This window comes from Bos indicus, chromosome 10, assembly GCF_029378745.1.
Source record: "Bos indicus isolate NIAB-ARS_2022 breed Sahiwal x Tharparkar chromosome 10, NIAB-ARS_B.indTharparkar_mat_pri_1.0, whole genome shotgun sequence".
Taxonomy (NCBI): domain Eukaryota; kingdom Metazoa; phylum Chordata; class Mammalia; order Artiodactyla; family Bovidae; genus Bos; species Bos indicus.
Genome location: NC_091769.1, coordinates 32841076 through 32985254, shown reverse-complemented (window position 1 = coordinate 32985254; position 144179 = coordinate 32841076).

Sequence of the window (144179 nt, the reverse complement as noted above, 5' to 3'; positions counted from 1 at the left end):
AAAGAATCATAGATTTTGAGCTGAAAGCAGCCACAGAGATAATATACTCCACATTCTCATTTTCCAAATGAGGAAACCATTTCCCAAAGAAATGATGCCAATTACCCAAGGTGACAAAACTAATCTGTGTCAGGGTTGGGACAAGAGCCAAGTTCTTCTTACTCCAAGGTAATTGCTTGTCCCCGTACCATTTTGTCTTGTATGTTCCTAAGGAATATTTAGAACCAAAAATAAATTTAGATCCTGAAAGGTCCCAATCGACCCCTTCATCTAGTAAATAGTCTCTACTAGTCATTCCTTCAATGTAACACTCTTTCTTACTTTGTACTTACACTTCCTCTGCCTGAAAATTTCCACTCTTCCTTCACCACGTGGAAAAGCCCCCTTCATTCTCACAAGACCCAATTCAAATGTTACATTTGATGTAAAGCCTTCTGCAGTTCCATTCACCGTTCCTTGTTCTCCTATGATCTCTTACCACATCTTACAATGTGTTACATAACTGGCATGTGAGACTGTTTTCCCATAAGCTTAAATATAAAAACAGTGCCCAAATTAGTTAAAATAAAGGGGTCCTCTTTGAACTCACATCAGCAAAGAGAGTTTTGCTTTGTTTCATCTAGTTTTGTTATAAAAATCTGGAAGATGGCTTCCACAGTATAGGACAGGGATGCAGTCCATTCTCAGGGATGGCCTGAATGCAGGATTACGGCATACCAAGGGACCAGGAGGACCTCTCCCTATTTCTCTTGTTCCTGCTTCTCTCTGTTCATCTGCTTCATTCTTTGCTGCTCCCACAGCCTGGCCATCTCTCTTTCCCAGTGCCCAGAGTTAGAAATGGACACTGCTGATAATTCTGCAAGTGATATCACTTCCACTCGAGATGAGCCACATCAGTTTGGAATCTCTTTGTCTCAAATACAATTCCCAGGAAAGCCTGGGCCCACTGATACAAGTACCCACTCCTCTACCAGTCAACTGTGACCACAGGACAGACATGTCATATTTACATGGATGCTCTGACTGTAACTATAGGGATGGCAGAGAAAGAAGCCTCCAGCGAGGGGAGCTGAGCAGACAAAACTAGGTTTCTACTACATTGTCTTATTCATCATGAATTCCTGTCTTCCTTTATGTAACACACTTTACCAACAAGCTGATGAACTTAGTTCCTGGAACTGTGATAGACCAAAGTTTTGAATGAATTAATTTGAAATATTTTACGCACACATATAATTTTATACATGAGAGAACGGAGAACCAGAGAGAATAAGTGACTCCTTCAATGACATGAATAGTTAGTATTCAATGGAGAATCCAGATTTCCAGAACTTCAGTTGTTGTGGTTCAGTTGCTCAGTCATGTCCAACTCTTTGAGACCCCATGGACTGCAGCACACCAGGCTTCCCTGTCTTCCATCATCTCCCGGGGTTTGCGCAAACTCATGTCCATTGAATTGGTGATGCCATCCACCAATCTCTTCCCCTATTGTCCCTATCTCCTCCTGCCTTTAATCTTGCCCAGAATCAGGGTCTTTTCTAATGAGTCGGCTCTTCGCATTAGGTGGCCAAAGTATTAGAGCTTCAGCATCAGTCCTTCCAAGGAATATTCAGTGTTGATTTCCTTTAGGATTGACTGGTTTGATCTCCTTGCAGTCCAAGGGACTCTCAGAAGTCTTCTCCAACACGACAGAGTCCAACTCTCACATCCATACATGACTACTGGAAAAACCATAGCTTTGACTATACAGACATTCATTCGGTATTTATCTCATACCACATAATTTACCAAGAGCTTTGTCAACATTATCTCAATTCATCCTCATGAAACATTATGGTGAATACTATTTTTATACAAGAAGGAATCTGAGACTTAGAGAAATTAGACGTCAATGGGTCAGAGTCAGAATTCAAAGCCAGGTCAGCCTTTTTAGAAATCTCTAAACCAGTACTGACCAATAAAATAAAATGTGACCTACCTAGGTGATTTTGTTTTTTATTAGCCACATCTTCTAAAGTACAATTAAGAAATAGATAAATTTTAAATTTTAATAATAAACCCAATATATTTAAAATATTATTTCAATATGCATCGAGTATAAAAATTATTATATTGCATTTCTTTCTTTGAACTAAGTCGTGTTGAATAGCCACATCTGGCTAGTAGCTACCATGTTATTAGACAGTGTATTTCTAAATGATTATGCTCAGCTGCCCATCAAAACTAGTTTAACTACATGAATTTTGATGCAACATAAGGACACATTGTTAATCAGACTCTATTCCACCCAGGCTCCCCACCAGATATCATATCCAATATTGCACTACCCCATCCCAGGCAGATCACACAAACTTGAAATCTCTTGCCTCTACCTCCAGATAAGCTTCTTGCATGGCTACAATGGAAGACCATTTGGCAAAAGCCCCGACTGTGGGCTCACACAGTTCTCTATCCTTACAGCAAAGGGACCTAGTCCTAGAAAAGCTACCCTGAAGTCTGGGCTTCATTGTGTGCCATATTAAAAGAAACCAGTTCAGTCTCAGTTACTCAAGAAATTTGAAAACTCACAAGTAGTTCAACATACCTTCTCTTTAGATATGGTCTCAGAATATTCCTTTCAGTAAATAACAAACACTGGATGTATTTTGACTCATGTTTTCCAATTTCAGGTGTAGACCATTAGCAAGCATGTTATAATCCATTTAGATGAAGCGGGAGGGGCCCCACGGTAAGCATGTTGAGCATCCATATCCACTTCATTTCTCAGGTTGTGGGCAGCAATTAACATCACCAGCTGACAATGCTTGTCCTCCTTTCAACACCATTTTCAGCAACACTGGGAAGCAACCTATACATAATGAGAAGAAACAGAAAGATTGTTGGGAGGCCCACTAATATATGAAAATACATAAGGTGAAAAGTGAGGAAAGATAATTATGTGAGTCACATCTCTAAGTGATGAAAAATAACCAGTTTATAATTCCGTGAGCTCACAGTTCTGCAGTATCTCATTACTAGTTTCCAAAACATGTAATTCATTCATGTAAATCTGAGTACTTTATTTTATTGATGAACAAATCTAAAAGACTGGGAACTATTCTAGAATTTAAACACTTAAGAATTAAGTACTATATCTGCTATTGACCTACCTTTTAAAATATTGTGTTTTTATACAATCCCTTCTTCTACATATACTTATAATGTTGAAGAGTTCAGAACAACCCACACTTAAATATGTTAATAAGAAATAAGATGTGTTAAAATGAATACATTTACAGCACACCCATTTCTAATATCCATAATCTATTTTCTTCTAGGTAGAGTAGTGCTCATTTGCAAATTCAACAGATTAATCATAAAGACATTTGTTTTTCCATTTTGTTAAGTTTTTGTCACACGCTTCTGTCACTGATCACATTATAGAACAAATGAGAAGAATTTAAAACAATAGACACAGTACCTGCCTTGAAGAAATATGTAATTTAAATTCTTTCTGGGAGAGACAAGACAAACAAGATAAATTACTGCATGACTTCAGTAATTGCCAGAATAAAGAGAAGAAAAGCAAACAGAAAGAATTGTGCTAGTTGATTGAAGAAAGGGAAATAGTAAATCTGAGCGGGCTACCTGGGAGATCTCTAAGCCCCAGAAAAGCAGAACTCAAAAAAGTGATATAGTTGGTGGTGAGAGTAAAAGAAACACCATTGGTGACATAAAGAGACTGGGAAGAACTTAGGTTACAAAACAAAGAACTGAAATTTAGGTGCTGAAAAGAGAGACGTAGAGAGGAGTGGGAATCTTGAAGACAACCTAAAATACCTGCGACATATTAAGCCTTAAATAGATTTTATTAAAATCAATGTGAAGAACAGTGAGAATAATTCATAAGGCAAAAAATAGCCAATATCAACATAATGACTGGAATGACAAGAATTATTTTAGCTATAGCATTTTATGGTGAATATTGACTGGAGTCTGGGAAACCGAGATTGGAAAAATAAAAGTGGAAAGACTTGGTTAAGAGAAGGCAAAAAGAAATGGGCTAGAATAAAACAATGTTTCACAGAAACAATTGCCTAACTGTGAAAAGAAACCACAGAGTAACTGATTATTTAATTTAAAAAACCCCAAATGATTATGTCACTCATTCCTAGTCTTTATGGAAATAAGTACAGATTAGCCTAAAGTTGGAGTCTTGCTTGAACAAATCATTATTTTCTTCATTCAATTTCTTTTTTTGTTTTTGATGGAGGAAGGAAATGGAGAGAGGCAGAGAGAGAGACAACTGTTCTGGCCCCATCTATGACATTGCTATACTTAAAAACTTGCTTTAATATCTCTGAATTTTTAAAAACGAGAGTATTTTATAATTTTAATACTATTATGTTTGATGAAAATCTCATGCCGTATTATCAGCTTTTTTCCTTTTCTCTGTCTGCACAGAATTTTTTTCTCTTTATGGTCTGTGGCCTAAATCATACGAGGTTGCACTTTTCAAACGGATGAGCAAGGATGAACTCTGGCTAGACTTGCTTACCTGATCTGTGTCATGTGTGTGTGCTCAGTTGTTACAGTCACGGCTGACTTTGTGACCCCATGAACTATAGCCCACCAGGCTCCTCTGTCCATGGACGTCCCCAGGCAAGAATACTGGAGTGGGTTGCCATGCCCTCCTCCAAGGGGTCTTCCTGACCCAGAGATCGAACCTGCTTCTCTCATGTTTCCTGCATTGGCAGGCAAGTTCTTTACCACTAGTGCCGCCTTGGAAGCCCACATTTCACACCAAATACATAAATTATGTTTAATTATATGGGATTTGTAATGCCTGAGTATGCCTTTAGCTTTTTAAGCTGTTTGTATGCTTAAGCTACTTTTAATGATTTCCTATCACTTCTGATGTCTATGCCTTGCTTTCTTTTTCAACTACAAACTACGCCAAAATCCAGTAGCTTAAAATAAAAGCTGTCATTTATTTAACTCATATATCTGCACGTTGGGCAGGGTGCTATGAGAAGGCCTGTCTTTCTCCACACAGATCAGCTGAGGTGTCTCAACTGAGGCTACAGGATGCGCTTTTAAGATGGCTCTTTCACCCAACCAGACAGTTAACATTGACTGTCATCTGGGAGCTCAGCCAGAGCTAAGGAAGTAGGGGTCTTAGTTCCTCTCCATTTGGGCCTCTCCATGAATTGCTTTCATTCCCTTGCCAATGGAGCCTGGTTTCCAGGAGTGAGAATTCCATAAGAAGCAGGCAGTGGCTGCGTCAGTTTTTATGACCTACGCTTGTACATCACAGAGCATCCTCTCTGTGATGGATCTGTGATCCATACTCACAAGTCAACTAACGGAGAGCTCTGTCCAATTCTAAATGAGGAAAACAACCTTCTGATCACTGCTCTCCCTTGTGTCCTTACCTAAATCTTATTGTTCAGGAATCCAAAATTCTTCCTTGGGGGCTATTGGTTCTTTATAAATAACCTGGAGAAAGGACAGGGAACAAAAAGCCACTGTCATCTGGACTTACTGGAGAGATCACAGTTAGCTCTGGAGTCTAAAGCTATCCTTCCAAGAGATTACTCTGTGTATCTTTACAAGGCAAAGTACCTCTGATTTTTGGCCACCTCTTGTGAAGAGTTGACTCATTGGAAAAGACTCTGATGCTTGGAGGGATTGGGGGCAGGAAGAGAAGGGGACGACAGAGAATGAGATGGCTGGATGGCATCACTGACTCGATGGATGTGAGTCTGAGTGAACTCCGGGAGTTGGTGATGGACAGGGAGACCTGGCGTGCTGCAATTCATGGGGTCGCAAAGAGTTGGACACGACTGAGAGACTGAACTGAACTGAACTGAAGGAAATCACAACCCCCAACACCTCCCTCTACACAAATTCTGTAGTAAATCTAGAGAAGAGTAGGGAACATGTAACTTGGAAAGCCAGATTAAAGTTAGACAACACACACAAAGAAAATAGAAAACAGCATGGTTTCTATTGAACATCATATTCAGGAGTTGCCTTTAAGGACTGTGCATTCCAAAAGACACGTTGAAAAAAATGCTTAATCTTGGTTGAATCCTGGTTCAGATTTAGGGAGCCATGTGCAAAGTGGAAGAAATACGGGCTTGCAAACAGATTTTGGTTATAATTCAGCTCTGAACTTAGCTGTGTGATCTTGGGAAAATCATTTAATCTCTTTGAGCCTCAGTTCCCTTGTCTGTTAAGCAAGAATTATAATTCCCGTCTCCCAGGGTTTTAGTAAGGACAAAAGATAATGTAAGAAAGATATAGCATGTAGCAGGCCCTAAGTAAATGAATTATTTTCCTCTTTTCCCTGCTGCTGACTCACTGTGCTTTAAAGCACCTAATTTTTCTAAATCTCAATTATCTCTGCAAAACTTAGGGTAATTTGAACTTCATACTTCAAACCATCAAACTGATGGCAATGTCAAGAATAGTATTTAATAATCTGAGATATATTAAGTATTCTTCATATCCAAAGGATGCATAAGCACAATGAAACCCCACCATCATGGTTTCTAAAAATAAAAAATCAGTCTTCCCCCACCCCACTGCAGAAAAACATTAAAAGGAAGGTATTGCATATGTATAGGGCTTTCCTGGTGGCTCAGATGGTAAAGAATCTGCCTGCAATGTGGGAGACCTGGGTTCAATCCCTGGGTTGTGAAGATCCCCTAGAGGAAGGTATAGCTTCCCACTCCAGTATTCTAGCCTGGAGAATTCCATGGACTGAGGAGCCTGGTGGGCTGCAGTCCATGGGATCACAGAGCGCTGGATATGACTGAGCAACTTTTACTCACTGACTCAATGCATATGTACATATTGAATAAATGAGGATTCTCAAAAGAAAAAACAAATGTATGGAGAATCATGACCAGAAAACATGATGGTATATGAATTTTTCACTATGTAAAATAATTTTGTATACATGTCCTGTGTATACAGTTTAATTTGAGAAGAATGTGGGTGAAGATGACAATTGAGGAGACTGGTTTTAGAAAATGCCATGCTTGCCTAAAAGCTTACGGAGAACTTAGATTCAATGATGAAATCATCAAGAACATATCATTATATTTTTCAGGCGTTCCATATGTGCCCTGAGTGTGTATGACTGGACTTTTTCTGTATCTTTGCTCCAGTCTCCGTTTATAATGAAACCAGCAGAGAGAGGAATGTTGGCCAGCTTCATACATGCTTCATGCCCCGAGCCCGATGCAGGGAGAGTATCAAGTGTGTAATGTTTGTCAAAATGGCCTGGAGTCACTTGCTGGACTGAGTCTAAAGCCCTGGCAAACATCAGAAGCTAGTTCTAGGTTTTAGACGATAACTCACTGCATCCAGACTTATTTGACCAGAATGCTAGCTCAATCCATATTCCTACTCTTTAATGCTCAAGAGAGGAATCCCTCAGTATCATTTAAGGGCTCACTGTGTACTATCTTTTATTCTATGATCATGATACCCTGTTAAATCCGTCTCAAAAAAAGGCCAGCTTTCTGTGGCTTTGACAATTATGGATTTGTGGTTTGGAGATGTTCTAGAACATTCCATTCTTATTTTAGCTATTTTCCATTTGAGTCATTTTAAATTGGCAGATGGCCAAGGGGCCATTATCTGCCTTATTAGAATCAGTATCCTATTAGCAACCATGTATCCAGGAAAACAGAAAGGAACAAGTGAGCCTAATTTGAACAGGGACTTGGTTTCCTCATCTACAAACTGTATTCCTATTTCACAAGTTGCTATAATGATCAGTTGAGAAAGTATTTTGGAATGCATTTTTTAAGCTCTACTAAGGCAAGGTGATTAAGAAGGAGATCAAGTACTTCCCAGTGCAGTGGTAGAGAATCTGCCTGCCAAAGCCAGAGACAAGGGTTCAATCTCTGGGTAGGAGAGATCCCCTGAAGTGGAGATGGTAACCCACTCTGGTATTTTTGCCTGGAGAATCCCATGGATAGAAGAGCCTAGTAGGCTATAGTCCATAGGACCACAAAGAGTCGGCCACGACTGAGCAACTGAGCAGCAGCAGATTCATTGTACTGGAAACTGAATAGTCATCATGGAGTCCCGGGGGGTGGAGAGGAGGGCAATGCTAACAGTAAGCCCTCATAGTAAAACATTTGATCAGGAGCAGTTACAGTCAGGGAAGTAGTCTGTGATCAGAAACTAAGGTCTTTTCCCAGATCAAGTGAGGTCATCTCAGGTCTGGAACCCAAGGAAATGGGGGCCTTTTAAGAAGCACCAAGTTTCAGGCACAAGAGTTGAAGCAGAGAAATCTTAAAGGTTAAGTTTGCACTCTGCACAGGTGGCCTAGAGAATTGTAATTGTCTGTTCCTTAGTTTTATATCTTTATGGTTTAGCCTGCCTGTTCTCCTCAAGAAAAATAATGCTTAATATTCAGTGTGAGGACAGAGTTTGGCAAACAAAGCCAACCTAAAAAGAGCAGTAAAATTGTTAATGCATCTTCTAAACTCTCATTCCCACCAACGTCCGCCTCCACTGTTTTCGGCATCCCTTGAATGATCAGCTTCCTGTTAGGCACCTAGCAACCCATCCCCAGGATTCTCTGAGAAGTAATGCTGCCCAAGTTACACAATACACCCACTTCAAGAGAATATCTTAATGTTTCTTGGCATTTGCAATTCTTCAGCCCAATCAAAATGCACCCAATCAAAAAGTCCTGGGGGGCTGCCCTGGTGGCTCAGATAGTAAAGAATCTGCCTGCAGTGTAGGAGGCCAGGGTTCAATCCTTGGGTCAGGAAGATTCCCTGGAGAAAGGCATAGCAACTCACTCCAGTTTTCCTGCCTGGAGAATTTCATGGACAGAGGTGCCTGGCAGGCTACAGTCCATGGGATCACAAAGAGTTGGACACAACTCAACTAACTCTTTAACTCATTATGTCCCTTTCCCTTGAATATTTGGTCTCTGTCCAGCTGACCATTTTCTCTTGGGATATGACGAGAGTGGCAAATAGTAGCTCACATGTTTTTTATCCTAACAATTTTGCAATAGGGGATTTTTAATACCATGATCTCCCAAATTGAGGGTCTCATGGAATTGCTTGTGGAAGTGAAACTCTGACAATGTTTCCAGACATCCTTCAAATCACCCTACCAAGGTGGGTACTGCCACCACCTTCTCAAAAGGTGTCAAGCAGGAAGAAAAAAGTAGGTGGGCCTGTTTCAATAGGGGATTCTTTGTGGAGATGGTATTGAGGGCAAAATTCCAGTCATTCATTTGCAAACCGATATATATGCAAGATGCTTTGAGAGAAAATGATAGATAATTTACCAGTTTTTATGATTTTCCTGACTATGTAGTAAATGGTCTGAGACCATGCATATTATTGCCATAATATTAATTTATTCAACAAATGTTTATTGAGCATTTACCATATGCTGGGCACCATGCCAGGTCTGTAATATACAGGGAACAAGAAGACACAAATCTAAGCACCCAGATAAATAATTTGAAATCCTATTGGTTGTTCTGAAGAAAAATGTAGGGTAGTAGGAGAGAGTAATAATGAGGAAAGGAGACTTGACTGAAAGTTAGGTAAAGTCTCTGAGGAGCCATCCTTGAGGATTATTAAGAATTAGATGAAAGAAGCAAGAACTTTCTAGGTGCTGAGATATGAAAAAAATTGGCTGTTTGTTTAGGAAATTAAGGGAAGGGCAGCGTGGCTATACCCCAGAAAGTCAGAGGGAAAGTACATGAAGGATCTGGAGGGGTAAGCAGTGAGCACATCATATAACTTTCTATAGGTTTTCGTAAAGAATTTTGCAGTCTTGTCCTAAGTGTAGGAAAAAGTCATGGGCGGTGGCGAATGGGTGAGGACCATTGAATTAGGAGAATGATGTGCTATTTAAATTTCAAGATATCATTCTGATTATTGTGGGAATGAAATTATAGCAGACGGAGGGGATATAGGATAGGCAGGCAAGAGAGGAAGCTTGGACTAGAAGGGAGGTAACGAGAGGGCAGACTCAAGATATATTTTATGAGCAGATTCTGAAAAACTTAACGATAGATTGCTTGGCGCAGAAGTTCAGTGGACAGAGGAGGTGTCAGGAATTGCTCTCTTATTTCTGGCTTAAGCACTTAGGTAAATGGAGGTGCTACTAATGGAGATGAGTAGGCTCTCACAAAGTGATGGGATTTCAACCAGCATAAAACGCAGGCAGTGTAGATACGCCTTATCTTCTAATGAAAATGGCAATGCCAATCGTCGTCATCATTTGAGTGCAGCTGTGTGTCTGTGTGTGACAGTGACTGTGCTTTGTGAAGAGTAGCTCAAGAGGCTTAAAAAAAGAAAATTGCAAACAAGCAGCTACCTAAAATAATGAAAAAATGATCACTGACTAGTATGGATGCTGCCGGAGGGTCTTTCTGATGCAAATACATACATAAGTTAGCTTTGCTTTCACCTTAGGTACAAAAAAAAAAATAAAAGAAAGAAAAGCAAGGTTTAGAAAAGAAACACTGCCACCACAAGCTACAGATTCCATTGTTTCTAGAGAAAAATTCATTTACATCAAATATCTGAAGCTGTCAGTGCACACAAAGACTTTGAAAGCATTTGTTTGGAGCTAATACTGTACTTTCTATTTATATTCTAATACCTCGTCCACCCCCTTATGATTCTTTGTGAACTTGCTCAAGTTTTGGTTCTACTATACTTTTATTTTTTTCCCCTGAGACACACTTGTAATCTTTACAGACTTGTTTCGAGAGCAAAGAAATGGCTTATTAAAGAAAGAATGAAATGTCTAGTGTGCCTGCTGCTTTCTTTGTGGAGAATTTGTTCCCATCGGCATGTAACGCTGGAGATGCTGCATAGCATGGAAGTTAAGGACCAGATTAGACCTGGTCAAGGTCAGAAAACACAGGTTCTATCCGCCCCCTTCCAAGAAGGATGAATCTAAAGCTGAATGATGCCTAGTATTTCTAATTGTTTTTAATGATAGCAATCTTTTTGTGACCCATCTCAGAAGTGATAAACGGCCTTTGAAAATGAAATCTAATGCAGAAAATGGATACAAAGCTCTCCAAAGATAAATAATAATAACAAAACTTTGGTAAAGATAGGGGGAATAAAAATCAGATCTGAAATAATGAGACATTGTCTGACAGAATCACTGGCCACTTAAAGTTCTGATATTAGTCTGGAAGAAAAATGTATGAAATCTTCAGGAAATTTTTAAATCTTCTATGAAAAGAACCTGTATCTACATCAAAGATAGAACAATATCAGAACCAGTTTTTTTAAAAGGAGGTATAAGAAACTACACTGTATTGCTAATTTTTCAAAAAGAAATATAGGAAGAATGAACCAGAAACTAAAGAGATTGGTTCTCTGGAGGGGGTAGGTAGAGAAGGGAAAGAAAAATTGCAGAATAGGATTGAGTAGAGATGGGCAGGGAGTGACCTCCTTGAGTAGATCATCTTGTACAGCAAATAAACCTTACAATACAGCTATTAATATATTTCAAATGAGTAACATAATCACACTGAATGGGTGAGGAACAAAAGAACTAATCTACCTAACTGGGTAAAATAGTGTCTTGGCTGGATACTCCACAGCTAAAGACCAAAAAACTGTACAAACAGGTATTCAAGTTAATAAAAATGTTTCTTACAGGGATTGCTGTGGTTGTTGTTGTTTAGCTGCTAAGTAGTGCCCAGCTCTTTGCCATGGACTGGACTGAAGCAACTTAGCAGCAGCAGCAGCAGCAGCAGCAGCAGTACCCCACCAAGTTCCTCCCTCCATGGAATTTCCCAGGCAAGAATACTGGAGTAGGTAACCATTTCCTTCTCCAGGGGTTCTTCCCGACCCAGGGATGGAGCCCTTGTTTCCTGCATTGGCAGGAAGATTCTTTACTGTTGAGCCACCAGAGAACCTTCTTATAGGGATACAACTTAGTAATTCTAAAACTGCATCGTGTGTATACTGCTGTTGCTAAGTCACTTCACTCATGTCCAACTCTGTGTGACCCCATAGATGGCAGCCCACCAGGCTCCCCCATCCCTGGGATTCTCCAGGCAAGAACACTGGAATGGGTTGCCATTTCCTTCTCCAATGCATGAAAGTGAAAAGTGAAAGTGAAGTCGCTCAGTTGTATCTGACTTGTAGTGACCCCATGGACTGCAGCCTACCAGGCTCCTCTGTCCATGGGATTTTCCAGGCAGGAGTACTGGAGTGGGGTGCCATTGTCTTCTCTGTGTGTATACTAAAAAGTAACAAATAAGTAAGTATTTTGTAGGGCTTCCCTGGTAGCTCAGCTGGTAAGGAATCTGCCTGCAATGCAGGAGACCCCGGGTTGATTCCTGGGTTGGGAAGATCTACTGGAGAAGGGATAACCTACCCACTCCAGTATTCTTGAGCTTCCCTGGTGGTTCAGTAGGTAAAGAATCCGTCTGCAATATGGGAGACCTGGGTTCAATCCATGGGTTGGGAAATCCCTGGGTTTAATCCCTGGGTTGTGAAATATTTTGTAGATAATGAGCATCAGTTTTCTCACGGGTGGAGAAAGAAGTTGCTAATATGGAAAGGAGAAAATTAGAATGATCTTGTGGTACTAGATTGAAATCAGAGATATCAGTACGAGCTCATGTTTTTACCATATGTATACAGAAAAATATAGAAATAAATATAGATGTGCATGAAGCTTTGTCCCTTAAGAGATCCTACTAGCAATGGTACTCATAGCCAAAAAGCACACTTAACACCCAAATCTTGGTTTCTAAGCACCATTCTTCAATAAAAGGAACCTGTTCTCCTTGGAGAAGTGGGTGATTCCTGCGCTGGGAAGAAAAATAGCTTTTGGTGATAGAAAGTAAAGTTCTCAAAAACATATAAAAGTATGTCAAAGAAACTCCCAATGGCCAGAGCTAGAGCAATTTGAGCACAAAAATAGTGATAGTACTAGGTTATAAACCATAGAATAAAATAAATGAATATGAACTCATACTTACATATTTATATAATGATATAGATACATAAAGAGAAAAGACAGCTCATCCCTGGAAAAGAATTTCAAATATATGTGAATGAAATGAAGGAAATGCAAAATCACAATTAAGCAAACATCACAGTAATATCCATTGCATACAAGATCTGACAATGAATGCTAACATTAGTAGACAAAAATTTGAGGAGAAATAGTACATTTGGATAGTCTCAAAATATATGCACCATGATATTTGTTCATTATAGCAAGAAAATTATAATTTTATAATATAGAAACCTAGGAAATGCTAAGTGATATAACCAAGTGATCAAAGGTAATGTTATCAGTAATAAAACATATCAACATCAAGTACCCTAATACAATGCATTGATAAGAGTATTACATCATTGTGGCTTATATTCTTGCCAAAAATATGTAACCTCAACCTAATTATGATCCAATAGCAGAGAAATGCAAATTAAGGAGCATTTTGCAAAATAACTGTCTAGCACTCTTCAAAAATATCAAGATAATGAAAGACCAGGACAGGCTGAGGAACTGTCACAGACTAGAGGAGTCTGAATCATGACAGCTGAATACAACATGAAATCCTGGATTGGATCTTGAATCGGGAAAAAAATGTTAGTGGCACAGTTAGTGAAATTCAAATTTGGCCTCTAGTTTAATTTGGAGACTTGTACTGACACAAAGTCCTGGTTTTTATACTGGTACTATGGTTCTATAGGACAACAGGAGGTAGCCGGATAAGAGGTATATAGGAATTCTCTGTACTTTTGGGGCAACTTTTCTGTAAATTCAAAATTATTCCCAAATAAAGTTAGAAAAAGAGAACTATCAAAATGAAACAAGTGCTTGCTGCTAAGTCGCTTCAGTCGTGTCCGACTCTGTGCGACCCCAGAGACGGCAGCCCACCAGGCTCCCTCTTCCCTGGGATTCTCCAGGCAAAAACACTGGAGTAAGTTGCCATTTCCTTCTCCAATGCATGAAAGTGAAAAGTGAAAGTGAAGTCACTCAGTCGTGTCCGACTCTTCGCGACCCCATGGACTGCAGCCCACGAGGCTCCTCCGTCCATGGGAGTTTCCAGGCAAGAGTACTGGAGTGGGGTGCCATTGCCTTCTCCGAAACAAGTGCTTAGAGTTTGACAATTGGAATGGAGAATATGAGTGTGGTACAGGAAAGTGAATTTTACTTCAAAATGGCAGCTAGGGACTTACCTGGTGATCCAATGGTTAAGAATCTACCTTCCAGTGCAGGGGGTGTGGATTCTATCTCTGTTCAGGGGACTAAGATCCTGCATGCCAGAGGGGCGGGTGGCGGGGCGGACAACTAAGCCCAAGCACTGCAACTATAGAGCCCACACATCACAATCAGAGAAGCCTGAATGCTACAGTGAAGATCTAGCATAGCCGAAGAAAACTACAACATCTGTGCTGTATTAAAGTGAACAGTAGAAGATTCCTCCATCACTATTTTACTCTGTAGTTTTGATTAAACTCTTGTAATTTAGTACTTTTGACTAAATTCTTACTTGGATTTGATGTCCTATTCCTAAATTCAACCTATCACTTCCCCAATTTCATATCTTGGTTTTTGTTTATTCACAGACTTCTCTTATAATGAAAAAATAAGTAAGATGATATTTCAAGGAGGTAGAAAATTTCTTTTCAAGCAGAGTACCAGGTTATTTAAGAGAAAAACCCCTCAGTGTCGTGTTCCAGTTATTATTTCAACATGAAAATAAGGAGTCTTGAATTTGCAAGAAAAAATTCTTTAAAAAGGAGCAATTGAGAATTTTTACTTCATAGACCATTTGTTTCTCTGCAAGGAGTCCTAGGGTTTGGGGAGACATTTTATTTTTTTATATAAATGTATTTATTTTAATTGGAGGCTAATTACTTTACAATATTGTATTGGTTTCACCATACATTGACATGAATCTGCCATGGGTGTACATGTGTTTCCCATTCTGAACCTCGAGAATGGCACTGAAGCATGTATATTATCATATGTGAAACGAATCACCAGTCCAGGTTCGATGCATGATACAGGATGCTCGGGGCTGGTGCATTGGGATGACCCAGAGGGATAGGGAGACGTTTTAGAAACAGGACCAATCTTTTATTTTAAATAATATTCATTCAATTTACGTTAGATTTACGTTCTTCCGGGTGACTCCATGAGTCTTATGGTGTGAACAATGGTTCATCTAATGACACTTTATTACTTGATATATGCTGGGAAAACCTCATTAAAAACGCAGTTTCTATACTTGGTATTTCATATCTTCCCATGATGTTAGAGCAGTATATACATAAACCAGGGAAGTTTGGAGAGAGAACAAAATCTCATAGGTCTTTCTTAGCTCTTTAATCCCAATATGTAAAAACAAAATTACAGGAAGTAGTTGATAATATAAAGATTTCCCAACAGGTAAGAGTGTATAGGAAATAAGCTGGATTGTACTTGCCATAGGGGCTTTATGTGATATTAGAGTAAAGCATTTTCTTGAATTTTCTAAGATGCTTTTACTTTCTAAAGTCTTCCTGCTGTAATTGCTGAAAATTGAATGGCTTTAATAAAGAACAAGATTCTTATTTCACAATTAACATGAAATCAAAGAGATACAATAATGTTTTTAGGTCGTATCAATAAATAAATGACTAATAATAAAGTCTATTTCCAAAGATGACCATTATAGGAATGAGAACCTTAACAGAGAAGTACATTATCTTTTAACTAAAGTATTCATTATTTTTCTCTGAAACTTTGTCTGTTTAGGTGAGAGAAAAACTATGAAAAACTAACAATACTGAGTCAGTCTCTACAGAGTTTTCGCTCAATAATAGGCATTATTCTAACCCCTATTAGTCATTTGTACATTTAATCTCCAAATAACTCAAAACATAGAATGTTTAATTATCCCCAATTTGTAGATGAATAAGTTGAGGAAAGAAGAGTTAACCAGTCTAGAGCATTAAGGTACTTGCTGCCTTGAAGAAAGTAAAAATAATGCCTTTGCTTCTGAGAGTAACACTGTTGTGTGCAGAGTAGATGTAGCTTTTAGTATTTTGAAATAATGTATTTCCAAGTGCACATGTTGTTGTAGAACTAGGTTAAATTCTCCAGGATTCACAGGTAAATCAATGATTATTGAGGAACTCATGTCACTGGTACTAATCCCAATGTAATCCTTTCAATCATGGGCCTTACTTTCAAAATAGCATAACAAATAAGGTATGGGAGGAAAGATTACTGGAGAAAATGACAAAAAGGTGCATAGAAGAGGTCAGAGCTATTCATCATGGCAACTATAGAACTTCCTGGGATCCATGCTTCTATGTACAATGAACTCTAATTTCTTGTATACTAGTTTTCCATAAATTCATTGTTTTAAGTTTCTAAGTGTATCATATTCATTTGTGTATGAAAAAAAAGACATACGTAAAGGTAACAATTAAATTTTTTAGTAACATATAGAGGAAACAGATTTATTATACTAAGTACTAGGTATAGAAGCAAAGATGTTTAAAGCAAACAAGACTAGCAAGCAGTTCAGAATGGCTAGTAAACTGAAACTAGACACAGGAAGGCTCTGCAGGAAATAGTTCCTGAGGGTTTACATGCTGCAAGAGGGTATTATTTTATTTAAGTGTCTGTGCATGTATGTGTTTGTAGATATGTTTCATGGATGAGAAGGAGCCAGGAAAAGATTTTAAAGAAAGGGCTGCCATATTTTATTTCAGTAAATTCACTCCAGCCTTGGTATGCAAAAGAGGTTAAAGAGGATGAAACATGGAGTTGGTTAAAGAGTTCACCTAAATAAGCAATAATGGGATATTTTCAAAGGATTTGGGGTGAGCAGAGAGTTATATAATCTGTTGAATACTGGACATTGCAACCTTTAGGAAAAGACAAATAATTATAGAGCAGGGAAGAGCAAGTTTTTGAAGGAGGCGGAGGAAATGAAAGAGACCAAAATGGTGGAGGAGAATCAAGGGAAAATAACTCCAGGCTGAGTAAGCAAGTGATTTGGATTTTGACTTCCATTTAAAAACAGTTGATGATACCTTGTGAGCCCACATGGCATAAGAGTTGGACCTGAGATCCCTATAAAAGACAGGGGACTCTAGAAATGCTACCTCATTACTAGAAAAGTAGATTGGGAAAAGAAAAAATCTCTCATATCAGTGCAGGGAATTGACAGTTACTAGTGTCTCTGACGGAGAAGGCAATGGCAACCCTCTGCAGTACTCTTGCCTGGAAAATCCCATGGATGGAGAAGCCTGGTAGGCTGCAGTCCATGGGGTCGCTAAGAGTCAGACACGACTGAGCGACTTCACTTTCACTTTTCACTTTCATGCATTGGAGAAGGAAATGGCAACCCACTCCAGTGTTCTTGCCTGGAGAATCCCAGGGACGGCGGAGCCTGGTGGGCTGCCGTCTATGGGGTTGCACAGAGTCGGACACGACTGAAGCAACTCAGCAGTAGCAGCAGTAGCAGTGTCTCTGAGCCTTGTCTCTGGCGAGAAAAGAGTCTCCTCTAAGAATCCTAAACCTTAGACTTACTCCTGTTTGAATTTTTAGTTTGAATTAAACTGCAAATGGGGTCTAAGAGCTATCAGAAATAGGACTTAAAGTAAAAAAGTGGTCTTCAGCTATCAGTAACCCTAGAATAACTGCCAAAACCAAAAATATCTTGGGAGGGATGTACCTTCAACCCCAGAAGCAAAAGAAAACCACACCACAGCTCTGAGCAGATGAGCTGAAGTCTTTAATACAAAATATACACACAGGGATTTCCCTGGTAGTCCAGTGGTTAAAACGCTGTGCTCTCAATGCAGGAACCTGAGTTCAATCCCTGGTCAGGGAACTGGATCATGCATGCTGCAACTACGGGAACCCACGCACTGCAACAAATATCCCGAGTGCTGCAGCTGAGACCTAGCACAGCCAAATAAATAATAAATAGATAAATATTTTTAAAAAACAGAAAACAAAATACACACCAATACTAACATGCACACACTCAGAAGAAACAATGTATCATGAGAAAGGATCAGACTGATTCTTTAGGAAGATTCTAGACCCTCAGAATTTGTTATGATAGAACTATTGAACAGAGACTTTAAAATGTGGATGATAAAAAAAAAGGGAAGCATAAGGGGAAGAAACACAATCCTGGGAAATTCTGGGGAAAAGTTATTATTTTAAAAATAAAAATACACAGTAAAAAAGTCATTGACACTAAACAAAGCTTAAACATCAGACAGACAGGTAAGTAACAGAATCAACAAAGTTGAGAGGAATAGTGAACCAGAAGAAAGATCTGGGAAAATTGCCCTGATGCCACCCAAGAAAATATATAGGTGGAAAATCTGAAGAAAGATTAGAAACATGGAATGTTTCTAGAATGTGACTGTCCAACATAACATAAAACCTATAAAAACATTATTAAAAGAAAAACAGAATGTAGAAGAGGCAGTATCTGAAAAAAATAATAGCTGAGAATCTTTCAGAATTGATAAAAGCCACAAATACTCAAATTTAGAAAGGATAAGACATAAATGTAAATGGCAGGCGGAGAGCTAGTCCTCTGAGAGTCTTGGCCATGAGGAGTAAAATCTAAATTTAAAAAAAAAGCTAAGATTAAAAGACTTTTTTAAAGGTATATGAGATGCGTGTTTTTCTACCTCAGGCAAAAAGCCTGATGAGGAAGAGGTTGAAGGTGGAGAGGAGAAAGTAGAATAATGACCATCTGAGATCGAACCATCTAAGATCAAACCATCTGAGATCGAAGACCCTTGGAGCTTGTCATTGAATAAATGATATAATGCAAAAAGAAAAAAAAAATGACAGAAGACAGGTTCTGTAGCTTATGGTTGTCAGTGCAGGGATTATAATGGAATTCAACTTTTTTCTTTCTCACTGATTATACTGTTAGTTGATCACAGATTTTAAAGTCTGGTAAATCTTGACCCCATTCCTGACTCAGCCATGTGTTAGTAGTGTGGCTTTTTACATGTGAATTAACCTTTTTTAGCTTCTTTTTTTTTTTTCTGGAAAAATGAAAAAGACTATGTAAGGCTTTGAGAAATTAGGGCAAAGAACAGAAAAATCTGCATATGATAAGTTCTCACTTGATAATAGCAATTGTTTACTTCTATCACTAGTATCTGATGCAGTGCTAAAATAAACTCTTTTATTATTCATTCTGAGTCTCTAGTGAATCTATGTTTATCACACACCATATTAAAAAGCAGAGGTACAGAGGATTGCCAACACATCCTGCTCCTCTAATGCTCAACCCCTCCAGGAGTTGTTCAAAGATTCCAAGCTTCTGCGATGTTCTATAGCATTTCCTTGAAGTCTCATTGTCTCTGTTTCTAAACCATTGTTTTAAAAATATATGTATAAAACTAAAATATCTATATTAAATCATGTCTATAAGTATTCACAGCTATTATTTTAACTTAAATTCTGCCACAAATTCATTTGTAAGTCTTCACACAAATGAAAGTTTATAAAAAAGAATGGCACCATGGCACCTATTTTGGGTGTGATGGTGGGGATTGTGACAACAGTTTTGACAGATAGTTATTGATACAAGGCACAAACATTTTAGTTAATTCTAAAAAACCAATTTAGAACTAGAAAAGGGCCAATGAGATCACAATCAACACCCTCATTATACAGGCAAATAAACCTGGAAAAGTTAAGCAACTTGTACAAAGCTCACAGCCTTGGATTCCCAGTCCAGTTTCTAGAATGTAAGTGGTAGCAACATGTGTGTGTATCCTCCTGTTTTCTCTACAGAGAACCCTGCACATAGCTCGGACAGGCAGTGTACCTAATTCATAAAGCAATAAGGCAGCACGGTTGCAATTAGAAAGCACTCTTTCTACACCCTGTTTCTGAATATCACCTTTGTATGGGTAATTTCCTTACTCCTCTGAGCTTCATAAGAAAGAGAAAAAAACCGTTTTACCCACAGTGTCTAGCTCAGGGATTGACACATAGTGGCAGCTGTGAGCTGAGGCTAAGTCTAACAGTGAGTGATGGACGCCACCTCACAACAGAGGTTGCAGGCAAAGCAGGAATCAGAAGCAGGGTTTGTGAAGTTCATGCTATGAAGAAAATTCACCTGAATAATTGAAACAATAATCCAGTTATTTGGGAAAAGTAGTGAAATTCTGTTTCTAAATTAGTTGCTTATAATGGATCTAATGTCTCAGTCTCTTGTCCCTGACTTTGTGCCATTCTTTGGCTAAACTTGCTTGTGATCTTAATTCTACTTGAGAAACTTTATTTTCTTCCAAGCAAGAATACAGTTGAATGCTAACTGGATGTACTGCACAATCTTGTAGTTTGTCACTGTTTGTTTCTTTAACAACCTTTTGACTTCCCTTTACATTTTTACCATCTTCTCCTGATAGTAACAGGGACTTACATAAAATTCCTTTGTTCCATTGTTTGCTATTTCAAGTTCCATTGTTTTGCTATTATCTTAAAAGAGGTACATGATCTCTAAAGACTTGCAATGATAATGTTTTGACATTGTAATTTAACATGGCAATGTGGTCTCAATAATTTTTCAGCGATATTGTTTTACCATTGTCTTGACATTGTAAAATGGTCTCTCTAGACTTACATTTTGCTTTCGCCTTGACATTGTAATATGGTCTCTATAGATTTGCATTGAAATTTGTTTTGTCATTGTCTTGATATCATAATGTCCTCTCCACGGACTTCTCTTTACGTATATAATCCTCTCCAAAGACTTGAATATCAGCCCCATTACAAAAGCAATGTGCACTGTTAACTTCCCATTCAGGTGAACTGGGAATGATCGTTCACGGTTTCCACTTAACAGTACGTATCACATCTCATCAATAACTATTTTCAAACTCTTTTATCTAAACTCTTTCCAAATTTCATTCCTGATGCAGGGTTTTTACCAAGAAGCAAAGTGGACAAATTTCCATTAGGTAAAATCAGCATGCACATTTTTCATTTTTAATATTAAATTCACTCCCTTTAAAAGCATTAAAGTGGAGCGGATCATGAGGGAGCTTGCCACTCTCTAACCCATAATGGGGAACTATTTCATAGAGTAGATCCAACCTGTACAATAACACAGCAGACTACATTAGAGGAGGAAATCCTGATACTTACCCTACTCATGAAATACCTTGGTAAATGCTGTTCCCCCATTAATGTCTTCACTTTTAATGCTTACTGCTTCAGACAGTGCACTGCATGTATCATCTTGCCCTGATATCGTGTAGCCTAAAAACATCATGGGTGTTTAAAATCCACATTTTCATCCACTCTTCTACATGCATGTCTCAATGGAATCATTTTTTCTTAGTCACTAAATGCAAGTTTAAACAAAAGCAAGCTCATTTAGTGTTATCATGAATTTTGCCAGGAATGGAAATGGAATCTTTCCATTTGAGCCCCATGAGGGAAAGTGAGGCATTGAGTAAGTCTCTTGATAGTTGGACTGTTCCTAGAATGTAGCCCCTGCCGACTGAATGCTCACCCGGACTATGGTTGGAACATTAGGAACATGTTTATAACATTTAGTGAGTTCCTGCATTGTGCCAAGCATTTAGACTCTACAAACCCGTAAGCTCCACAAATTTCTGTTACCACCTACCCCTCTGGGGGCTTTGAGAGCCTAGGTCACTTACTAAGTTAACACAGATATTACTTTCTAGCAGTAGGATTTAAATCAAGTTAATCTCAAAGAGCATTTAAAGGGGCAGAATCATATCTGAATTGCTCTAACTTCCAACTCATATATATTGTTCATTCAGCAATAAACACAGGTGATAAAGCACAGTGACATCACAATGCCTGTGACTTTGGTACCAAGAGAAAGCACAGATATTTTCCCATCACGTGACATTACCGCAGATCTCCGAAAATAGCACTTATACTCGTCACTACTTCAAAATTGCAGTCATCATTAATAGATCTACCTCTAGAACTAGTTATGTAATATCTTAAAAAATCATGTATATTACTAGTTTATAATTTGAGTTTTCTAATGTCTTGATAATTGCACTTCAATATAATTGTTTTCCTCTTATGATTTCCTTCTGTGAATTTTGCCATGTCCACCCCCACCACCTGTATTTTTATTTACATAATGTTTTCTTTAAAATAACAAATGTTTTACTCATTGCATTCTTTATTGAGGAAGTTTTCTCTTTCTCCTATTCTAATAACTGATCATATTTTTAAAAACATTAAAATAAATATACAATGATTAGAATTTTAATAAGAATCTTTAGCTCACATTCCACATTTTGAGAAATCCTAAACTAAGGCATGAAATACCACGAATGGCACTCTCTTGGCAAAAGCAGTCTGCTTTACTAAAAGATCAGTCATCACTGGGTGATTAGGAGGTTTCTCTAAGGTTTCGCTTTGCATTCTGTAAATGCAAAGCTGCATCACACAGAGTTCAGGGCAGCTCTCGCTGTTGCATAAGGCAATTTCCCTTTGAGGTAGAAAGAACGTGGCTTTTTTTTTTTAACTTTACAATATTATATTGGTTTTGCCATATATCAAAATGAATCAGCCACAGGTACACATGTGTTCCCCATCCTGAACCCTCCTCCCTCCTCCCTCCTCATACTATCCCTCTGGGTCGTCCCAGTGTACCAGCCCCAAGCATCCAGTATCGTGCATCGAACCTGGACTGGCAACTCGTTTCATATATGGTATTATACATGTTTCAATGTCATTCTCCCAAATCATCCCACCTTCTCCCTCCCTCACAGAGTCCAAAAGACTGTTCTATACATCAGTGTCTCTTTTGCTGTCTCGTATACAGGCTTTTGAGTCATATTGTGGTATAGCATCTTATCAGCTATCTGCTAGCTGTGCAATCTTAGCTAAATCACTCAAGCTTAGCTGATTTACTCCGTTTACCCCATATTCCAATAAAGAGTAAAACTCTAAAGACTCCACAAAAAGAACTGTTAAAAATATTAAAGGAATTCAGTAAAACTGCAGATACAAAACAAACATATCAAAAACAGTTGTGTTTCAATAACAATGAACTATCTGAAGAAGAAATAAAGAAAAGCTCATTTACCATAGTATCAAAACAATAAAATGCTTAAGAATAAATTTAGCTAGGGAAATGAAAGATCTGAATACTGAAAACTATAACACATTGATTAAAATAAAAGACATAAATAAATGGAAATATATCTTGTTTTCATTGATTGGAAGAATTAATATTATTAAAATGTCCATACTACCCAAAGCCATTTGAGACTCAATAAAATCCCTATCAAAATGCCAGTGGTATTTTTCATGGAAATAGAAAAAAAACAGTCCTAAAATTAGTATAGAATTACAAAAGACTTTGGCAACTAAAGCCATTTGAAAAAAAAAAAAAAAAGAACAAAGCTGGAGGTGGCATAGTTCCTAATTTCAAAGTATACTGCAAAGATATCATCAAAGCAGTACAGTAGTGTATAAAGAAGACACAGACCAGTGGAACAGAATCAAGAGCCCAGAAATAAACTTACACATGTACAGACAACTAATATTTGCCAAGGAAGCCAAGAATATGCAATGAGGAAAGGACAGTCTTTTCAATAAATGATGCTGGGAAAATTGGATATCTTCAGGCAAAAGAATGAAATTGCTCCCCTATCTTATACCATACACAAAAACTAACTCAAAATGAATTCAAATCAAACAGAGGACCTATACCAGTATACTCCAGGAACAGCTCCTTGGCAATGACTTTTTGGATATGACACCAAAAACATAGACAACAAAAGCAAAAATAAACAAGTGGAACTGCATCAAACACAAAAGGTTCTCCCCAGCAAAGAAAAACATCAACAAAATTAAAAGGAACCTCTACAAGATCAGAAAATACTTGCAAACTATATATCTGATAAGTGGTTAATATCTGAAACGTATAAAGAACTCATACAGCTCAATAGCATAAAAAACAAACAAATGATGCCATTTAAAATGGTCAAATGCCTGAGAAGACATTTTCCCAAAGATAACACTCATTGGCAAGAATGTGGAGAAAAGGGAACCCTTATGCGCTGTTGAATAGCTACTATGGAAAATATTATGGCAGTTCCTCAAAAAATTAAAAACAGAATAAATATATGATGTAACAACCCCACCTCTGTGTATATATCCAAAAGACTTGAAATCAGGAACTCAAAAAGAAATCTGCATCTCATGTTCATTGCAGCAGTATTCATAATAGTCAAGATATAGAGACAGCATGCATCTGTTGATAGATTAATAGATAAAGAAAATGTGGTACATATATGTATAAATAATGTAATACCACTCAGCCACAGAAAAGAAAAAAGATCCTGCCATTTGCAAGAACATGGATAAGCCTAGAGAGCATTATGGTGAGTGAAATAAGCCAGATTGTAAAAAAGCAAATACTGTATAGTGTCACTTACATGTGCAATCTAAGAGTCACACTCATAGGAACAGAGGCTAGCATGATGGTTGCCAAAGATTGAGGGGACAGAAGGGAGATGGGGAGATGTTGGTCACAGGGTAAAAAGTTTCAGTTATAAGATAAATAATTTCTGAGGATCTAATGTACAGTATGCTAAGTATAGTTAATACTGTTATACTGTGTACCTGAAATTTGCTAGAGTAAACCTTAAGTGTTCTCACCACACACAGAAAAATATGTTAACTATGTATGTTACTCAACTTGATTGTGGTAATGATTTTGCAATACATACATATAACAAACCATCACATCAAACACCTTAAGTATATACACCATTTTATTTGTCAATTATACCCTAATAAATCTGGGGAAAAAATTAATAAATGGGATACCGTTCAAGATGCCTGATCCTTATAAGTTCTCACAGAATGCTTGTTCTCTTCCCTATTTGCACTCACCACCACTCCTCCTCTTGGTTAAGAGGATAAGGAGAAAACTGGTAGCTAAACAGAAAGACAAATGATTCCAGTGGTATATTTCACGCTACTGTGTCTGACAAGTAAAGACTCAGCTTTGAGTGGAATCTAGGGTGGTAGAAAATGCACCTGATTCAGAAAATCTTAGATTCCTATGTCCACACATTTCCAGGTGATTTTGGACCAAGGAATTTCCTTGACTATCAATTTTTCTTCTCTCTACATTAGAGTGATGTTCAATATACACCACTGGTTTGTTGTAATAATTAACACAAAAGACATGCAAGAGGACTTTGACCACAATATATAGGAAAATCTTGCAGTTATCTCTCTGGCTTTCAGACTTCTGAACTTACTTGTAACTTTCCTGGATGACTCAGTTATCATTATGAGCATCCATTATTTTATTAGGTGGTAGGGCAAATTGTTTCAAGAATATTTCTCTTCCTTTCCTACAATAGTGGGCTTCCCTGATGGCTCAGTGTTAAAAAATATCTGCCTGCAATGCAAGAAACCTGGGTTTGATCCCTGGGTTGGGAAGATCCCCTGGTGAAGGGAATGGCAACCCACTCCTATATTCTTGCCTGGGAAATCCCATGGACAGAGAAGCCTGGCAGGCTCAAGTCCATGGGATCACAAAGAGTCAGACACAACTGACTAACACTCCTGCAATATTGAACTACAATACTGTCCCACCTGCTCTATGTTTATTACTTTATATATTAAAAATGTATTATTGATCATCTACAATATGTCATAGTGCAGCCATAGCCGCAACCCACTCCAGTATTCTTGCCTGGAGGATCCCAGGGAAGCGGGAGTCTGGTGGGCTGCTGTCTATGGAGTCACACAGAGTCGGGCACGACTAAAGTGACTTAGCAACACTTACTTAAACAGAACTCAGTACATGTCAGACACTATTAAAAGAATTTTATGTAATATATATATATATGTATTATGTATGTGTGTGTGTGTGTGTTATTCATTTAGTCAAGTCCAACTGTTTGCAGCCCCACGGACTGTAGCCTGCCAAGCTCCTCTTGACGCACCAAGCAGGAATACTAGAGTGGGTTGCTATTCCCTTCTCCAATATATATGTATGTGTATATATATATTTAATCTTTGCATCAATTCTATGATCTCTAATTTGGAGATGAGGAAACTAAAACACAGGCTAAGTAGCTTGCCCAAGTTAGAAATCATCTGATACAGTCTAATTCTAGAGCCTTTGTTCTAATTATTACGTTATATCCCTTTTCAAGATAATGTAATATCTTCCTTCATGGAGTTTCTGTGTAATAAGTGCCTCTCAATAATGCTAAGGAATTAGAGCTTTGCAGTTTCCTGAGAATTTTCACAATAGTGTTTCATTTAATTTTTTTCAATGCCCCTGGAGACAGACAGGGATAACATTAGCCTCTTGCAACCATTTTAAAGTGCAGAAAAGGATATCAAAAATTGAGAAGCAAACACTTCAGCTTGAAATTTTAACAAGACTAAAATATCATATCATGGATTTTCTCCTCTCTCCAGTAACACTGCACAGGTTATTATGATATTCAAATAACATGATAGATGAGGAAATATTTTGTAAATTACAAACAACTATGTATTACCTAATAAATGCCAGCAGCAGCAGTAATAGTAATAGTAGCTGCTGTTCTCATGGTAATTGTTGTAGTAGTAGCAGTATTTTCACTATTCACAGAAATCTGAATCTTCATGCAGGGTTAGTCTAATTTAGCCTAGAGCCATCATCTTTATGGAGCTTCCCTGGTGGCTCAGCAGTAAAGAACCCACCTGCCAATGCAGGAGACTCGGGTTTGATCCCTGGGTAGGGAAGATCCCCTGGAGAAGAAAATGGTAACCCACTCCAGTAGTCTTGCCTGGGAAATCCCATGGACAGAGGAGATTGGTGAGCTACAGTCCATGGGGTCACAAAAGGGTCAGACACAACTTAGAGGCTAAATAACAATATGACCTTTGTAGTAACCTGAAACCCCAAAGATCCAATTTTGGTATTAAACCCACAGACAACTATGTGTTAGAACTATCTGCTAACCCAACTGTTGGAGGATGTTTCAAACCCAACCATAAAGCCAGCCTACTGTTAGGAGTGATTGAGCAGCAAACCTCTGAGCTTAGTATCGCCATCTGCAAAATGGCTTCCCTGAGAGCTCAGTTGGTAAAGAATCTACCTGCAATGCAGGAGACTCCAGTTTGATTCCTGGGTTGGGAAGACCCACTTGAAGAAGGGATAGGCTACCCACTCCAGTATTCTCAGGCTTCCCTGTGACTCAGCTGGTAAAGAATCCGCCTGCAATGCAAGAGACCTGGGTTCAATCCCTGGGTTGGGAAGATCCCCTGGAGAAGGGATAGGCTACCCACTCCAGTATTCTGGCCTGAAGAATTCCATGGTTGGCAGTCCATGAGGTTGCAAAGAGTCAGATATGATGAGTGACTTTCACACTTTCATCTGCAAAATAGCTGGTGGAAGTAATAACAGATAGAGTCCTCTTGGACTCTCCTGTTGTTTTTGTGGTTTATCCCTCCACCCCATTACTTCCTGTGCTCATATCCTGTTTCTAATACTCTGTGCTCTCTCCACCACAGGCATTTTTTTCAATAATCACTTTGTGCCTGTCATTTGTCAGCATGCATATGGTGATAAAGGAAATCTAAGTTCTCTTGAGAATAGTCAGAGAATTAGGTCAATATTCTTCACCTAACACACAATGTTCCTATATTACAATGTTAGTAGAGATCTTGAATTCACAGAAGTTTGAGATATTATTAACACATGTGGTCAATACCAATAACATTGTCAAGATTGCACAAAGCTATTTCTATAGCAGAAATTCTCTTTGATTCAAACTTGCGTAGTTGTATGCATTGATTTCATACATTTTATGAAGTAGAAAGAGCTTGGGCTCTGGAGTCTGACAAGTCTAAAATCTGAGTCTTGATGTATTCATCTGTATAGTGGAAGTAATGCCACTTACCTCACAGGGTTGTTCAGAACAGACTGAAATGATGAGAGGGAATCCCTTTGCCCAGAGCACAGGACACAGTAGATGCTCAGTCATCACTCCTTTCTCCCTATACTCTCCGTCTGCCCTGATTTCACCCACCTTTGAAACCCACACTCAGAGTCTCAGAATTCAGCCCTTCATACCTTGGGATTTTTCAGACAGGAGCCTTATTTTAGTGTTTTGTGGGTAACGATAATGATGTTGTTGATAAACAACAATCACTTATATAAGTGTTCAAAAGCAATACATTTTCCTTGTTTTAAAAAAAGGGCACCAAAAATAAGACTTATAAAAGTGTTCCCAGACACCTCACCCTCTACTGGGACATGAGGAGCAAAACTATATTTCCTGATATTTATTATGACTTTCACAATATAATTCACCAATAGACTTTTGCAAGGCTATTAGTTGTAATGACACCAGTTTTGTGCAATTACCACATTCCAGTTAATTCTTATTTTTCAAACTGAAAAACAGTGTTCAGATTAGATTCCAATGCCAGACTTGTCATTAATTTGGAAGTCTTGGCTAGAAATAGGCAACATTTAATGGGAAAAAAAAAACCTCACTAAAATCAACTGTCCATTCAATATATGACACTAATCAATTAAAGATAACTCCAAAGTGTATCCATATAAGTAATCATTGTTCATGTAGTCCATGCAAAAATTAAGTGTTGAGTGATAGGCTTAGCATCCAAAGACAATTGTGCAACAGAAAAAGAAGCTCCTTGTGTTAGAGCTAAAGTTTAACATTTGGTTTTCATTCTGCACCATTCAGTTTTACATGCATGGAATTCCCAGTAATATTGACGTAGGGAGAGCAGAGTATCAGTCAAATCTACCAGACAGATGTGAAAATTGAATTTTTCCAGTAAGTTACAATGAAAAAGGAAATACTGGTACATTGCAGGGTTAGATAGTGGAGGAGGAATATTGCATGAAGATGAGAGCTGCAACTATAGCAACGTGGGAAATTGTGATCATAAAAATCAGAGGAAGAAGTATACTGATAGAGATGAGTAAGGGCAAAGGAATCTTTCTCTAATGATTCAGATGTTTGAAACTAAAATATATGTAAGAGATAAGCTAGTGTTTCACCCATGCTGCCACACAGGTAACAATGCTCAGGCAGGGAAAGATGCTGTGATTACAGACCAAAGCCTGAGCACAGACTACTCTCCACCGAACGTAAGGAGTGTTGTTTTGATAAGAAATTCACTCATCTTATAAGCTTCACTTATTTATTCCATGGGAGAATAAACATGATTAAAACCTCAGCTCACCCTCAAATTGCTTACAGTTTCACATGTTTTATAAGAAGTACACATAATTAACTCAGTTTAGGATAGAGAATGGTCATGGTGACTTAAGAAACAAATAATCAATAATGTTTGTTCCATCATATTATTATTTCTTTCATATTGCTTTCACATATATTATCTCATTAAACCATCTCATAACTCCATGATGTAGATATTATTAATGTTACTCCAATTCTATAGATATACTCATTGTAGTTAAATTCAGGGAGGTATCCTTAATTTTAATCATGGAGTATGTGACCTTTTGGGGACTTAATTTCTGCTTCTAGTTGTCATTTTTACTTTTCATTCTACTTTTGGAATCCCCATGCTGTTGCTCACATTAAAATATGCCTGAAAAGTTTATAAAAGGTTTTCCTTATGTATTATTTAAATCATGCAACTGCCCTGTGAAGAAGTATTATTACACATATTTTACCTATTTTATGGTGAAGAAAACTAGGACTTAGAGAAGTTAGTATTGTGCCAAAATGTCACAAATGGTAATAGCAGAAGGAGAGTTCTGGCCAAGATACTTTGATCACACATGGCTGTTTAAGAACTCAGAAGCTAAAGATATTATTTCTGACTATACTAAGTAGCATTTTGCTGGATCTTAAAAACTAAATAAGATCTTGGCAGAGAGAAGAGTAAAGCAGTGGAGGGACCTATCAGACAAAAGAATGCAGTAGGTCACATAGTCCAAGAAAGCAACATTGTAGGATGTATTGGGATAGAAAATAAAATCAGGTTTCAATCAGTTGGTGGAAAGTCTTAACTGCCTTTTCAGAAAGTTTGGGATTTTTTCTTTGGGGATGGGGAGCTTTGAAGATAGATGATAATATATCTTATATATTCTTTATTATATTCTAATTATCTTATATATTTGATATTATATTAATATATATTCTTTATTATGTTTTTGTCTCTAATCTAATAATGGCACAAGAATGTACTTTAAGGAGGAGAGACTGAAGTCAGGGATGCAAGTATGAATATTATTGTAATAGTATGGACAGGCAATAACAAGATTAGTATTAAGTATTGGCTGTAGGAGGCTCTGCAGGTGGTGCAGTGGTAAAGAATCTGCCTGCAATGCAGGAAGTGCAAAAGACACGTGTTCAATCCCTGGATCAGGAAAATACTCTGGAAAAGGAAATGGCAACCCAGTTAGTATTCTTGCCTGGAAAATTCCCTGGACAGAGGAGTCCAGCAGCTAAAGACCATGGGGCTGCAAAGAGTAGGACACGACTGAGTGAGGGTGAACGAGAGCATTGGCAGTAGGAATGAAAATCAGAATAATTATCCCTATTTTGCAGATGAGGAAACTGAGGCATTGAAAAGGCAGTTTTAGATTTACACAAGGTTTCTTGTACGTTATTATAGGCAATTAGATTTAGTAAATATGATGCTAAACTAATACTTTAAAGCATGGGATACAAGGTATTGTCTCAGCTTGGACCTTCCTACAGACCTATTTCCCATGCCATGTCCTCTTTATTCTCAGACACCCCAAACTACACACCAGATCCCAATGCACTCAGCCCTGTGTGCCATTCCATACTGATATCTCTACCATGGAATATTTTTCTCCCAGAGAACACTTGATTTATCCTCCATCCACAGCCCTGTTTACTTTGCAGAACCTTCTCCAACATTCCCAGTGTGCAGCTAAACTACCCCATTTATTATTACATGTGCATCTATTATATCATTAATCACATTGTACTAACATTTAGGTATGTGTCTGCCTTGCCTTGAAGCCAAAAGCTAAATTGCAATCATCTTCATGTCCCTAGAACCTTAATATTTTAAGGACCCTTTAGTTTACTGAATGAACATATTGAGGATCTTCATCATTAATAACAGACAAGGCAATGGCAACCCACTCCAGTACTCTTGCCTGGAAAATCCCATGGACGGAGGAAACTGATAGGCTGCAGTCCATGGGGTCACTGAGTCAGACACAACTGGGCGGCTTCACTTTCACTTTTCACTTTCATGCATTGGAGAAGGAAATGGCAACCCACTCCAGTGTTCTTGCCTGGAGAATATCAGGGACAGAGGAGCCTGGTGGGCTGCCATCTATGCGATCACACAGAGTTGGACATGACTGAAGCTGACCTAGCAGCAGCAGCAGCATCATTAATAATCATAGATTAATTGATTCTAGGATAAAGGGACAGCATAGTGAGTAAAGATGCTATCTATCCCACTGGTTCCCCAGTCTCTAAAATGACCTGCCAAAGACATGAAAAATTTGGGCCAGAATATATTTCTGAATTACAATTTTGAATATATTGATAGAAAGGTACCTAGCTATATGCAAAGCGGTACAAAGAAGACACGGGTTCTTATGTATTTGATTTTTCAAATGGTTTTCACTTCTAGGACTCTCCTCCTACCACTGCCATTGCAACTGTCGTCTTCTTTATTTAACCCTCTCGTGCCTCCCTTGTCCCATGCTCCAAACTGATTACCTGATCTCCACCTCACCTGACACCTTATTGTTTCTTTGCCTCAGCTGTCCCATGACCTAATTAGGCAGCTGAGCACCCAGCACTGCTGCTGACTCTGCCTCACAGATGGAATCTCTGAAATCACCCCATTCCCTGCCCTGGAAGGAGACTGCAGTGGCAGTCCTGAATGGAAAGGCATTTTATTGCTAACATGAGCAGTGTTCTGTTACAGGGAGGGTGGAATAAAAGGATCTGCATTTACTGGAAAGTTCTTTCTCTTCATTGCTTACATCACATCAACTTTCATCAGACAAAGATATGCAAAAATGAGATGTGAAATGATTCAGACATTTTTGACAAAGCACCATGCAGAGAAGACAAAAGAATGTATGTAAACGGGGACATGCTCATTTCCAACTGTTTCATGTGCTTTTTGTAAATTTCCTGTCATCCCCTCAAAGGACCAAGTGGGCAACAAGGTGCTCTGGTATCTCACTGTCAGAAGGTCCAGAGAACCCATGATTGCTTAAGTTTATTGGGCCTTTAGAGAGAGTTCTGGTGATATACTAATATTAATGGTTTTTAAGCTAGAAAGTCAAAGTTGAGTATAAATTTTACTTGATTAGTTTATGCACACTCAAATTTGCAAATGAGTGATATTGGGTCACAATACAACATATAAACAAAATTTGAGAGGGAAAGCAAGAGTTAATATAAATTTATTTCAAACTCCATACTCTCTGGAAGGAACAAGTTTTGTAAATATTATAAGTTCATTATACTGAATATCTAGGCCACCACAACCCTTCCAGTTATTAATAGTATGACTATTAAGACCTTGGTCTTGGGAGTGAGAATTAACTGGTGAAAATCCTTGCTCTTCCCTTTGATAGCTTTTTGAACTTAGGGAATTTCCTTCACCTATATAAGCCTCTGTTATGAAAATAACATAAGTACCTACCTAATAGACTTGTCAGAAGGACTAAATGAGCTAAAGATATGAAGTGTATTAGTACCTGCATAGCAATACATAAGAGATACTGTGTAAATATTATTAGCTATACTTCACTGGCTTTCAACTTTTCTAGGAATTACTATCATAATTAGGAAACAGCTGTTATTTCTTTGAGTAGTCCTTAATGTTAATTATTCACTGACTAACTTCTGAATCTACTATAAAAATTTGATTATGAGACCACCTGACCTGCCTCTTGAGAAATGTATGCAGGTCAGGAAGCAACAGTTAGAACTGGACATGGAACAACAGATTGGTTCCAAATAGGAAAAGGAGTTCGTCAAGGCTGTATATTGTCACCCTGCTTATTTAACTTATATGCAGAGTACATCATGAGAAACACTGGACTGGAAGAAACACAAGCTGGTATCAAGATTGCCGGGAGAAATATCAATCACCTCAGATATGTAGATGACACCACCCTTATGGCAGAAAGTGAAGAGGAACTAAAAGACCTCTTCATGAAAGTGAAAGTGGAGAGTGAAAAAGTTGGCTTAAAGCTCAACATTCAGAAAACGAAGATCATGGCATCTGGTCCCATCACTTCATGGGAAATAGATGGGGAAACAGTGGAAACAGTGTCAGACTTTATTTTTCTGGGCTCCAAAATCACTGCAGATGGTGACTGCAGCCATGAAATTAAAAAACACTTACTCCTTGGAAGGAAAGTTATGACCAACCTAGATAGCATATTCAAAAGCAGAGACATTACTTTGTCAACAAAGGTTCATCTAGTCAAGGCTATGGTTTTTCCTGTGGTCATGTATGGATGTGAGAGTTGGACTGTGAAGAAGGCTGAGCGCTGAAGAATTGATGCTTTTGAACTGTGGTGTTGGAGAAGACTCTTGAGAGTCCCTTGGACTGCAAGGAGATCCAACCAGTCCATTCTGAAGGAGATCAGCCCTGGGATTTCTTTGGAGGGAATGATGCTGAAGCTGAAACTCCCGTACTTTGGCCACCTCATGCGAAGAGCTAACTCATTGGAAAAGACTCTGATGCTGGGAGGGATTGGGGGCAGGAGGAGAAGGGGACGACAGAGGATGAGATGGCTGGATGGCATCACTGACTCAATGGACGTGAGTCTGAGTGAACTCCGGGAGTTGGTGATGGACAGGGAGGCCTGGCGTGCTGCAATTCATGGGGTCGCAAAGAGTTGGACACGCCTGAGCTACTGAACTGAACTGAACTGAACTGAAAACTAAAGGGTCAAAAGAAATCTTGTGTTTAAATGTAAATGTTATCATGTATAAAGTTCTACTGGTTGGTTATCATGGTGGTCTACAAATATTTTCTATCCTCCCATAAAAAGGTAGAGTTTAATTCCTCTCCCCTTGCATGGAGGTTGGTCTAGTGACTCACTTCTAGCAAAAAAGACATGACTGAAATAAGACTGTATGATTTCTGAGACTGTAGAGGGAGAAGTTATGTGACTACCCTGGCTCATTTAGGATACACACCTACACTGAGCCCTGAGTCTCCATGCTGCAGACCACATGGAAAGACCACCTAGAGATAGAAGATCCTTGAGGAGTCCCAGGCTATTCTAGCCTCTCAGCTGTTTAATCCCTTGCATCAACCACCAGACATGAATGAAAGTCTTAGGTGATTCTAAGCTTCAACGTTCAGGCCCTAGATGACAAAGAATGAAGCGGAGATAAGATATTACCTTGAATCACTGCCCAAATTGCAGATTTGCAATCAAAATAAATATAGTTGTTCTAGCCCACCAAGTTTTGGGGTGATTGGTTATGCAGCAAAAATTATTGGGGGAAATGACCAGTTAGTGTGCGTCTGTGTGTATGAAATGTTTTGCTTATAAAGTTGTTGTTTAGTCTCTAAGTCATTTTCAACTCTTTTGCAACTGTAGCCTGCCAGGCTCCTCCCTCCATGGGATTTCCCAGGCAAGAATACTGGAGTGGGTTGCCATTTCCTTTTCTGGGGATCTTCCTGACCAGGTGGATTATTTAACTCTGAGCCACCAGGGAATCCCTTGATTATAAGGAAGTGAAGTGAAAGTGAAGTGCAGTGAATTGAATTCGCTCAGTCGAGTCCGACTCTTCGCGACCCCATGGACTGCAGCCTACCAGGCTCCTCCATCCATGGGGTTTTCCAGGCAAAAGTACTGGAGTGAGGTGCCATTGCCTTCTCCTGATTATATGGAATGATTATATGATTATAAGGAATGTTCATTAAATGCACAGGTTCCCAACTTGGCCCAACTTGCAGTTTTAACTATGTGTCTGATGTGCTTCAAAAGTGCTCCAAAAGGCTTTCCTAAAGGATTAGCACACAATAGCATTTTCCTACAAGAACTTTAGCTGTGTAGTCTAACCTTTTTCTTTTAATGAAAAACCACACTCAAAAAGGTCATGTAATTTTTCCTATATTTTACAGCAAGGTGGTACCGCCAGTTCCACTGGCCCTCTGCTTCCCTGATGCTTTGTAGGTCACTCCCCAGTGTCTCGTAGCTGTCTTGATTATTGCCCCTATTACATTGTGGTTTGATCACTGCTTCATCCTCTATCCCTACTAGACTATTCTCTACTTGGCAGCAGGTGTTTTTCTGTTTTTCACTTTTGTACACATAGTAACTGGCGTGTCGTCAGTTAGTTAGATGTGTATTGATAAAAAGACTTCTGGCAAAATATATAATTTGGCATTTTTTCTAATGGATCTAGATCAGTAGTTCTCAATCTAGAAATACTGATATCAAGGCCATACTCAAAGAACTCCGATTGAATTAGCCTAGAGTGGACCCTATCGGTTTAAAAATTTTTTAAGCTAATCTTGCAAATGGCTCCATTGTCATAGGTAACTACCAGTTGTGCTTCTCTGGGCAAGTCATTTCTCTAAACTGCATCTACACAGAAGCAGCGCCCTAAAAGAAGTCTCTTGGAGGACAAATTTAATTCATTTTTTATCTCCATTCATAGCTCATTGTCTAATCAATAGTAATGTCACTGGATATTTGAGGATGGGGGAGAAGTGGCAAAGGTAGTACCTCAACTGAAGCAAACCTTCCCACCACCATACACATGGGTTGGTTGGCTTGTTTTAACTTCCTAGAAGTCATTCCTCTGATCACCTAAGAACTCTAAGTTCATTGTGATGCTTAACAGAGTAACCATGTTCTTGAATCAGAAATGTAGGTCTACCCTGAGGCTTTGCCTGCCCTTGAATTGAATACAGAAGGGGAAAGGGTTAGTTTTACCTATGTTAACTTGACCCTAAAAAATGTGTAGTGAAGTCTGCTGGAGAACGCTATTTTAACATCCAAAGAATCCTAGGCCCAGCTGTTTTCTTTATTTAAACATCCAAACTGATTTAGTACTTCTCTGTGCTTCTATTTACCTCTTTGTCCATTTTTTCTTGGCAAAATAAGTGGTTAAACCCATCTCACATGTGAAAATAACGAAACCCCATGGAAATAAGTAAAGTAAACAAATATAGGATGTGTTTTAAACAGAAGAGTATAATAGCTGCAGAACAACGCGGTGCAGCTGAGCACAGACAGGCACGGGCGTCGCACGGATCTCCTACTGTGCAGCTGTGCTTCATTTACTTCAGCTCTGTTCACCTCAGTTCAGCCAGTTCAGTTCAGCCGCTCAGTCATGTCTGACTCTTTGCAACCCCATGGGCTGCAGCATGCCAGGCCCTCCCTATCCATCACCAACCCCCAGAGTTTACTCAAACTCATGTCCATTGAATCGGTGATGCCACCCAACCATCTCAAGTGAGGAAACATCCATAAAAGCACAGAATTGGTGCTCTGTAAATGTTACTGTTTCGTTTCTAGACACATGGACAAACTAATATATATGTCTTTCTAGATCTTTTCCCCTTCCTAATCTACCAGGAAATTCTGGGGAAAGTCTGAGCCAGCTCCATATTTTCATTTATAAGTTTCCAAGAGTAAGGGTATTTTAATTATGTTTATGGATATTTTAATTATGTTTATGAGATAGTTTCTGCTACATGTAAAATAATTCTTGTTAGACCCTATTAGAGCTCTTCTTACCCATATCTCCCCAAAATAACCTTATAAACCCTTAAGCCAATTCGACATATCAGTGCTTACTCAGTTCATTTTGACTCCTCTAAGAAACTTTGATACATTAAAGGTATTTTATAATTATGAACAAATCTATGTAAAACTGTTTTCTTGCGCAAATACAACATATATGCTATCTAAATGGCTTCTTATGCCCTAAATGAAAAGAATTCCACTCCTTCCTTCCATTTTTCTGACTTGGTTCTTTAGAAAAATGTTTCTTCTTACTTTACTTTTCAGCTTCTCTTTTATTGTACCAATAACTCACAACCCAAAGATGAAATAAAGACTTGACTTTTTAGACTGTAGATAAAAATGTTAAAAATTAAAATATTGTTGTTTTTCCAAGTTATATGATAAAATTTAGTGTATAAATCATACAGACTTTTAAGTAAAATTTTACTTTGGCAAGTAAAGATCCTAGGCAAAATTTACTATATGGTTTAACCACTATGTTAAATATCTCTTGACTTGTGTTGTGGAATAGTATTTTTATCTACATACAATATATTTTAAGTTGTCCTAGTACTAAGGCATAAAGATGTCTCTTCCTAAACCAGGAGAGACATTCCTAAGTTTCCAGATATTTCCCTCCCATCAAAGAAGTTGCACCGAAAATGTAAACCATTTCTTTTCAAATTTTGATGTAGAAAAACGCAAAAACAGTCCTCATCTGAGACTTGTCTAAATTCCCATAATGTACTGGGGTTCAGATTCTTGCTGCTGAGGTCGTTGTTGGGCAGTATGCCCAGTGAATCTCAGCCTAGGATTTAAGATTCTTGAGCTACGTTAACATATTTGAAAATATTATTCCAATCAGTAGTCTCTAAGTGCCTTCATTTTTTTCAAGTACAGAATGGACATAATTGAATATTTACTACATCTTAGAGAAATGTGCAGCTTTCAGAACACTGAAACATTTAAGAGGCTCAGATGAAAGATTAAAGAATTAAGTGTACAAACCATCTTTCTTAGTTTTAATCCAAATGGGTAATATTCATTATGATGTAAAACAGCAGGATACATAGCATAATTTGGCATATTGAACAAAGTATCTCAAAAAGCACTAGCTAGACAAAAACTGAACCCAATCACCTAGTCTCCTAGTATCTAAGATTATTAGGAAGATAATATAGCTAATACTTTACATCTGCCTTTTTTTCCTTTAAAGCAAAACACACTTTCTTGCTTATGGGGCTGTTCTTAGACTTTTATTTAGGTGAATAATTCACTCATTCCTTGTTTAGGATGACAAGAGAAAGTGAGCATGAGAAAGAAAAAAATTAATACAATTCTAATTCCTAAGACTATGAAATCACTGCATATATCTAAATAATGTCCTGTATAGCCTTCAAGATTCAAAATATTTTCATATAAATAACTATATAAATTTATAAAATATACATATATTGCAGACTGTAACTACTATTTTATTATTTGACTGGCTTCAGGGCAGTCTTCCTTATAGGTCTTATGTTGCAGAACCCAGTATCATTTTCATCTAACCTTCTTCCTCTAATGGGTTTCACAATTCTTTTTGTTTAAATTATAATTATTTATCATCTAAAAATGTATTTTACTCTAAATTGCTTACTATTACTGCAAAAGAAGGTTGTTGAGTGAAAAACTACAATTTGTTATTTTGATATGCCCAATAAGTTAGATCGATAGCAAAATTCTAAAAGAGGAAAAGGATAATCTACTTTCTGATATTGTATGTCCTTTGTTACTTCAACCATTAACATCTGTGAGCTGCTGTCAGTAATTTCTTTAATGAGATTATTGTGTTTTTCTTTTAGAAATGTAACTGTCAGGCATTTTACATTTGTCCTTGCTAATAATTCCCCAGGCCTTTATTAAAGAGATTTACAGATTTCTTAAATCCACAGTCCTGCATCACTCTGATACCGACTTCCAATAAAATAATAAATTAGATTTTATTCTTCGCCTTATCCTTACAAATGAGCAAATAAAAAAATGTTTACTGAATAAGCTGTCCAAAGCCAAAATAAATCTTATGCTTCTCTTTTCCAAATGTTTTGATAGCTATAAATGAGCATCTACTTGACATTGAATAAAATGATCATTTTAACATTACAAATTTTTATAAAAATGAGAACTTCATAATGGGAAAAGATGCATTGTGTTCAGGTGCTTTTCAAAGCAAGCATCCACGTGATAGCAAATTAATCAAATATTTTTTCTACAACCACTTTTTTACTTTTGGTAGTTTTGCCTAAGAAAACATGCTAAATTGCAAAATGCTTTTTTCCCCCCCAATTCCGACTCACTTGAGTAGATCCGTTTAGCTAAGTAGCTTGAGACATATGATTTAGAAATATTTTCAAACATCTTCACCATAACTACAAAATAATCAGATGTTCATCATTTAAAATGAAATGCTAAACTGTTTGGAAATATTCTCTAAAACCAGCAAAAATCACAAGGCAGCTGATTTGGCTTTCAGTATCTTCCTCTCTACCTGCGTGCTTCCCTCTTTCTCTCCATAATGCCATGTTGTAGTACATCCTTCTTAGCCTCCAATCAACATTTCAAGCACTGGGATCATGTTTGATATTGTCAGATGGCCTGGAAAATTAAAAACCCAATTAAAGGCTCAGCACGCGGGTCAGCTCTTCTGCATATCAAAAGGCCTCCTCTGGCTATTCGGCTCAAATTGTATCTGTTAACAGCTCACTTTGCAGAAAGTGAAATAGCAGAGCGTTTATGAGTAATAAGTACTTTCCAGCTGATACATTTCAAACATAAACCACTTTCATGGCCCCGGCAAAAAGTACAAGTCATAATCAAATTGTCAATTTTTTCCTGTGAGATGCATGGATCTATTGTAACTGTGATTGTTAAAGAAGGAAATGCATTTTATTCACATGTTGGGGAAAAAAAGATGCACATTTTCCCTACAATTAAAGATTTTTTGTCACTTTTTTACTGCCTTTCCTTTACATTTCTAAATAGTTACTATAATTGATTTTCGGGTTGCATTCTTTTTTTTTTTTTTTTTTTTTTGGTAGGAGAATCATTTATAGTTTTTATGTAGTGGAAGAAATGGTTGGAGTGAATAGCATTTTTGTTTAGCTGGGGTATTAATGTTCACCCAAATGTTTATAATGTGAATGTGCAAAGCGCTAAAAGCTTTTGAGCTAAATGCAAATGAGTTGAGCACTCAAATGACATTTTTAGAAGGAGTTTTCATCTGTCAATGTGGCATAATATTAAGTCAAACTAAAGTCACTACTTTAGCTACTGGCCATTTGAAAAAAAATTTCATAAGATACCAGGGTTGACAGAAAAGAAAACAAACTACATAAATATTTTTCAACATATTATATTAACCAAGCAGCTGCTACAGGATTTCACAAGAAGTTAGCATATAATGTCTCCCTTTAGAATATACCGTGAGTGTATGCAGTGTCAAAAATCTAAATCCCTGGGTTTTGCATAATGCATTAAGGTCCACATCTAGACAAGAAAGATTTTTCAAAGAAATGTCATGTGATGAAATAACATACTTCTCTCAGTTAAAAAAAGTAGAAATGATAGTGACAATAATCCAAAAGACACTGTGACTTAGGAAAATGAACACCCAACTGCAAAGCATATTTATGTAGCTCAGATTATGCCTCTTGAAATAAACACCAGTGTTTCTAAGTGTTTCCTGTAACTGTTGGTTAATTATTTATAGTAAGCACTTAATATCTACATTGTTCTCAGAACAGAGCCTACTAGAACCGAAGGTAATTGTCCAGAATTATTGAGAATCTAGAACTCTTCAAAAGGAAGAGAATTGACAGCCACAACAGAAACCTCAACTTAAACCACCTCCGTGGCACCTAGGTATAGCAAATCCAAGCTCACCCACTGTTTGCGACACTTGAAACACGAGGTAACAGTGAGACAGTTGTCACTGATGGTATGAGCCTGCACACTGATATTTTTTAATCTGCATTTGGTGGACTCACTGTCACCATGTATGTTGACATTCTGTTCTGTTATGTCCACATACCCGTCAATGCTTTAATTTCCTTTCTCGCTATTCATCGTGTTTTTATTGTGCTTCTCATGGATGCCAATAACACATTTTAGCGCAGAGTGGCCCCTCTTTTCATTTAGAGGGGAAAAACAAAAGATCGAAGACGGTATTCGAATATTGCTTCTAACCTTCTTTTTTTATTGACTTGAATTAGAACCTGGGTGGTTTTCCACCTCCCCTTCAATAAATGTTTAAAGGTCTTCCCGAGCTTGGGATAGTGGTCTCAAAGCACAGCAGCTGATCCCACCATGGCTCCTTTTGGTCCATAATAAAGAAGACGACAGATCCTTAACTACAGAGGCACAAGTGGGCGCCCTAGTAATGACTCAAGCGTCTCACTACACCTTATTCATATTAAAGGACAACATATTGCATATTAATAGACAATTTAAAATAATTACAGGCTTTAATCTTTTCTAAAGAACAATTTCTTGTCTCCTGAAAGTTTTGTACTTCTTATATAGAAAAGAAAGCAAGAGCTTTTTCAGAGAAACAATGTATAATAATATGTCAGTAAAGATTGAGCAATTTTGAGTAGTGATGGGTGAAAAGGACATTATGTTCTTTTTTCTTGTCATGGTCGGTATTTTTCTGTCAGTCGGCAAAGGCTGCACTCAGCAAGAAGAAGCTAAAGACCTGCATTGAGAGACGTGAGGGTGACAGCTACCCTGACAGGTCAGAAGATGACTGCAGAATTAGCCTTACTTTAATTCGCACTAAAATTCACAGCTCCTGACGAGGAAATGGGAAAAAGAAATTTCCTTACACATTTTCTTTTCATTTCATGTGCAGATTATACATATTCTGCTTCCATTAACAAGCAGGAGATTGTACTTTATGCAGCTCTATATTTAAGGGCAAAAGACCAAGAAGATGACAAGAATGACCTCTCTCTTGTCTTATGATCACTGCCAGTTTGACATGACACTAATTAGACTGCCTTAATCTAAACCCAGTTAGTTCTGCATGCTTGCAACAAAACCATTGTAAACCCTAACGTAAATTGCCTTAGGCCTTTGTCTTCTTAAATCCGCCTCTCTCCCTCCACCCACCTCCCCATCTTTACATCCCCATATGTATACATATGAAGAATCAGATCTTTTATAATTCTATCTCATTAATCCTAACAAATAAGCCCACGAGTGTCCTCTTAATATTCCTCTTCGGTAAATGTCACCAATTTCAACTACGTAATGCTGTCTGGTATGACTCGCTGGACATGGTGGGGAGTTTCCTTTCATTGTAAAAACCTTGAAGGGAATAAAGGTCTGTAAAGGGCAAGAGAGATGTTTAAAGTACATGATGATGCTAGCACTGTGAAATATGTTTAAAGTGTGAATTGAATATACTTCTTATCTTAAAAGGGGAGGGTGGGCGGTGAAAAGAGAAAGAAAAAAAGTGAAGACTATGCCTCTGGGCCAGCTGATTAAAAAAGGAATCAGTTAATTCACCGAGGTCATAACAATATTGGGAGGAGTCTGGAAGAAGAATCAGTAAGTCAACTTTCACTTAAACACACGAGGGAACTCTGAGCATGCAGAAAAACGAGAAGAAAAGATGAATGAGTTAAGACCTAATTAAGAAGCACTAACTTTAAATAATTATCATGACGCATAAGCCTCTTCAATGAATACACTGATGTCCAACCGAACTATTATCATATGAGGTATAATCTGGTAAATGTAGGCATCCAGAGCTGGCGAAGCTGGGTGTGACCCCAACACAGAAAACTATAGCTGGACAGGCATGTCAGCTTTCTAGAGTTCTTCTTGCCTCTTACAGGACCAAGGTTATATTTCCCCCATTGGTAAATCCTCTAGGATGTAGCAACTGTTTTACAAGGACACACTAATTCCCTAAAAATGTATGTGGGCAGACATACATGTTAATGAGGTGATATTTTCATTCCTTTCTGGACTGTGTAGAATGTGAATGTGCACGTGAAGATGGAGTTAGGACATGGTCTTCCTCCACTAATGCCTATGATGTTTTGGGTAGGGGTGACACCACCTGACATTCTTGATGCAACAGGCAGTGGGGCCAGAAATCCTCCCCACAGGACTGACTGACCTGAGGACTTCAGAGATTCTCACACCTGTTTCCACATCCTATATATAGCAATTTCATAGTCATTTAAGTTTCACTTAATACCCTATACTGAATATCTACTCCATACTAGGGCCTCATAAAGATCGTCTCATTTTATCTTGACCACAGTCTTTCAACAGTTGTATTACTTTCCCATTTTACAGAGAATAAAGTGGGGGATCAGGGAGTCTAAGTAGCTTGTGTAGGGTCAAGCATCTTGTATGGACAGTGCTATGACCAAACCTAAGTGGTCAGGCTCCAAAGCTGCTTATTATGCAAATAAAGAAATATGTGAAAGAAGGTTGCATAATACAACAGAGAGTGAGAGGAGGTGTGGTCGACTGAAGATACCATGGTCATCTGAGGACCAAGTAAAATATGTGCATCAATTATATCTGCACTCTGCAACCTGGACAGTGTTCTACTATCTTGATTTAGGGGTCTTGCAAATAGCCACCTTCCAGTAGCAAAGTTACAATGTATATAAAACCAATGGGAAAAAATATGGATTTCATTTATTTTCCACCCTGCATCTCTACATGAATATCATGATCAGAAAAGAGACAATTGTGTAAAGGTCACTCAACACAGCCCCCTTAGGTCAGAATCTAAGTTGACCTCGTATTGTTATTATTTTGTTGTTAACAAACACCAGCAGTTCTTTGTTAATTTCAGGCAGTGACGTCCCTCTCTCTCTTGGTTTGTGTACAGATTCTCTTGGTTGAATAATGGAAAAGTCACTGCTAATGAATATTAAAAGCCTGTAATTTAGTCAAAAACAATGTTGTCCACACTTTTTTCCTGTGTAATTTCAGTTGCTTTTTTTTTTTTTTAAATCAAGCATAAATGGTAGATAATGTTCCTCTGAATGGGGCCCTTAGGCTTTCTTAGCTGAGGCTTGTTTAGCTTGCCAAGTTTAAATATTTTCTGAACTGATCCCAGAACTGAGAAGCCTTCATCACAGCACAGCATTAAAAATGATGGATGTGATACATATTTAATACAATAAAATGGCCATTTATATGCCCATACTAGACACAGGGGAAATCCTCACAGGAAAGATTTCTAAAATCAAAAGGGGCCTATTCTCTAATCGATGTGAGGGGATTTACGCAGATAACTCCCATTAATGCTAATGGGTGTTATGAGCTTATATCCTCCATGCACCATCGGAAAGATACACTCAGTGCTACTCTAAAGGAAGCTGTTGCCCTGATGAAATTCTGTGAGAGGATTCTGAGGAGATGAAAATTTGAGGAAGAGCTAAAACAGTAGTGAAGCAGCAGGCACAGTTAGCGTCACAGCTTCCACCCAGCTCAGGCACTGGGCTCAAGGGCAACTGCTACCAGGAGAAGCCTTTGAACCACGGGTCATGGCAAAGTGTGGTTATAATATTCAGACTCACAAGCTGTATTTTATGATGCATTTATAAGTGCAGTGCTTGGTTAGATGCTCAGGTGGGTTTGGGGAACTGAGTGATGCCAGACATAATTATAACAAGTAAATTCTGCATCACACAACAGCATTTGCTTCCTTTTACTCTAGGGAGGGGCTTTTCTTGTGGTTCAGCTAGTGAAAAATCTGCCTGCAATGTGGGAGGCCTGGGTTCTATCCCCAGGTTGGGAAGAGCCCTACTCTAGGGAGGGAAGAATAGCTGAGTCTACAGACACGGCTACCCCTGCCCCTCCCTACCTCTGAGAAAAACAAAGACAGTTACTCTGACTTGCTTTACTAAGATGAGTTTCAGACCGTTATCTCTGAGGCTTATCTGCTAGGAGTTTTTAGTATGCATTATGTGACAAATTTGAGGAATGATGTCCTCTCGTCTGCATTGACTTCACCTCAAGTGGATTAATAAGAATGGTTATCAAGCAGTTGTGGCTATATTCCACTTAGTTTGGTATACTTTATAGCTGCTTAAGTGATCCATTTATTATAGATACAACACCTTAAATTAACACTTCAATGCAGAAAAATTTGCAGTTACTCATGGATAGTGTTTCATATTTAAAACAGCTATCTTGCAGGAATTCCCTGGCAATCCAGTGATTAGGATTCTGCACTTTCACTGCCAAGGGCCGAGGTTTGATCCCTTGTCCTGGGACTGAGATCCCACAAGATGCACAGGTGGCCAAAAATATGAATAAACAAAAATAAAGCATTATCTCTCCCTGATTTTGCAGCAAAGAGAAATAGAAATACCAAGGGACTAGGTCAGAAGCCGCTCAGAGGATGAGAATGCCTAATGATATGATGAGCCAACTCTGTCCTGATTCTTTTGTGACTTCCTTGAGGCATCAGTCACTAGTTTATGTTGTGACTGTCTGTGTACTTTGTCTCAGATGGGCATAAGCCACAAATTCTTGAGGTCAGGATCCATTTCTGATTTACCTCCATGCCATCTAACTCACAGTAGGTTCTCGATAAACGCTGACTGAAATGATGAGCAAATCATCAATACCCATGTGTGATCCACTGTAACTTTGCATCTCTCATTGTCGTTTCCATGCCCAGTGCTGTATTCCTGTGGCATTCTTTCCAAATTACATATGTTTCTTTGAAGGAAAAGGACAGGAGGAGTTCAGGAAGTACAAGGGTATCCTTGGAGCCTTTGAGACGAAGGGTAGATGAACTGCCTGAGTCTGCATTGGATTTTTGCTGGTTGGGCAGCTCTGTAGCACCTTCCTACCTCACCCTCCACGTGGGTTTGTTGTCCCCACTACACTCCTTTATGACGATGAAAGACCACACTGTCCATGTGTTAAAATGCCACCTAACAGCATTCTCTTCTACTGAATTTTTAAAATTGCATTATTTTTTAAAGACAAACATTTTGGATCGCCTTGCAAACTTGATGTTTTAGAGGGGAATTGGGTTCCAATTGAAAAGAGAAATGGCTTCATCCCTTTTTTGTATATTTCTTTATTAAAAGTTCCAGGAGACTTAGCTAAAATGACAATAGCTGAACTCAAGAAATGAAATCTAAAGTAACACAGCTGACTGTATAATACTTGAAATTCTGAAACTTAAGGAAAATGCTTAAGTCTTATAAGTGACATAAACCAAGACAGCTACATTTGGGACTAAATCACTTGAAAGCAGAAAACTGGTCATATACTGTTTCTGTTACAAAGTCTGGTACTGAACTGGAACCTGGTGAAATGCCAGTGTTATTTTAATAACCACCAAAATGACTGAGTGATTTAGTCAGTTTCATAAGTAAAATGGAGATGGAAATGGCAGCCTACTCCAGTATTCTTGCCTGGAGAATCCCATGGACGGAGGAGCCTGGTGGGCTGCCGTCTATGGGATCACACAGAGTCGGACACGACTGATGCGACTTAGCAGCAGCAGCATAAGTAAAAGTGAGTCAGTCTAACTTCTAGGTACCATGTAGGCAAAATAACTGATTAATGTTCTACATGACCAGTCTTTATCCCTTAGTCCTGGCATCGTCGAGTCACATACATTTTCATTTATATACTTCTCCTATAAAAATTATAAACTTCTTAAAATTTTGAGCAATGCCCTTTTAGTTTGTTCAGCTCAGTCTCAGTCACTCGCTCATGTCCAACTCTTTGCAACAGCATGCATGCAGGCTCCTCTGTCCATAGGATTCTCCAGGCAAGAATACTGGAGTGGGTTGCCATTTCCTCCTCTAGAGTATCTTTCCCAACCCAGGGATCAAACCCTTGTCTCCTACATTATAGGCAGAGGTTGTTTTTTGTTTTGTTTTTTTCAAATTTTAAACTGATTTTGTATTGGAGTATAGCCGATTGAAAATGTTGTGGTAGTTTCAGGTGGACAGCAAAGGGACTGAGACAGACATACGTATGTTTGTTCTCCCTCAAATCCCACTCCCATCCAGGTTGGCGTGTAACGTTGAGTAGAGTTCCATGTGCTGGGTCCTGTTGGCTATCCATTTTGAATATAGCAGTATGTACATGACCTTCCCAAACGCCCTATCACTTCCCTTTGGCAACCATAAGTTCATTTTCTAAGTCTGCAAGTCTCTGTTTTGTAAGTAAGTTCATTTGTATCATTTCATTTCAGATTCCACATATAAGAGGTGTCATGCCATATTTCTCCTACTGTGTCTGATTATTTGACTCAGTATGACACTGTATAGGTCCATCCATTGACTGCAAATGGCATTATTTCATTCTTTTTAATGTCTGAGTAATATTCCATTGTGTGTATGTACCACATCTTCTTTATCCAGTCTTCTGTCAGGGGACATTTAGATTGCTTCTGATGGACATTTAGATTGCTTCCATGTCTTGGCTGTTGTAAACAGTGCTACAATGAACATTGGAGTACATGTATCCTTTTGGATCATGTTTTCTCCAGATATGTGCCCAAGAGTGGGATTGTGGGGTCATATGGTAGCTCTATTTTTTTTTTTAAGGAACCTCCATACTCTTCTCCACAGTGGCTGTACCAATTTATACTTCCACCAACAGAGTAGGAGGGTTCCCTTCTCTCTGCACTCTCTCTAGCGTTTGTTGTTTGTGGATTTTTTAATGAAAGCCAGGCAGAGTCTTTTACCACTGAGACATCATGGAAGCCCTGTCCTTTTAGTTTACTTACACTATTTTATTTCAGCAATTGAATAATTTTAGAGAATATCAAATAATTGTACAGTTAATTGGGGTGCAAAAAAATAAGTCATTTTTACTTTTCACTCCTGAATACTTCTTTTCTACAAAAGTCCTCCATTGACCTCCACCACTATCCCCACTGGTGGCTGTAAGTTTGGCCTGATAAATAGTTCAGTGGTTGTGAAGTAGAGGCATGGCATTAAAATGAAAATTAAGCACTTTATTGACAAGAAGAATTAATTTCCCCGCAAAAATAAAATCCATACGTACTTTCTGGCTGAGGAAAAATGATGTGCAGACAACACAGACTTATTGATTTGAACCAATTGAAGTTAAAGTCGAATATTTATTAGACCTTACAGTACTTAAATGCCCTAAATTCCACTTAGTACCACTAGCGGCTATGCTGCAGAATTCTAGAATTGCACCCTGCAGTCTGTACTAATTGGTGGGAAATGTAGGCCTGATGTCAAAGACACTATAATTGTCTGATGAAAATAATTTGCTTTTGACACCAGTATATGTTGCACCCGTATATCACATCCTCCTTGCATAAGGAGGTGTTGTTTTATATAGCCTAGGTAATTATAATTGGCTTTAATGTATCTGAAATAACTATGTAGAAAAGAGTGTTGTAGGAAAGACGAGGCTTACAGTGACCTAGTGGCCTTTATGACAAAGTGGTTGCTGAAGGAATTGAAAAAAAAAGAAAGCCTAATGAAAAGCATAGGCTTATATTATGCAGGTTTTAGAATGTTAGAAAGCTACAATTTGGAGACGATCCTATTTTGACCATAATGTATTTTGTCATGTGAAGATTAAATGTGGGGATGTTTCAGTTCAGTTCAGTCGCTCAGTCGTGTCCGACTCTTTGCAACCCCACGGACTGCAGCACGCCATGGACGTTTTACATTTCTCCAACTCACTGAGCTTCTACCTGAGGACTTGCATTTTTTTCTCACATCAGTAGACATCTTTTTAAACATTGTATTCATGTCTGTCTCTCTTGACAGCAAACAAAATTTAATAAATAAAATCCCACATGATAAATATGTTAGATTTAAAGAGCAGCCTTGATAAAGTGTGGACGCTTTCAAAAATGATTTGTGAAAAACAAATAAATTTAACAGGGCTAATGTATGGCTCTAAATATATTATCAGTGATGCGCAGAAGGATAATGGCCCAAAAGAGTATTTGCATAGGCTTTCACACTGCTTACATTACTGACGAAGAGGAAAGCCCATCCTCCAGAAGTTGGACCCATTGCCTGTGTAGATCGGCGTCTGACTGGAGAACATGATGGCCTGTCACTAAATTTCAAATCAACAGCAGCCACCAATAACTTTTAACAAGGGAGTATTTTTCACTTCACAAGCATCAAATCCCGTGGCACATTTTTATAACGTGCAACCTTTTGTCCCGTTCCCCTCTTCTGCCCTTCTGCCAGGTTTCATGCCTCCTGAGTACTTTCCTAGTTGGCCAGACCCCACTCCCCTTACCTCTGAAGGTGAACTCTTACCTGGACATATTTGGGAAGAAGTGATGGTCCCTCCTCATTTCTCTGCTCTTCAGATTTACAACATTTATTATACTTTAACCTCAGATGAACTTCACAGCCCCTCATTTCCCCATGCAGGATTGCATAGTTAACATATACTTTGTGTTAAAATAAGGCAAGCAATATGCTAGTGTTTATGTGCTGGATGGCATCACTGACTCGATGGACGTGAGTCTGAGTGAACTCCGGGAGTTGGTGATGGACAGGGAGGCCTGGGGTGCTGTGATTCATGGGGTCGCAAAGAGTCGGACACGACTGAGCGACTGAACTGAACTGAACTGAACTTATGTGCGTTATTTCATCGAATCCTCACAATTCTGTCAAGTAGTTATTACTAATCATCTCCATTTTACAGAGGAGAAAACTAAGTTTTGGTTTCAATACTTGTGCTCATAATTTAGAAACACTGCTTATTCTCTGTGAAATTGATGCGTGTATGCCACATTCACATTGTTTTAGATTTTTTTATGTTTAGCAAGAAAGAATATCGTATAGCTTCTACCACATAAGCTACAACTATGAGCTTTTGATAATGGCAACAAAAATATATAATATTTAATAGCTTCAAATTTCATAATTTTATCTATTATTGGATAGGACAGTAATTACACTGGGAAATGGGTATGTCACTGCTGTGAATGAAATTCTAGCAAATCTTCTGCCAAGATGCTGTAATAAATCTTGAATTAAGTAAAAATTTACAAAAATATATATTTATAGTGATGAAAATAGAGTACAACAAAAGGTTATACACCTTAGAAATATCCTGCAAATTATGAAGTGCTTTCCTTTGTCAGTTATATATATAATATTTTAAAATATCCAATTTTTTTGTGTATATCCCCAAACACAGCCATTGTTCTTATTTATTAAAGTGTGTGTGTGTTAAATTTGAAAAATACTATGAAAAGGATTTATTGATTCTATCTCATTGCTTTTAAAGTATTCATTTCTCTGTTTAGCAGTTTTTAAACAAAAAATGAAAAGTAACTTTTAACATTGAATTAGAGTAGAATTAAGAAAATCAAAAGGAATAATTACTATAAGTCTCTCTAAATACATTACATCAGAGCCAGCCTGCAGAGCATCCAGTCATTTTCACTGTGAAATTATGTTTATTAAAGAAAGCACATTGAATTTTTATGGGACATTGGTATTAGCAAAAACATTCTATTAATAGTGCACCGTGTTTTACTAGGGACCCACTTTGTATCAGACACTGAATGGATATGATCTATAGATGATAGAGATGGATGCCTATTTCACATGCACTATGCTAAGTTATTCATTAATACATATTTATTGAGATGAATCTGGTTCTAGGCTGCAGGTAGGATAGAGAAATGAATAGAACAGACAGGAGCTAAATAAGAGTAAGTCCTATCTTTAGCCTCTGTTTTCCAGTTGAGAAAATTGAGCCTCAGAAAGTATTTAAGAAACTTATCCAGTATCATAAGGCAAGGAAGTAATGAAGCCAAGGTTTAATGTCTACATTTATTAATTTTGAAAATTTTGTTCTTTCCCACCCAGCATCGACCACAACAAGCTGCCACGCTGTATTCAATTTGGACATTACTATCATAGTCATGGAGGACTTTTCACACTGTTTGGGGAAGAAAAACTCAAGATTAGTACTTGCTTAAACTCCTGATGTAAAATCTAGTAAAATAAACTTCTAGGGGGTTATAAAATAGGACTATGTTAATCATTAAGTCAAAGATTAAAATCTAAAAAAATTATATATATATATGCTGCCAGGTGCTGAAATTTAGAACCACCATTCCTTCATGATGAAGTACTCCAGTACTTTGGCCACCTGATGAGAAGAGCTGACTCATTTGAAAAGACCCTGATGCTGGGAAAGGTTGAGGGCAGGAGGAGAAGGGGACGACAGAGGATGAGATGGTTGGATGGTATCACCGACTCGATGGGCGTGAGTCTGAGTAAACTCCGGGAGTTGGTGATGGACAGGGAGGCCTGGTGTGCTGCGGTTCATGAGGTCGCAAAGAGTTGGACATGACTGAGTGACTGAACTGAACTGAACTTTTAGTGTGGCTTACATTCATAGATTTTCATGGAAGGCTGCCATTGTGGGGTAATAAGAATAGAAACCTTCAGGCCATAGTTCTGACATTAAGTAGCTATTTTAATTTTTCAACTAAATTTGATGGGTGCTTATTAAACATCAAACACTGAAACAAGTTCTGGAGATATAATGGTGAGAAAAAAATGTTCCTGACTTTGTGTAGCATATAGTCTAATCAGAGCAATAAACATTACACATAGAGTTGAAAAATGAGTATTGTGAAGGATAAGAACACAATGTTTGAAAGAAAAATTAACAAGGGAATCATTCGGGAAAACCAAATTTAGACCAAAGCTTTGGTGAATGCTGCCTGAAAGAAGTAGATGTTAAGCTGAATCCTAAGGGACTAGTAGGAATGGGACAAGTGAGGAGTGGCAGGAAGATTCTTCTGGAAGACACACACAAGACCCCAAGGATTCAGGAATGGAAAATAGATAGGCATGTATTAGAACAGATATAAGGCCATTGTGACCAGAGTCAAAATGAATGAGTTTGAAAGTTGCGGGGGAGGCAAGTGACACGGCAGAGCTAGACAAAAGCAAATCATGAAGGCTTTGTTGACAGCCTTGGCCGTTGGAAGGCAGTGACATAGAGCAAGTTTTGTGAAGCCTTTCAGTTTCTATCATCAGTAAAGTGAGGAGTGAGGTTGGATGGTATATGAAATACCTTCCAGCCACTACATTCCATAAGGCTATATTATCCAACTAAATTCAACTCTATGGGATCAACCATGATATATCAAGTCCTATGTTGGGGACACAAAGATGCATATTGCAGAGTGATAACCAATGCAGTTTATTTCCAAGGTGCTTGAAATCTAATAAGGAAAAAAAGAGATGAGAACAGGTAGTTATAATGCAAAGTAAAAAAAATGTGGTATTCCAGAGAAATGCATATTTCATGAGAGCTTAGTGAAGGGACTACTCATTATTTAGATCATTTACCTGAAAAAACTTGTGGAAAAGAATTGCATTTTCAGATTTCTTATGATTAGCATAGCTTGACCAAGAAGCACTCTATGAAGTTCTCTTTCAAGAACATCAGTTTTTTCTTTTTTTTTTTTTCCTGTGCTGGGTCTTGATTGCCACGAGTGGGCTTTCTCTAATTTCCACAAGCAGGTGAAAATGAGAGTCTCTCAGTCGTGTCTGACTCTTTGTGACCCCATGGACTATACAGTCCATGGAATTCTCCAGGCCAGAATACTGGAGTGGGTAGCCTTTCCCTTCTCCAGGGGATCTTCCCAACCCAAGGAGCAAATCCAGCTCTCCTACACTGAAGGCAGACTCTTTACCAGTTGAGCCACCAGGGAAGCCCACAAGCAGGGGCCACTCTCAGTTTGCGGAGTGCGGGCTTCTCCTTCAGCGGCTTCTCGTTGCAGAGCATGGGTTCTAGGGTGTGTGGGCTTTCGTAGTTGTAGCACGCAGGCTCAGTAGTTGTGGCACATGGGTTTAGTCGCCCTGTGGTATATGGAATCTTCCTGCAGCAGGGATTGAACCCATGTCCCCTGCATTGGCAGACAGATTCTTAACCACTGGACAACCAAGGAAGTCCCATCAGTTTGTCTTTATGCTTAGCCTGCTACTACAATCATTTGAGTTTAATCATTGCCATCAGAAGCCCCTTGTTAAAGTATAAATATAATGCATGGGTTCAATAAACATTAACGTAAAAAAATTGGTTTCAATTTGTGGGTCAAAGCATTTGGAATTATTTTTGAATACTGTTTTAAAAAGGCAACTGAGACCTTATGCAAACTGGACAGAAAGAACGGTAAGAACAATTCTCATGTTTCAATACCTAGGGATGAAGAGCACCATGTATCTGCCGTCTGTGCTTTTACTCACTATTGAGTTTGGCAAGTGGCATTGTAATCCTTGGATACATGAACCTGTAGACTCATGGTTAAATTCTGCAGTTTTTTTTTCTTTTTTTTTTTACTTGCACAGTTAAATTCTGCAAAAGAGTTCTTGAAAGAATAAAATGCTGGGTGGATTTGCACTCTTAGGGTGCCAGTGGAAAACCCAGATCTCCACTAGATGTCATGGTGTCTCAGGCAGCCAGAGTCCTGTGAACTTGGGCTGTGTGAAGTTGAGAAGGATGAGGAAATGGTGTGTAGAAAACTTCAAAATCATGCTTTGCCTTCTGTATCGCCATCTGCCAAAGCTGTACACATAGAATAACAGTCTGTGATGCTTACAATGAAGCTAAAGTAAGGATTCCTGGTAGGACCACCTTTATAGACCGTTTCATTCTGATTCCGTTTCTGCATCCCATGTACAAAGATCCTAAAGCAACCAGTGGGGTAAGCAAGCCTGAGGAAAAAGGGCCAAAGTGAGTGATGCCAGGAAGCCTAGAGCAATGTTTCCGGGATTTCATCACTTCAATGAAAGATGAGCTGTCCTAGGAATAACTGATGTCTTCTGACACTTTTCCCCTGTTGTACATGTTAATTTTGTGTGTGATATTGTTTTGCACAAAATAATTACATTTGATTGATAACTTCCATGCCACATTTTAATTTAATTGGAAACAGCCCAATATTCTGTTTTAAAAAAGGAAAAGCATGCAGAATATGTACAAGAGGAAAATTTTCTCTTTTTCTCTTTGTAGTTTTCAGCTGAATTAGCATGATTATAAAAGAACCTGGTTCTTCTTATAAAAATACTATATCCTTAAATAAATAAATATTTTTTAATCAAATAATAACTTACTACAGACTTTGGGAAGAATGACTTTCTATACAGCTCATATTTAAGATACAATTATATTTTCTAACAAATATTAAACATAATTATGAATTTTTATAAACAAAAGATTCACGGTGAAATAAATCTTCATAATAGGAAATATTAGTAAAGATAGAAAAAAGATTGAAAAAATAAAGTTGCTTGTGCTTTTAGAGCAATTTGAAAGTCTTTTATTTTGAAAAATAATATGTCTTCACTCACACCTAATTACCCTAAACTGCTCAAATAATTTTGGTGAAAAATAATAATACAAGAGCATAAACAGCCTCATGATAATATTCATAAGGTCATATTAAAATAAATTATTTCCTATTTTATTGCAAATACAATTAATAATATTACACATATTATGACAATTTCCCTGAAACATACAGAAGCTTCACTTCCTGAAAAATTGTTATGCAAATAGTTAAAATATTGAAATGAACCTAAGAATTGATACTCTAACAGATAAGTCCTGTTGTAATTCATCGACAATGAGTAATCTATATGAGACAAAGTAAAAGCAGCTGTAGAAGAAAACTTAATACAAAAATTATGCCTACAGAGGATTTAAATGTAGAGGCTGAATAAATTATCTTTACATTTAAAGGTTCATATATTTCAAAGCAATGATGAAAAGTTTGAAAAATCTGAGAAAATTTAACAAAAAGCAATAGTATTCTAAATGTGATCAAAGCTACAGGAGAACTCTACTAAATGTATAACCTTGTTGCACACAAATTACTCTTTTCAGAACCTGTTCTTTTATTGCATCGCTCTGCCATTTTACAGAATACATTTTAATGTTGTACAAAGAAAATGAATTTCACGGATTTGACTTAACAGTTCAGCTTCTCCATGTTACTATCTTGTGCTACGATGGAAGTCGCTCTTTTATTCAGTGATCTATACCACTATGGGTTTGACAAAGTTTCTGTGTGTGTGAGTGTGTGTGTGTGTGTGTGTGTGTGTGTGTGTGGTACAACTTAGGGTACGAACCATGTATTATTCAAAGAGAGTCTATCATTTTATCAGGAATGTTCAGCACAGGCTCCCTAAAACAGCATCTGATCAATAAAACTTAGATTCAGCAAATCATTTCACCTATACCACTCTGACAAATGACTAGATTAGGGAGCATTCCAGGGCTTGTGGAATATTGCAAACTGGACCAGAGAGCTGATTTGTGGAAACCATCTTCTACTTTTTAAATTATCTTCATTGATTTTGATTCTTTTGAAATTTGGTTTATCTTGAAACAAACTTAATTGTGGGGTATAGACTATTTCTGGGAAGGAGCCTCTTAAATAGTAAAAACAAAATGGTGACATAAATACATTGACAGGAACAGACATTATGCCTATATTTTAGAAATTCAATGCTTTATGATTATAGTGGCTATTATTGTTATTGTTTTAGAGGAAGGCATGATAATGTAAGGCCACTGAATTCAGAAGAGAGTACATGATTTGCTGTATCCCTGCAATCTTGGGGCAGGTTTGCATTAGCAGAATATAGTCTACATAAAGTAGATTTCGGTACTGAATAGTCTGTTTTTCTGTAGTCCTCTTTTTCTCTTGGGATTCTGTTGGAAAGAAGACCAAAATCAAGAATTAATTGGAAAAAATAGGGCAAAGGTAACATAAAATTTGTCTATGTCTATTTGCAATTCGACCTCCTCTCTGAAATTCACCTTTTTAAATTATACTGTTTTTCTATCTCAACCATATCCATAATCATGTCTATATTCAGCTGTGTCATCCTCCAGAAACAATTAAATGTACCAAACAAATAGACAAATAAAAGTATCTTACTGAATGCTGAATTTAGTGAACCAGAAGAGATTCTACAGACCATCAAATCTAAAACCTTCATTTCACCCACAAGAAAACCAAGACTAAGAAATTATTAGTGAACTCACACAAAGTCACTGAACTAGCTAATAACAAAATCAAGATCAAATCTAAGCTCCCCAAATTTCCAAAACTTCCACCGTGTTACCTTCCATTTTGGAAAGTTAACAGGAAGACGTATCTGCATGACAATGAAACTAGAGGATTGCTTCAAAGACATAATTTGATTTACAATATAGATCCAACTAGAGTTTGCAAAATGATGTATTGGAGAAGAAAAAAGTTTTTATGAAGTTTTGCATTTTTTTTTGGTTTATCCTCACACCATTCTTTCACAAAGATGGGCAAATGATGAGGCTAATTTTCTTTCCGTCATTGAAAATGATTTATAAATTGTCTGACAGAGTATCAATAATAATCTAACAATTTCCCTATATATTTTAAAAATCAGTTTAATTAGTTAATGCAAGAAATATTTTTTAAAAGAAATGCTTTTGTTAGTAGAAAAACTTTGGATAGCAACTACCTTCTGTGTCAACCAGGGATACTTTTGACCATATCAACTTCATCAATGCAGACTAGGCAATTGACAGGGAAAAAAAAAAGATTTTCCTAATTCTACAGAAAATATAAAGCGAAACTGAAACCAAATCACCATAGACTGGTAGAGGGCAAATATGAAAAAATGGTTACCCTAGTTAATTAAACCTGGCTAGAAGTAGAAACTTAATAAAAAGCAATGATTTAAGAAAATCCTACCTGTAGAGTCATGAGTAGCAACCATTTAAAGTATATCAGGAGAAAGGGAGTCCGACTTCCTTTAAGTATAATTATTAGTGATGATAGTAAAGCAGTCTTTAATCATAAGTGGATATCTTTAAACAAAATATATTTGACATGTAAGAAGTTTTCAAAAAGTAGGAAAAATGGAATTTTTTTAAATTAATGTATTCACTCAAGACATCTTTAAGGGTAATCATCTAATTATTTGATGTTCAAATTAATTACACTTGGCTTCTGGGAGAAGTAAGGGTGATTAAAATTCTGGATGTTAGCAGGTTAACAAGTAAGTAGGAGATTAGTTTAAATGTGGTCGTACTTATATCTGTAGTTACACTAAGTAACATTGATGTTGGTAAACAGAGATTGAGTCAAGTCTTTATCTGACAACAGTCCATACCATAGAATTTTAGTTTGATTATTTTTACTCATGCAACTGTAATGAAACCTGTAATAGGAAAAAATATGGAGGTTATTTCCAATATGAAGGAGGCATTTTTTGAAGATTTTTGAAGATGAAAAAGAAATTGAGAATGTATCTCTAATCCATGCATTTGAAAGCTGCTACTATAGTATTCTGGATTGCCTTATAATTAATTCTCTTCTTTCTTATTATTCTGAGGCTAGTCATTTGGAGAAAATATGTAGAATTCCTAGTCTGGCCTCTCTGAATCTATTTTTCACAGTTGCAAAGTACTGGGCAAACAAATTAAATTACTATAGCAGTATGTAACTAATTTTATGTAAATTAAGGTGTTAATGTTCTGAATCACATTCCTGAAAATGGTCTGTTTTCTCTTGCAGCTTTTCTTCATTAATGATGCTATGAATAGTCAAATCAAAAAATTAATTCCTACAAGAGTAACTGTATAAATTATCACCCTATGACCCCTCATAGAATTAGATCTAAATATAGTTTTATGGTCAGCTCAGTCTATACTTGTCAGTAGCCCAACCAAATAAATCAACATTTTAAACTTAATGCAACTAGGGGTGAGATGATGTGAAATACACTCTCTCTTGTTTATATAGAGAAGGATCTCTTAGAGCTAATGGTCAAATTGTGTGATGCGGAGTAAGTGCCAAGCCTGGACGTCTATGAGCGATTTTTCAACTCCCAATAAAATCTACCACCATACTCCTGTATCCTTTTTCAAACTAAACAATCTCTATCTCAGAATGACCCATATGAAATCATGGGATATCAATTGAATAAAATACTTATAATTAGAAATACCTAAGAGAAGTTGAAGTTAGAAGAGTAAATTTATCATCTATTGAAATACTTTCCGAAGCATATAAAGAAAATCAAGGGGTTTTCTAATTACTTGGCAAGTTCATAGTATTCATTGATTGAATTAAAACTGTTTAGTAGAGGCACACATTTATATTATTTATCTGTTGAGATTTTTATCTAGGATAATAAATATTTCTCCACTTCATGAAGTACAGCACAGAGTTCCAGAAAGGTAACCAGATCATAAGTATTGATTCTGTCATAAATGGCAGTTTGAATTTTATAAGAAAAGGCTTTTCCCAATAAGTTACTGTAGTTGGGTCAAAAGTATTGCCTTCCCGGGTACCAAAAGATATTTTTTAATTTAGAAAAGATAGAATATGTTCTGTCAATTTGCAAAATGTTTCCTAACAACATTTTTGTCATTCTTTATAGAATTTCCAACAGATAAATGATCTATTGTTAACACAAGCCAACCTAAATATGCATTCAGATAGGATGAAAAACACTGTCTCTTATTTTCCATTCTTATTTTGATCCTTAAACCCATTTCTAAACTTACAGATGTAGTAAGTGGAATAGCAAACAGCATAATACCAAGTTTAAAGAAAATCCTCAAAACAAAATACTGAGACTTCTTTAGTCAGTTATATATGATGAGTTCCAAACTGTGATCCCACTCAGGCATCAACATTGAAAGTATACTTCTTATCACTAGCAAACAGATAGCCATATTTTGTAACCAGATAGATCAAATGTAGCAGAAGAGTTAGGATGAATTGGAGGATAAATAAAGTGATGTCTACAAACCAGGCTGATCTGGTAATTAAATGTTTAATACAGTCTACAGCGTCAGATCCTGCCAGCCTCCTGAGCTCAGGATAGCCCCAACTTGAGGAAATGGGTAAAGGGAACCACCAGCCCAATTTTGCTGAGAATTCATGGAGTAATACCCTTGAGAGTAAAAAGCATGGGCAGTCAGACTTAAAATAGGAACTATGTAAAATCAAGGTTGTATTATTATTTTTCAGCTAAGTAATTCATGCCTCTTTAATAACCTATGAGTATCACTGTGTGTTATTTCAGTCACTTAATAATTTAAAATTAATTAACATCCTCCCAATGAAATAAATCATAATAAATTCTCCAACTTCTTATTGCTTTATTACCAAATTCCTAGAATTTTTTCTAAGCCAGCTGCACTGGGGCTGGAGGGACATCAGAGGAACTACGCATGGAGCTACATAGAGAGGCAGTCAGCTCCTGAACCACAAAGCAGACCTGTGTTCTAACTATAAATCTCCAAGTACTTTTCAGGCATTAAGCATAATACCCTCTGAGATAGGCTGGTTGAGGACTTTTTTTTTTCCTTTAAATATATTTAGTTGTTATAAATTCAATGATGCCACTTCAGCACTCAGTATTAATAATACCTTGTATTTCCATCACACCTTTTTGTTCCTACTGTGTTCAAAATATTTTCATTCAACCTCTGACCTCTGGAAAGCGGATATGATTCTATATCTTTACAAACCCCACATCACCTCGCTAGTGCCTGGGTTAGAAATACCTTTTTCTGGTGAAAAAGACACTGAACATCAAGAAGACTGAATCAAATCTCGGCCCCAAGCCATACTGGTGTTAACTCTGGGCAAATCCTTTACCTTCCATGAACCAGTTTACTCGTTTTACTGCTCTGAGAAATTAATATTTTTAAAAAGGAAAGCACTTTGTGTATTCAAAAATTATTATGGCATAAATATGCCAGTCATGTGCTAGGTGCTAGGAATACATCAGAAACAAGTGTTGGCTCCTCCTTCCAAGGAACTCATGATCCACCTGAGCGAATAGATATTATGCAAGTAATAACATGCACAATGATGGTTATGAAAGGAAAGACCAGACCACAGAAACCCCATCTATGTGGTCAGAGAAAAGGCTCACCAAGGTGAAAATAAGCTTATGGAAACTACTCAAATACCTGAGAATAAATACATGATGATGCTGGTTTACTTTTTCTAAAACCAAGCAGAAATGTACTGCAAAACTAAGAAGAAAACACAGAAATTTTAATTATTTGCCTGGTATTTTGTCCAGTAGCTTACAGTTCCTGAACAGTTGATAAACTAGTGGGTACAAATAAAGGGAATGGTATCTGTTCCTAACATAATTTATGGATGACATCTACCTTCAAAGCAGAAGGTTGATCACATTATATCGGTGCATTCTTGTAATATTCAGGATCAGTGCCCTCGGACTGCCTTTGTAGTAAATAAGACTCTCATCTAATAAGGTCTACTTAGTACATGTAAAGTAAGCACTTTTCTTTAAGTGGAGTCCTAACTCATCCTGAAAATTTCATTTTAATACACTTTGTTGTAGCAAAGTCAAAATGTTAATTGAACAAAAAAATTACAGAAGCTTAATACAAGAGTCAAAGCTATGGCTTTTCTAGTAGCCATGTATGGATGTGAAAGTTGGAACATAAAGAAGGCTGAGCATTGAAGAACTGATGCTTTTGAACTGTGATGTTGGAGAAGACTCTGAGAGTCCCTTGGACTGCAAGGAGATCCAACCAGTCCATCCTAAAAGAAATCAGTCCTGAGTATTCACTGGAAGGACGGATGCTGAAGCTGAAGCTCCAATACTTTGGCCACCTAATGTGAAGAACTGACTCATTAGAAAAGACCCTGATGCTGGGAAAGATTGAAAGCAGGAGGATAAGGGGACAACAGATGATGAGATAGTTGTATGGCATCACTGACTTGATGGACATATGTTTGAGCAAGCTCCAGGAGTTGGTAATGGACAGGGAAGCCTGTGTGCTGCAGTCCATGGAGTTGCAAAGGATCAGACACGACTACGTAACTGAACTGATCTGAATACAAGAGTTGAGATGGAAAAGAGAAAATCGATGGTCACCGAGCTCCTTCTATGTTCCAGGACTGTGTGGATGTATTTTCACATATATTCCCTGGCTTAATCCTGTTAAAAATGTAATCTTCTCATCCAGGTGATCAAGGTTAACATCAACATTGATAAGTCATGAGGCTAATAAGCACCTTTGATACGATGTGATAAAAATGGCAATTTCCCTCTGTTGCCTTCCTTCTAAAGAACCATAATTATGAGAAAAATATCAGACAAATTTCAGTAGAGGAGCATCCTACAAAAATATCTAACCAGTACACCTCAACCCTGCCAAGGTCAACAAAAACAAAATCAGAGAAACTGTCACAAAAGGAACCCAGGAGACATGATTACTACATGTAATGCAGTATATTGGATGGAATCTTGAAACAGAAAATGGACATTAGATTAAAACTAAAGTAGTCTGAATAAAGCATGGATTTTAGTTAATAATAATATATCAGTACTGGTTCATTAATTGTAACACATGTACCATACTAATGTTAAGATGTTCATAGTAGGGAAAATTAGGTTTAGAATATATGGGAACTCTCTGTACTATCTTTGTAATTTCTCTGTAAATCTGAAACTGTTCAAAAAAATAAATTTATTCTTAAAAAAAAAACTCCATAGCTTTTATTAAAAGCGTTTTACAAATGAGGAAAATTTAAGTAATTTCTCTATTGAAATATAGCCAGTGAACCTATTAACCCAAACACGTATCTGCCTAAATCCAAATCTCATGCTCTGGGCAAAGGACCATGCTGAAATGGCACACCTCTCCAGGGAATCTCATTCTAGATGAAGGAAGTGCCATTTACAACTCTTTACATTGTGTTTTGCTATTTTCAGTTTTCTAGCACTAAGAAGTATATAGGAATATTAGAAAAATAATCTCTATAGCTGGTTAGTCAAACACCATGTATCTCTATTCAAGAGTTGACTGGCCATTTCCTTGAAATAAAGTCTGATAATAAATCTTGTGTTTTGAGCCAATATTTAAACCATACCCACCCATTGGTTCCCTGGTGGCTCAGTTGATAAATAGTCTGCCTGCGATGCAGGGGGTCTGGGTTCGATCCCTGGGTCAGGAAGATCCCCTGGAGAAGGAAATGGTAACCCGCTCCAGTATTCTTGCCTAGGAAATTCCATGTACAGAGGAGCCTGGTGGGCTACAGTCCATGGGGTAGCAAGAGTCGGACATGACTTGGTGATTAAACCCATCTACCTACCACACATCCCTGCACAGAATGCACATGTACACACTCACACAAAAGAAATACCTAGCTAAACATATAATTTTAGTGAAAGTGATAGTTACTCAGTTGTGTCTGACTCTTTGTTGACCCCATGGACTTAGCCCACCAGCCTCCTCAGTCCCTGGAGTCTCCAGGCAAGAATACTGGAGTGGATAGCCATTCCCTTCTCCAGAGGATCTTCCCCATCCAGGGAATGAACCCCGGTCATCTGCACTGCAGGCAGATTACTGTCTGAGCAACCAGGGAAGCTTAAACATGGGACGTTAAACTATTATTAATCCTAGGAAATATTTTTCCCCAGTTAACAGCAAACCAGGAGTCACTTATTCATCTAGTCCTCCTTACTTTAGAATTTCTGTATCGTCAAATAATAGGTAAATTCCTTATTTTCTCATTGTTTAGATAAGAAGTGTTAAAAGTAATCAAATGTCACCATATGCATACACCATTCATTCATTCATTCGTTTCCAAAAGAACCTAAATATCAGGCAACATTTTCAAATAAATTTAGGTGATTCAGATAGTGCTACAAGCCAGGATTATGCTATAGATGATCTAACAAATCAGAAGAAACATTTCAGCAAAGAAGATAGCATGAGAAAAAGCCCAGAAACATAAAAGTGAAGAATGTGTGCCAGAATCAGCAACCGGTTGGTAGAGTATTTAAATTTTCAGATGTTTAGAACTCTTTGAAAACAAAGGTCAGTCCAGAAATTTTTATAACTTAGATATCTCTGCTTCTTTAAAGCAGAAAATATGTCATATATTTTAAACTAATATGTATTTGTTTAGTTAATAGTTCTGAATCTCAGAACAAATTTACCTTCTTCATGAAAATGCCTACTAATTTAGGAAAACCAGTTGTTGCAGAATATATTAGCACTATCTGTGAAACTGAGTTTGGTAAAAATGCGGTTAAGTGTTTATGCCCATGTTTGAGAAAGTCTAGGGAATTGGTAATTTTATCAACATTTTATTTTTTAATTGTGATGATGAATAATGAATTGTCAACTCTGGAAACTTTAATGTAGCTAAAGGGCCATCAATATTGCTGGATGCAAAGTTAAACCAACTTTTACAGATGAGAGATGCCTTTAAAATGGCTGTGATGAAATGTATTCCACAGATGAATTTCTGTGATATGATTGCAAAATGAACCTCTCTTTCTCCCTTTTTTTTAAACAGGCAAGGGAAGGGGCAGTAAGTCTGAGATTTACACCTGATTTGTGTTATAGTAATCTTTGAAATTAAGAAGTGTATCCTTGCATTTCATTAAATTCTGGCTAATGAGATAACTGTCTTCCCAAGGAGGGAATGATAAAGTACTCAGGCCATAAAGCATAAATTAATACTGCAAGGTTAAACACTGGAACTAACTCATGTTTCAACAAAAGCCCCTACCAGCAGTTAAATTAACTGACATAAATACCATAAAATCTGTCTTTATTTTAGTTTCAGATGATGCTTCTTTTTACACCCCTGCTTTCAGTTTGTATAACTCATTTTTGCACATTATTGCATGCACCATTTGCCATTTAAAGAATCAGCTACAACTGGGAAAAGATTTAAGGAATCAAATACTCAGCGAGGAAAAAGACACTGGTGGGTCTGGGGAATATCATATTGAAGATTGTGAGTGCCATTGAAAAATACCACAATAGACAACAGTGGTTCAAAGAAACAGTTAATTATGAGACAACCAGCCCAAAGAAATCTACTTTTTAAGCTTTTGATAGACATTTTGAAAAAATGCTAAAGAAAATCTGTGGTGATAATAGGTTTGATATATATTCTGGCAAAAATTATATCACATTAATGAGGTGGCTTAAAGGGCTCATGCATTTTGTAGGAGGCATTTCAATGTATTAGTATAATTAGCAGTGATGAGAAAACTGTTTGGAACTGAATTACCTCTCACAAGTTCATTTGAGCTATATGAAATTACACCATGCAAGAAGGAAAATTATGGAGCCATCCAGAGAGAGTTCATGCCTGATTTGATCATAGCCACTAATTGGATGATCATTTTCGTAAAGCTTTTCAAATGGTTGACAGTTTCTGCCTCTCATTTTTTTTTTAATGGACGAGCTCTTTATTTCTTGTACTAAGCAACCAAACATAGGTTTGTTAGAGATTTGGGTATTTCTACAGGGACCTTACAGGTGTAATTGTCACAATCTGAGCAACCTTTGTCCCTTAATTAGCTGCTTTTGGGGAACCCCTAATGAGAGTTGCTGTTCTTGTTAACAATCTTAGAGAGTACCTGATGAGTGAATCTCTCCAGGCCTGATGTATGTCAGCAGCCACCATATGACAGCAATTTAATGAAGTTAAAATCTGACCCAATGGGGATGAAGAGAGGAGCATTCGTGTTATACTGCTTTTGATTTCTATGTGTGTGTGTGTTTAGTATAAGTAGGTGCTCTGGCAAAGGACAACAACAACCTGAGGGGTAGAGGGTCAAAAAAGGAAGCTTTATTAACGAATATGCTTTATTAACTCTATTTACAAGGCAGTTGATAATATCAGAGGAAAACTGAAATCATGGGATTAGCTTTCTTTGTATAAATTGCTTTATGTGAAATAGATAATATAGCAAGGTCTTACAATTTGGGAGATAGCTAAATATCATATTTGTTTTCTGCTTAATTTTTTATTCATCTTCTCTATACTTACTACTTGAATCGTTCTTTCCATTTTAGCCATACAAGATGTTCTAATGGGATTCAATCATGTGAGTTAACTTGGTTTTTTGAATTGTACTTTTCTCAAATAACATGTAAATCAAAAAGAAAAATTATTATGAAAACGTGCTACTTGATTTATTGTTGAAAAAGGAAGATAATGTTAGGTTAGTGATTTTTCAATCTCACTGGCAAGTTCTAATATTAGAAAGAGTGAGTTGAGATACAAAACATCACTGATGTTTTTTGTCTGCAGATGTGTGTGTGCACATACATGCACATTTTGAAATTCTAAAGTGCTTTTTTAATATTTTTTAAGATCTATTTATTACCTTTTGGCTGTGTCGGATCTTCATTGCTGCACGCGGACTTCATTATTGCTGCTCTGTTGTGGTGTGTGAGCTTCTCACTGTGATGAGCACAGGCCCTAGAGCATGGGCCCAGTAGTTGCGGCACACATGATCAGTTGCTCCAGGGCATGTGGGATCTTCCCGGACCAGGGACCCAACATATGTCTCCTGCATTGGCAGGTGAATTCTCAACCACTAGTCTACCAGGGAAGCCCCAGTGCTAACGTGGTATTCTTTCTCATGGCTGAATATTGCAAGCATTTCTTGCCCTATTTGGAAGTTATACCGTATCTGCAGCTAACATTAGTAGCAAGATGTCATAGACACTTGCTCATAAACACTGGGCTTTCCTCATGGCTCAGTTGGTAAAGACTCTGCCTGCAGTGCAGGAGACCCAGGTTCGATTCCTGGGTCAGGAAGATCCCGTGGAGAAGGAAATGGCACCCCACTCCAGTATTCTTGCCTGGAAAATCCCATGAACAGAGGAGCCTGATGGGTTGCAGTCCATGGGGTCGCAAGAGTCAGACACGACTTAGCGACTAAACCACCACCACCACATAAACACTGCTTTTAGCAATATTTGCTATATACATTACAACCACAGGTTGTACAGTGAAATATTCATAATCTCAAAGTTTTAATGAGTCCTTTGATCTTCCCTGGCCTTTCTGTGATTTACTTACCTTTACAGAGAAGCTTCTAAATTTAGTCACTCAAAAAATTGAAATCAGACATCTTTTTATTAGGAACAGAATATTTTATAAATGTGCTTGCTGTATTCAGGGAACATAATGTTAAGGCATCCAAAATTGAAATTGAAAAAAATCAGAACTCAGCTACATTATTGTTCTTAGATAAAGAAAAGTTAGTTAAATTGTTTCAGAAAGCAAACATGTTCCTTAATAATAAGTGAACCCCATTTTAACTTATTTTCAGTGCTAGAAGGGGCCATAGAGATTGGTGAACAAATTGAGTGATTTAAATATAAGACATATTTACAGTCCACACCCTGTTCTTCCCACTGATGTGTTGTTTCTTCAAGTCACCAAAATATAAAATAACCAACAAGTTTCTGAATGAAAAATCTAGAGAACATTTTTCTTTATTTCATCATTCTAATGGTTCTTCCTCAACCATTTTGTGGTTAGCTTTGTGAAAAGTCTCCTTTCTTTAATGTCTTCTTGTTCCAACTTCCCACGGATATCTAATCTACACTTTGTTTATTTTCATTTTAACTTATTCTTTTTCTTGAACTGGAATTTGGTTACCTCAAGGTTTCTCGTGTTAGTTACTCTCTTTCTTACATTTCTTGTCTTGTTTCTTGTATTCATGTTAATTTTCTGAGTCCTTATTCTCATACTTCATTGTTAGTTCAGCTGAGTATGAAATTCTAGGTCTATTTTCCCTCAGAACTTTGAATGCAATGTTGAATTATCTTCTACAATTCAATGTTGCTGATGAGAAGTCTGATACTAATTTTTTATTCCTTATAATGTACTGCATTTTCCACTAAGAACGTAAGAATATTTTCTTTGCTCTTGTAAATTTGAGATTGTCTTTCTGTTACCACTGTACATGAAAAGAAAGAAAACATGGCTGGGAAATATCCCTCTGATATAACATTTCTCAAACAAATTTATAGCTTTGCTTTGCAGAGTAGAAACATAATACTAGTCAGTTAAACTTGCCTATTTTTTGGAATGGAATTTATTTATTCTGCCTGTACACTCACAGAGCTTTTTTTTTTTATTTAGCATTCAAATATTTTTGAGGTGTATAATTAGATATGAATATTACTATATTAATTGTCTCCAAAATGTATAAGTTGCTTATATATGACTGTATAAGTAATGTGCTTAAATATATTTAACCACAAGAAAGTTTTCTTCAATCATAACTTTAGTGATTATTGCTGTCCTAATTGTTAGACTTCCTCTTCAGGAACACTTGAGCACTAAGTTCCCCTTTGCCCATCTCCCATGTACATTATTTTCTACCTTATTATTTTCATGTCTTTGTTCTTTTCTTTTATATTTAAAGAGATAATCTCAGGGTTTTGTTTTGTTTTTTTCCTTTACATTACTAAATTGAGCTCCTGTAGCAATAATCCTAATCTGTTCTTTATTAATTCCCAAATGGACTTGAATTTTCCATTACTTTTTTCAGTCTATTTAAGTCTTTTCATTCTTCTTTTGTTTTATTAATATCTTGTTGTCTCAGTATATCTGACTCTCCTTCTTACTTTATGCTTCTGTTTTGTAGAGGCCAAGTATTCTTTTATCATATTAAGAATGTCAAAAAAAATTTTTAAGGGGGATTTCCGGTTGGTTGATATTTTCGGTCTTCCGTGATTTCATTTCTTCACTGTTCTTTCCACAGTCCTTAAGATGGATTTTTTTTTTTTCATCAAATCAGTTGGAAACTACCTCAACTTCCCACTGTTAAATGTAACAACATACCTGTATCTCACTCTTTTTACATCACTATTATTAATTCTAAAGTGTCATTTCTCTTCTACAAGGTGGAACCCTCACCTGGGATCCATATCATATCTCCTCTAATCTTCTCAGAAACTTGCATAACTGATGATGCTTCCTCTCTCTCCTGTATTCAAAAAATTCCCGCTGCCTACAGCCAACATCTCTGACTGTTGATGCTTCTCTTCTTTCACCTTCATAGGCATTTCAGAAGCATTGTCTATCCTCCCAGTCTGCATTTAATCAACTACATATGTAAAATAGATAGCAAGTGAGAATTTGCTGTATAAAACAGGGAACTCAACCCAGTGTTCTGTGACAACCGAGAGGGGTGGGATGGGGTGAGAAATAAACAGCTCCTCAGGAGGGAGGGGCCAAGTATACAGCTGGGGCTGATTTGTGGCAGAGTCCAACACAATATTGTAGAGCAATTGTCCTCCAATAATGGTATTTTGTTCTATACTTCTCAATATTGTAAATTATAATCTTTGATAATTATTAGTTACTCAAGAACAGTTATATTTTATGAGTACTGTTCAGTTGTCATCACCAGTAGAATGATATTCAGATATGTTCTTTCTATAAAACTTTATAAGTAATAAATATACATATATAGAGAGATGTAATTGGGCCCTTGGTATTTATATTATTGATTTCTATAAGCTTTATCTATTAAAATTATTAGCATTTCACCTATGAAAGAAGGCATTTTAGGAAAGAGATATAGATCACATAAGTCAATTTAGTATGGTTAGTTATTTAACAAACTCACAAGGAAGATACTGAAGAAAGAAATTTCAAGAAAATAACATTTTCCCATTTCAAAAGTATGTATTTCTCTGAACTTCATAGTTCTGCAAAATAAATCAAGTGATTATATACACAGACATAAATTTTTAATATTTCCTCTTGGGAAACTAAATCATTTTTTGACAGCTTATCATTTTGTCATGCCAAATTTCCTAGGTCAGTTCTTACTTAGCCATGTACCTTATTTGGGGAAAAAACAAGTGGAGAAAATATTTGCCCAATGTCATCCATTGATGAGAAATGTTAATATATTTCCTTGTTGTAATGAATATTATGAGTCAGTTGAATGGACAGGAATCAATAATGGAATAAAATCAAGGTTTTTAGGAAGAATGAATAAGAGAGATTAATGTTAGGTAGACCATCAAGTGTTCTCTGCTGTAAGAGCTCTGTCTACATGAAAATTGCTCATTGAGGCTTTTAAACTCCCTCCCTACTCTGTAAAACCAACACATTTTCTGAGACAAGCAATTCTTGGTTGTTATCTACTCTAGATTAAGTCTTTTTTTTTTTTTTTCATTTAATAGAGATCAAAATGTTAACACTTTCCTGGATTCTCTGAACTAAGCATGAACAACCTTAGAGATCATAGGATTATGGAATAAATTTACTGACAGTTTTCTTCCACAGTCCTCTTAGCTAATGCAAATACTTCCAAACTCACACATAAGTCAATAGCAAAATTATAACTGGTATAAAATGAACTATTTTAAGATCACCATCATATATATTATCATCTCTTTCATTATTATCTCATAAAATAAGTAATATTACAATTTTCATATTAAAGATAAGACATTCAGAAACAGTGATATGCCAAAGGTGATGTGCCTTGTAAAGGACAGGCCCAAAGCTTGAAGTAAGATTTGCTGACTCCAAAGGCTGTAATCTTTTCATTATGATACATAGTAAAGGGTCTCAATGGGCAGAAACTTGAAAAGGTAAACGTATTATGGGAGAAATTAATAGCTGCCTATTCTACATCTGTTCTCTTTTTGGGTAACAGAATCCTCATTATTTTCAGAATGTTAATGCACACAACTCAAGACTTCATTCCTCATTCTACCTTGCCACTGAGAAGCAAGTGGAAGTAATGTGTAAAAATGCCATGAGGTAGAGGATGCCAAGAAGTCTAACTCAGGTGGGAGACAGACCTCCACAGACCCCTTTCCCCTTCCTCTTTCTTACTGCCTGAAATAATCCAGTTGGCAGTTATCTTGGTCTGTGAGGTAGACTTCAGTACATAAACCGCATGCTGGGATAAGGGATGAAAACATACTGTCATCACAGCACCTCTGGCCTGTGTATCTCTTGACTTCTTTTATGTGAAGACTAAGTCCTTGGGTGTCAACCTTCATTGCTTGGAGGTTTCTGGTCTATGCAACTGAAAAAAGTCCTAAGTGATATAGATGTATGCTATGCTATGCTAAGTCACTTCAGTCATGTCTGACTCTATGTGACCCCATAGATGGCAGCCCACCAGGTTTCCCTGTCCCTGGGATTCTCCAGGCAAGAACACTGGAGTGGGTTGCCATTTCCTTCTCCAATGCATGAAAGTGAAAAAAGAAAGTGAAGTCGCTCAGTCATGTCCGACTCTTAGCGACCCCATGGACTGCAGCCTACCAGGCTCCTCCATCTGTGGGATTTTCCAGGCAAGAGTACTGGAGTGGGGTGCCATTGCCTTCTCCGGATATAGATGTATAGTACTTCATTAAATCATTAAAAAAAAATTTGTGGATTGTAGATGAGCAGCATCCAAAATAATCTTCCACAAAATATTACCTAAGGCTATGTGTTGTAGAAGCAGGAAACATTTTCAGAAGTAACAAATTAATAGAATTACAAAATTTAAAGTTTATTAGGAAAATAATCAAAAGGTCTGTGTCACTTATCCAGCATTGGGAGAGTTTATGTATGGCAGTCATACTGCTGGCAGAAAGCTGGTGGGTGGATTGACAGACTTAAAATAGTTATTTCAGAGTGAGGCTGCTGTGAATGTAAAAATAGCCTCAGACAGTTTATGCTCCTGAGGACAAATGTCGATTCATTATTATGCTTGAACTATGATGAAATCAGTGAAGGCATCATAGTAAGTAGCAAAACCATGGGGATGCTATTAAGAGTTTAGCAATTCTAGTTTATGTAGGAATATGGATTCCACTTACCAAAAATAATAGCATATAGGGAGAGAAGAAAGAAGTTACTGTCATGGTTTTGAATTGCTCTTGAGCTATTCCATTGTGTCATGAATTTCAAGTCAAATTTCATGTTATTAGTATTCATTTTATTAGTGTGATGTATGTGTAGTGCCACAATATTACTATAATGAAATAATATGGTATTATGAATTGTCTTCTACAGATCTAAAGTAGTGCTTGTAAAACGTGTAGTGGAAATACACATCCCAGTGAGAGGCAGAACAAGAATGAGAGCAAGAGAGAGAGAGACAGAGGAGGAGAGGAAAAGAGAGATGGATTCTTGCCTCTTAGCTCCAGTTCTTAGGTACCCAAGTTACCTTCTTTGATAATAGCACACTTTTATATCATTGCTCCTTTGCTTAGAAGCCATCGTCATTGTGTTCAATTTTAATCTGTAGCGTATCCAGTCAAAAGTAAATCTTTCTAATGTAACATTATACTTGTTTTACTGCTCACCTAACTGGGCACCTGAATCTTAGTTGTAATATTCAGAAAAAATCCACACAATCCAGATACTTATCTATAAAATATACCCAGAAGTGTTCTTAATCAATGGCTTTATGAAGAAAACCAAAGAACTATCTGAAAATGACTGAATCTGAATCTATACTCTGGAATAAGAACTACATACTTATTTCTAGACAATTAACTTAGGCACAGTTATGTATAACAAATTACAAATGGCATAAAATAGAGTTCTCTTAGGAATTTCTACTTCTTCTTTATCAAGGACCTAGAAAACCATTTTGCCAAAGGAATTGTCTCTGTACTGGCTCAGTGCGGGATTCTTTTCCAAAATTCAGCTGACATTCTTTTGGTCAACTACAGTGAGCTAGGGTATTAGTGTATTTTGTCTGTGTGATACAATGAATGAAATCTAAATTCTTAAAATAGGAAGGAGATAAACTGGAAAAAAAAAAGGAGAAGGTATTCTGAGCAACATGAGTAACTTAAATTCACACAGTTGAAAATGAAAGTGGCGTTATTATTACACAGAGTAATAATGGGCTGGACTGGCCAGTCCAGAATACATGCTAATATTTTGTGATTGTGACAGCCAAGTTTGGACAGATAGGGCAAGAATCTTGGGAAATAGATGTTGTAGGTAAGTTGGTTATTCTGAGTACCAGAAGCCTTTGTGGGTGTTACAGAAAAGGTCTCATGACAAAAAATAGTATTTTTCAAATGCTGTCTTACTTGTGCAGCAGTTGAAGTAAAATGCAAGAAGACAATTTTAAGGCAAGTTTCAGCCAAGAGGATTTAGTTATAATTCAAGTGTAATTAAGAACTCAAACTATGTAAGAAAATGCAAAAGCACAAATGTACAAAGGAAGGATCAATTCCACTTATTACATTAGATGAGAAAAGGGTATAAAGTGACAGACTCATAGAAACTAAAAGTGGCCATTTAATGAGGTTATTTGATTTGCTTATTATTTTTAATTTAGGGATAATAAAACTAATTTAAAAGGGGGGATAAATTATAGTGTACCTTAGAATTTTCATGTATTTCAAACTCATAGCATATATAAATCCTATAGGTTTGGTTTGTCGTAAAAGCTAGAATTAAAAACATCTATTCAAATAGACTCAAATTTTTCTAAGTGTTGTTTTATATATATATTGTGGGACAATAAGGATTTTTGTTATAGTATGAATAACTACAAATTTCCTATTGTGTCTACATGGAATAATCAAAGTCACGTTGAGACCGAAGCCTTTACCTTCTAAACCACTCTTGCCAAAAACAGAAATACTTTCATTTGAATGACATTATTAGTGCAGTCTAGAAGTAAGGTGGAAATTATAGTTCATACCATTATTAATGACCTCAGAGCACTAATTGCTAAATGAGGAAAAAAAAACTTGTCTTCTTTTCTATTTCTCCTGAAAGGATAAACAAGTTGGACAAGACCCTTAGCCAACCTCTGCTTCACCATGTTATCTTCCAAGTCTGTCACCGCCAGTAGCTAAAACATACCTTATCAGTAGAATCTCATGGTCATTCATTTGATCTCTCTTCCCACCAGTTGAAAAAATAAACTTTATTTACTGATGTTCTTTGATGTTATACAAGAAGGAGTTTGTGCTTGGTAAATGGTATTACACATTCATTTCTAAACATGGTGTCTGGGGAATGCTGTCAAGTTTATCAAAATAGAAAACATATTTACATTTGAAACTGAGTCATGGGGAAATTGCTTAGTCCTGAAAATGACTGGGGTAAGAATTACTACTTCTGTTCCTTGATTCACTTTTCTCCAAAAACTCATCCTCCCCTGGTGTACTATGAATTTAATTATTGACTGACTGATGATCTTGTGTGAAAGACTGAAACCTCCTTGAGGGCAGGGACTTTTGTGGTACTGTGGGTATTTGTTCTGAGAATCTACTCACATCTCAGTTTGTGTACAGCTGCTAAATTGTAACAGTCTGAACAATGTGAGGCTATAATAACTGTGATTTTGAGGGTCACACGGTTCTGTGTCTGCATATTTAAATAGGTAATTTGATTATTCTATTTATAACCTAAATGTAATATTATATACAATTCTGAAAAAAAAAAGAGATCTGGGCTTTTCCATTTTAATATTGTGAGCTCATAATGCCTTTATAATCTGCTATTATAAATGTTCTTACTTAACTTTCCATGTAAATATTCTCCCATGACTTACTTTGTATAGTCTGAGAGAACTTCCTAAATAAGTTTTGCCAACTATAATAAGCAGCAATACAAATTAAAAAAAAAACTGACTTAAAATGCAGGTGGATTCTCTAATTTTCTTCTTCCTCTCAAAAATGTTTGCAAGTTATTTCTCTAGACTAAAATATTCCAGGAAATTCAGTATTTCCCAGGGTGCAAATCCACCATTAATCTACATGGTGTAAAATACCAGAAAAGTATCATAGGCTATCATAGACTTAAGTGATAAACAGGATGTAAATTAAAGCATTCAAGAGCAAATGAAAAATATTACATTTTGTTTCTAAGAAGAATATGTACAGGAACAGAAAAATACTGATGACAAAAGTCTGGGGTTTTTAAAATGTTGTTTCTTGATTCAGGTGGCTAAATAATGACAATTATTTGAGAGCTTCTTCCATATTCTTCCTTCCACTGGGGCAATTTAGATATATTAGCACAGTGTTATGTCCTTTTTTGTTTTCTTCCAAAACACTCCTCCCCTTTGAATTTTCTCTAGTCTTATTTTTATTTTCCCAGTGGACCATTAGCAATGCCCTTGAGAAACCCAGTTCAAAGTTATACTCTCAGTTTTTTTCTTTTCTGTTAATATTAATAAGAAACATCTATCTCAGTTTTCCTTTAATTCATAAGACTTTTATATCTTTGAAGGGTCATCATTTTTTTCCAGTTAAGAAAAATACCAAAAATATGCTTTAAGTCAAGTCATTTTACAAAGCCTCAACTTAGTTAAAAAGAAATGTTAGTTCTAGTTGTGATTATTTTCCCAGAGCATGGAAGAAATGAACAAGAACTTACAAACACCATTCTATATGAGGAATGAGATTTAGAACTTGTATTTAAACATGGATGAGTCTGAACTTCTGAATAGTCAGAGCCTCATAAAGAAAGAAGTACAAAGCTAACCTGGGTCTAATTTAATAAACAGCAAAGAGGTTAGCTTTGTACTTGCTTTTCTCAATTCTTTTCTGCAAGCTATGGATAGCATCACCTTTCTGACTGACATGAAGCAACAATTTAAGATAAATTGCCCTCTCTAAGTGTACTGAATTACTTGGTCCTAGCTGAAGTAAGGATAGAGAACAAAATGGTTAGAAATCTGTTTCAAGGTAGGCATTCAATTTCTTGAATACTAGACATTCCCCATTCTTCTTTATGTTTGTCAATCTGAAAGGGAAGGTAGCTGGTATTTTATAGTTTTAACTTTCACTACTTTTCCTTCATGTAATTTTGAATTAATTTAAGCAAGTTAATTAACAATTCGCTTTTTTTCTTTATTGGATCGATGTTTATGTATTTTACTTATTTTAAGTTTGGCATTTGTGTATTATAAATGATTAGTGGAAGATTGTTAATCATTATAAAACTTTATTATCTACAGTTCTGTCTTTTCCAGAATGTCACATAATGGAATCATGCAGTATTTAGCCTTCTCAGACAGTCTTCTTTCCTTAGCATTTAATATTCATAAATGTGCATGTGAGGCTTGATAGTTCATACCTTTTAATTACTGAGTTGTTCCCATAGTATGAATGTACTACAACTCATTATTAAATTCACTTATTAAAATCTTGGTACCTTCCAGATTTGGATACTTATAAATAAAGCTGGTATAAACATTCATGTGCAGGGTTTTTTGTGGATATAAGTCAGCAAATCCATTGGATAAATACCTAGGAATGTGATTTTGGGGTCATATAGGAAGACTGTGTTTAGCCTTGTAATAAACAGATGAACTGTTCTCCTAAGTGACTATACCATTTTGCGTTCCCACCAGCAATGAATGAGAGTTTCTCTTTTTCCACATCTTTACCAGCAATGGGTGTTGTCAGGTTGTTTTTTTTTTTTTTTTTTTTTTTGGATTTTAATCATTTTAATAAATGTGTAGTGGTATCACATGGTTGTTTTAATTAGCTTTTCTCTAGTCACAAATTATTTTGAGCATCTCTTCATATGCTTATTTGCCATCTGTGCATATTATTTTTTCAGTTTTATTAAGGTATAATTGACAAGTAAAATTGTAAGATATTTAAAATGTGCAATGTGATGAAAGGATTCTATCAAGTTATTTTAAATTCATACATCACCTCACATATTTACCTCTTTTTATGTATGTGAGAACATTTAGGTTCTCAGCAAATTTTCCAGAAGAATCTGCCTTCAATGCAGGGGACCCAGTTTCAATCCCTGGGTCAGGAAGATCCCCTGGAGAAGAGAATGGCAGCCCACTCCAGTATTCTTGCCTGGAGAATTCCTTGGACAGAGGAACCTGGAGGGCTGTAGTCCATGGGGTCACAAAGAGTTGGACAGCCTTAGAAAATTTCAATTATGTAATATAGTCACTGTGTTATATTAGATTTTCAGAGCCTATCGATCTTGTGATTGAAAGTTTGCAACTTTTAACCAGTCCCTATCACTATTCCTGCAAACTCCAGCCCCTGGTCACCTTTTTCGATTGTTTCTATAAATTCAACTTTTTAAATATATATTCCAAATATAAGTGATACCATTGCCTTCCTCTGTCTGACTTATTTCACTTAACATAATGCCCTCCAAGTTCATACATGTTGTCACAAATGACAGACTCTCCTTCTTTTTTCATTGTGTACTTATGCCACATTCTCTATATCCATTCATCTACCAGCTGACACTACTTTATTTCCATACCTTGGCTATTATGTTATTTTCATACCAATTAACATGCGAGTACAGACAGCTCTTTAAGATAATGCTTTTGTTTTCTTTGGATATGTACCCAGAAGAGGGATTGATGGAATATGGTAGTTCTATTTTTCATTTTTTGAGGAAACTTCATATTGACTTCCCCTATTACCATACCACTTTACATTCCTACCAAGAGTGTGCAAGTGTTCCCTTTCTCTGTATTCTCATAAGCACATGTTGTCTCTTGTCTTTCTGATACGAGACACACTACAATTAGTGATGTACTTGTCATCCATTTATATGTTTTCTTTGGAGAAATGTCTATGCAGGTCCTTTGCCCTTTTTTGGTTGGGTTATTTGGGGATTTTGCAGGTGAGTTATATGAGTTTCTCGTTTATCATATTAATCTTTACTGGCCATATGGTTTGCAAATACTTTCTCCCTTTCTATAGGTTGCCTTAGCACTTGTCAATCCTTTACTTCACAGTGCTAAGGCTTTATAGTTTGATGTAGGCCTGCTTGCTTATTTTTGTACTTGTTGCCTGTGTTTTGGGTGACAAGCCCAAAAAATCATTGCCAAGACCAACATCAAGGAGTTTACCCTTTATATTTTCTCTGAGGAGTTTTATTTTCAATTCTTTAATTCGTTTTGAGTTGATTTTTTGGTAAGGTGTAAGATAGGGATCCAGTGTTAGTCTTTTGCATGAGGTTATTCTTTACTGAAGAGATTGTCCTATACCCGTTATACATTCATGAACCCTTTGCCATGAAATAATTAACAGTATACTTAATGGATTTATTCTGGGCCCTCTATTCTGTTCCACTCATCTATGTGTTTGTCTTTTTGTTTTTATGCCAGTAACATGTTTGATTATGGCAGCTTTGTAGTATAGTTTTAAATCAGAGAGTATGATATCTTCAGCTTTGTTCTTCTTTCTGAAGATTTCTTTGACTAATTGTGGTCTTTTATGGTTTAATACAAATTTGGAGATTGTTTCTTCTATATCTTTGAAAATTGTTCTGGAATTTTGATAGGTATTTCACTGATTTGTAGATCACTTTGGATAGTATGGAGATTTTAACAATGTTAATTCTTTCAATCCATGAGCACAGAACATCTTTCTATTTATTTGTAGCTTCAGTTTCTTTCATCAGTGTCATCTCATCTGTACAGTTTTCAGTGTACAGATCTTTCATTTTTAAATTTATTCCTACATATTTCATTCTTTTGATGCTATTGTAAATGGTATTTTTCTAAATTTCTCTTTGTAATAGTTCACTTTTGGCATGTAGAAATGCAACTTATTTTTACATATCGAGTTTGTATCCTGTAGCATTACTAAATTTATTGACTATTATGACAGTTTTTTGACAGTCATCAGGGTTTTCTCTATATAGTATCATGTTATCTGCAAAAATAGATAATTTTACTTATTTCTTTCCCATTTGGATGCCTTTTTAATCTTTTTCTTGCCAATTGCTCTGGTTAGGACATCTAGTACTATATTATTTTTCACATTAAATTTAAAACTCAATTTTAAAATTCCAAAATTAATTTTAACTAATTAGGGAAACATTAAATTTATATGTTAATTTTGGAGAAATTGATATCTATAAAATTTTCAATGTCACTATGCCTTTATTCGATTCTTTTCTTATGCTCTTCAGTGAAATTTGGAAATCTTATTCATATAGTTCCTGAATATTATTATTTACTTTATTCTAGGTTGCTTAAATTTTGGGTGCTGTTGTGAACATGATTTTTTCCTATTATTTTTGAGTTGGCTGTTTATTAAATTGTTTCTATTTATTTTATAATTATGCAGTTTACTGAACTCTCATTACTTCTAATAGTTACTCAGTTCACTTGTTTTCTAGGAAGTTATAGAATTGTGTACTATATTTTGGTAATGACGGTGATTACAATGATTATGATGCAGTAAAAGCTGTTGATTTCTCACCACATCAGTGGTTAAGAACAGTGTTTATGAGCATACACTTTAGAATTAGGAAGATGTGAGCTTATGTAATAGTTACACTTTTTCCCTTCTTTCTTGCCTTTATTAATCTTCCAAAATGTGTATTTTATAAGTGATGTTTGTGGGCATTCTTGTCTCAGTCCTGTCATTAGTGGTAATACCTCTAGTGCAGCACTTCTGAAATTGATATTCCATGGATCGTTGGTCCCACAGAGTATTCATCCAAAAAAAAAAAAAATTCAATGCTTACTCCAATTGTGGGCTTTTAAAGTGAAAAATTCATATTAATAAATTTCTAAGAAGTTGAAACACTGCTTGTGTTTTGTTATTTTGTTAATCTCTATTCTAATAAAATTATTAATTAGACTTTTTCTAATGTAAAGTTTTATAAAGTCACTTAACTGAGAGATTTTGAAATTTTGATAAAGCTTTTGATAAAATTCAATGTTTATTTACAATAAAAACTCTCCAGGAAGTGGACTTAGAGGGAACATACTTCAACTTGCAAGGGCCGTATATGACAAACCCACAGCTAACATCATATATTCAATATTGAAAAGCTGGAGCATTCCTTCTAAGATCAGAAACAAGAAAAGGATGCCCACTTTTGTCACTTTTATTCAACATAATTTTAGAAGTCCTAGTCACAGCAATCAGAAAAGAAAAAGTAAAAGAAATCTAAATTGAAAGGGAAGAAGTGAAATTGTCACTGTTTGCAGATGGAATGATGCTATACATAGAAAATCCTAAAAAACACTACCAGAAGACTACGAGAGCTCATCAATGAATTTAGTCAAGTTGCAGGACACAAAATTAATTACAGAAATCTGTTTCATTTCTATATTTTAACAACAAAATATCAGAAAGAGAAATTAAGGAAACAGTCCCATTTACCATCAAATCAAAAAGAATAAAATATCAAGGTATAAACCTACCTAAGAAGGCAAAAGATCTGTTCTCCAAATCTAAAAGACAGTGATGAAAGAAATCAAAGATGGTACAAACAAATGAAAAGATATACCATGTTCTTGGAGTGAAAGAATTGTTAGAATGACCCTACTACCCGAGGCAATATACAGATTCAGTGCAATCCCTATCAAACTACCAATGATATTTTTCTCAGAACTAGAACAAGTAATTCTAACATTTATATTGAAACACAAATTACCCCTAATAGACAAAACAATCTCTAGAATAAAGAATGGAGCTGGAGGAATCAAGGTCCCTGACTTTATACTACAAAGTTGCAGTTATCAAAACTGTATGCTAGTGGCACGAAGACAGACCCATAGATCAGTGTAATAGGATTGAGAGCCCAGAAATAAACCCACACGCTTGCGGTCAATTACTGTGTAACAAAGGATGCAAAGATACTCAATGGAGAAAAGATAGTCTCGTCAATAAATGGTACTGCGAAAATTGGACAGCTACATGTAAAAGAACGAAATGAACATTCTCTAGCACCGTATAAAAAAGTATACTCATATTGGATTAAAGACCTAATTAAAAGGCCAGATACTATAAAACTCCTAGAGGGAAACATAGGTAGAACACTCTTTGACATAAATTACAGCAATATTTTGTTGGATTCATTTCCTAAAGTAAAGGAAATAAAAGAAAAAGTAAACAAAGGGGACCTAATTAAGTTGAAAAGCTTTTGCGTAGCAAAGGAAACCATCAACAAAATGAACAAACAATCTACTGAATGGGAGAAATATTTGCAAATAGAATTAGCACAGTTTTTCTCAAACAAAATGTATTCATGGCCCTAGTTTTTACACATTTCTGGGAAGTTTTTCCTGTCTTGTAAATTTAATAACTTAAGCAATTGAATTATTTTCTGCTAGTTAAAATTCACTTGTTTAAGGTCCTATTTTGTCTACACTTTAAACAATTACATGTAACCACCAGAAATATTTTGCCATTAAAATTAATTATCACTTGAACAGAAAGTCTCCCAAATATGTAAACTTGAAAAATAATACAATACAATATAATGAGTAAAAGGAAAATGAAGTGCAAGATGGCAACAAACTGAGCCAATAACTATCATGGGACAGCCTCCCTTGTGCCTGAGTGGTAAAGAATCTACCTGCCAATTCTGGAGACGTGAATTCAATCTCTGGATCAGGAAGATCGCGTGGAGAAGGAAATGGCAACCCAGTCCAGTATTTTTGCCTGGGAAATCCCATGGACAGAGGAGTCTCGTGGGGTACAGTCCATGGGGTCGCAAAAGAGTTGGACATGATGTAGTGACTAAATGGCAGCAATCATCATGGGAGAGGTGGTCTATAGATCTTGAGCGTGATATAGCACACAGTTCATTCAGTAGGACCAGCATTTTATATTTCTACATAAAAAGTCTGTTTTCAATGTAAATCATTTTTGAATGTCAGTTCTGTTCAATCACTCAGTCGTGGGCAACTCTTTGTGACCCCATGAACTGCAGCACAGCAGGCCTCCCTGTCCATCACCAACTTCTGGAGTTTATCCAAACTCATGTCCATTGAATCGGTGATGCCATCCAACCATCTCACCCTGTGTCATCCCCTTCTCCTGCCTTCAGTCTTTCCCAGCATCAGAATCTTTTCATGTGAGTCAGCTCTTCACATCAGGTGGCCAAACTATTGGAGTTTCAGCTTCAACATCAGTCCTTCCAATGAACACCCAGTAAGTTGTAAGTATCTCATTAATTGCTCTAATTAAATCTATATTCTTTTCCTCAAGAAACTTCAATCTAAAGAACAGGATAGTCCTAAAGGATAAAGATTTAGGAGCTACAACATGTGAAATAGTTCAGATACTAGATTTATTAAATCTTGATCTCACACTATCCTTTGACTAGAAGATAAATAAGAATAGCTATAAAAACCCCAGGAGCTATATACCATACTGAAATAATAAAACACAGATTAATTATCTATTTAATGAGAGTAAAGTTATAAACACAGGAAGTAAAATTGAAAATATTAGCCTCATTTGAATTTTGTACAAATCAGCTTTTATTTAAGTTTGAATAAATATGATCAAGAAAGGGAAAAAACAGTTATCGTTTAAAAGTACTTTATATTGCTAAATTTTAAGGAATTCGAAGTTTCATTTTTAATATGGTTTTTTAAGGATTGTCAAAAAATGTCCAGAGATTAAACCAGATCTAAAATAACATCGACTAGACCATAATATATTACATAAAATATTTAAATTACTTAATAAGACAGAATATAATGGCTCCAAAGTATACATTAAAGATACATGGGTACACTTTAAGTTCCCTCCTTGGATTATATTACCTTTCTGGATGAGTGGCATGACATCAGTGTGGCTTGTCTGGTGCATAACAAGGAAAACCTTTGGGGAAAAAAAACCATAAGGGCAAAACCTAAGACTATTATATCCTCCTGTAAGGGCCTTGAACCATGTACTTTGAGGGTACCTTCAATAATACTGGGTGAGTTATTACTTCAATCATTACAGTATTGCTTGGTAATTCAGGAAAAGAAACACCCATGTAAAAATACCTTTGATCTAAATTTCTCTTAGCAAAATTCCCTTTACAGGAAATCTTTCTCAGTGACACACCACTGTAAAAGTTTGCTCATCTACCTTGTCCTTAAAATCTATGTGCTCTATTATTCTATCTTGACACAACTTCATAAATTTCTCCAGCTTTTGATTAGAAATTTGAAGAGCGGTCAGACCTCCCAGTGATGAAAGGATAGATTGTTTCATAACTGCCTTGCCATCTGAAGAAAATAATGTTGAAGGTATTTATATCACATATAAAGACATGTTGCAGGTAGAGTAAAGATCTAAATATGTAAAGTAAAAGTATAGATCTAATATACAAAGGGGCTTCCCTTGTGGCTCAGCTGGTAAAGAATCCATCTGCAATGCAGGAGACCTGGCTTCAATCCCTGCATTGGGAAGATCCCCTACAGAAGGGAAGTTTCCCACTCCAGTATTCTGGCCTGGAGAATTCCAACGACTGTATAGTCCATGGGGTCGCAACGAGGCAGACACAACTGAGAGATTTTCACTTTAACTTTCAATAGAAAAAATTATATAAAAGTATTTTTTGTAACCTTGAAAATGAAAAAAAAAAAAAAAAACTCTTCAATAAGCCAAGAACTAAAGGGCCTCTTGAATAAGTGAAAGAGGAGAGAAAAGCTGGCTTAAAACTCGACGTTCAAAAAACAAAGATCATGGCATATGGTCCCATCACTTCATGGCAGATAGATGGGGAAACAGTGGAAATAGTGACAGACTTTATTTTCTTGGGCTCCAAAATCATTGTAGATGGTGACTGCAGTTGTAAAATTAAAAGACGCTTGCTCCTTGGAAGAAAAGCTATGAGAAAACTAGACAGTATATTATAAAGCAGAGACATTACTTTGCCAACAAAAATCCCTCTAGTCAAAGCTATGGTTCTTCCAGTAATCATGTATGGATGTGAGAGTTGGACTATAAAGAAAGCTGAGCACCAGAGAATTTATGCTTTTGAACTGTGGTGTTGGAGAAGACACTTGAGAGTCCCTTGGACTGCAAGGAGATCCAACCAGGCCATCCTAAAGGAAATCAGTCCTAAATATTCATTGGATGGACTGATGCTGAAGCTGAAACTCCAGTACTTTGGCCACTTGATGTGAATAACTGACTCTTTGGGAAAGACCCTGATGCTGGGAAAGATTGAGGGCAGGAGGAGAAGGGAAAAGAGAGGATGAGTTGGCTGGATGGCATCACTGACTGGATGGACATGAGTTCGAGCAAGCTCCAGGAGTTGGTGATGAACAAGAAAGCCTGGCGTGCTGCAGTCCACGGGATCTCAAAGAGTCGGACACAACTGAGTGACTGATCTGAACTGAACTAAGCCAATATTATAAGGTAGGACATTGATGTTTTTAATTGCATAAATAATATGTATTCTATTTAGAAATGACATCATAAAGAAAATTAACAACAAAATAGATTGGAAAAGCAATACTTAGACTGTCAAAAACTAATTAGAAACTAAGACAGTTCAATGGGGAAAGAACAGTCTTTTCAATAAATAGTGCTGGGACAACTGAATATCCACAGGCAGAAGAGTAAAGTTGGACTGCTTATGCATAATATACATAAAACTGTACTTAAAATGGATTATAAATCTAGATGTAAGAGTTAAAACTATAAAACCTTTACAAAAAAACAATGGAGTCAATCTTCATGACTTTGAGATAGGCAACACTTTCTTAGATATGAAAACAAAAATGCAAGTGAAAAAAAGAAAAATAGACAAAATGGACTCCATACAATTAAAACTTTTTATTTTTCAAAGGATATCAGCAATAAAGTGAATACATAGCCCACAGAATGGGAGAAAATATTTGCAAATCATATAACTGATAAGGGATTTGTACCCAGAATATGTAAAGAACACTTATAACTCAACAGTAAAAAGGAAAATAATTCAATTTAAAATTGCATACAGATTTTAAGAGACATTTCTCTAAAGGGAAAAATAACCATCAAAACCACAACAAGATGCTACTTCATAGCCACTAAGATAGTTATAACTTAAAATATAGGTAATAGTGTGTTGGCAAGGATATGGCCAAATTGGAACCCTCAAACCTTGCTGGTGGAAATGTAAATTGTTCAGCTGCTTTGAAAAACTATTTGATAATACTTCAGAATGCTAGACACTGAGTTATTATATTATCCAGCAATTCTACTTCTATGTATATACCCAAAGAATGAAAACATACAAGTCACATAAAAGCTCATATATGGATACATGACTGTTCATAGTAGTGCTGCTCATAATAGGCTAAAAGCAGAAAGAATCCGAATTTGTCCAACAACTGATGATTGGATAAAGAAAATTCCATACAATGGAATATTATTTGGTACTAAAAAAAAGAATGAATAGTGATACAGATTACAACATGGGTGAACTTCAATAATAGTGTGCTAAGTGAAAGGACCTAGTGACAAAAATAATTTTATGGTTTCATTTATATGAAGCATACATAATAAGCAGATCTATAGAGATTTGTGTAGCATGTAAGTTATATCCCAATAAGGCTTTTTAAACACAAACTAGGAAATTTTTAGTTTTCATTAATGTAAGATGTTAACACTAGGGAAAATGAGGTGATATGTATATTGGAACTGTCTGTATTATATTGCAACTTTTCTGTAAATAAAAGAGTATTCCAAAATAAAAGTTAAAAATAAAAACCAGCTAGAGTTTATCTAGTACATTAAAGAAGTCTTCAAAGAAACAAGAAAAAGATTGAAAATCTGGTAGAAAAAAAAGGAAATTAATAGATAAATAAGAGAAAATGAAACATGAATGACTAAAAATTTATGAAAAATTTCTCATGAGTTGAATGAATAATGTAAAATAAAATAGAACAATGACATACCTCTTTATGTCTATGAAATGACAAATATCACATAGTCAGACATGTCAAGTTTTATTGAAGATGTGGACAAACACTGTCATGCTGGGAATGTAAACTGATGCAGCCATTCTGAAGAACGATAAGGAAATGGCTAACAAGATTAAGTACGCAAATACCTAATGACCCAGCAACCCCATTCCCAGGCATGTACCCCAAAGTCACTCACGTGTAATTCCACAAAGGGAAAGATGTTGAAATCTTCATTGCCAGAGTCTTTGTAATGGCGAGATGGTGGAACCAACCGATATCTCCATCATGGAAAGAGTAGACATGTGAAATGTGGGAGACATATAATACGAAATATTCTGGAGAAGTTATAAGAAATTAGCAAGAGGTTTTTCTTTCCCCTATCAAGGACAGATCCTAAAATTTTGAAAAGAAAATGAGTGATGAAAATAAGATAAAGCAATATTGGCAACATGATATTATTTTTACATAAATTAAAGCTATGTATACAAAAATAAGCATCTTTTAAAACATATACATATTCAGAGACATTTTTGAAGTGTTTTGTGGGAGGGCCACTCATATACTGTTAGGGCATAATGAAAGGTGCACATGTTAAGGTCAGGAATAATGGGAACAAAATAAAATAATACTGTGAAAAAAGAGAAGTGTGTTAAGTACCATTGTTATTACTCAATTTTTTGCCCTCAAAGTTCAAAAGAAAGGAAAACACATAAACAAATGTAATTATAGAGCACTATGCACCGACTCAATGGACCTGAGTTTGAGTGAACTCCAGGAGTTGGTGATGGACAGGGAGGCCTGGGGTACTGCGATTCATGGGGTCGCAAAGAGTCAGACACGACTGAGCGACTAAACTGAACTGATGCACAGAAAAACATTGATTAAAAAATAATATTCATTTCCTTCAAATGATCAAATGTGTTGATTGTAGAGATAAAAATTACTTTTGTTCTTTTTCCTTTACTGCTAAACTTTTGAAAGTTTTTTCCTGCTACTGTATTGATCTCTAGCAATTTGAACTCTGCTTTAAACTCAGTCTCTTTGAATACCATTCTCAGGAGATTGCAATGACATTCTATATTGTCACTTTACAAGATCTCAGCAGCTTTTTTTATATGGCTTCTTCTCTTATCTTGGATTCACAAAACATTCACCTTCAGTGGATAAAGAAAATTTTATACACATGCACACCTATACCCACACACTGGTGTATTATTCTGCCTTTAAAAATAAGGAACATTTTTCACTTGTAGCAACATGGATGAACCTAGAGGACATTGTGCTAAATGCAATAAGTCAGGTAAAGAAAGACAAATATTGTGCGATCTCATTTATACGTGGAATCTAAAGCAGTCCAACTTATAGGAGGAGAGTACAGAATGGTGACTGCCAGGACCTGGGCAGAGGGAGCCATAGGGAGATGTTGGTTAACAGGTACAAAATTTCAATTATGCGAGATAATTATATAAATTCTGGAGATCTAATGTACAGCATTGTGACTATAGTTTAAAATACTCTACTGTAACTTGAAATTTGTTGAGAATATACCTTAAATGTTCTTGACAGAGAAGAAGAAAGAGAGAGGGAAGGAAGGAGGAGGAAGGGAGGAAGAAAGGAAAAAGGGAGAAAGAAAGAAAGCAGTAATTATGAGTGATGGATATGCTAATTAGTGTGATTACAGTGATCGTTTCAAAATGTACACATATTAAAATGACAAGGTTTACAACTTTTGATTGTCAGTAATATTCCAATAAAGCTGAAGAAAGAAAGAGCTCATCTTCCCATTCCCCTGGGATTCTCATTACCTGACAATCTTTCTTACATAGCCCAGGTCTGCTCCCTCTGCCTACCCATTAATGGGAGATACTTCTAAATTTTTTCACCTTGGCTCTCTTTGCTTCCTCTTAATGTCCATGCCCAGGTAAATAACTTAAGGTATTACTTCAGTATGACTGATTTCCTAAAAATGCAGACCGAAATTTCCAAAATATCACTTAGGGGATACCCCAGCACCAGGAGCACCTCAAAGTGAGCATGCCTCAAATTGAATTAACTTCCTCCACAGACTTCCTTCTCCTATTGTATTCTCAACCTCAGCAAGACTGTTCTAGTCACTTAGGCCAGTAACCAAGACAGCTTTTGTTTTCACCATCTACACTCAATAGCCAACCAGTCATTTTTATCATATATTCTCAGAAACCTCTAGTATACAACCTCCCTCTTCTTTCCTACTGCTAACACTCTAACTCAGATCTGCATTGTCTTTCAAATGGTAAGGAATTCTATTTTGGTGTAATTTTGGCACAAAAGATATAAAGGATACTCCTGGAGAAAAAGTACAGTTGGTAAAAGTTGGAATCAGAATAGGGAAAAAAAAAAAAAAACCCCCTAAGGGAAAGGACAAAATTAGAGGAAAGACCTACGAATCTCTTTTTCAGTGAGAATAATTTTTAAGAGTGCTTTTCTGATCAAACACTGGCAAATTTTGCGCTTCATTTTCATGGGCATGTCATTCTCTAACACACCTGTTCCTAACCCATTTTAATTCTATTTACTGGTATGACTGCTCTGCTTCGAAATAGCCTGTCTCCTCACTCTCATGATTAATTTTGTCATATTAGAATAATAGTTTCCTAAAGGAATTTTCCTGGCTTCAGCTTCTTACCTGTCATTCAAATGTTAAAAATCTCAGTTTTGAAAGAGGAGGTATCCTTTTTCACTGACTAGATTGGTAAAAATAAAAAAGACTGATTTTATGCAGGTGTAGGGGGAAGTGCTCTGTCTCCAAAGAGCTATAAACTGGGGTAACTTTTCAAAGACTAACTTGTAAATCCAGTAATGCTTTTTAAATATGGGTATCATTTGAACCAGGAGTTCCACTTTAGAACCATATCCTACAGAATTGCTTGCATAGAAAAATAAGAATGTTCTTTGTAATAGTCTTCATAGGAGAAGAAATCTGAAACCCACTTAAACTGAAAATCAATGGTGAATATTTAAATTATGGCACATTCATATCGTGTGATTCACATTTTTAACTTTCACATTTTTATTTGTATTTTTAAGTAATGAAAATGATCTATGTACACCATATTAGCAGTATACCCATGGAAAAATTTATAGAATAATCTACCTTTTGTAAAACAAACAACAAATATATATATACAAATTTGAGTACATGAGTGTTGTATGTGAGGATGTGAGATATAAATATCATATCATTGTGTGTATATTGCTTAAATTTTTTGAACAGATGTATCCAAGCAACTCTACCTCTCACAGTGTTTCCAGCTTACTTTTGCTCTCCTTTTTCTTCTTGTTAAAGAATTCTATTTCTTTATTTATTAATGTTTTTGACTGTGCTGGATCTTCATTGCTGCACTGGCTTTTCTCTAGTTGTGGTGAAAGGGGGCTGCTCTAGCTGTGGAGGGGCTTCTCACTGTGGTGTCTTCTCCTGTTGCAGGGCACAGGCTCTAGGCCACGTGAGCTTCGGTAGCTGTGGTCCCCGGTCTCTAGAGCACAGGCTTAATAGTTGTGGCCCAAAGGTTTAGTTGTACCACAGCATTTGGGATCTTCCTAGATCAGAGATCTAACCCGTGTCTCCCGCATTACCAGGCAGATTCTACACCTTTGAGCCACCAGGGAAGCCCCTTTCTCCCCCTTTCCTGAATTCCGCTGGCATGTTCCAAGTCTATCACATATATCTTGTCTACTCTAGCAATTGTAAGTTTGTTGAGTAGCTAAATCAGATCTTATATATGTCTTATATTTCCTGCATTGCCTATGTAGATATTCAAAATACTTGCTGAGTTGGGTTAAATACCTAACCTATGTGAGATTAGAAATAGATACCTTAAAAATATGTTCCACAATATATATGTTTATGCTTGACTCAGCTTAGAACTGAGTATCTAATGGGATTCTCTGAATAGATTTCATAAGCCACTAAAATACGAAAAAAATTAATGGCTAAGGAAGGGAACTAATAATCAATCAGTCAAACATAGGACATGTATTGGGTATTCAGCAAGTCAGCATAAATCTTTCTAATCATTGAGTCATCACTTGATTCTGTTCAAGAGCCTAATAATCAGGAACGAAAAGTGAGAAAGTGTGTCTTGTGGGCCATTGGAGGGGGTGGTGAGGAGGAGTTCAGTATCTGATAAGGTATTCAGTTCAGTTCAGTTCAGTCGCTCAGTCGTGTCCGACTCTTTGCGACCCCATGAATTGCAGCACACCAGGCCTCCTTGTCCATCACCAATTCCTAGAGTTCACCCGGACTCACGTCCATTGAGTCAGTGATGCCATCCAGCCATCTCATCCTCTGTCGTCCCCTTCTCCTCCTGCCCCCAATCCCTCCCAGTCAACTTTTCGCATGAGGTGGCCAAAGTACTGGAGTTTCAGCTTCAGCATCATTCCCTCCAAAGAAATCCCAGGGCTGATCTCCTTCAGAATGGACTGGTTGGATCTCCTTGCAGTCCAAGGGACTCTCAAGAGTCTTCTCCAACACCACAGTTCAAAAGCATCAATTCTTCGGCACTCAGCCTTCTTCACAGTCCAACTCTCACATGCATACATGACCACAGGAAAAACCATAGCCTTGACTAGATGAACCCTTGTTGGCACAGTAATGTCTCTGCTTTTGAATATGCTATCTAGGTTGGTCATTAACTTTCCTTCCAAGGAGTAAGCGTCTTTTAATTTCATGGCTGCGTCACCATCTGCAGTGATTTTGGAACCAAAAAAAATAAAGTCTGACACTGTTTCCCCTGTTTCCCCATCTATTTCCCATGAAGTGATGGGACCAGATGCCATGATCTTAGTTTTCTGAATGTTGAGCTTTAAACCAACTTTTTCACTCTCCACTTTCACTTTCATCAACAGGCTTTTAGTTCCTCTTCACTTTCTGCCATAAGGGTGGTGTCATCTGCATATCTGAGGTGACTGATATTTCTCCTGGCAATCTTGATTCCAGCTTGTGCTTCTTCCAGTCCAGCGTTTCTCCTGATGTACTCTGCATATAAATTAAATAAGCAGGGTGACAATATACAGCCTTGACGTACTCCTTTTCTTATTTGAAACCAGTCTGTTGTTCCATGTCCAGTTCTAACTGTTGCTTCCTGACCTGCATACAAATTTCTCAAGAGGCAGATCAAGTGGTCTGGTATTCCCATCTCTTTCAGAATTTTCCACAGTTTATTGTGATCCACACAGTCAAAGGCTTTGGCATAGTCAATAAAGCAGAAATAGGTGTTTTTCTGGAACTCTCTTGGTTTTTCCATGATCCAGCAGATGTTGGCAATTTGATCTTTGGTTCCTCTGCCTTTTCTAAATCCAGCTTGAAGGAAGTTCACGGTTCACATATTGCTGAAGTTGAGTGAGTGAGTGAGTGAAGTGAAGTTGAGCTGAGTGAGATGAGTGCAATTGTGCGGTAGTTTGAACATTCTTTGGCATTGCCTTTCTTTGGGATTGGAATGAAAACTGACCTTTTCCAGTCCTGTGGCCACTGCTGAGTTTTCCAAATTTGCTGGCATATTGAGTGCAGCACTTTCACAGCATCATCTTTCAGGATTTGAAAGAGCTCAACTGGAATTCCATCACCTCCACTAGCTTTGTTCGAAGTGATGATTTCTAAGGCCCACTTGACTTCACATTCCAGGATGTCTGGCTCTAGGTGAGTGATCACACCATTGTGATTATCTGGGTCGTGAAGATCTTTTTTGTACAGTTCTTCTGTGTATTCTTGCCATCTCTTCTTAATATCTTCTGCTTCTGTTAGGTCCGTACCATTTCTGTCCTTTATTGAGCCCATCTTTGCATGAAATGTTCCGTTGGTATCTCTAATTTTCTTGAAGAGATCTCTAGTCTTTCCCATTCTGTTGTTTTCCTTTATTTCTTTGCATTGATCGCTGAAGAAGGCTTTCTTATCTCTTCTTGCTAGTCTTTGGAACTCTGCATTCAGATGTGTATATCTTTCCTTTTCTCCTTTGCTTTTTGCTTCTCTTCTTTTCACAGCTCTTTGTAAGGCCTCCGCAGACAGCCATTTTGCTTTTTTGCATTTGTTTTCCATGGGGATGGTCTTGATCCCTGTCTCCCATACAATGTCACGAACCTCAGTCCATAGTTCATCAGGCAGTCTATCTATCAGATCTAGGCCCTTAAATCTATTTCTCACTTCTACTGTATAATTATAAGGGATTTGATTTAGGTCATACCTGAATGGTCTAGTGGTTTTCCATACTTTCTTCTATTTAAGTCTGAATATGGCAATAAGGAGTTCATGATCTGAGCCACAGTCAGCTCCTGGTCTTATTTTTGCTGACTGTATAGAGCTTCTCCATCTTTGGCTGCAAAGAATATAATCAATCTGATTTCGGTGTTGACCATCTGGGATGTCCATGTATAGAGTCTTCTCTTGTGTTGTTGGAAGAGGGTGTTTGTTATGACCAGTGCATTTTCTTGGCAAAACTTTATTAGTCTTTGCCCTGCTTCATTCCGTATTCCAAGGCCAAATGTGCCTGTTACTCCAGGTGTTTCTTGACTTCCTACTTTTGCATTCCAGTCCCCTATAATGAAAAGGACATCTTTTTTGGGTTTTAGCTCTAAAAGGTCTTGTAGGTCTTCATAGAACCGTTCAACTTCAGCTTCTTCAGCGTTACTGGTTGGGCATAGACTTGGATTACTGTGATATTGAATGGTTTGCCTTGGAAACGAACAGAGATCATTCTGTCATTTTTGAGATTGCATCCAAGTACTGCATTTCAGACTCTTTTGTTGACCATGATGGGCACTCCATTTCTTCTGAGGGATTCCTGCCCACAGTAGTAGATATAATGGTCATCTGAGTTAAATTCACCCATTCCAGTCCATTTTAGTTCGCTGATTCCTAGAATGTCGACATTCACTCTTGCCATCTCTTATTTGACCACTTCCAGTTTGCCTTGATTCATGGACCTGACATTCCAGGTTCCTATGCAATATTGCTCTTTACAGCATCAGACCTTGCTTCTATCACCAGTCACATCCACAGCTGGGTATTGTTTTTGCTTTGGCTCCATCCCTTCATTCTTTCTGGAGTTATTTCTCCACTGATCTCCAGTAGCATATTGGGCACCTACGGACCTGGGGAGTTCCTCTTTCAGTATCCTATCATTTTGCCTTTTCATACTGTTCATGGGGTTCTCAAGGCAAGAATACTGAAGTGGTTTGCCATTCCCTTTTCCAGTGGACCGCATTCTGTCAGATCTCTCCACCATGACCCACCCCTCTTGGGTTGCCCCACGGGCATGGCTTAGTTTCATTGAGTTAGACAAGGCTGTGGTCCTAATGTGATTAGATTGACTAGTTTTCCGTGAGTATGGTTTCAGTGTGTCTGCCCTCTGATGCCCTCTTGCAACACCTACCGTCTTACTTGGGTTTCTCTTACCTTGGGCGTGGGTATCTCTTCTACCAAGGATGAAATTAATAAGTCAACAAAACCTAAAAACTTATTTCTACCTGAGGAAATATAGCATTGGATAGTATATGTTTTCCCAGGGGGAAAAAAAAAAAAAGGCCCTGGAAATCACCAGTATTACCACTATTTCTTTTTTTTATACTAAGTTACACAAATTTCTCAGAGCAAATATAGCAAATAACACATAAAAAAGAGTGTTAGTACTACATAGTACTACATAAATTTTCACAATTTAGTGTTTTAAGAAATACCTTTTATTACCTAAGCCTGTAATTCTTATAAGATTCCTACAAATAAATACATTATACACTTACTTTTATATATTATATTTCATTTTGTTGTTGTTTAGTTGCTAAGTCATGTCAGACTCTTTTGAGACCCCGTGGACTGTAGCCTGCCAGGCTCCTCTGTTCATGGGACTCACCAGGCAAGAATACTGGAGTGGGCTGCCATTTCCTTCTCCAGGGGGTCTTCCTGACCCAGGGATCAAATCTTTCATGTTTCCTGTTAGGCAGATGGAGTCTTTATCACTGAACCACCTGGGAGGCTCATTTTATATATATATGTGTGTGTGTGTGTATGTGTGTGTGTGTGTGTATACTCAGTTCAGTTCAGTTGCTCAGTCGTGTCCGACTCTTTGCGACCTCATGAACCGCAGCACGCCAGGCCTCCCTGTCCATCACCAACTCCCAGAGTCCACCCAAACCTATGTCCATTGAGTTGGTGATGCCATCCAACCATTTCATCCTCTGATGTCCCCTCCTCCTCCTCCCCTCAATCTTTCCCAGCATCAGGGTCTTTTCACATGAGTCAGCTCTTCACATCAGGTGGCCAAAGTATTGGAGTTTCAGCTTCAGCATCAGCCCTTCCAATGAATATTCAGGACTGATTTCCTTTAGGATGAACTGGTTGGATCTCCTTGCAGTCCAAGGGACTCTCAAGAGTCTTCTCCAACACCACAGTTCAAAAGCATCAATTCTTCAGCACTCAGCCTTCTTCACAGCCCAACTCTCATATCCATACATGACTATGGGAAAAACCATAGCCTTGACGAGATGGACTTTGGTTGACAAAGTAATGTCTCTGCTTTTTAATATGCCATCTATGTTGGTCATAACTTTCCTTCCAAGGAGTAAGCATCTTTTAATTTCATAGCTGCAATCACCATCTGCAGTGATTTTGGATCCCCAAAAAATAAAGTCAGCCACTGTTTCCACTGTTTCCCCATCTATCTGCCATGAAATGATGGGACCAGATGCCATGATCTTAGTTTTCTGAATGTTGAGCTTTAAGCCAACTTTTTCAGTCTCCTCTTTCATTTTCATCAAGAGGCTCTTTAGTTCTTCTTCACTTTCTGCCATATGGGTGGTGTCATCTGCATATCTGAGGTTATTGATATTTCTCCTGGCAGTCTTTATTCCAGCCTGTGCTTCCTCCAGCCCACCTCATGATGTTTCTCATGATGTACTCTGCATATAAGTTAAATAAGCAGGGTGATAGTATACAGCCTTGATGTACTCCTTTTCCTATTGGAACCAGTCTGTTGTTCCATGTCCAGTTATATATATATATGTGTGTGTGTGTCTGTGTGTTTGTCTGTATGTGTGTGTGTGTGATACTCATATACCCATTTTCAGATAAGAGAGGTCAAATCATTGTTCAGTTACACAGCTGCAGTTTTTTGTACCAGATAGATATAATTCCAAGGTCTTTTCCAGATTCCTTCTCTCTCTATAGTGTGATACAACATATTATTAAAATCTCTGAAAGAAAGAAAGTGCCAAGATACTTCAGATAAAAAGTCTCATCACTTGCAGGTTTTGACAATTAGAGAAAGGCATCACATGAAGTCTAGAGCAGCTCCCTCACTGTTACTCCAACTCAGCGTCATCAGCAATTATCACCAATATACACTATGGACAGCTATCATTCAGCCACTTCTGAAGATGGTGGATACTGCAGATAGCTTCTGGAGGAGCTGTTCATTGCTCTTCCTAGTTTGTGCTTTATATTTCTGTTCTCTACTTTTACAGAAGAGCTAGACAAAAATCAGCAGTATTATATTACTTCACCTTTCCATAAGACTGTCGTTGGTAACTTTGAGTGGTGGCTTTCTGCTCAAATTGCTTGTGTTTGAATCCTAACTCTGCAACTTACAGTATGACCTTGAGTAAATTGCTTAATTTTGGTGACCCTCAATTTATTTATCTATAAAGATGTCAATACTACCCATCTCATAGGTCATGGGTATACAATGCCAATTTTAGCAGCTGGCTTAGTCTCAAGAAATATTAGCCAGTGTTATTGAGGACACTATAGATCAAATCACTCATGGTTTATTGAAATTTACTCTAGAAATTAGTGTCAGAAAATAATTGTATTGTTCTCTTATATCCCAACCCCCATAGAACTGGGTTGTGCTCTCTCCATCCTTATAAAGAGGATTAGATCACCTAGGTTAGTGATTCTCAAATTGAGGGCCATTTCTGGAGACATTTTTTAGTTGTCTCAACACAGGGGGAGGGAAGGGGGTACTACAGGCATCTAGTGGTTGTCTGCTGAACAGACAACAATGCACAGCACTGCAATACAGAATTATTCAGTTCAAAATGTCAAATTGAGGTTGGCCTATTCTTCTTGCCAGGACTGTAGAGAAATTCACAGCCAAACCTTCACTTTCTCATCCTTCTGCGCATTTCTTACTTTTGTGCTGATATTTTTATAACTTTATCACTTTTTGCTATAAAATGTTTCAAATTATTAGAAGTGAGTTGTATATATATCCAATAAACTTTAAATGTATGGGTGAATCCTCCAACCCGTGCCATCTTTCCCGATTAGTGGGTCAGTGAACATGCTTTCAGTTATTCTTGTACTTTTAGAACTCACTTCTGCATTTTATGGAGCACCCAGAACAATGTCATGAACAGATAAATGAGGTTTACGATGATTATGATAATGACATTTCAGCATCTGAGATATTAAAAGGAGTCACAAAGCAGAATGCTGACAATCAATCAATACATGCACAGTATTTATTGAGCTCCTGTAATGAACTCTATGCTAGATGCTATGGGGAAGAAGTACATCTTATACTTCTTTTACATCCCTTGAGAACTGCCTAGTCAAGTTCAGAAGAGATAAACTTTAAATACTTTAGATACTTTAGATACTTTAAAACAAGAAAAAATATAAAACTTTGCATCCCTAAATGCTATCATAGAACAGTTAATTTACGATGGACTTCTCATAAGGTGATTAGATATAATTAAAACTACTTATTATATTTTTTCTACAATTAAGTAATGTGATCATATGTTAGTCATTGAAAATATAGGCACCTGTTTTTATCAAAAATTAAATTATTTTAATTTCTAAAAATATTCATAGTTTACAAAGAAATTAAGAGAGTTATACTTTCTGAAAATAATAGATGAGCCTTTAGCCTGTGGTCTCAGCCTGATCTAAAAATAGCTGAGGTGCTGACATTGCTTTTAATATATCCCTATCTTTATCTGAAGTCTGCACTTTTATCTTTAAGCTGGTTTAATTTTCAGATTTTAAACATCTATGGGGTCTGAATAAAATTTATAAATTTGAGACGGAAGAGAACTGTTTCTTGGTTTATCATATTAAATCAATGATACTATTCAGGCCAGAAATTGAACTGATTATTCACAACAAACTAGTTTATGAAAACCAACAAACCTTATCAAGGAAAGATCAGGTGTTCTCCAGAAAGGCTGCATACAAAACAAGAAGATGCACACAAGTTCCGTGGACTTTTTCTTTGCATGCCTAATGTGAATGTCTGGCTCTGAGATTGTTCAGAATGTAGCTGTGTGTTACAGGAGGGACACTTGGCATTCTTTACCTTCAGGGTGGCAATTACCTTCACAATTGCATGCACATGGAGAAGAAAATATACTCCAAATTACATTGTGAACTCTGGAGATTAGTGCATCATTTCATGGACAGTTGAACCTGTGTCCCATATAAATGTTTCCATAGCAAAACAAAGAACATCATTATGCCGTCTTCTAGATTTCCAAGGAGTTTGCATTAGGGTTTTGCCACCTGATTTCCATTATAGGGAATGGGAGTCAGGGGGCTGAGACCGCAAGCCATGCTTTGAAAATTTAGGGGGATGTGTCAGTGTCTGGACTTAAACATTCATCTTTGTGCTCTTTGGTGGCAATTGAGTATAAGATGCATTGCCTCTTCCATGCCTTTTGGGAATGGAATTATATACAAATTGTATCTATGTAGTCAAGTATATATGCCAAAACATATGTAGGTATAGAACACTTTAAGCCTGCAAAAGGAGTTTAAAATGCTTTATAGTTTGAAGTCAACCTCTGAGTTCTTGACCCTATAGGAAAATTTGAATAATGACTTCCTGCATTGTTGAAATTGTGAATTAAGGCAATGTTTCCCATTCTAAGAGTTGTATTGTCAAGAGTTGAGAAAATCTCTGAACCTGGAGCTGTTTGATTGACTTGGGAAGATTTCCTCTCTTAACCATCACCACCAACCCCTCCTCAATTTGTCTTACCTTTACCCATACTCACTGGGTCCTGCCCTTCATTTATATAACAGAGGCTCAGTTTCATGGTTTCTGTCCCATTGTGCCCAAAATGTTTGTAATTATCATTTTCAGAGTTTCAGTTATTGGGCAGTCTTTCCCTCGAAATCTTCTTCCTACCTTACTTTCATTCCTTAGCTAAGTTTGACCTATTCACTTTGCATAGAAATTTAAACATATTATGGCTCAGCAGGTAAAGAATCCACATGCAATGCAGGAGACGCAGGAGACTCAGATTCTATCCCTGGATTGGGAAGATTCCCTGGAGAAGGAAAATGTCAACACAGTCCAGTATTCTTGCATAAGAAATCCCATGGACAGAGGAGTTTGGCAGGCTACAGTCCAAAGGGTCACAAAGAGCTGGACATGACTGAGTGACTAAGCACAACCACACAACACATAAAGACATAAAAAATGTTCATTAATGCTTATAAACTGACCAATTTTTAGAGAGTGCACAATCATAAAACAGCCGTGAGGAAAGTGAAATACAAAGATTGAAGTACCAAAAGCAGAAGTGCACACACAGGCAAAGCCGGGACACCCAGCTCCAAAAGTCTCCACCCACCAGGATTTCCCAGGCCTCTCCCAGATTTATTTCCCCATTAGGCCCTGGTTATTGGTAGAAGCTCAGACAAGGTCTCAGTTCCTGAGGCTACTAGATACTTGCCACTGAAATGATCTCAATCACATCATTAATGGACTTGTTCCCTTTAGTCCAATTCCACTGCTTGGAATTCAAAATGGGATATTGCAATTAGGCCTTAATATGATAGGTTAGTATTCAATGGGTTTAGTCTAAAGGGTCTGGGGAGAGGGTCCGTTATTCTGGGAACTGTGTTATTGGAAACGCTCAAATAGATGTCTAAATCATAGAATATTAATAACTAATATGAAATATCAGGGGAATTCTGTGAAGACAGCTACACTTCTGGTAATTGATCATCAGTCAGGACAACAACCCTAGAACCTCAGCCAGCTTTGGAAGACCCAAAATTACAACCATCAAGTATTGTTTCTCAAAACGTTGTCTGGAAACTCTGAAAGACCCATGTATTATTTAAGGCTGTAGGAGCATGGGTTGGTCTCATAGCAATGATATTTATAGTATAATAATGCCTATAGTTATGGTACTGTGAGAAGCAATCATTTCTATTATAAACTTATTTTTAAAGCCAACGTAGCCTTTTAAAATTAGAATTATTTTTCAGCAGTAGCAAATAGAGCGTATGAGTTAGGTCCATATTCTGCAAGATTAATCTGTTTTAAAACTATTTCTCTGTTCTAAAGTAATGGAATCACAAGTCAGATGTGTATTCAAATACAGAGAGAAAATGGGCTTCATCACTTCGTCTTTTTCAGAGATGATTAATTTTCCTCATGATTGCCCTCCTCCAACATAAGAAAAAAAAGTAGGCTTAGTAGAACACAGTAACTATGGACCTGTACAATAATTTAAACTATATTAAGGTAAAATACTCTGTGGTAGGCAGAATAATGATCCCTAAAGATGTTGATGCCCTAATTCCTGGAAACTGTGAATATTTTATATTACATGGCAAAAGGATCTTTCCATGGAATTAAGATTATAAACATTAAAATAGGAAGATTAAACTCTTTTATTCAGATGGGCCAAAGGTAATAACATGGGCCCTTTAAAGTAGGCCCACATAAGTAAGAAGAGGAAGACAGAAAATTTTGTCAGACAGATATGATGGAAGAAGAGGCAGGACAGATTTAAAATACAAGATTTAACCTACAGTTGAAGCTTTGGAATTCCCTGGTGGCTCAGACGGTAAAAGCGTCTGCCTACAACGTGGGAGACCAGGGTTTGATCCCTGTGTCGGGAAGGTCCCCTGGAAAAGGAAATGGCAACCCACTCCAGTGCTCTTGCCTGGAAAATCCCATGGACAGAAGAGCCTGGTAGGCTGCAGTGCATGGGGTTGTAAAGAGCTGGACACGACTGAACGACTTCACTTTCTTTCTTGAAGCTTTGAAAGTGGAGAAACGGAGCCAAGGATTTCTGGCTGCATCTAGAAGTCCTGAATAACTTAGTTTTCGGCCAGAAAGGGAATGGAGACCTCAGTCCTACAAATGCAAAGAACTGAATTCTGACTGCAACCTGAATGAGAAAAAAAAAAACAAATATTCCTCTAGAGCGTCCAGCAAGGAATACAGTCCTGCTGACACTGATGTTAGCCTAGAGAGGTCCTGTCTGACATCTGGCCTCAGAACTGGATTAGACAATGCGTTACTTTAAGTTGCTAAACTTATGGTAATATGTTATGGAAGCAATAGAAAATGAATTCATACTCTGTCCTTTTTTTTTTCCCTCTCTTCCTCTCTCTTGTTTTTTAGTCTCTCAGTCATGTCTAACTCTTTTGCAACCCTGTGGATGGCAGCCCGCCAGGCTCCTCTGTCCATGGAATTCTCCAAGCAAGAATACTGGAGTGGGTTTCATTTCCTTCTCCAGGGGATCTTCCTAACCCAGGGACTGAACCCACGTCCCATACATCTCCTGCATTCTCCTGCACTGACAGGCAGATTTTTTACCACTGAACCAGCTAGGAAACCTCTTCCTCTCTCTAAAAGCCTCCAAAATGGTGGGGCATATGGAAAGGAAAGGGCTTTTCTGAACTCAAGGTGGTGCAGAGAAAAGCCTAGCAGCCTTATGTTGGCGCTAAATATGGGAGCTGGTGTAACTTATGACTTCACGGCCAGGCTGTCCTGTGCTTCTCGTGCTCTTGACTTGTTGGACTTTAGAGGCTTCAGTAGGCCTGGAAGCCCCTCTGAACCTAGACTTCCACAGAGACCTCTGAGACAAGGAAGTGAAGAGACTAGATTTATCTGCCTGTTGATGGAGAAAGTAGAAGAGCTTGCTCAGGGAGAAAAACAACACAAATGAGTATCTTCGTAAATCATCTTGCTACATAAGGCCTTCACTATACCAGTTCCCCAAATATCTAAACTTAAGTACTAAGTGTGGGAAGGAAGAAGACTTAATAGTGTAGGACCAAAATATGGGGTTCAAATCCAACCTCAGCCCCTTGGGAGGTATATAATCATGATCAAATAATATATCTCTGATTTGTCGGTAGCTTCCCAATCACAACATGTCTGTTGTGAAGCGTAAATTAATAATGTAGGTTAAGCATTTAAAAAAATCTAAGATCATGGCATCCTATCTCATCACTTTATGGCAAACAGAAGGAGGAAAAGTGGAAATTGAAGAGTTGATGCTTTCAAGTTGTGGTGCTGGGGAAGACTCTCAAGAGTCTCTTGGACAGGAAGGAGACCAACCAGTGAATCCTAAAGGAAATCAACCCTGAATATTCACTGGAAGGACTGATGCTGAGGCTAATGTGCCAATACTCTGGCCACCTGATGTGAAGAGCCAACTCATTGGAGAAGACCTTGTTGTTGGGAAAGATTGAAGGCAAAGGAGAAAGGGGTGGCAGAGGATGAGATGGTCAGACAGCATCACTGACTCAGTGGACATGAATTTGAGCAAACTTGGGGAGATAGTGAAGGATAGAGGAGCCTGGTATGCTGCAGTCCATGGGGTTGCAAAGCATGGAGCATGATTTAGAGACTGAACAACAACAAAAAAGCATTTAACACTCTTGTTTGTTCCCCTTAACAAAATCCTTTTAGGCCCAGAAGTTCATATTTTTATCTGCCTCATTTCCTTCAGGCTTTCAGTAGAAAAAGAACTCTTCTCAGATACTTTCAAATTTGATTTCAGTTTATCTCTAAAATAATTTACTAATTCCCTACTCTACAGATTATTTTATTGGACTACTGATTACTTGCTTGTATATATACTTCCTAGAATATTATTTATGAGGCTTCCCATACAGCTCAGTGATAAAGAATACACCTGCAGTGCAGGAGATGAGAGTTCAACCCTGGGTTGGGAAGATCCTCTGGAGAAGGAAATGGCAACCCACTCCAGTATTCTTGCCATACCATGGACTGAGGAGCCTAGTGGGCTATAGCCCATGGGGTTGCAAAAGAGTTGGATACAACTTAAACAACAGTAACAACTATATCATTTATGAGAAAATATTTTAAATGTATTATTCTAACATCTAAATTTACCTATGTAGTTATGTTAAATGAAAGAAAAATGGATTCTGTGATAATTTTTTACTTGTTCTTTTTATCAGCTTTTCAATCATTGGAAATACCTGATACTTTCTATTCTAAAAGAAAAATGAAGACACAACCTCCTTAGATTTATGTATTGAAAGCAAATTTTAAAATTACTGTGCAACAAACAGGTACATTCATAAGTCTTTTCAAAATACACCTGCACAAATACAATGTCAATGATTTTAGAAAAAAATTTAATGAAATTTTTAAAAGCTGTGAATAAGTTTTCACAAGAAATAGGAGAGAAATCCAATTATTACTCACCAGCAGACTTGTAAAATTAAGTAATCTTATGAAAATTGTCTATATAAAGTGAAAAACAATATACATAGGAAGATAGAGTTGGGTTCTCCTTTTTAATGTAATGTTTTTATAAGTATAAAATAATTCAATGACAAATAAATTTAACTGAAATATTATAAATCCTTTCAGTTCATGGTCACCCATAAATATACATAAATCATTTTTTTATGATTTAAGGACAACACTGGCAGGAATTTTGATGAAAATTGAAGCAAGGTCCTCATGTCTTGGCCCTTGCTTTTGGAAATAGTCTTGATCCACTTTTCTCTGTGTTTCTTAGTTAATATAGAAGAAGTACTATACTTATTTCTATCTGAGGTGATGCTATATTTTTTGGTCATGAGTCTTTAGTTTTCTTTCATAAAATTATTTGATAATAGAACTTCATAGAACTATCAGGACTTGACCAAGCAAAGCAGCACAAATAATTTATATCAGTATTTAAGTTATTCACTTTTCTATTTTTTATTTTTGCTGAAATCTCTGTTGATGTCAAATTGGATGCTTGTTAGAATGAGAAAGAAATAAGTAGGTGAGGAGGAAGAGATAGCTTGGGTTAATGCAAGTATGAACAATGAAAGTTCAGTAGGATAGCCACAGAGAAGTTTTGAAGTCTAATCATTTTTGAAAGGTACTCCTAAAGCTGCTCTGGTCTAATCTCCAGCACTGCAACAAAATGGCAATTAATCAGCCCGTGCTAATATCTTTCATAATCTTAGAAAGAGATACTATTATACAGTTAAATAACTCATTCCAACATCTTGCATGTGTGCTCAGTCATTCAGTCATTTTTGACTCTTCGCGACCCCATCACTGTAGCCTGCCAGGCTCCTCTGTCATGGAGTTCTCCCAGCAAGAATACTGGAGTAGTTGCCATTTCCTCCTCCAGGGGATCTTCCTGACCCAAGGATCAAACCCACATCTCCCACATCTCCTTGCATTGGCAGGTGGATTCTTTACCACTGAGCCACCTGAGAAACCCTCCAATAACTTAAGGTGCTACTCAATCAAAAGTTTCCTCATCAGTCTCTTTTCAATGTGGTTGGTAGTTCTTCCCTGTTTTTCTTTTCTTTTTTACCTGCATACAAAAAATGCAGAATAACTACAGTCCACTCCTAAAATCATACTCCTTCAAATTTTTGAGAACAAAATTACAGCAACATTCTTGAAATTTGCATTGTTGCATAGAGAACTCTCTGTTGCTTTATAACTCTCTCTTATGAATGATTGTGAAAGATAGTAAAAGGGCTGTATGATCAGTTTTAAAGAAAGTTTGATGTACATAGCCTTTGTTAGCATGACTTAGATATGTTTGATTATCTGATGGGCTCCTTTAAGAATAAGGTACATTTTGAGCCAGAGTTGAATTAAAGATACATGGGACATCCGTGTTAAATTAGTCAGCAAAACAGCCAGTAACATGCTTATAGTTATTTTTTATGATCTATCAAATTGAATCACCAATCCATTAAATTTAAACTTCTAGCATGTAGCAAATCTGTAATTAAGCTAAACTAATTAACATTTTATCCTCATATGAAGAATGCATTTACTCTGTTTATATGGGATTATATTTATAAGATTTTTCTATAGACCATCTGCGTGGTATCTTCTAAAGCACCATCTATCTTGCAGCATATTTCCTTACAAAAAAAAGTCTGTTGGTACAGGAAATTTATTCACCACTAAAAAAGCATTTTCCAATTTAGAAACAAAAAGAGGTACAGTATATTGTCAACTAACTCTGACTGCTTAGAGAAAGATTGATTGTGTTTGCAAACCATATGTTTGATATCTAAATCATGTTCAGAGTCTTTCATTCATGATTGCAGATTGATACAGTCCTCCTTGAAAAATGTATTTATCTTTTCCAGCACTCATCAAACACTAAATACCTACCTAGGTTGCAAGAAGAATCTTTAATTCCATCATTTTACTCTGGTAATTGCTTTTCCTTCCTTATGCTTAACCAGAGTAAATGAGCTATAATTTTAAATTTCTCTTGACACTCTCTATCAGATGCTGCATAAAACACGAGCAAGGTGAGGAATGATGAAAAAGGCAACAGAAATAAAAATCTTTGCTGCAGCAAAAAGGTGTTGCTTATGTGGGTCAGAATGATTACTACAAAGACATTCAGATGACTTAAATCTTATTAATTCCAAATCAGGATCCCCAACACCTGCAGGGATCATATGTAAACTGAAAGGCATGTACCCCCGCAGAAGGGGGAGCCCCCTCTGTGAAGCCACTGAGTTGTTGCCAGGTGGAGGTGCCAGCCTTGTGTGCCTCCTTTCTTATTTTTTCCAGAAAGACCAAAATTCTGATAACTTATATGAAAATCTCTTTAAAATGTTGGCCACCTTGCCTATTTGATGCCATTGTAATGCTGTCCAAGCCAAAAAAAAGTATAAATGAGAAGAATTTGATCAACCTTGACCCCAGTTTCCTATCTTGTCCTCAGATATTGTTCCCAGGCAATAGCCTCAGCTGCAAACTAACATCGCAAAATACTTTCTAACATTAAGGACTGAGATTTTCTTCTGTCCATATATATATGTATGTATGTATATAGATATAGATATAGATGATATATATATGTATTGATAGCATTGCCAAAATATACAGTGAGGAACTAGGAAAACTTAGTTGCAGTCGCATTTCTGCCACTGTCTAGATTTTAGGCTTATAGTGATAGCAACAATCATAAGAACCCACATTTATTAAGTACTTGCCCTTTTGAGTTCACAGGCTGGCAGTCTCTACCTTGTAACATATTCACTTGCATTCTCTCATCTAATCCACTTAAGAACCCTGTTAAGGGTTGTGATTATAATAATGGGCTTCCCTGGTGGCTCAGACAGTAAAGAATCAGCCGGCAATGAGGAGATTCGGGTTCGATCCCTGGGTTGGGAAGGTCCCCTGGAGAAGGGAATGGCTACCCACTCCAGTATTCTTGCCTGGGGAATTCCATGGACAGTGGAACCTGGTAACCTACTAGTTCATGGAATCGCAAAGAGTCGGACATAACTGAGTGACTAACACACACACACAGATTTATAATAAAAAGCATTCTTGAGCACCTAAAACATGATGGATACCACATAATTCATTAATTATTATTAAACAGTGCATTAAGTATTAATAGACTTCATATCTAGTCCCTGTAATCCTGGATTTATATATCCAGTGGAGAAGATAGACAATAAACAACTGTACAATGCAAATCGTGACAAATGTCATAGACCACTTGGAGTAAGTTGCCTAAGGGCACACAACTAATCATTTGTAGAAGTAGAATTTAAAATAAGTAGACCTGGACCATAAGAAGGCTGAGAGCTGAAGAACTGATGTTTTTGAACTGTGGTACTGTAGAGGACTCTTCAGAGTCTCTTGGACAGCAAGAAGATCAAACTAATCAATCCTTAAGCAAATCAATCCTTAAGCAAATCAATCCTGAATATTCATTGGAAGGACTGATGCTGAAGTTGAAGCTCCAATATGTTGGCCACTTGATGCAAAGAGCTGACTCATTGGAAAAGACCCTGATGCTAGGAAAGATTGAGGGCAAGAAGAGAAAGGGGCAGCAGGGGATGAGCTGGTTGGATAACATCACCAACTCAATGGACATGAGTTTGAGCAAACTCCTGGAGATAGTGAAGGAGAGGGAAGCCTGCAGTCCATGGGATCACAAAGAGTCAACTATGACTTAGCAACTGAACACCAACAGTACTCACTGAGCACTTACTATATGCCAGGCACTGTGCTAAACAGATTAGACAGGTTAGCTCCTCTGAACCTCAGAACAGTTCTATGAATTATGTGCTACTACTGTTCCCATTTTTCAGGTGAGCCACCTGAGGCACGGAAAAGGTTAAGTAACATGTGGCAGATTATACAGATAGTAAGTGATAAAGCTGGAATTTGAATGCAGTCAGCCATTTGCCACAAATCATTGTCTTTGTTAAGCAAGTCACTTAGACTTAGTCTCTGCAGACTCACCTTAGCTGCTGCTAAGTCTCTCCAGATGTGTCCAACTCTGTGCGACCCCATAGACAGCAGCCCACCAGGCTTCCCCGTCCCTGGGATTCTCCAGGCAAGAACACTGGAGTGGGCTGCCATTTCCTTCTCCAGTGCGTGAAAGTGAAATCGCCCGGTTGTGTCCAACTCTTAGCGACCCCATGGACTGGCAGCCCACCAGGCTCCTCCATCCATGGGATTTTCAAGGCAAGAGTGCTGGAGTGGGGAGCCATTGAAGTGTAAATTGTATTTGGATATATGGGTGGGGAAGCTCAATAGAAGAAAGGGAATATTGGACTAAATAATTTACGTTATCTTTCTGATCTATGATTTAAAATTTGAATTTTTGGTAAAGTATGTTGACTAAGATTGTCTCTTTTGCATTGAGAAATTTTTTTAGTTAGTATTGGTATTCAAAACATTCTGGGAGTAAATTTACCAAGTAGACTTTTCTTGTAAAACCATTCTTAAACCAGATATCAGATCAGATCAGATCAGATCAGTCGCTCAGTCGTGTCGGACTCTTTGCAACCCCATGAATCGCAGCACACCAGGCCTCCCTGTCCATCACCAACTCCCGGAGTTCACCCAGACTCACGTCCATCGAGTCAGTGATGCCATCCAGCCATCTCATCCTTTGTCGTCCCCTTCTCCTCCTGCCCCCAATCCCTCCTGGCATCAGAGTCTTTTCCAATGAGTCAACTCTTCGCATGAGGTGGCCAAAGCACTGGAGTTTCAGCTTCAGCATCATTCCCTCCAAAGAAATCCCAGGGCTGATCTCCTTCAGAATGGACTGGTTGGATCTCCTTGCAGTCCAAGGGACTCTCAAGAGTCTTCTCCAACACCACAGTTCAAAAGCATCAATTCTTCGGCACTCAGCCTTCTTTGCAGTCCAACTCTCACATCCATACATGACCACAGGAAAAACCATAGCCTTGACTAGACGAACCTCTGTTGGCAAAGTAATGTCTCTGCTTTTGAATATGCTATCTAGGTTGGTCATAACTTTCCTTCCAAGGAGTAAGCGTCTTTTAATTTCATGGCTGCAGTCACCATCTGCAGTGATTTTGGAGCCCAGAAAAATAAGTCTGACACTGTTTCCACTGTTTCTCCATCTATTTCCCATGAAGTGGTAGGACTGGATGCCATGATCTTCGTTTTCTGAATGTTGAGCTTTAAGCCAACTTTTTTACTCTCCACTCCTCACATTAATTTGCAATAACATTTAGTTTTGTATATTGTCAATGACAAATCCAACTCACTGTTCTCAGATTACTAGCCAGAAGATCTCCTTATCGACAATTGTTGGTTATCTTTCAGGCTCTAGGTACCTAAGTAATCCCTTATCTCTCCTTTCTCTCAGGCTTCTGGAACACAAACTTATGATATCATTAAGCTCAAGCCCCTTAAGTCTTTAAAAAGTAGTTGTTTATATTTAGATTTAAAATATCACAAAGGATGCAAAATATACAAAAATGGCCATTTCCCTATGCCCCAGCATCTGTACTCTTTTGGGGATAGAAATATCCAGAACAGAGTATTATGAAAGTTTAGATACTGTGTGAGAAAGAGTTCTATAATGTGAATACTTGAAGAATAGTATTAAAATATAGTTTTGAAATGATTCAGTCCTATGTAATGTCAATTACATAGAATGGGCATTTGTCATTTGGCTACTGGGATTTTACTTTACCATAATCAACACTTTCCAAAATGCATTTTTTGTGTCATAGCAAAATAGAATAATATCAAATATAGTCTTTGTCAACATCACTGTATCTTGTCCAGAATGAAAAACACTTCTGAATAAAATTATATATATTTAAATTATATATATATAATTTTTATTTAGTTCAGTTCAGTCACTCAGTCGTATCCAACTCTTTGCAACCCCACGGACTACAGCACACCAGGCCCCCCTGTCCATCACCAATTCCTGGAGTTTACTCATATTCATGTCAATTGAATCAGTGATGCCATCCAACCATCTCATCCTCTGATGTCCCCTTCTCCTCCTCCCCTCAATATTTCCCAGCATCAGGGTCTTTTCAAATGAGTCAGCTCTTTGAATCAGGTGGCCAAAGTATTGGAGTTTCAGCTGCAACATCAGTCCTTCCAATGAATATTCAGGACTGATTTCCTTTCAGATTAACTGGTTGTATCTCCTTGCAGTCCAAGGGACACTCAAGAGTCTTCTCCAACACCACAGTTCAAAAGCATCAATTCTTTGGTGCTCAGCTTTCTTTATAGTCCAACTCTCACATCCATACATGACTACTGGAAAAACCATAACCTTGACTAGATGGATCTTTGTTGGCAAAGTAATGTCTCTGCTTTTTAATATACTGTCTAAGTTGGTCATAACTTTCCTTCCAAGGAGTTCAGTTCTGTTCAGTCTCTCAGTCATGTCTGACTCGTGGCGACCCCATGGACTGCAGCACGCCAGACCTCCCTGTCCATCACCAACTCCCGGAGTTTACTCAAACTCATGTCCATTGAGACAGTGATGCCATCCAACCATCTCATCCTCTGTCGTCCCCTTCTCCTCCTGTCTTCAATCTTTCCCAGCATCAGGGTCTTTTCAAATGACTCAATTCTTCGCATTAGGTGGCCAAAGTATTGGAGTTTCAGCTTCAACATCAGTCCTTCCAATGAACACTCAGGACTGATCTCCTTTAGGATGGACTGGTTTGATCTCCTTGCAGTCCAAGGGACTCTCAATTTTCTCAAAAGCTTACTCCAAGGAGTAAATGACTTTTGATACCATGGCTGCAATCACCATCCGCAGTGATTTTGGAGCCCTCCGCCAAAAAAAATAAAGTCTGCCACTGTTTCCACTGTTTCCCCATCTATTTGCCATGAAGTGATAGGACAGGATGCCATGATCTTAGTTTTCTGAATGTTGAGCTTTAAGCCAACTTTTTCACTCTCCTCTTTCACTTTCATCAAGAGGCTCTTTAGTTCTTCACTTTCTGCCATAAGGGTGGTGTCATCTGCATATCTGAGGTTATTGATATTTCTCCTGGCAATCTTGATTCCAGCTTGTGCTTATTCCAGCCCAGCATTTCTCATGATGTATTCTGCATATAAGTTAAATAAGCAGGGTGACAATATATTGCCTTGACATACTCCTTTACCTATTTGGGACCAGTCTGCTGTTCCATGTCTAGTTCTAACTGTTGCTTCTTGACCTGTATACAGGTTTCTCAAGAGGCAGGACAGGTGGTCTGATATTCCCATTTCTTTAAGAATTTTCCATAGTTTATTGTGATCCACATAATCAATGACTTTGGTGTAGTCAGTAAAGCAGAAACATGTTTTTCTGGAATTCTTGCTTTTTTGATAATCCAGCAGATGTTGGCAATTTGACATCTGGTTCCTCTGCCTTTTCTAAAACCAGCTTGAACATCTGAAAGTTCACGGTTCATGTATTGTTGAAGCCTGGCTTGGAGAATTTTGAACATGACTTTGCTAGTGTGTGAGATGAGTGCAACTTGCGGTAGTTTGAACATTCTTTGGCATTGCCTTTCTTTGGTATTGGAATGAAAACTGACCTTTTCCAGTTCTGTGGCCACTGCTGAGTTTTCCAAATTTGCTGGCATATTGACTGCAGCACTTTCACAGCATCATCTTCCAGGATTTGAAATAGCTCCACTGGAATTCCATCACCTCCACTAGCTTTGTTCGAAGTGATGCTCCTTCCTAAGGCTCACTTGACTTCACACTCTCAGGATGCCTGGCTCTAGGTGAGTGATCACACCATCATGATTATCTGGGTCATGAAGATCTTTTTTGTACAGTTCTTCTGTGTATTCTTGCCACCTCTTCTTAATATCTTCTGCTTCTGTTAGGTCCATATAATTTCTGCCCTTTATTGTGCTCATCTTTGCATGAAATGTTTCCTTGGTAACTCTGATTTTCTTGAAGAGATCTCTAGTTTTTCCCATTCTATTGTTTTCTTGTATTTCTTTGCATAGATCACTGAGGAAGGCTTTCTTATCTCTCCTTGCTATTCTTTGGAACTCTCCATTCAAATAAGTATATTTTTCCTTTTCTCCTTTGCTTTTCACTTCTTTTCTTTCCACAGTTGTTTGTAAGGCCTCCTCAGACAGCCATTTTGCTTTTTTGCATTTCTTTTTCTTGGGGATGGTCTTGATCCCTGTCTCCTATACAATGTGTCGAACCTCTGTCCTTAGTTCATCAGGCACTCTGTCTATCAGATCTAGTTCCTTAAATCTATTTCTCACTTCCACTGTATAATCGTAAGGGATTTGATTTAGGTCATATCTGAATGGTCTAGTGGTTTTCCCTAATTTCATCAATTTAAGTCTGGATTTGGCAATAAGGCTTTCATGATCTGAGCCACAGTCAGCTCCTGGTCTTGTTTTCATTGACTGTATAGAGCTTCTCCATCTTTGGCTGCAAAGAATATAATCAATCTGATTTCAGTGTTGACCATCTGGTGATGTCCATGTGAAGAGTCTTCTCTTATGTTGTTGGAAGAGGGTGTTTGCTATGACCAGTGAGTTCTCTTGGCAAAACTCTATTAGCCTTTGCCCTGCTTCATTCTGTACTCCATTCTATAATTTATATTCAGTTCAATTCAGTTCAGTCATGTCCGACTCTTTGTGACCCCATGAATCGCAGCATGACAGGGCTCCCTGTCCATCACCAACTCCCAGAGTTCACAAAAACTCATGTCCATCGAGTCGATGATGCCATCCAGCCATCTTATCCTCTGTCGTCCCCTTCTCCTCCTGCCCCCAATCCCTCATTAATATAAATAATAAAAGTATTATTTTACATATATGAATTGGCTTAGAATAAATTTCCATATAAGCAATAGCTACATAATTATAGAGGAATCAAATATGATATACCTTTATGGTGGAACAAAAGGTTTCCTAGTTGTCATGTGACACTGCCATACATTTCCAAATGACTTGTATTTGTCATAGACTAGTGAGGAAATCCAGGGCATGACATTTTATATTGATGGCTCTGTATCTTCCCCAGAGAATTTACACTCAGGAGCACAGTCATATAGGATTCAAGTGCCAAAGCACAGGTGAAAAGGAGAACATCTGGTTCTTTACAGGGCCTCAGAGGAAGTGACCTGATATGATGGAAGTCATTATAATCACAAGGTCCTAATGCACTTTAGAAAAAAATTACATACTAACCTATGAACTACTGTAGCTAATTAAAATACCTCCAGAGAAAACTATTAAACTATCATAGATAAACATTCATTATTAACATTTGACGTTTTGTGTCTCCACAGCATACTCTGGTGAAATCTGTTATCCTTTAATCAAATCTCTCTTTAGGAAAATATGAATGTTTTAATATGTTGCAAACACTGGTCTCTGGATACCATAATTAAATTTTGGTGGAATGAAATTATTCACCTGGTAGTTATCTGCAGATTTTAAATAGCATCTTACATGTTATATCCCAGCATGTTGTAGCTAGTAAACACCTAAGAATTCATTCAGCATATTTTGAAAAAAATCCCACCCAACAACCTACTAATTCATTTCATAGCACTCTCCACATTATTTTGATTATGGCAAGGAAGTATCTGTTTAATTCCAAATGTGTCATTCTGTGTTCTAACCTCAAACCCCTCAGTGGGCCTGTGTCAATCTTTTCATTTCCTCCAAAGAGAATGTGGAACATTTGGAAGCTTTAGAGGATAGTGTGAACCTCCATATATATTGAGGGTGACAGATGAAATGTTAAAAGGTTATGAAACCTTCGGCAGAAAGTTAAGGGGAACACTGACTTATTTTCTATGTAATGATCTATACTCTGTTTTTGGTGTTGTGGAGATTTCTTTTCCTGCTCTTTGATCGTGCTAAATGGAGGCCAAGGACCAGCCATCTACTTAAGATAGAAAAGCATATGCAGAACTTACTGCGACAAACACTGAACTTAGAACAACTTTAGATGATTCTCATGTTACATATAAGAATCAAATATCTAATTATGTCATTATTGCGAAACTAATCTTAAAAAAAAATTTTTTAAAAAAAGAAACTAATCTTAAATCCTTATTTAGAGGATTTCACAAGATAAGATTGCTTCTTATCAGTCCCTGATAGGCCCTCGCAACATGGGCCACTGCAGTCATGTTTTGAATCCTCACTTCCTGCCACTTTCCTGTGCATATTTCTCAATGTAACTGTTAAATTTTTTGTGTCAGCTTGACAGGGCTAAGGGATATTCAGATAACAGGTAAAATATAATTTCTGGGTGTGTCTGTGAAGTTGTTTCTGGAAGAGATTGGCATTTGAATCAGTAGACTGAAGATCATCCCCCACCAATGCAAATAGGCATCATCCAATCCAGCGGGGGTTTGAATAGAAAAAAAAAAAAAAGTAGAGAATGAGCAAACTTGATCTCTGCTTGGAGCTGGGAAATCTTTCTCTTGCTTTCAGACATCAAAATTCCTAGTTCTTGAGCCTTAGGACATAGATTTGTACCATTGACTCCCTGGTTCTCAGCCCTTCAGGTTTCGTGGGTCTCCAACTTGCAGATGTCAGATTGTAGGACTCTCTGCCTCCATAATCATGTAAGTGAGTTCTTCCTAATAAATCTCCTTCTGTATACATACGTATTAGAGAGAGAGAGAGAGAGAGATTGATGGATCGATAGATCCTGTTGGTCCTGTTCCTCTGGTGAACCCTAAGTAAAACCAATAGCTGTGTAAATTTCCCAGTTCAGTTCAGTCACTCAATCGTGTCCAGCTCTTTGCAACCCCATGGACTGCAGCTTGCCAGGCTTCTCTGTCCATCACCAAACTCCAAGAGCTTACTCAAACTCATGTCCATTAAGTCAGTGATGCCATCCAACCATCTCATCCTGTCATCCCCTTCTCCTGCCTTCAATCTTCCCCAGCATCAGGGTCTTTTCAAATAAGTCAGTTCTTTGCATCAGGTGGCCAAAGTACTGGAGTTTCAGCACAAGCATCAGTCCTTCCAATGAATATTCAGGATTTATTTCCTTTTCGATGGACTGCTTTGATCTCCTTGCAGTCCAAGGGACTCTCAAGAGTCTTCTCCAACACCATAGTTCAAAAGCATCAATTCTTTGGCACTCAGCTTTCTTTATAGTCCAACTGTCACATCCATACATGACTACTGGAAAAACCATAGCCTTGACTAGATGGACCTTTGTTGGCAAAGTAATGTCTCTGCTTTTTAATATGTTCTCTGGGTTTGGCATAGCCTTTTTTTCCAAGGAGTAAGCGTCTTTTAATTTCATGGCTGCAGTCACCATCTGCAGTGATTTTGAAGCCCAAGAAAATAAAGTCTGCCATTGTTGCCATTGTTTCCCCATCTATTGGCCATGAAGTGATGGGGCCAGATGCTATGATCTTAGTTTTCTGAATGTTGAGCTTTAAGCCAACTTTTTCACTCTCCTCTTTCACTTTCATCAAGAGGCTCTTTAGTTCTTCACTTTCTGTCATAAGGGTGGTGTCATCTGCATATCTGAGGTTATTGATATTTATCCTGGCAATTTGATTCCAGCTTGTGCTTCTTCCAGCCCAGAATTTCTCATGATGTACTCTGCATATAAGTTAAATAAGCAGGGTGACAATATACAGCCTTGATGTACTCCTTTCCTGATTTGGAACCAGTCTGTTGTTCCATGTCCAGTTCTGACTGTTGCTTCTTGACCTGCATACAGATTTCTCAGGAGGCAGGTCAGGTGGTCTGGTATTCCTATCTCCTGAAGAATTTTCCACAGTTTGTTGTGATTGATCCACACAGTCAAAGCCTTTGGCATAGTCAATAAAGCAGAAATAGATGTTTTTCTTAACACTCTTCTTTTTTTGGTTCTCCAACAGATGTTCGCAATTTGATCTCTGGTTTCTCTGCCTTTTCTAAAACCAGCTTGAATATCTGGAAGTTCACAGTTCACATATTGTTGAAACCTGGCTTGGAGAATTTTGAGCATGACTTTGCTAGCGTGTAAGATGAGTGCAACTGTGTGGCAGTTTGAACATTCTTTGGCATTGCCTTTCTTTGGGACTGGAATGAAAACTGACCATTTCCAGTTCTGTGGCCACTGCTGAGTTTTCCAAATTTGCTGGCATATTGAGTGCAGCACTTTCACAGCATCATCTTCCAGGATTTGAAATAGCTCCACTGGAATTCCATCACCTCCACTAGCTTTGTTTGTAGTGATGCTTCCTAAGGCCCACTTGACTTTGCATTCCAGGATGTCTGGCTCTAGATGAGTGATCATACCATCGTGGTTATCTGGGTCATGAAGGATTTTTTTGTACAGTTCTTCTGTGTATTCTTGCCACCTCTTCTTAATGTCTTCTGCTTCTCTTAGGTCCATACAATTTCTGTCCTTTATTGAACCCATCTTTGCATGAAAAGTTCCCTGGTATCTCTAAATTTCTTGAAAAGATGTCTAGTCTTTCCCATTCTATTGTTTTCTTCTATTTCTTTGCATTGATCACTGAGGAAGGCTTTCTTATCTCTCCAGCTATTATGCGTAATTTTTTATCCCTCTGAGTTTTTCTGTAAACTTTAGCCTAGTTCCTCACTTTACCCATGAAAACTTCTGCTCATCTTTTAAGGTATAGACCAAATATGACCAGCTTTCTTAGACTCTCTCTGACTCCAGATGGTTCCTTTTTCTTTTGTGCATAATTTCCTTACCTAAATTGTATTCTATTAGAATCTAAGTAACATGTAGTATGGTATTATCATATAATATATTAAGACTTAAAATATAATAACTATTAATAAAAAGCATGTCTTTGTTATTTATTTACTTCTTTACCTTAATGTGATATATTTGAGAATAAAGTACATTTTTTATTCTTTATATTCAAAATCCTGACTATTAACAAAGTATTTAGCAGATGGCAAGTGCTGAATAGCTATGGACTCTTTCATATGCTATTATTATTAGATGCTCAATAACAATTTGGTAATTGAATAATAAATGATCTAGAAAGATAATTTTGCATATTTGCATAAAACTTTGCATAAAGTTAATACTAAAATATTTTATTCACTTTTTATGATATTCAAATAACCCTATGTTACCACAAGGCTGACAGTATATTCATTTTATAGATAGCTCTATAAGAGAGGGAAATACAGATGCTAACTAGGTAATAGTTAATATGTTACCAACTTGGAAAATCTATAAAGTGATAGCAGAGTTGATAAATACTGCAATTTATATACTTATTAATCTCTATTTTCTCATGAAGTCTTATTAAAGTAATAATAAAATCATTTTAAAGTGAGTTTAAAATGAAGAAAAAGAGGAATTATGGTAGTGGAGAGAGTATATTGAAGACTGGATAGTAGTCCTGCTGGCTTGGAAAACTAAATCTACAAGTCAGGGATTGGGATACGGAGGGGAACTAAAAAAAAATCAGTTCCCTCACTAAACCTTGGGAAATACATTTGAGCCTCAAGTACCTCTGAAAATGATGCATGGTGAGGCTGAAAACAGGAAAATCTGAATGGAAGATTGTATAGAGAACATTCCGATTCCCCCAGATTACCTTCCTGATCCTCTATGGACTCCAGCAGAAGAGCAAAGATTCTAGAGCAAGAGCTGAAGTGGACTTGGTGATAGCAGGCTTGTCCAAGGACTGAGTGGGGTACTATTCTTAAAACAGGGAATTATAGGAAACTCCGCATGCTGAAACTGGTCTAAAAGAGAAGACTCTGGAAGTTAATTGAATAAGTAAACTGGAAGCAGAGAAAATGTAATCAGAGAAAACAACATACTTGAATTAATAATTTTAGAGTAAAAGGAGATATGGCTAATGCTAAGATCCAGGTGTGCCAATGGAAGTACTTTGCTGAGGTAGAGTGGAGATGAAGGTCCTTGGAGGTCATAGAGGTCAGGGGTCAGACAGTGTATTAGTTGCACCTTCCATTTGGGCAAGAAGTCACTCAGAATAATCATGGGTCTTTAACATTTAGGGCTCTTCAGTTGCAAGCAACAAGCTGGTAATTAACTGACTCAATTGATGTGTGTGCTATGTCACTTCAGTTGTGTCTAATTTTTTCGACCTCATGGACTGTAGCCCACCAGGCTCCTCTCTCCAAGGATTTCTACAGGCAAGAATACTGGAATGGGTTGCCATCCCCTTCTCTAAGGGATCTTCCCAATCCAGGGATCAAACCTGTGTCTGTTACATCTCCTGCATTGGCAGCCGAGTTCTTTACCACTACTGCCACCTGGGGAGCCCCAGCTGATCCTGGTAACTTAAGTAAAACGGAGGAATTTAATATAAGGATGTGTAGAATAGCTTAGAGGTCCACAGCAAAAGCTGAAGATACTTTCTTCTGAAATAATAGAAACCAGAATGGCTCCAGAGTTCTAAGTAGCTGGAATTGATAGTCTTTTCTGAACACCAGTTTAGAAGGAACTCTGCCCCATTTTTAATCCTTTCTGAAAACTCAAAATTCTCAGAGAAGAGAGAATCAGTTTGGCCTACTTTCAGTCCTGCACCTCTTGGCTAGTAAAGTGAGGAGACCTTGATTGACATTAAGAATGCACTCAGTGGGGAGGAAGGAGTTCCCCAAAGTAAATGAGGATACAACTACCAAAAAAAAAGGAGGAGATCATTGCTGGACAGACAGAATTAACAAATGTCTGCTATAGAATCCTGTTGGTAGAACATACATGATTTATTCTAACTTTGTATAGTAAATACTTAACTTTGTATATAGTTATCATATAGTGATGAGTAAACACCTTAACAGAAAGTTAATTTAAGTTATTCTTTAACTTCAGTTGATGAAAATAGTCTTAAACCTAGAATTATCATATTACAGTCTGAAAATGCAAGCCTTAGTCTTTTTTTATTTTTTTTTTATTTTTAAACTTTACAATATTGTATTAGTTTTGCCAAATATTGAAATGAATCCGCCACAGGTATACCCGCGTTCCCCATCCTGAACCCTCCACCCTCCTCCCTCCCCTCTCCTCTCTCTGGGTCGTCCCAGTGCACCAGCCCCAAGCATCCAGTACCGTGCATCAAACCTGGACTGGCGACTCGTTTCATACATGATATTATACATGTTTCAATGCTATTTTCCCAAATCTCCCCACCCTCTCCCTCTCCCACAGAGTCCATAAGACTGATCTATACATCGGTATCTCTTTTGCTGTCTCGTACACAGGGTTATTGTTTCCATCTTTCTAAATTCCATATATATGCGTTAGTATACTGTATTGGTGTTTTTCTTTCTGGCTTACTTCACTCTGTATAATAGGTTCCAGTTTCATCCATCTCATTAGAACTGATTCAAATGTATTCTTTTTAATGGCTGAGTAATACTCCATTGTGTATATGTACCACAGCTTTCTTATCCATTCATCTGCTGATGGGCATCTAGGTTGCTTCCATGTCCTGGCTATTATAAACAGTGCTGCGATGAACATTGGGGCACATGTGTCTCTTTCCCTTCTGGTTTCCTCAGTGTGTATGCCCAGCAGTGGGATTGCTGGATCATAAGGCAGTTCTATTTCCAGTTCTTTAAGGAATCTCCACACTGTTCTCCATAGTGGCTGTACTAGTTTGCATTCCCACCAACAGTGCAAGAGAGTTCCCTTCTCTCCACACCCTCTCCAGCATTTATTATTTGTAGACTTATGGATTGCAACCATTCTGACTGGCGTGAAATGGTACCTCATAGTGGTTTTGATTTGCATTTCTCTGATAATGAGTGATGTTGAGCATCTTTTCATGTGTTTGTTAGCCATCTGTATGTCTTCTTTGGAGAAATGTCTATTTAGTTCTTTGGCCCATTTTTTGATTGGGTCATTTATTTTTCTGGAGTTGAGCTGTAGGAGTTGCTTGTATATTTTTGAGATTAGTTGTTTGTCCGTTGCTTCATTTGCTATTATTTTCTCCCATTCTGAAGGCTGCCTTTTCACCTTGCTAATAGTTTCCTTTGTTGTGCAGAAGCCTTTAAGTTTAATTAGGTCCCATTTGTTTATTTTTGCTTTTATTTCCAATATTCTCGGAGGTGGGTCAAAGAAGTTCCTGCTGTGATGTATGTCGGAGAGTGTTTTGCCTATGTTCTCCTCTAGGAGTTTTATAGTTTCTGGTCTTACGTTTAGATCTTTAATCCATTTTGAGTTTATTTTTGTGTATGGTGTTAGAAAGTGTTCTAGTTTCATTCTTTTACAAGTGGTTGACCAGTTTTCCCAGCACCACTTGTTAAAGAGGTTGTCTTTAATCCATTGTATATTCTTGCCTCCTTTGTCAAAGATAAGGTGTCCATATGTGCGTGGATTTATCTCTGGGCTTTCTATTTTGTTCCATTGATCAATATTTCTGTCTTTGTGCCAGTACCATACTGTCTTGATAACTGTGGCTTTGTAATAGAGCCTGAAGTCAGGCAGGTTGATTCCTCCAGTTCCATTCTTCTTTCTCAAGATAGCTTTGGCTATTCGAGGTTTTTTGTATTTCCATACAAATTGTGAAATTATTTGTTCTAGCTCTGTGAAGAATACCGTTGGTAGCTTGATAGGGATTGCATTGAATCTATAAATTGCTTTGGGTAGTATACTCATTTTCACTATACTGATTCTTCCAATCCATGAACATGGTATATTTCTCCATCTATTAGTGTCCTCTTTGATTTCTTTCACCAGTGTTTTATAGTTTTCTATATATAGGTCTTTGGTTTCCTTAGGTAGATATATTCCTAAGTATTTTATTTTTTCCGTTGCAATGGTGAATGGAATTGTTTCCTTAATTTCTCTTTCAGTTTTCTCGTTATTAGTGTATAGGAATGCAAGGGATTTCTGTGTGTTGATTTTATATCCTGCAACTTTACTATAATCATTGATTAGTTCTAGTAATTTTCTGGTGGAGTCTTTAGGGTTTTCTATGTAAAGATTCATGTCATCTGCAAACAGTGAGAGTTTTATTTCTTCTTTTCCAATTTGGATTCCTTTTATTTCTTTTTCTGCTCTGATTGCTGTGGCCAAAACTTCCAAAACTATGTTGAATAGTAATGGTGAAAGTGGGCACCCTTGTCTTGTTCCTGACTTTAGAGGAAATGCTTTCAATTTTTCACCATTGAGGATAATGTTTGCTGTGGGTTTGTCATATATAGCTTTTATTATGTTGAGGTATGTTCCTTCTATTCCTGCTTTCTGGAGAGTTCTTATCATAAATGGATGTTGAATTTTGTCAAAGGCTTTCTCTGCATCTATTGAGATAATCATATGGTTTTTGTTTTTCAATTTGTTAATGTGGTGTATAACATTGATTGATTTGCGGATATTGAAGAATCCTTGCATCCCTGGGATAAAGCCCACTTGGTCATGGTAATGATCAAAGGATCAATCCAAGAAGAAGATATAACAATTATAAATATATATGCACCCAACACGGGAGCACCACAGTACGTAAGACAAATGCTAACAAGTATGAAAGGAGAAATTAACAATAACACAATAATAGTGGGAGACTTTAATACCCCACTCACATCTATGGATAGATCAACTAAACAGAAAATTAACAAGGAAACACAAACGTTAAACAATACAATAGACCAGTTAGACCTAATTGATATCTATAGGACATTTCATCCCAAAACAGTGAATTTCACCTTTTTCTCAAGCGCACATGGAACCTTCTCCAGGATAGATCACATCCTGGGCCATAAATCTAGCCTTGGTAAATTCAAAAAAATAGAAATCATTCCAAGCATCTTTTCTGACCACAGTGCAGTAAGATTAGATCTCAATTACAGGAGAAAAACTATTAAAAATTCCAACATATGGAGGATGAACAACACCCTGCTGAATAACCAACAAATCACAGAAGAAATCAAAAAAGAAATCAAAATTTACATAGAAACTAATGAAAATGAAAACACAACAACTCAAAACCTGTGGGACACTTTAAAAGCAGTCCTAAGGGGAAAGTTCATAGCAATACAGGCATACCTAAAGAAACAAGAAAAAACTCAAATAAATAACCTAACCCTACACCTAAAGCAACTAGAAAAGGAAGAAATGAAGAACCCCAGGGTTAGTAGAAGGAAAGAAATCTTAAAAATTAGGGCAGAAATAAATGCAAAAGAAACAAAAGAGACCATAGCAAAAATCAACAAAGCCAAAAGCTGGTTCTTTGAAAGGATAAATAAAATTGACAAACCATTAGCCAGACTCATCAAGAAACAAAGGGAGAAAAATCAAATCAACAAAATTAGAAACAAAAATGGAGAGATCACAACAGACAACACAGAAATACAAAGGATCATAAGAGACTACTATCAACAATTATATGCCAATAAAATGGACAACGTGGAAGAAATGGACAAATTCTTAGAAAAGTACAACTTTCCAAAACTCGACCAGGAAGAAATAGAAAATCTTAACAGACCCATCACAAGCAAGGAAATTGAAACTGTAATCAAAAATCTTCCAGCAAACAAAAGCCCAGGTCCAGACGGCTTCACAGCTGAATTCTACCAAAAATTTAGAGAAGAGCTAACACCTATCCTGCTCAAACTCTTCCAGAAAATTGCAGAGGAAGGTAAACTTCCAAACTCATTCTATGAGGCCACCATCACCCTAATACCAAAACCTGACAAAGATCCCACAAAAAAAGAAAACTACAGGCCAATATCACTGATGAACATAGATGCAAAAATCCTTAACAAAGCCTTAGTCTTAAAAAGAAAATTTTGATTATAAAAATAAGAATTCTATTTTATGAACTGCTTAGAATTAGAAGTTTAGAAATTCTCTGAAGACACCCTTTCTGATACTTCACTTGATTTGTACTACATAATAAGGAAAAGAGGTGGGCTTTTCTGGTGGCTCAGATGGTAAAGAATCTGACTGCAATTTGGGAGACCTGGGTTTGAACTCTAGGTCAGGAAGATCCCCTGGAGAAGGAATTGGCAACCCACTCTAGTATTCTTGCCTGGAGAATTCCATGGAGAGAGGAGCTTGGTGGGCTACATGCCATGGGGTTGCAAAGAGTCGGACACAACTGAGCAACTAACACATACACACATACAAGAAAAGGAGATATATATTACCGAAAGTTAGTAGTAAAAAAAAACCCAAACACCTCGATAACAAAATAGGTTTCAGAATCCAGATTTCTTCATGAACTTTCAATTTATCCACACTATGCTGTCAAAAACAATAGACTGGGAATTCCAGTAAGATTGAACATGTGCCAAAACTTGAGACAGAATCAGGATAACACCTACCCATTTGTCTTGCTGGCCCATGATGACTAACTTAAATGATTGTTTGTATAAACTAAACTGGTAGCAGGAATGAATGATTATGATTGGTTTATTTGCTGACACAAAAAACCTAAACCACCAGGAGGATGGAAGAGCTAAGAGTGAATCGATTGAGATGTCAACAGTCTCTTCCGTTTTTGAATTTTCACTCAAGAATGAAGGTAATTTCTCAAATGGATCTGTGGTTCCTTACTTTTCTACCTATGGGTGCTTGCTAAGTCATTTCAGTCGTGTCTGGCTCTTTGTGACCCTGTGGACTATAGTCCACCAGGCTCCTCTGTCCATGGGATTCTCCAGGCAAGAATACTAGAGTGGGATGCACGTGCCTTCCCCAAGGGGATCTTCCTGACCCAGGGATCGATTCCAGGTCTCCTGCATTGCAGGGGGATTCTTTACCATCTGAGCCACCAGGGAAGGTAAAGATGATCATACCATCTATAAATAAACATTTTTATTTTATTTTTTCCTTCCCAATCTGTAAGCATTTTATTTTCATTTCCTTATAACACTGGCTTGGAATTCCAATAAACTGAATAAAATTGTGAGAGTAGACATCCTTTCTTTGTTCCCTAATTTAGGGGGAAAGAATTTAATAATTCACCATTAAAGATAGCTATATATTTTTCCACAGTTACCTTTAACTAGATTGAGAATGTTCTCTCCTCTTCTAAATAGGCTTGAGAGTCTTTATTACAAATGGATTTTTAATCTTGTCAAATATTTCTTCTGCATCTATGAAGATGCTCATATGAGTTCCTTTTTTCATTTATTAATATGGAGAATTACATTGATTCATTGTTAGACATTAAGCCAACTTTGCATTCCTGGGATTTAAAATATATTTTATGTACTTGATTTGCTAACATTTTATTGAAGCGTCTTTCATCTATGTTCATGCAGAATTCTGATCTCTGGTTTTCTTTTCTTATAATGTTTTCATTTGGTAACAAGATAATACTAGCCTTATAAAATTAGTTGAAAAGGGTTTTTTTCCCTTTTGTATTTTGGAGGAGTCTTTGTACAATTTCTTTTTAAAATGCTAGCTAGACCCTGTCAGTAAAGCCACTTGGACCTAGGGTTTCCTTTGGGGGAAGATTTTTAACTTCATATCCAGTTTCTTTAAGAGATCTAGGATGGTTTAGGTAATTGTGTTCTTGAATGAGCTTTGAAAGCTCTTATCTTTTAAGACTTTGCCCATTGTACATATAAGTTGTTCAATTTATTGACATGAAGTTGTTCATGATATATTTGTATTATACTTAGGCTTGAAGGATCTGTAATAATGTCCCTTTTCCTCATTCCTGACATTGACAATTTGTATCTTTTCTCTTTTTTTCTGCTCAGTCCACTAGAGGTTTATCGATTTTATTGATGTTTTCAAAGAAACAGATTTTGTTTTCCTTGGGGTTTTGTTAATTCTGTATTATTTTTCTGTTTTCTAGTTCATTGATTTTAGCTTCTATATTTATTTATTTAGTTAGTTGCTTAAAGTGAATGGTAAGTCATTAAGTTAAGACTTCTCTTCCTTCTTAATAGGAGCATTCAAGGCTTTAAATTTTTGTAAACATTGATTTAGCTCCACCCCACCAATTTTGATATGCTATGATTTATTTTCATTAGGTTCAAAATATATTCTAATTTTCTTAATGATTTTGACTGAAATGGTGAGAAATTATAGGATAAATATATATGTGTACATATATATTTTAAATAGAGATGAGTTGATAAAGAATGAGAAAATGAAAGTCAAGCTTGACCTTCTTCAGAGTTTTGTTAGGGCAAGCAAGATGGGATTGTATTTCATGTGACTTTGGCAGCATATATTGAGGTTACTTTCAGTTTGAAGGGGCACATTATGGAGAATATGCATGGTCTAAGACCCCCAGAAAACATGCAAAAATTGCACCTAGATATACTGAATAATGTATATAAACTACCATAACTAAGAATGAAAATATTTTGATAGTTTGATGGCTCTGACAAATGGTAATATATAGACTTACCCCTTACAATATATGCTGTCACTGAACTGCTTGACTAGCTTAAATCGCTTCTCAACATTATTTCATCTGGTTGGATCTGAGCGCTGAGCTATTTCACTGTATATATAACTTGTCCCCAACTTACCTTTGCAGCATCTTCCCTATCGTGTCCCCAATCCAAAACTCCCACTAGGAACACAAGGAATAGTGTTCCTTGCTATTCCCTGGTTCCCCAAGTACTTTCCATATTTTCTCAATATTTCCCCTGCCTCCAAAGCTCTTTCCCTTTTACTCACAGACAAAATACTTTTTATTCTTTAAGAATTTTCTCAAAGGGCATTTGATCTGAGAAGCATTTCTAAATCCACCTTCTTCTGCTCACCTTCTCATCCCAGAGAGATTTTTTCACTCCCACGTCTCCATACAGGGAGCATCATGAGCTTGGTCACTTCTCCAGCACTATTGTCTCCCTAAATGTGAGGCCTAGCATCCATGACATTGCTTGGCATATGGCATAAAATTCAGTTCTAATAGTAGTAGTCAACACTGAGTCTTTTACAATGCATCAGACACTATGCAATTCATTATGTAATTATTCCCTACAAGACCAGAGGTTCAGTTCAGTTCAGTTCAGTAGCTCAGTCATGTTCGACTCTTTGTGACCCCATGGACTGCAGCATGCCAAGCTTCCCTGTCCATCACCAGCTCCCGAGTTTCCTCAAACTTATGTCCATAGAGTCAGTGATGCCATCCAACCATCTCATCCTCTGTTTTCATCCCCTTCTCCTCTTTCCTTCTGTCTTGCCCAGCATCAGGCTCTTTTCCAATGAGTCAGTTCTTCACATCAGGTGGCCAAAGTATTGGAGTTTCAGCTTCAACATCAGTCCTTCCAATGAACACTCAGGACTAATCTCCTTTAGGATAGACTGGTTGTATCTCCTTGCAGTCCAAGGGACTCTCAGAGTCTTCTCCAACATCACAGTTCAAAAGCATTAAATCTTGGTTTTTCTTACATGAGAGAGCCATGGAGAGGTTGAGCAATTTTGCCACAGTTACAGCTGGTACAGGCAGATCTGAGATTCAGATCCAGGCTATCTGACTTTCCAGTCAGCTCTCTAGTAAGCGCAGTGTCTCTCCCAATGATTGCCAAGTTGAACTGGATAATGCTTTAGAATGTGTCAAGGCAATAATCAGGTCTCCAGAGATTTAAAAAAAAAACTGGAATACTCTTTCACAATAAGGGCTAAAGCTTTCTACTTCATAACCTCACAAAAATACACAAATATAACAAACATTTTTTTTCTAGGGATTTACATGAAACGTCAAAATTGCCTATGGATCTCCGCATTTAAATTTTTACACAATGGCAACATATAACACAGCTCTTTCTAGAGGAATGCCTACCAATTTAGATTATAAGTAGATGCATATAAATACTTGAAATAAGTCCTGGAAAATGTACACATAACATAGTGAGGAAGGTTACCAAGTTTTTCTGGTTAGTAACTTGGGGAGATAATCCCAGCAAAGGAATAAAGACACATTTAGGCATAAAAATAAGTTGGGTTGGTCCTCTTCCCTGTTTCTGGAAAACAAGTCTTCTGATGGAAGAGCACAGGTGGCCCCCATGTGGGATGCCCTGCCACAGTGTCTGTTATTGAGAGCTGCAGTCAGACCTCACTTGAAACTCAGAGATCCTAAACTGAGCCTGAATATTTTCAAGAAGAATACATTTGGTAGATAAGGAAGGTCTGTAAATTGTCAAAATGCAAATATGTGGTCAAGCTTTAACTGCACTTCCAAGGCCAAGGTGAATAAGACCCTGGAAGAACAATGAACACTACAGAAATGTCTTGGAATTGGTAGATGGAAACAGGTCTTATTTCACTGAAGCCATAAAAAAATATTTACAAAAAAAAAGTGGAAGAGCCAAGACAAAAGCTTCATATATAGCTGTAGTAAAAGAAAAAATGACTAGTTGAAGAAAATGTTCTCAAATACAATTTGTTTTTCCATCTTCACACTAAAAGCTCCCTTATGGGCAGTCTTCTCTCATCTTCCATGCTGTCTATTGCTGTACTTTCTCTGTATTTTCCCTGGGCAGCACTTATCATAATTTTATTTATATTGATGTGTTATTTGTATGACTGTTAATTTCGGCTCCCCCACTTGACTGTAGATTTCTCAGGAGAAGACATCATGTCTCTTACTGTTGAGTCTCCTTTTTTAACACATGCATGAAGTGAGAGGTATTTTCATAACACTAATATAGAAACAGGTACTAAAATTAAGAGAGAAAATTTCTAAATCTAGAACCTGTATTCACCTAGAACTATCAATACTGGGTCTACTTCCAGTTTCTAATAAGATTTTTTATTTATTTGAATCTGTGACAGCAACAGGGTAGAAGTTCTAGTAAGAGTCTTCCAGTTTTGGGAGATGCAGATGTAGAGAGCAGTCTTGTGGACACAGCAGGGGAAAGAGAGGGTGGGACGAATTGAGAAAGTAGCATCGACATATATACACTATCATATGCAAAATAGATAACTGGTGAGAAGTTGCTACATAACACAGGAAGCCCAGACTTGCACTCTGTGATGGCCTACGAGGGTGGGATGGAGAGAGGGGAGGGAGGCTTACAGGGGAGGGAATTTACATATAATATGGCTGATTCCTACTCCAGTACTCTTGCCTGGAAAATGCCATGGACGGAGGAGCCTGGTGGGCTGCAGTCCATGGGGTCGTGACTGAACAACTTCACTTTCACTTTTCACTTTCATGTATTGGAGAAGGAAATGGCAACCCACTCCAGTGTTCTTGCCTGGAGAATCCCAGGGACGGTGGAGCCTGGTGGGTCACACAGAGTCAGACACAACTGAAGCGATTTAGCAGTAGTAGCAGCAGCATGGCTGATTCACATTGTTGTACTGCAGAAATCAACACAACATTATAAAGCAATTTTCCTCCAATTAAAAAAAATTTGAAAAAGAAGACATCTAAAAAAATGAGGCTTCTAGTTTTGCTCAGAAATGTTACCAGGTTGAAGCTGTAAAAAAAAACACTCTTAGAATATTTAAAACATAATTTGAATTATTTAAACACAGAGTTCTCTTAATTATTTTTTTAATTCCTGAATCCAGAATTGTTGTATCTTTATAAAAAATGAATTAGGGAACTAAAGATATACCTAGGTATGCAAATGAGTTGCACTGTATACGTTGTTTGATAGGCTAAGCATGTTAAACATAAATGTTACAGCTAATAACACTCTGGGCATGCTATGAACTTATGGTGTCATATACATTGCAATTATTGATTTACATAAGTATTGTAATTTTTCTACCAGTGTAACAGATTTCAGCTTGAAAGGACCATAAACTGAGACTCACTACAGTTTAAAGTAAGCAGCTGGTGAGGAGATGAATTCCAACTCAGAAGAGGGAGTAGGCAGAAGGTTCCTGCTGTTTCCTGAGAAGAATGTCCCTGGGTGATACATCTGCTGTTGAAACATCAAAACACATTTCATTGTGGAATCCTCTGCACATACTTAATCCAGATTTCTTTGACTTTAACTTTATATGGAAAATGAAATGAAAACATATACACACTTCCTAGTTTTAAGGGGGAAAATGCAAAACTGTTTTTAATAAATATTTAACAAATTTATTTAATAAATGATAAATCTATTTAATAAGTAGATACTTTAGTGGTGGGCAGAATATGCACTTTTCTAATTCCTAAAACATGAATATGCTACCTTACATGGCAAAAGGGACTTTTCATATGTGAATGAGTTAAGGATCTTGAAATGGGACGATTATCCTGAGTTATTTGGGTGAATCTAATGTAATCAAAGCCTTCCCTGGTGGCTCTGTGGTAAAGAATACACCCGCCAGTGCTACAGATGCAGCTTCAATCTCTGGGTTGGGAAGATGCCGTGGAGAGGGAAATGGCAACCTACTCCAGTACTCTTGCCTGGGAAATCCCATGAACAGAAGAGCCTGGTGGGCTACAGTCCATGGAATTGCAAAAGAGTCAGACAGGACTTAGTGACTAGAAGACAACAACTATGTAATCAAAAGGGTCCTGATAAGAGGGAGAGGGGATGGTCAGAGTCAGAGAAGTACATGTGACAATGGAAGCAGAGGTCAAGGAAATGCCATTGCTGGAAAGAAGCCACCAATCAAGCAATTCAGGCAGCCTCTACAAGCTGGAAGAGACAAAAGATTTTCTCATAGAGACATAGAGGCCTGCTGACACCTTGATTTTATTCCTGTAAGACCCATTTTCAGACTTCTGACCTACTATTCTGTAAGATAATTTGTCTTGCTTTTAAAACACTGAGTATGTGATAATCTGTTTCAGCAACTACAGGAAACTCTTACAATTTATGTTTTTGACCCCTCTTATCTCTAGCAATGATTATTTTAAGTTTATTTTCTTTACTGTTCATTCTGTTCTAAATCTTAATTCAGGTGATTCATTTCATCCAGGTGATCAGTTGATCTGGTAAAGCAAGATGTAGTAGTAAAGCAAGATGCAGTGGTCAACAGCTTGTTGAACATTTGCTATATTTATGTACTACACTACATAGTCAATGCTATGCTCTTCTATAGTCTCTATATTATCCTATATTATCCCTGATAGTTGCTATCAGGGAAGAGAAAATATGTCAGATTCTCTACTTCTCCAAAGCTTACAGTCTTGGAAGAACTGATAGATTCACATATGAAGCAACTGATATAAGGACTAAACTTAGAGTCCTGTGTTTTTGTAGAATATGACCAACGTGGTGCCAAATAAAAGGAGCTATAGAATACTCAGCCTAGAAAGGTAAGTGAGTACTTGCCTGGTTCATAAAACCATGGTAATTCTTTAACCATTTTCATCTCATTTTATAAATAACAAGCAAAAAATGAAGGCATTGTGTCAGAAGACAATTATTTTGATTATAAGTACCCAAATCAAAAATGAAGTAATATATTTGTAATATGTATTAGTTAGGATTCACCAAAGAAACAAAGCTATTAGGATGTATATACACATATAGTAAGAAATGTATTAAAAGGCATTTATCCAAGTGATGATAGAGGTTGGCAGGTCCAAAATCTGCTGTGTGGGCTGGCAGCCTAAAGACCCAGGAAAGCTGATGGTGCAGATCCAGTCTAAAGGCCAACAGCCCAGAAACTTGGACCCTCTTGATTCCTTCTTATTAGGACCTTTGTAATTACATTAGATTCATGTCATAATTCAGGCCAATGCTCCTATTTCAAGTTCCTTAGCTTTATCACTTCATGGCAAATAGATGGGGAAACAATGGAAACAGTGAAAGACTTTATTTTCTTGGGCTCCAAAATCACTGCAGATGGTGACTGCAGCCATAAAATTAAAAGATGCTTGCTCCTTGGAAGAAAAGCTATGACAAACCTAGAGAGCATATTAAAAAGCAGAGATATTACTTTGCCAAAAAAGGTCTGTCTAATCAAAGCTATGGCTTTTCCAGTAGTCATGTATGGATGTGAGAGCTGGACCATAAAGAAGGCTGAACACTGAAGAACTGATGCTTTTGAATGTGGTGTTGGAGAAGACTCTTGAGAGTCCCTTGGACTGCAAGGAGATCAAAGCAGTCCATCGAAAAGGAAATAAATCCTGAATATTCATTGGAAGGACTAATGCTTAAGTTGAAACTCCAATACTTTGGCCACCTGATGCGAAAAGCTGACTCATTGGAAGAGATCCTGATGCTGGGCAAGATTGGAGGCAAGAGGATAAAGGGACAACAGAGGACAAGATAACCATCACTGACTCAAAGGACATGAGTTTGATCGAGCTCCAGGAGATGGTGAAGGACAGGGGAGCCTGGCATGCGTCAGTCCATGGGGTCACAAAGAGTTGGATACGACTGAGTGACTGAACAACAACAACCTTAATCACATATGAAAAGTCTCTTTTGCTATGTAAAGTAACTCGTTCACCTCCCAATGGTATAGATGAAATCTGCAGGCAGTCTCCTGGAGAATTTCCTCCTGCTTAGAGAGGTCATTCTCTTTGCTCTATTCAGACCTTCGATTAATTGGTTTAGGCCTGCCCATTTTATGGAGGGCAATCTGCTTTACTAGCAGTTCACCAGTCTAAGTGTTAACCACATAACATTTAAACACCCTCTAAACCAACATACAAAGTTAACCATCACAAGCCCACTCTTTATCAACTTGGCAACCATACAGATCTCCTTAAACCATACTTAATCTCCTAATAAAGAATTATTTCTGCCTAATATTATACAGCTATTCTGCATAAAACTGAAAACATACTAACCTTTCCCCCAAAGAAGATACAAAGCATTTATTGATGTTTACTGTTCTTGATATACTGTAATTTAAGTTCTATGATGTAAGGTTAACAATACTTAAATACTATGATATAAAGTGAATACATCTTATGTTACACAATGTTACATATGTAACATCTTATGTTACACAATAAAGGGACAAGAGTGGAAAGAAAACAAAGATATTATACATATAAACATGAAAACAAACATATTCATAACAAAATAAGGGAGGAATATGACAATTACAGTCTTCATTTCCATCACTAGTCACATGGTCATAGCTATCTTCTTCTAGTACCCATTCCATATTACTTTCGCTTTAAGCAAGAATATCAACTCGTGGTTCTTTACCTGCTGGGGTGAGTCAAATCTTCTTCTTGAAGGATCTCATTTGTACTCCTACCTGAATTGTGTTTACAGTTTTCCACTGACTGTCCATCACAGGGCATAGTAATACTAAGAGATGCCCTAAATGGGATATCCTATTATATTGTAGACACATTCTTCCTTACCTCCATTGTGGATTTTCAGTCCAATTTCCCACGAGTTTTCAGGATCCATCACCCCAGCCAATACCACAATTCCCTTCTTTGCCTATAGATTCAAAACCATGAGTCATCCAGAATAGCCAGACAGCTGTCTTAACATCCCATTCAGTGGAATCATTGTGTCTTTAATGGAAACATTTCTCCCTTTGGAACTAAGACCTCTAGACCAGCAGATTATAAGGTTGCAGGTATAGGAGGTGAAATTTCTGCTAGTGGATCACGAGGGACGAGAGTGAGTTATACTCTGCTCATTTCATCACCCTGATTCCTGGACCAGTGAATCCTGGCTATGAAAGAAATAGAACCATATGCTTGACACAGATTCAGAGCACATACATCCTTCTGAAGAACTTTGCCTCTGCCCTGCAAGGTATTGTCACCCAACTGGTCTCTAACTAAGTCTTCAAACCATTCTTTCAAACCAGATACTTCAGGATGGTATGAAAACATGGTAAAGTCAGTGAATTTCATGAGCACGGGCTCATTGTCCCACTTCTTTTGCTGTGAAGTGAATTCCCTGATGTGAAGCAATGCTGTGTGGAACACCATGGTGGTAGATAAAGAATGATACCACAGATGGTAGTTTTGGCAAAAATACTGCATGCTGGGAAGACAAATCTGCATCCAGAATAAGTATTTATTCCAGAAAGAACAAAATGCTGTCTCTTCTATGATGGAAGCAATCCAGTGTAATCAATCTCTCACCAGGTAGCTGACTGATCAGCCCCAGGGAATGGTGCCAAACTGGGATTCAGTGTTGGTCTCTGCTGCTGGCAGACTGAACGCTTGGCCACGGCTACAGCCAGGTTGGCCTTGGTGAGTGAAAGTCTATGTTACTGAGTCCCTGTATGCCCTCATCCGTGCCACTATGGCCGCTGTGTTTATCTGTCTACTAAGTGATGATATCAATGCCTAGGAAGAGGCTGACTAGTATCCACAAAATGGGTCAGTCTATCTACTTGATTATTCAGATGCTCACCCTTTGGTGAACATTCACCTAGGACACAAATATCTTCAGATTTTTTTTTTTCCCAACTAAAGAAGTCTATACCTCTTTCCCAAGCTTCCTTATCACTAGTTTTCCAATCTTTCCAAGTCTCTGACCAGCCAGCCAAGCCATTGGCCACAGCTCATGTATTAGAATATAATTGCACATCTGGCCACTTCTCCCAAGCAAATTGAAAAACCAGAGATATAACCCGGAGCTCTGCCCTCTGTGAGGATTTGTCTTCACCATTGTTTTGCAGGGGTGGCCCAGAAAGTGGCTGTAGTGCTGCAGCTGTCCACTTTCAGATATCATACAGAGCCATCTGTAAACCAAGCCCAAGTCTTCTCTTCCTTTGTCAAGTAACTGTAGGGAACTCTACTTGAGGCCACAGGTGCACATTGGGAGAAAGAATATAGAATGGCTGGAGTGGGGACCATAGGTCTTTGGGCCATATTTTTAACTTAGGTGTACCTTAAGTAACTGTTTGGGCCCAGTGTTGTATCTACCATCCCCACTAATGCTGGAGTACTGCTGTGTACGCCCAGCCTTATGGCTTAGTGAATCAGTTAACACCCAGTTCATTACAGGCAACTCAAGTTGCCTCGTAACTTGGTAGCCTGTGGCTAAACATTTTGTTTCTCAAGAGGAGAGTAGTGATTTGAAGAGGATGGCAGGGCTTTCAATATACTAAGGGCTTATACTATGATTCACCTCTAGGGGCCTGTCAAAGGCTCCAGACAGCATGCCTAACTGCCACTAACACAGCCAGCAACTCTGGATCTTCTGGATCATAAGGCACAAGTAACACAGCAGCTTGCATAATAGCATGGACCCATTGCAAAGCCTTCTTCTGTACTGGGCTCCACTCAGAACTAGGAGCTGCTTTTCATATCACCCAGTAAATGGGTCAGAGTTACACATCTAAATGAGGAATATGTTGCATCCAAAATCAAAGAATTTTATTAGTCATTATGCATCTTCTTCAGCTGAAGAAGCCAGACACAATAATTCTCCTTCATCTTATAAGAGATACCCAGCATGCTCGACACACTGAACCCTAGAAATATCACTCCAGAAATTCAGGTAGAACATCCCTGACTTTTTTTTTTTTGAGGTTTAATTGACAAATAAAATTTTAAGATTTTAAGTGTGCATCATGGTAGTATCACTTACATTTAAATTTAGAAGCACCCTGAATTCTTGTCAGTTTATTTCTCACTCTTTGGCACACAAATATCTTAACAGTAAGTCTAGAGTAGTTGCTATTTCTTGTTCCCTAGGTCTTACTAGCATGATCTTATCAACGTAATGGACTAGTGTGATATCTTGTGGAAAGGAAGAGTGATCAAAATCCCTAAAAGCTAAATTATGACATAGGGCTGGAGAGTTTCTATATTCTTGGGGTAGGACAGTGAAGCTGTATTCCTGGCCTTGCCAGCTAAAACTGAGCTGCAAGTTGGGAAGTGACCTTTACCAACAGGTATCAAGGAAAAATATGCTTGCCAGATCCATAGATGCATACCAGGCACCATGGGATACATTATTTGCTCAATGAAACTGCATTTCATGCAACAGCTGCAATTACTCCCAATGCATTTAGGATTCCCGGTTTAGTGGCCATAGTCCCCACTGTGGGACATGCCAAAGAAGAACGATTACAGAGCTCTTTAAGGATACTGGTCCTCCCCTCTCAAATCTATTTCTCACAGTTGTAAAAGGAGTGTCTTCTGGCTTCTCCCAGAGTGAGTAGTTAGTCTTAAATGACAAATCTGCTCTGCCATCCGAACTCCCTAAGTCTTTGAATCCTTTCCTCTATAAGAAACCAAGTTAGGTCAGTATTTTCAGGTCATTCACTATGAACTACCTCATGGTCCATGTTTCAGCCAATCAACCAAGCAAACAGAGCTCTTTCTAACTCCCAGAGCCACAACATTAAATGCAGAATCTCTGCTGAGCAGGCCTATATCAGCACATTCAAGAAGGACCAGCATGTGCCATGTTTAGGAATGATTAGTGTTTTGGTGTAATCATAGCAATATTTGTTGTGAGTAAGAAGAAGGCAGAAGATAGAAGTTACAAAGTAGACTGGATTTATATGTAAAGACTATGAAATCTTGGTACAAAATTTGTGAAGCTAATAAGGTAGCTATGCTAAAAATACCATCCACCAAGTTTCAAAAAGTCCTCAAGGTGACTTTGGCTAAGTTTTTGGCCTTTAATCAGGACTTGTGAAATTGAATTAATACATCCATTTCCTTTAGATGGTTTTTCATTAAGTCTTCCCTCACATCAGCTTGGTTCTTCCCCTTCCAATCTTTGTATTATCTCTCCTTATTTCTTTTGTCTTACCTTCTTTTTCATTTTTTGAAATAGCTATTTCTTAAAGAATTAAACATTTCTGTCTTTCTGATGCCTCACAGTTATAGATAATGCTTGTGAAATACATTTTCATGAGGTGCTTTTGGGAGGGGGCAGTGGTTAAAAATCATTTGACTCAAAGCTCTTTCCCATTGTGTGCACTTCAATCCTCAGAATATAAATCCATTTTGTAATTACTCCAATATTCTCATTTTAGAAACTTTGCCTGACACACCATTCCATATGTTTATGATTCTCTGAATGAAAAAGTGTTCCCTGACAACCATTCAGATTTTTCCCTTTAATTTCCATTTATGCCTTATTGTCTTATAATGTTCAACTGAAAATATATGTTGTAATATTGTGTGACATTATCAGTATTACTTAAGATTTTATATACCCATATATCAGCCAAATATCAGATAAATCTCACTATTCTCCTTTCTGTACATCTTCCTTCCTGGAAGAGTACAGGTAATAGATTCAATTTCTCCTTCATGACAAGTTGACTTTAAGCATTTCTTACGAACTGAAGACAAGAATCAATTTGCATTTTGGTTTGAATTATTTTTAAAATGTGAACTGGAAATTGAATTTGGCTTAACATTTGTGCAATTAAAGAGATAGTGCTAACTGCAATGCTTTTTAGAAGAAACTTATATCAGGGTTGATTTTAAGAATAGTGTAAAGCCAAGACACAAGACTAATTTGAAGGTCTTGCTAATAAATAACGTTGTTAGAGAAAAAGGGGGTATTCTGATGATTTGTAATCCTGCAATAATGGCTTCTAAATAGTTAAGATTAGTTTGAGAGATGAGCGCCTTTCCACCCTCTATGCCATATGCCAGCAGGGGACAAAAATCAATCTTGCGAGGGCTCTGATTACTTCTGCTCCAAGTTTCTTGTCAGCAGATTCAAAATGTGCAGAGCAATGAATCTTCCACAAGGTAGAGGTACTGCCCATCAGCTGGAAATCTTTTTTTCCCAACTTCTGGTAGAATATCTGCTTGTGATAAATTAGGAGGAGAGAGAAAAATAGAAGACTATTTGGTGCAACAATTTTAATCCTGTGTTATCAGTACAGAGAGAAAGTGACACCAGTTCCTGTAGCTTTGAAATGAAAAATGTACCCTAGGAGGGAAGAAGCCTGGAAGTTAAGGAACAAACAAAAGAATGGTCTTTGTCATTGTAAAATACCATGCTGCTTAGCATATGAACAAGGGAGAACTGCACCAAACGTTGGTACCTGAATTAATAAATACTCATTCTCAAGCAGGAAGTCTAGACTTGGATCCACATTAGAAACCACAAGGAAATAGAAATTGAAGTTTAATTATAAATAGCACAAGAATATGAGCTATGAGAGGAAGATGGATAATGTGGTTGGCAGAACAATGGTTTCCAAAAATGTTATCCACCTTCTATTCCTCACAAACTGGGAATGAGTTACCTTACCTGGCAAAAGGTACTTTGCAGATGTGATTGAGTTACACACCTTAAGCAGGAAAGAGTAGCCTAGATTATCTGGGTGGGCTTAAATGGTCCTTAAAGTAGAAAAGGGAAACCATAGAGGTCAGAGTGATGCAGTGTAAGAAAAACGGAACTTGCCTTTGCAAGCTTTGAGGATGGAAAGGGCCATGAACCAAAGAATGCAGGTGGCCTCTAGAAGCTGGAGGAAGCTAGGAAATGGATCCTACCAAAAGCCTACAGAAAAGAACAGCTCTGCTGGCACCTTGATCATAGACCAGGAAGACTCATGTGAGACTTCCGACCTACAAAACTGTGAGATAATATCAATAAATATTTGCTGTTTAAAGCCCTTCAAATTATGGTAATTTGTTAGAGTAGCAGTAGAAAACTAATAGAAACAAGGCATGAAAAGATAAAGTAAGAAATAAGTTTTAATATTGGGTTTTATTTACAGTGGCTTCCCCAGTGGCCCAGGGGTTAAGACTCCATGCTTCCACTGCAGGGGGCACAGTGCGAACCCGGGTCGGGGAACAAAGACTCTGCTTGCTGTGCAATGCAGCCAATCAAAAAAAAAAAGTTAGATGAGAGCTTGTTTAGATTGGACAAATGCTCTTAATGCATTGAGTTGAAACCAGATTCAAAGTATTATGTATGGTGTGATTAAGAAAAATACATGAAAAAATATTTTTAGATATAAATTTTTGTTATAATAATCTATTTTTAAATGTTAAAAAAAGCTATTTTTAGATGTAAATTTTTTGTGAAATTTTCTGTTTGTGTCACTTCTGTCTGGTAGCAGAAATAGAAAATGTACAATTGTCTATATATTTAAGCTCTCCTCTACACAATAGTGTAAAATCCAACTCATTCTGAAGACGGAAAGAGTCCTGTCTCTACTAAAACCAAAACAACCCAAAGGTATAGTGAATTGTGTAATTTTTTTTTTCCCCTGGGCTCTGGTCACTCAAACCTGACATCAGTCATCAGGCCCTAAAAGGCCTGCAGATGAATGGAGCTATAAAATGATACAATCATTCCAGAAAACAATTTGGCAAAATATATCAAGAAATCTTTAAAAATTATGCCCTTTGAACCAGTAATGTTATTTCTCGGATTCCTAGGAATCTAAAGAAATAACAAGCAAAGATCATTACAAATAAGAATATTCACTGAAGGTTTATTTATATAGAAGAAAACTAGGAAACAATCCCAATGACCAATAAGAGGGGAACTGGGCAGTAATTTAAAATACTGTTTTCAAAGAACATTTAATTACATGGTAAAATGTGTTCAGTATGTTCCTAAATGAATAAAAGCAGGCTGCAAAAACTGAATACACAATATGATTCCAATTTAGAAAATAAAAAGAAAAAATTATGCCACATGTTAAGAGCAGTTATCTCTGAGCAGTAGAACTGAGTTTTAGATTTTTTTAACCATGTACATATTTGTGTGTGTTGGGGGTTCAATTTATTCTACCATGGGCATATATTACTATTCAAATTAAGAAGACAGTGTTTGCCATTCAGAGTATCAGTGCTGTGTGGAAGCAGCTCAGAGTCAGTTAGGCTATCCACTAGAATTAAATTGGAATTGGGGTGTTCCCTGCTCTGTCTGCCCATTTGCCTTGCCAGTTACTGAAATCATTTTTTTTTTTTTGGCCATGCAGCATGTGGGATCTTAGTTCTCCACCAGTGTTGAAACCCCCGCCCCCTGCAGTGGAAGCACAGAGTCTTAACCACCGGACTGCCAGGGAAGTCCCTGAAATTCGATTCTCCCAAAGTCTGGAATTAGTCTATGTAGGAAAACTGGTGAAGAACCATGGCCTTTTTCTAGGCAGTGTGTCTTTCCTTCCAGACTGAATCTGTCATGTGACCCTGGCACTAATAGCGTAAGTGTACCCTGATGCTGGGGAAGATTGATGTGGCTCAGCTGGTAAAGCATCTGCCTGCAATGCGGGAGACATGAGTTTGATTCCTGGGTGGGGAAGATCCCCTGGAGAAGGGAAAGGCTCCAGTATTCTGGCCTGGAGAATTCCATGGACTGTATAGTCCATGGGATCACAAAGAGTCGGACACGACTGAGCGACTTTCACTTTTCACTTTCACCCTGATGCTAGGGAAGATTGAAGACAAAAGGAGAAGGGGGTGGCAGAGGATGAGATGGTTAGATAGCATCACCGACTCAATGGAAATGAATTTGATCAAACTGCAGGAGCTAGTGAAGTGCAGGAGCCTGGTGTGCTGCAGTCCATGGGATCGCAAGGAGTCAGACATGACTTAGCTGCTGCTGCTGCTGCTAAGTCGCTTCAGTCGTGTCCGACTCTGTGCGACCCCATAGACGGCAGCCCACCAGGCTCCCCCGTCCCTGGGATTCTCCAGGCAAGAACACTGGAGTGGGTTGCCATTTCCTTCTCCAATGCATGAAAGTGAAAAGTGAAAGTGAAGTCGCTCAGTCGTTTCCGACTCTTCGCGACCCCGTGGACTGTGGCCCACCAGACTCCTCCATCCATGGGATTTTCCAGGCAAGAGTACTGGAGTGGGGTGCCATTGCCTTACTGAACAACAATAGAGATCACAGTGAGCACACACTTCTCAACAACGCATAGGTTGGTCCTGGGCCTTGTACTTACTCCCAGGAATAGCTCCACTAAACGAGAGAACATTGCTACAAGCATTCCATCAAGCAAATAGGTACTTTTTTATTGTTCGAGGTCATAATCAGCTCATGACTAAAGAAGTCACAACTTAGTTAAAAGGGAGTTGAGCATATTTTCTATTTCTTTGCTACTTGTATGTGTGTGGGTTTGTGTGTGTGCGTGTTTTAATGAATTGCTTATTCATATTCTTACCCATTTTTATATTGTGAAATCCATGCTTAGTTTTGTTTTATTGATTGTACAAGCTGTTTGCAAATAAATTAGTCCTTTTAAAAATAAATAAATTAAATTAATTTGCCCTAGGTTCTTTTTTTTTTATTATTATTTTTAATTTTATTTTTAAACTTAATCCAGTTTCCGTAGTGTAGTGGTTATCACATTCACCTCACATGCCCTAGGTTCTGTCTCTCTTCTGTAGCCCATATGTGGCACCGACTCTATTACAAGCAGCGGGTGTGTGTATGTGTACATGCATGCTCCATCGTGTCCAGCTCTTTGCGACCCCGTGGACTGTAACCCTCCAGGCTCTCCTGTCCCTGGAATTCTCCAGGCAAGAGTACTGGTATGTGTGCCGCGCTTAGTTGCTTGGCTGCATCTGAAGAATACTGGAGTGAGTTGCCATTTCCTCCTCCAGGGGATCTTCCTGACTCAGGGATAGAACCTGTTTCTCCTGCATCTCCTGCTTTGGTAGGCTGATTCTTTACCACTTAGGATGCAAATTTATACATTCAGTGTCAGCCCTTTGGAAAGGAAGGTGAAATCAAAAGGCTTGAGAAAATATTTTCTCCTTACCGGCGCCCCTAAAAGGCAGGGCCTGCCTCATTTCTGTATACTCCTCCCATAGCACAAACCCCTGCACATAGGCAGTACTCAGTAAGTATTTTTAATTAAAGGATTGATCAATGATACTTTTTCAAAAATTCCTTTTGGAGTTCATAATGACCACTTCGGGTGAGCATGTGTGTGTCTGTAGAGGAGCCATCATTTCCCTTTTATTCTAATGTTCATGCAACACAGGGAAAAAGTAATAATGTCTTCCTTTTCTGAGGTTTTACTGGGCCTCAGATAAAAGGGAAGAAATAATTCCATCTCATTCTAAGCAAACTGCAGACTCTTTCAGTTCAAGAGATCAAAGCTGCATTAACTCTTTCAGTTACTGCCACTCGCCATTTACTATCATTTAGCGCTCTGGAAAAGGTAATCTACTAAATAGTACCCAAGTGGCCTGGCAATTTATTAAGTGAGCAATTTATTCTTTTCTCACTACTAAGATCAAACCATCACCCTTCAAATTCTTCACATTCCTCAGAGATAACAAGGTGGGAAAATACCCTAAGGTTTAATATTGAATCTGCTGAGAAGGGGAAATAGAAAAAAAGGATTTTCCACTGTTTGCCTTAAGTTTCTAGTACATATTGTCCCTTTCTGATATTTGGAATTGAGTTATTTAAGCTTTTCAGAGTCCCAGGAAGATGCTGGAGCTTTCTTTCTTATCAAATCTATATAAAAGAAGAGCTGCTTTTTGGGCTCCAGTAAGAGTGCTGGTCGGTGGCACTCTGAGAAATAGAACATGGGTAGAGATGGGTAAGAAACGGACTAATTCAGTCATTAAAGGGACAAACAAAAAATAGTATGTTATTAAGTCTCACGAGGCAAGGTGAAGTTGAAAAGATTTAAAGATACTTTAAAGATTCTTTGCCAGCAGTTATCAAAAGTAAATATTTGAACTGAGATCTTGCTGACACTAAAACCAATCCATTCTTAGAGTTTATCCATCTCTCCTGTTGTTCACATTAGGAGTGATTCCCACCCCACACCACACACCCCTTTTCTGGTCAGACTGAGGTCATGTGGCCTCATAAAGTAGGACACCACTCACTGTCAATTTGAAGAAGTAGCTGGCATCCTCAAAACTGTGTCAGTAACAAGCTCTTGGACTTTTACCATTCTGTCAAGGTCTCCCAGCTGCTCTCCTGCTTCAGGAAAACACCATTGGCAACAATAAACAACAATAAACGGGCAAGCTTCGTAACATACATATCTCATTAATTACCATGAAAAATCCGACAAAGATTTTGTAGGATTTCTCCTACAAAAGCAGGCATTCTATCACTACAATGTACATGAATAAGACACAAGAATTAAATAATGTGCCCAAATCCACACAGTGAGGAAATGATGGAATCTGGTTTTAAACCTGGTCTGTAAAAATTCCAAAACACATCTTCTTCTCCATGGGATGGGGCCTCTTAATTTTGCTACACTGTGTGGATTCTTCTAGCGAAAAGTTGAACTAATGCCCCAGGACTTAAAGTCCATTTCACTATACTCTTCAGAAAAGTAGGAATACATAGTTTAGCAATTTCATGGACTATTGTTTCCCAGTCATAGGCCAGAATCCTCCAAAACTAAATAAATCTATATATTCATTATGGTATTTCCAAATACTGACTTAGGCTCACAGCACAGGCAGCAAACTTGATATTTGCTGAATGACAATATTAGAAAATACATTATTGTTTAACCTCTGTAAGTTCAGGGAACTATACTCGTAATCCAAAGAATTATTAGTGCACAATCTACACTCAATGAATACCATGTTGAGTATACAAATTTTTAAAGAAAATACATAAAGAACAAAAAAATTATGAAGATGTTTATAGTCTATGATCATACCCATTAAATAACTTGATTGATGATATTTATTTAAAAAAAAAAAAACTTGATCCAAAAATTAATATGCCAAAATTGTTAAGTTGAGCACATCAGGGTGACTTATAACCTGTATGATTCACCTCCCATCACCAGTAGAATAAAGCATATTAATTGTAGACCCAGGAAAATTGAGTCTATTAGCTGGGCCATGAAATACCCAGGTAACTGTTCAAAATATACTTTCAGAGGAATGTAAATGAAAATATTAATAGTAGTTAACATCCCTGGATGTTTTCTATTGTGAGTCATAATTATTGATTTTTCATCTTCTCTTTATTTCTAGATATTAACAACAAACCTATGAGACTTTAATAATAAAAATTTAAATGTATAGCCTTCCAGGAAAAAAATATCATTACAATTATATGGAAACACTTCTAATTAATATCAGCTAGGACTTATTGTGTATATCCTCTGTGCCAGACACTGTGTTTCATATTCAGTAACTTATTTAATGAATAACTCAGTGAGGAGGATAGTATTATCCATATTTTACAAATTAGAAAGCCAAAGCATAGAATGATAGAATAACTTATGCAAGATCAAACACCGTAATTCAAGAAGCCAGCAATGAAAAGGTGGTCTCACTCCAGAGTTTTCACTCTTCACCATTGCATCATTTGACCACACAACAGATTTACAGTACGTAGCAACTAATATAATATTGAGTACAATTAAAACTATGAAAAAATTACCAAAAAGTCAATGAATTAAAAAAAAACAACACTCCAACGAGAAATGGGAAAAGACATCAAAATATTAGTGGTGACTAATGGCGATTGCAGCCATGAAATTAAAAGATGTTTACTCCTTGGACAAGAAAACTTATGACCAACCTAGACAGCATATTAAAAAGCAGAGACATTACTTTGCCAACAAAGGTCCATCTAGTCAAGGCTATGGTTTTTCCAGTGGTCATGTATGGATGTGAGAGTTGGACTGTGAAGAAAGCTGAGTGCCGAAGAATTGATGCTTTTGAACTGTGGTGTTGGAGAAGACTCTTGAGAGTCCCTTGGACTGCAAGGAGATCTAACCAGTCCATCCTAACGGAGATCAGTCCTGGATGTTCATTGGAAGGACTGATGTTGAAGCTAAAACTCCAGTACTTTGGCTGCCTGATGCAAAGAGCTGACTCATTTGCAAAGACCCTGATGCTGGGAAAGATTGAGGGCAGGAGGAGAAGGGGACGACAGAGGATGAGATGGTTGGATGGCATCACTGACTCGATGGACATGGGTTTGGGTGGACTCTAAGAATTGGTGATGGACAGGGAGGCCTGGCATGCTGCAGTTCTTGGGGTCACAAAGTGTCAGACACGACTAAGCGACTGAACTGAACTGAATCTGTGATATAATCAATTTATTTCTAGTTTTCTGTATTTTCCAATGTTTATTTAATAATAACATATCTTTCAAAGCTTTTTATTCTTAGAAGTAATGGAATCAATAATTAAAAGCTAGAATATGGCAGGGCTTTAGATTACACTCTCAAGTAAACATGCAAATATTAGAGACAGATCTTGGAAAGCACTTCCAATTTAAATTCCAGAAGTCCAGCATGCCCTTCAGAAAGCAAACTAGACTACAAACCTCTTGAAGTTGGGATCAAATCTCTTACTTTTATTGGCCTATGTCTTAATGATTACTTGTTTTTGTTGTTGTGTTAGTCTCTCAGTCGTGTCTGACTCTTTGGGACCTCATGGACCCAACAGGTTTCTCTGTCCATGGGATTCTCCAGGCAAGAATACTGGAGTGGGTTGCCATTTCCTTCTCCAGGGGATCTTTCTGACCCAGGGACTGAACCTGGGTCTCCTACATTGCAGGCAGATTCTTTACCATCAGAGCCACCAAGGAAGCCCTAATGCTTACTACAAAGCCATAAATCATATGGCCATCCTATTGTAAAAATTAAATTGATATTATGTGTTTTTCCTTGGGGGTTAGACTTAAGAAGTGGGTGAGAAAAGGGAAGAGATAACCTAGCAAACTCAAACAGGTGCCCAGAGAAGAAACAAGCTATTATAGGTCTCTGAGTTAACAACTTATTTTTCTGGAGTCTGTGATATTAAATGGTGGAGAATCATATTCTTACAGAAAACATAACTGTTTAAAAATTTTATATATGTCTTTTGACAATGGAACTAATTACAGAATGGAATCTAAATATGGAAGGGGACCTTCTTTCCCAACCCCTTCCCTTTGCTAATGGTATATAGATTCATTCATACTTTCAGCATGTATTAAGTGCCATTCTTGGAGAGCACCATTCTGAGCACAGTGAAGGAAACGGAAAGGATTAAGACATGGTCCAGATGATAATCTACCATTCAAGGAAAAGTGAAGAGAGCGCTCTTAGTTCAGACTGGGGGTATGGGGAAAAAGGTTACCAAGTGGAAGAGATTTCCATAGGCAAGGGAGTCCTGGAGGAGGAACTGAAGAGAACCATGCAAGTGTAAAGTATTTGGTCTGTTGGAGAAAGCCAACCATTCAAAGAATCAGAATTCCAGGGTACTCGGAGTGATACAAAGAGCTACCGGTAGACTGAACTGGAAAGGAGATTGCAACTGGTCTTGAATATCATGCTGAGTTGTGCAAACCCCTGTAAACCACATTGCCATCCCCATTGAAATGGGGAGGATAAAAATGAGTTAACAATTTTGTTGTTGTTGTTCAGTTGCTAAGTCATATCTGACTGTCACCCCATGGACTGCAGCATGACAGGCTTCCCTGTCTTTCACTATCTCCCAGAGTTGCTCAAACTCATGTTCATTGAGACAGTGATGCCATCCATCTCATCCTCTGTCATCCCCTTCTCATCCTGCCCTCAGATTTTCCCAGCATCAGGGTCTTTTCCAAATGAGTCAGCTCTTCACATCAGATGGCCAAAGTATTTCAGCTTCAGCATCAGTCCTTCCAATGAATATTCAGGATTGATTTCCTTTAGGATGGACTGGTTGGATCCCCTTGCTAGTTTTCTCCAGCACCACAATTCAAAAGAATAAATTCTTTGGTGCTCAGCTTTCTTTATGGTCTAATTCTCATATCCATACATGACTACTGCAAAAACCATATCTTTGACTATATGGACCTTTGTTGGCAAAGTAATGTCTCTGCTTTTTAACACACTGTCTAGGTTTGTCATAGCTTTTCTTCCAAGGAGCAAACATCTTTTAATTTTATGGCTGCAGTCACCACCCACAGTGATTTTGGAGCCCAAGAAAATAAAACCTGTCACTTTCAATTTTCCTCTTCTATTTGTCATGAAGTGGTGGGACCAGATGCCATGATCTTAGTTTTCTGCATGTTGAGTTTTCACTCCTTCTTTCACCCTCATCAAGAGGCTCTTTAGTTCCTCTTCACTTTCTGCCATTAGAATGATATCATAGGCATATCTGAGGCTGTTGATATTTCTCCTTGGAATCTTTATTCCAGCTTCTGATTCATCCAACCCAGCATTTCACATGATGTATACTGCATATAAGTTAAATAAGCTAGGTGACAATATACATCCTTGACATATTCCTTTCCTAATTTTAAATACATGCTACTTTCACTGATCACTTCTTCTCAATTGTCTTTGCTGACCTCCCTTGTTCTGCCAAATTTCTCATGATAAAGTTTCAGAGTTCTAGCCTTGGTTCTCTCATCCTTAACTACAATCTCTCAGATGATCCCATCCAGTTTCAAATACTATCTATGTGCTCAATCATGTCTGACTCTTTGTGGCCCCCATAGACTGTAGCCCTCCAGGCTCCTCTGTCCATGGAATTCTCCATGCAAGAATACTGGAGTGGGTTGCCATTCCCTTCTCCAGGGTATCTTCCCAACCCACGGATTGAACCCAGGTCTCCTGCATTGCAGGCAGATTCTTTACCATCTGAGCCACAAGGAAAGCCCATCTATGTGCTAATGGAACTCAAATGAGGCGCACGTCAAGAACTCTCCTGAGCTCCAAAGTCCTAGATCCAACTGTTTACTTCACCACTCACTTGGCTTTCCAATAGGCATCTCAAAACTCACAAAGGGCGAAGAGAACTATTCTTCTTACCCATATGTATGCTTTCTACTGTCCCATGTCTTTTCCATCACAGTAAGTGGCATTACCATCTATCCATCTCTTCAGGCTCAAAACTGAAAAGTCAGTCTCGAATTCTTTCTCACCATGACCAAGCTTATGCCCAATCCATCAGTAAGCCCTACAGTCCTACTTCTAAATTGCATCTCAAATTTTACCGATTTTCAACATGTCCATGATTACAATTGGTCCCAACTACCTTGCCTAGACTGCTGAAATGATCTGTTATTTTGTGCCTCTGCCACCACTCTTAATTCTGTATGGTCCAGCCTCCATAAAGCAGGGAGTGAACTATTCAAAGCATAACTCATGTCATATTACTCAGCTCCCACCATATATACACACACACACACACACACACACATATATATATGAAGGCAATGGCACCCCACTCCAGTACTCTTGCCTGGAAAATCCCATGGACAGAGGAGCCTGGAAGGCTGCAGTCCATGGGGTTGCTGAGGGTTGGACATGACTGAGCGACTTCACTTTCACTTTTCACTTTCATGCATTGGAGAAGGAAATGGTAACCCACTCCAGTGTTCTTGCCTGGAGAATTTCAGGGACGAGAGAGCCTGGTGGACTGCTGTCTATGGGGTCGAACAGAGTTGGACACAACTGAAGTGACTTAGTAATAGTAGTAGTGTGTGTGTGTGTGTGTGTGTATCACTCCCTTATGGGAGAAAGCCAAGAACTAAAGAGGAGAGTGAAAAAGTTGGCTTAAAACTCAACATTCAGAAAACTAAGATCATGGCATCCAGTCCCATCACTTTATGGCAAATAGATGGGGAAACAATGGAAACAGTGACAGACTTTATTTTTGCGGGGGGGAGGGGGCTCCAAAATCACTGCAGATGGTGACTGCAGCCATGAAATTAAAGGATGCTTGCTCCTTGGAATAAAAGCTATGACAAACACAGACAGCATATAAAAAAGCACAGACATTACTTGGCCAACAAAGGTCCATCTAGTCAAGGCTATGGTTTTTCCAGTAGTCACGTATGGATGTGAGAGTTGGACCAT